This window comes from Epinephelus fuscoguttatus, linkage group LG21, assembly GCF_011397635.1.
Source record: "Epinephelus fuscoguttatus linkage group LG21, E.fuscoguttatus.final_Chr_v1".
Taxonomy (NCBI): domain Eukaryota; kingdom Metazoa; phylum Chordata; class Actinopteri; order Perciformes; family Serranidae; genus Epinephelus; species Epinephelus fuscoguttatus.
In genome coordinates this window covers 31922977-32040581 of record NC_064772.1, presented here as the reverse complement: position 1 = coordinate 32040581, position 117605 = coordinate 31922977, and the positions used below count along the sequence as shown (strand labels likewise).

General features: G+C 43.3%; 1 protein-coding gene and 1 long non-coding RNA gene across 4 annotated transcripts; both read right to left on the bottom strand.

Annotated features, from left to right (window-relative positions):
* Positions 1 to 13930: 13930 nt before the first annotated feature.
* Positions 13931 to 25111, bottom strand: LOC125881583 (uncharacterized). Its single transcript, XR_007448245.1, has 3 exons — positions 25036 to 25111; positions 24876 to 24943; positions 13931 to 14443 (listed from the first exon to the last, which is right to left on the bottom strand). It is a non-coding gene; the product is annotated as an uncharacterized LOC125881583 (long non-coding RNA).
* Positions 25112 to 37001: 11890 nt separating this feature from the next.
* nrp1a (neuropilin 1a) lies at positions 37002 to 109879 on the bottom strand. Of its 3 annotated transcripts, none has more exons than XM_049564742.1 (18): positions 109343 to 109879; positions 107637 to 108089; positions 106183 to 106357; positions 88086 to 88267; positions 77051 to 77278; positions 72998 to 73153; positions 69792 to 69958; positions 57573 to 57728; positions 54709 to 54853; positions 50824 to 51155; positions 48181 to 48325; positions 45471 to 45581; positions 44723 to 44773; positions 41352 to 41495; positions 40966 to 41243; positions 40756 to 40852; positions 40590 to 40643; positions 37002 to 40260 (listed from the first exon to the last, which is right to left on the bottom strand). In XM_049564742.1, exons 2-18 carry the CDS (start codon positions 107701 to 107703, stop codon positions 39974 to 39976), a joined length of 2775 nt encoding a protein of 924 aa, XP_049420699.1. In that variant the 5' UTR covers positions 107704 to 108089; positions 109343 to 109879; the 3' UTR covers positions 37002 to 39973. The 3 variants fall into 3 exon arrangements, with proteins under 3 accessions (XP_049420699.1, XP_049420701.1, XP_049420700.1); XM_049564744.1 differs by having other exon boundaries at positions 45492 to 45581; positions 109343 to 109878; XM_049564743.1 differs by lacking the exon at positions 109343 to 109879 and having other exon boundaries at positions 107637 to 108364.
* Positions 109880 to 117605: the final 7726 nt, after the last annotated feature.

Sequence of the window (117605 nt, the reverse complement as noted above, 5' to 3'; positions counted from 1 at the left end):
CAATAAATATATTGATAAAAACTGAAAACATAGCATACTGTGAAAACAATCAAATGAGAACAACCACACAAAGACGGCTTACAACCTATAGGTGAACACATAAAATGGATTAACTGGAAATTGGTGATAATTCATGCAAACACACACACACTGCATAATCATTTATAGCTACTGTCAAATGTTTAGAAATGTATAAAATTTCAAGTGGTTTTATTTTGAAGGCAGCTGCAAATCATTTCCTGTTTTATTTCTGCCGCTTTAAAGCTTACCCTTCTGCTGACGTCACTGGAAGAGGACACGCCCACTCACAGAGCTGCCTATTTATACAGATGCTGGCAATATGTCTGTAATAATACATCAATCTGTAACTTCATCAAAATGGTGTTTGTCATCATCATCATCATCATCATCATCATCATCAATGCACTGCACATTTATATAAACAGAAGCAACATTAATGCAATTCTGCTGCCATTTATCTTAATGATTCAAATTCAAAATTCAAGAAGTTTATATGCACAGTAAAAACACAGTGGTTCACACCAAACCATGAAATTCTTAGATGCCAGTCTCCTTTTACCCAAAACAATAATAAAAATAGAGATTAAAGTTAGATTTTAAGACAAACTAAATCAATAAATATAAGCAGAAACAAAGAACTAAGTTAAAACCCTGAGTTAAAAAGCAAAGTACACTGTGCTGTCATGCGACATCTATGTTATATAAAAGTTATCCCATTTAAGCATCTCTTACAGTTTTTTTTCCTCACGATGGTGTGACGTTTCTTTAGAAATTACCACAAAAATATTACAAGAAAATCCAGTCCGACCCTGAGAGTAACAGTTCGTGTAAATCACTTCAGTGCTAACAGTACTTATTAAATAATGCCTCCTGAGGTGTATTAGCCTAAGTAGTGTTGGTTGTCTATAAATATACTGAAAGAAAGAGACAACCAACACAACAATAACAACATATAGTTCATCAGATCACACTCTGCCTTTTAATTTTATTTATTCCTTATTATTCCATTTATTCCTCCTTAATTTTTTTTCTTCTTTAAAATTTAGGTCCATGTATTTTGTATTAATATATTGTTGTTAATAGTTTCTGAATTTCCTAAATTGTAATAGTGCTTTGTGGAGAAGCTCCACAGTATAACTTGGTGCTAAACCTTGAGCTTTAAGTTATTAAAAGAATTTCAAAATCACTTCTGAAGTTAACTGGCAAACAGTGGAGGGAGGCGAGAACTGGGTTGATAGGAGTCCTATGATTTGTCCCAGTTAAAATACAAGCTGCAGCGTTCTGCACTGGTTGAAGCCGAGCTACTGAAGATTTACTGAGGCATGTAAACAGTGTAGTCAAGGTGCGAGAATATAAAGCATGAATAAGCTTTTCTAGGTCAGAAAAAGACAAAGCCGATTTGGTTATGATAATATCTCTCAGGTGGAAGTAGCAGAATTTAATGAGATTATTGACATGTGGGTCATCTGAAAAAGTGATGCCTAAGTTTCTCACTTTAGATTTTATATTGGTCGCCAGAGGACCAATAAAGGGTTGTAATTTCCTTGCTAAGTAATCAGGGCCAAAGATAATTACTTCTGTCTTGTCTGAGTTTAGCTACAGAAAATTGCAAGTCATCCATTTCTTAACAGCAGTGAAGCACTCCATCAAAGTGTTCAGACAGTTAACATTATCTGGCTTAAAGGACAAGTAGATTTGGGTGTCATCAGCGTAACAGTGGTATGACACCCCATTGAAATAACTGATAATGCATCCTAATGGAAGCATGTAAAGTAAAAACAAACATGATTCAAACCATTTAAGAGCAGTTCAAGACATACCTACACACTGATTTAAAGGGAATTTATACCTCTGCGTTGAATCGACGCTGTAGCTACAGTGTAGGCTCTACGTCAAAGTCTCTATTAAGCCATGTTTAATGTGCTCTACGTCAAAGTAGAGCCTACAGTAGCCCGACGTGCACCTCCCCAGAAATGTAATTACATGTCGCAGCAACGCAGACCTCCTGTCTATTTTTGTAAGCTGAAACCATTTCCCTCAGTGGAAACACAGCTTTTATTTACTTTAATTTCTCAGATAAGAAACAATAAATTGCGTAGACAGTAAAGCTTCCACAAAAATAACATTTTAAGTCTTGTGTGTGATTTATCCTGGCTTCATATGAGCAGAGGAAATCTCAGCTCGTCGCTAAGCTAATTTATACAACGTAAAATGCCATAGGCTTGTGCTAATAACATTAGCATGTTGTATTTGTGGGGATAATGTGTCCATCAAAAGTGTTTGTCTGTGAATGCTGCAAGTCATAGTGAAGTTGATTTGTGTACTTGTGTTGGAATTTGTCTCTATTAAGCCATGTTTAATGTGTGTTTAGAATCAACTAAACTTGACAGCACTTCACTAGGGTTGGGATCCGGATCTGGTTCTTTTTTGGAACCGGTTCCATCACATTTGGAGTAACGTTCCTGCAAACAGTTCCTAGATTGTAAAAAAAAAAAAAACGTCACATGCATTTCCATTAGAGTGCGGCACAGGCCACATATTTCTGTCCGAACCCGACCGAGCCCGACATAATTTAATTACTAAAGCACTGAGTTTGTGTCACACAGTTGTTATGGTTACAGGCTATTTGACAGGCCGGGCGTGCGCCGTGGGTGCTCCGCAGAGAGGGAGACCTTCGTGTTTGAGACGGGAGTGGGCGGCGGGAGGTCCGAGGCTTCCAGCGAGGGGAGATGGAGAAATATAACAAAATAAGATAAAATAGGAGAAACCTGTCTCCCTCTTTTTTTAATTTTCAGCGTTTAATCAAGGCGGAGGTGGGCGGCTAGAGGTCCGAGGCTTCCAGCGAGGGGAGTGGTAGAAACAAACAGCCAATGCGTGTGTGTGTTCTGTTCAGGTGTTGTCACGTAAATAACAGTGCCCAAGCATGAATGCATGTGAGTATTTTTTATTACATTGCTGTGGTTAATTTGAGGTAATAGTGTTACTGTAGAAATCAGAGAATCACTTTTTGTTGTTATATATTCTCAGGGAGATGATACAAGCTCTAAATCTGAAATACACACCACACACAAATGTGTATTTTCATCTAATTGTACTGTGCAACAGTTAGAATAAAGTTTTTGTATTTGTATGATTGCATTTGTGTTTATTATATACTTCTTTAAGTATAGCAAGTATAATGAATATAATGCAGGAATCGGTAAGAGGAATCGAACTGTTAAGAAAGAATCTGTAAGGAATCGGAATAGTTAAAATCCTAACGAGTCCCAACCCTTCACTTCACAGAAACCTCCACTGCAAAACGCTGCACACAACTATAAATCCCACTTTAGTCTATTGATGAGGGTGTTATGATCGACAGTCCCAAACGCAGCACTAACGTCAAGAAACAGTGTAATGAAACATTCCCCAGCATCAGCACCCATCAGTAAATCATTCCTGACCCTTAGCAGAGCAGTTTCAGTGCTATGTTTTGGAATGTATTTAAGATCTTAGTCTGTTTAACACAATTAAGAGTTGGGTTAGCACCACCTTTTCAAGAACTTAAGAGCAAATGCAGTTTATAAAATGAGTAAACCCCCCATTTATCACAACACATAAGCCTTAATAAAAACAATAAGAATTTTCTTCACTTTCCACAGCATGACATTCTATATAAAAACACACAGAACAACACGCGGCTCTGTTTTCGGATTATTTTCAGTAAAAATAATCAACCTAGCCAGTTATGTATTTACTTTAAGCTTTGTGGAAAGTTATTTCTGTCTCAGCAGTGGGGATGGAGTGGAAAAATGTAAGAGAAAACAAATTATCACATCCGGAAGATCCTTGAATCCTGTTTAGACTCTGGGGAGTGTTTACAGAGGAATGCAGCTCCTTATCTCCCTCCCTGCCCCCTGAGATGGGTGAAAAGTTTAATGTGCTTCAACTTGACAGAAACTAATCCATTCTTTTCCCCATATAGTCTCTGGTATTGATTGAATAACCTAAAAATCATGGTAAAAAGTGCGACAGTTTGGCATTCATTGTAAAAAATAATGACTCATGGGACTCAGATGAAGCAGTGATTGTACTGATATAAATCATACATAAGAACTATCAGCAGAACCACTAGTGATAGAGCATGAATCACATCACTGAGTGAGCAGAAATGACTGTTAAAGAAAAGAGACTGTGTGACTCAGCAACAGGAAATGGAGGTGATCGAGGTGACGGCAGCATGTCCAGGAAGCTCAATCTTTGATATGCTTAGTCAGAAGAGATAAGGAGTAACACAGAAGCTCAGACAGACTGAATGTGGCCCAGACGAAGCTTTTTAATGTGCACATGGATGACGTGTTCCAACTGTTGAATGCATGTAATACAGGGTGTATCGCTGGCTATATTTTAATAACTCATCTTATGTATGCAGATGATTTCTAGTCTTCTGCCCATACAGCACTGGCCTACAACAGCTGCTCTAACTATGGTGCTGATTTTGACATCAAATATAAAACCAATAAGAGCAACATCATGATTGTCAGAAGTAAAGGAAACAGAAAATTACTATTTCCTCAATTGTTTTTATCTGGTGTTCCTCTTAAAGTGTGTAATGAGATTAAATGAGATTAAATGTACAAATATGGCGTGTCTGTGTCACTCTGCAGTTACACCTCAAAAACAATAGTCGGCGGTGGAGGTTTCTGTGAAGTCCTGTGAAGTTTAGTTGATTCAAAACACACATTAAACATGACTTCAATTTCAAAGACAAGTACACAAATCAGCTTCACTATAGCTCGCAGCATTCATAGACAAAGCACATGTCTTATACTAAACACGTTTTCCAAACAAATATCACATGCTAACATTATTAGCACAAGCCTCTGGTATTTTACATTGTATAAATTAGCCTAGTGGCCAGCTCTACTTCAACGCAGAGCCTACGCCATAGGTATGGCGACGATTCAACACAGAAGTAAAAATTCCGCCTTACTGTGGCCTATAATGATGGAATGAGACTGTTTCTTAAACTTCCACAATGGTGCAGTGCCAGCCAAGTGTTTGTAAATGTTCGTGTGCCTACCTGCCCTGCTGTAATATGAAATCTTATATATCGACATGTGTGAAGGCTCCATGTCTCAGGAAATGGCATCATCCAGGCCTTGGCGACCCTGAGCTGATCTCAGTCAGGGGCCACTGGCTCTCCAGCCTGTCTGTGGGTGCAGTTTATTGAATTTTGTCTTATAATATGAATTTGTATCATGCAGAGTGAATATTTCTGCCTTTCTTTTCAATATATTGTATTTATTATATGGTATTTTTGTACATAGACGATTGTCTGTCCTTAATAAAGTCATTATTATGATTATTGTTATAATTCTAATTATAATTATTGGAGAGGTCAAGTAGATTTTCTGATTCAATGTCTCTCTTCTGACTTCACCATGTCATCTTCTCTAACTAAAACAGCACAAACTGATCTGTATTATTCTTTCTTGTGTTTTTGAGAGGATTTTACAATATTAAACATTTCATTAAATGTGTAATAGGTAATAACAATGAAGGCATGATCTGAAGTTCTGATGTGTTGCTCTACTCACAGTATGCTGTACATATCAGTACTTCCATGACTTCTGGAGCCTCCCTGTGGTCAGTTTTGGTCACTGCATGGAAACGAACAGACACATGCCTTAAAAATGCAATAATAGTTGGTTTACATTTTTTTGCTTTCCTTTCATAGCATCCAAAATCCCTGTCATTGACATCACATTCAGAGCAAACAACTGTCACTGTCATGACAACATAATAATAGGCCTCCTTTTTTTTTTTTTTTTTTTAGAGCAGACAATTTGACTTGTCAGTGGGAAGAGCACAATTTAAATTGCTCTGTTCAATTCAAGTGTCCCAGTAAGAAAACACAGTGAGCTAGCATGCACAATACAACCCTGAAAATAGATTTCAGCCATTATTACTTTGATTATTTACACCCTTGCATTTCCTAGGCAGATGTTTACTGTGTATGAATAAATACTTTATTTTCGTCTGGTAAATATTTGTAGTCTAATACATACCTGCTATAATGTCTACAAAGGATGTGAGATGGAGAAGAACAGAGTTAACATGCACATGCACTGTGAGACTAGAGTGGCTGAAATGCACCTCCATTTGTTTTTTTTTTGTTTTTTTAATTGCTATTTTAATGTTTGCACTGTTTGCTCTGTCTTCTTATTGTTGTTTTCTACATCTATTCTATTTTTGTTATTGATGTTGTTTTAACTCTGTACCCCCCAATGTGCAGCACTTTGGCTGACTGCCGTCATTTTAAATGTGCTCTAGAAATAAATCCTGACTTGACTTGACTTGATAACTGCGTATTATTTAGCAAACTATAAACCTATGTATGTGGGAAATATGAGTTAGCTGGAAAATCAAGTTTAAATCATTTTAAATATCTTTGCACCTCTTGTCTGCATTGTTGGTATTTTTAATTGTGATTTTTGTTATTATAAATCATTTAGTCATTAATTTTACCTTTTATAGTGATGACAGCCCCCTTAGCATTCACCTATATTGCCTATGCCACAGGCCAGTACTGCATGTCAGCATTAATAATGTCCACTATGTCTGACTATTCTGAATGTATGTAAGCTCTAACAACATGAACCTTGGTTTGCTAAAAGTAATGGATAAGCGGATAATTGGCAGTAGTTGGCTAAAAATAAGGGAAACTGTTAAAACACTTGGCTTGACAAATGGCTGAAAGAGCATTAGTTAGCTAAATGTAATCGGTAACGGTTGAAACAGCTAACTACAAGTAACTATTAAAGAGTTGAAATAATTAAAAGTCATGGATAATGGTTGAAACAGCTAGCTACAAGTAACTATTAAACAGTAGAAATAGCATTGGTAGCATAGCATTAGCATAACTTAGCTACATGTAATGGATAACAGTTATAACAGTAAGCTACAAGTAACTATTGAACACTTAAAATAGCATTAGTTAGCAACATGTAATGGATAACAGTTATAACAGTAAGCTACAAGTAACTATTGAACACTTAAAATAGCATTAGTTAGCAACATGTAATGGATAACAGTTATAACAGTAAGCTACAAGTAACTATTGAACACTTAAAATAGCATTAGTTAGCAACATGTAATGGATAACAGTTATAACAGTAAGCTACAAGTAACTACTGAACACTTAAAATAGCATTAGTTAGCAACATGTAATGGATAACAGTTGTAACAGTAAGCTACAAGTAACTATTGAACACTTAAAATAGCATTAGTTAGCAACATGTAATGGATAACAGTTATAACAGTAAGCTACAAGTAACTATTGAACACTTAAAATAGCATTAGTTAGCAACATGTAATGGATAACAGTTATAACAGTAAGCTACAAGTAACTACTGAACACTTAAAATAGCATTAGTTAGCAACATGTAATGGATAACAGTTATAACAGTAAGCTACAAGTAACTATTGAACACTTAAAACAGCATTAGTTAGCAACATGTAATAGATAACAGTTATAACAGTAAGCTACAAGTAACTATTGAACACTTAAAACAGCATTAGTTAGCAACATGTAATGGATAACAGTTATAACAGTAAGCTACAAGTAACTACTGAACACTTAAAATAGCATTAGTTAGCAACATGTAATGGATAACAGTTATAACAGTAAGCTACAAGTAACTATTGAACACTTAAAATAGCATTAGTTAGCAACATGTAATGGATAACAGTTATAACAGTAAGCTACAAGTAACTATTGAACACTTAAAATAGCATTAGTTAGCAACATGTTATGGATAACAGTTATAACAGTAAGCTACAAGTAACTATTGAACACTTAAAATAGCATTAGTTAGCAACATGTTATGGATAACAGTTATAACAGTAAGTTACAAGTAACTATTGAACACTTAAAATAGCATTAGTTAGCAACATGTTATGGATAACAGTTATAACAGTAAGCTACAAGTAACTATTGAACACTTAAAACAGCATTAGTTAGCAACATGTTATGGATAACAGTTATAACAGTAAGCTACAAGTAACTATTGAACACTTAAAATAGCATTAGTTAGCAACATGTAATGGATAACAGTTATAACAGTAAGCTACAAGTAACTATTGAACACTTAAAACAGCATTAGTTAGCAACATGTAATGGATAACAGTTATAACAGTAAGCTACAAGTAACTATTGAACACTTAAAATAGCATTAGTTAGCAACATGTAATGGATAACAGTTATAACAGTAAGCTACAAGTAACTATTGAACACTTAAAATAGCATTAGTTAGCAACATGTAATGGATAACAGTTATAACAGTAAGCTACAAGTAACTATTGAACACTTAAAATAGCATTAGTTAGCAACATGTAATGGATAACAGTTATAACAGTAAGCTACAAGTAACTATTGAACACTTAAAATAGCATTAGTTAGCAACATGTAATGGATAACAGTTATAACAGTAAGCTACAAGTAACTACTGAACACTTAAAATAGCATTAGTTAGCAACATGTAGTGGATAACAGTTATAACAGTAAGTTACAAGTAACTATTGAACACTTAAAATAGCATTAGTTAGCAACATGTTATGGATAACAGTTATAACAGTAAGCTACAAGTAACTATTGAACACTTAAAATAGCATTAGTTAGCAACATGTAATGGATAACAGTTATAACAGTAAGCTACAAGTAACTATTGAACACTTAAAATAGCATTAGTTAGCAACATGTAATGGATAACAGTTGTAACAGTAAGCTACAAGTAACTATTGAACACTTAAAATAGCATTAGTTAGCAACATGTAATAGATAACAGTTATAACAGTAAGCTACAAGTAACTATTGAACACTTAAAATAGCATTAGTTAGCAACATGTAATGGATAACAGTTATAACAGTAAGCTACAAGTAACTATTGAACACTTAAAATAGCATTAGTTAGCAACATGTAATGGATAACAGTTATAACAGTAAGCTACAAGTAACTATTGAACACTTAAAATAGCATTAGTTAGCAACATGTAATGGATAACAGTTATAACAGTAAGCTACAAGTAACTATTGAACACTTAAAATAGCATTAGTTAGCAACATGTATTGGATAACAGTTATAACAGTAAGCTACAAGTAACTATTGAACATTTAAAATAGCATTAGTTAGCAACATGTAATGGATAACAGTTGTAACAGTAAGCTACAAGTAACTATTGAACATTTAAAATAGCATTAGTTAGCAACATGTAATGGATAACAGTTGTAACAGTAAGCTACAAGTAACTATTGAACACTTAAAACAGCATTAGTTAGCAACATGTAATGGATAACAGTTATAACAGTAAGCTACAAGTAACTATTGAACACTTAAAATAGCATTAGTTAGCTAAAGTAACTGATGAGCAGTAAAATGATTTGACTTCAAACTTTAAAATCAGAACCAAAGTCGGTCAATGAGGATCCATATAAAGAAACCAGTACAAATATAAATATAATATTTTTTAGAGTAACAGTTAACTGTATTTATGTATGTTAAGCTAAAGCATTGATGATCCGTGATTCAAGCAGTCCAGCGGTCCGCTCTAGCACTTGTATCAATCTACCAGCATGTAGAGGCATGTCTCAAAACAACAACGTGTGCCGGTAGTAGGAGCAGGCTGACGGCTGAGCACGCCGAAATGCTCATCTTCTTAAAAAGGAATTTCCACATGATGTTTTTTCCAAGACGAGCAAGGTAAGGAGAAGGGACACTGAGGTAGAGCGGCAATATTAAGCTTATCAATATACCGTTGCCTCTCTGGTAGGCATAGCGTGCTAAAATAATCCTTTGCCATCTTATTATTAGCTAATTATTAGCTAGCTATAACTAATAATTTTAGCTAGCAATTCAGTCGTGGAGACTTGTAGGCGCGGCTGCGGAGCTGCGGAGGCATGACAGCGAAGGAGCGAACGGGCGAAGGGGAAAGTGCGCCGTGTTTCCCCGTTGGGGGCGTGGCTTTCAGATTATGACGCATGCGCTCTCTCTATAGTGCGAATCGGGCGGGGCGAATGTCGTGATGTCACAGTGACATCACAGTACACTAACAGAAGTTTGTATATATAGAAGTACTCAAACACTAAATTAGACTGGATACACTGAGTTTTGGATTACATTCCTAGACAGCTTTCAACACAGGACCTAACCACCTACTTGAAAAAACAATGGCACTCGAAGAGGAGTACAGACGCTGCCAGTCTCTGTTTGACATCGAGCTCAGGAAGCTGAAAAGACTCACAGAGACGTCCATTCTGGACACCCTTCTGAGAGAGGACCCGCGCTTTTTTGGTCTTGATGGAAGGAAAAGCACCGTCCAGCAAGATCAGGTCGACACAGTGAGGTCAACCAGCATGGAGGAGGCGTTTGAGTCATTGAGTGACGTTTACGACAGTATTAACCGCACAGTCAGCAAGCTGATTTCTGAATTTCCCTTGTTCAACAAAAATGCAGAAGCTGAGGATACTGTCGTCGAGGAAAGGCCCAAAAAGAAGAGTGAGGGGTCTGTCTCCAAACATGGATGGGTAAAATACGGCCCGGCACGTTGGGTCGTACATTAACCTGCAGCACTCAAGTGTCCATCAAACTTTCTTGTTTATTTTACTCACAGGCAGTTTACAGGTAGCACAGACGCATTTCGACACTAGGTCTTCATCAGTGTCACACCGATGAAGACCTAGTGTCGAAACGCGTCTGTGCTACCTGTAAACTGCCAGACGCGTTTCGACACTAGGTCTTAATCGGTGTGACACTGATGAAGACCTAGTGTCGAAACGCGTTATGAGTTGTATGAGTAAGTTATGATAAAATGTTTAAACAGCTAACTAATGGTATTTAATCACACACCATTAACTTTAAGCTAAGCTATGTGGGTTTTTCTCTGGGACCTCTAGTTTCCCTCACATATAATACAACAATAATAAAAGCTAGCTGTTAGCTGTTTAAACATTTATTCTTACCAGCTACTTTAGCAAACTAAATTTGGCAAAATTAATCCATCTTCTAACTGATAAAATAAACATTTTAATTGGCATGTCAGTGTTCCTTTGTGGTGTTTGTGAGAGTGATGTGTTAGAAGTGGTCAGAGAAGAATTAACTGACTGTGTCCACAAACCATTTACTTATATATGTGTAATGAATCCTTTCTTATAGGTCTGGGTCCTGGGTGCAGACTTGACACGCACTAATTTAGCTATTGCAAACGTACATAGTTGGGCCCAAGCTAAACAACTGAATGAGACACAAGCAATAACAACATTAAGTGATCATTTAAACACTGTAGGTTTGTCTGATAACACGAATTTACAAAACACATGAGTGGGCCCATCTAAGCATATCAGAGTGGTATTACATCAAGGCGTATAAAGGAAAAAGCCTGGCTTGTTTTTAATAAGTCTTGCTAGTTTATGTGAGGGATTCGTTTCATTACCATGGCTTATATGAGTCCCTGCTCAGTAACCATGGTAACCTATACTGCTAAACTAGCCTGCTCCATGGCAGGCTCACTGTCGAGCTGAGTCTAGCTGCATGTCAAAGAAAAAGACAAAAGACAGTTCTGTATGATATATTTTTGTGCAGGCAACACTTTTATCATGTGTTTCAGACATTTTTCCCATCATGTGACCAAGCATGAATTTACCTGTTTTATTTCCAAAGACCATAATGTCTTACCACTCTGATGTCTAAAAAAGCCAAATGGTTATTTGGCATGGTCCAGCCTTTTTCAGTTAATCCCAATTTTATTCATGATCACCCTTGTTTTAGTTTAGAGAGTTTAGACTGTATAATGTAGGGATGCCCATATTTCCCATCATGCCTAGTGCTGAACTGAGCAGTTAGTAGTTTGCAGTTAAGTTTGCTGTTTTATATGCCAAAACACAAATGTCACATTTTATTAGTGACAAAAATTTGTCAGTTCAAAACACGGTGGTTTATGCTGGTTATGTCAGCAAACACATATTTGTGTAAACTGCTCGCTGTGTATTTTGGTATTCACCACTATGTTAGTAGCGCCATTACATACATACATACACACACACATACATAAATATTGCGGCTTTCCAGTACCTTAAAAAAGTGGCTTGTGAGGCAGAGAATAGGTCCTGTATATTTGTGTGATGCGCTGCTGCTGTTCCAAAGAAGCACACTGAGTCCAGAGAAGTTTCAGAGTGTTAATAACACAATCATGGCTTTACAAGCGCACATATGATGTTGAATGTGTACACTTATTGGCAAACGTGTATCAAAGCAAACAAACGAACAAAAGCGATAACCAAAGCGGTCAACAAAAATTACGGCTACTTAGACTTGCCTCCCTCACCCCAGTGCAGGTGAAACAGCCTCTGATATAACCTTCCGACTGTCAACTACGGTGCTCACGTGACCCCAAACTCTACAATCACCATGGCAACAAAACAAATTACATACATTACACATATACGTACATGAGCTGAGCTCCCATAAAGAGGGCATTAGCTCCCATGAAAGCTGTAAACATACATCTGTGGGGGTCTCTAACAAAACATTAACAACCACTATTCTATCACAAATTGTGTTTTTCAGTGTAATGAGTATTATTTACGTTAGCGAGATAAATAACTAGTCCAAAATAAGGACACGTTTTCCAAAAGAACGATGATATTCTCCCATGAATGACAGGCCTTTGGCTGCATTACAGCGCCAAGACTCCATGGGGCACTGTAGACCTACAGCCCATCTTTGTTGTTTTATGTGCTGTAGATGTGGTGAAATACAGCTCAAGGCTATTCAAGAGAAGGCTGAGACACGTGGTCAAACATGGGGGGATTGCACATGCGCAGTAAAATCTGCACTGCACTTCCTCAAAGGCTCAGTAGATGGCGTGAGACCGCGGAATAAGGGGGATGTGCATGCATGTCATTTTCACAGCTTATTATTGGACTGTCACTGGTGGTAAGAATGACAGAGATGCAATTCCGACAACTTCAGGCAGCCGCTGTCCAAAAGTCCAAGCAGGCCGCACCAAGCGCACTCCTTGATCGCCTGAGCGGATCCTGCGCTTTATATCTAGTGCCCCTGCTGTCACCCTCCAGCATCGCAGCTCAAGTTACACTGCGCATGTGCAATCCCCCCATGTTTGACCCCGTGTCTCAGCCTTCTCTTGAATAGCCTTGATAGAGCTCCGGTAGCAGACATCACGCAATCCCTGGACAATTATGGCAAAAATAATAATCACGATTAATAAACACGATTATTCATTGATTTCAAGACTTGAGTATTTATTGAACCAACAAAAGTCAACTTTAAATATAACTTAAAAGAACAGCCAGAAATAAATTAGTAACAAGAAGACAAGTTAAAAAAAAAAAAAAAAAACTGTAACAGTAGTAAATTCAAATAATAATAGCAATAAAATCAATAAATAAAACTAAATACCCAATCTACTTGCACTCCTGCACAACTTGCAAAATTTACAACATGCAAAAAACCCCATAAACTTTAATGATGAGTCCCGAGGCAGCGAGGGGGCTCTGTGGTGGCGGCTCTGACCGTACATCCAGACCCCCTCCACCTCCTCACATACCCATACTACCCCCTCTGTTGGGGGGGGGGGGTCAGTGCCACACACTGCAGCATGTGGGGATGGGAAAAGTGGCTTGTTTTCATAGTTGTTTTTATACTTAAATCATAAATTTTTGAACAACGTAACCAGGGAGTAGCCCACTTTAAAATCTGGGAAACGTACTTAGATCACAGCTAACTGAGCTCTCATTAACTTTATGGCATTTGATTCATGTCCTGGGATTTTGAAGATGACTGTCTGTATGAACTCCCAAACCTGGGCACATGGTTTTGGGTCAGTCACATCAAACACCCATGAAAAACCCATCAACTGCACCCAAAAGAGATGGGTGCTCCATGGCTGTCCCATTTATGATTACAAATGCTTGAGAACACTGATGCTCCTCGCCCAGCATGAGGACATATGGGTGCTCTGTTGTTGCTCTGGGGCGGCAAGGTGGTGTGGTGGTTAGCACTCTCGCCTCACAGCAAGAGGGTTTGCTGGTTTGATCCCGGGCCGGGGAGCCCTTCTGTGCAGAGTTTGCATGTTCTCCCTGTGTCAGCGTGGGTTCTCTCCGGGCACTCCGGCTTCCTCCCACAGTCCAAAGACATGCAGGTTAATTGATGACTCTAAATTGTCCGTAGGTGTGAATGTGAGCGGGAATGGTTGTTTGTCTCTATGTGTCAGCCCTGCGATAGTCTGGCGACCCGTCCAGGGTATACCCTGCCTCTTGCCCGATGTCAGCTGGGATAGGCTCCAGCCCCCCCACGACCCTCAAGAGGATGAAGCAGTTAGAAGATGTTGTTGCTCTGCTCAGGTAGTCCACCATGTTAGTTCCAATCTGAAAAAACAAAACAAAAACAAACAAAAAAGAAAAAGATTAACTTCATTAATCTGATACAGGACCTTGTTCTAACTGAACCTCAAAACTGAGTTTTGCATACCAGTATACTCATTTTTTATGAATGTGGCTGCATGATCCAACAATCGCTGCAGTGTGTATGCCAGTGGTTCTAAAACTGTGGGAGTCACTGGTTAGAACATAGAGCCACTGCAGGCTGAGCGTAGATGACCAGTAAAAAATATGGAATGAAACTGAGTTGAATGAATATGATTTATGTTGGGAAAATAAACAAATAAACAAAGTTTGCTGATGCCTTCATGGTGACCTTTATTTCACCAAAATTTGATGATTTGTTTTAGTCGCTTTCCAAATTATTATTAATGATTGATAAAAAATGTGGGGTGTGGGACGTGAAGGTTTTTTGGCTTCTGAAGGGGGGTATGCTAGAAAAAGTTTGAGAACCACTGGTATATACCAGACTGACCAAAACAGTGAATAGCCAGGCTGACTGAGAGTCAAAGCTCTATTGAGCCTTGTATTCCTTTAGCCCTTAGCAATAATGATTTTATGAGCTTTTTTAATGACAAAATTCTAACTATTAGAAGCAAAATTCGTGACCTCATGTCCTCAGATAGTACCTATCTAACCTCAAACACAGCTGTAAGACCTAAAATATATTTAGATTGCTTCTCCCCAATTTCTCTTCAAGAATTGACCGCAGTGATTTCTTCATCTAAATCATCAACATGTCTCTTAGACCCCATCCCAACTAGGCTACTAAACGAGGTGTTACCTTTAGTTAACACTCACATGTACTATGTACCACAGTCTTTTAAGGTAGCTGTAATTAAACCTCCACTAAAAAAGCCCACCCTGGATCCAGAGGTGTTAGCCAACTACAGACCAATATCTAATCTAATTGCAGACCAGTTGTGTGATTTTCTCCATGATAATAATTTATTTGAGGAATTTCAGTCAGGGGCGGCACGGTGGTGTGGTGGTTAGCACTCTCGCCTCACAGCAAGAGGGTTGCCGGATCGATCCCGGGCGTGGGAGCCCTTCTGTGCGGAGTTTGCATGTTCTCCCCGTGTCAGCGTGGGTTCTCTCCGGGCACTCCAGCTTCCTCCCACAGTCCAAAGACATGCAGGTTAATTGATGACTCTAAATTGGCGGTAGGTGTGAATGTGAGCGTGAATGGTTGTTTGTCTCTATGTGTCAGCCCTGCGATAGTCTGGCGACCTGTCCAGGGTGTACCCTGCCTCTCGCCCGATGTCAGCTGGGATAGGCTCCAGCCCCCTGCGACCCTCAAGAGGATGAAGCGGTTAGAAGATGAATGAATGAACTTCAGTCAGGATTTAGAGTGCATCATAGCACTGAGACAGCACTAGTTAAAATTACAAATGACCTTCTGATTGCTTCAGACAAAGGACTCGTCTCTGTACTTGTTTTATTAGATCTTAGTGCGGCGTTTGACACTATTGACCATCAAATTCTACTGCAGAGACTGGATCACTTAATTGGCCTAAAAGGTTCTGCACTGAGCTGGTTTAAAGCTTATTTATCTGATCGTTTTCAGTTTGTTGACATTCATAATGAATCGTCCTTACATACTAAAGTTTGTTTTGGAGTTCCGCAAGGTTCTGTGCTCGGACCAATCCTATTTATTCTATATATGCTTCCTTTAGGTAACATCAACTCTATAAATTTCCATTGTTATGCGGATGATACACAGTTGTATTTATCGATGAAGCCAGAAGAAAGTAATCAATTAACTAAACTCCATAACTGCCTTAAAGACATAAAAACCTGGATGAGCACCAATTTCCTGATGTTAAATTCAGACAAAACTGAAATTATTGTTCTTGGCCCCAAACAACTCAGAGACTCTTTATCTGATGACATAGTTTCTCTAGATGGCATTGCTCTGGCCTCTAGTACTACCGTAAGAAACCTCGGAGTAACATTTGATCAAGATTTGTCTTTTAGTTCTCATTTAAAACAAACCTCACGGACTGCATTTTTCATCTGCGTAAAAATGCGAAAATTAGGCCTATCCTGACCCGAAAAGATGCAGAAAAATTGGTCCACGCTTTTGTTACCTCAAGGCTGGATTACTGTAACTCTCTATTATCAGGTAGCTCTAGTAAGTCCTTAAAAACTCTCCAGCTAATTCAGAATGCAGCAGCACGTGTACTAACAGGATCTCAGAAACAAGATCATATTTCTCCTGTTTTAGCTTCTCTGCACTGGCTCCCTGTAAAATCCAGAATTGAATTTAAAATCCTATAAAGCTCCTTATAAAGCTCTAAATGGTCAGGCTCCGTCATATCTTAGAGAGCTCATAGTGCCTTATTATCCCACCAGAACACTGCGCCTTGAGAACGCAGGGTTACTTGTGGTCCCTAAAGTCTCCAAAAGTAGATCAGGAGCCAGAGTCTTCAGCTATCAGGCTCCTCTCCTGTTACGGTCTGGGAGGCAGACACCGTCTCCACATTTAAGACTAGACTCAAGACTTTCCTCTTTGATAAAGCTTATAGTTAGGGCTGGCTCAGGCTTGCCTTGTACCAGCCCCTAGTTAGGCTGACTTAGGCCTAGTGTGCCGAAGGACCCCTCTATAATACACCGGGCACCTTCTCTCCTTCTCTCTCTCTCGTATTCTATTACTGCATCTTGCTAACTCGGCCATTCTGGATGTCACTAACTCGGCTTCTTCTCCGGAGCCTTTGTGCTCCACTGTCTCTCAGATTAACTCCTATCACAGCGGTGCCTGGACAGCGTGATGTGTGTGGTTGTGCTGCTGCCGTGGTCCTGCCAGATGCCTCCTGCTGCCGCTGCCATCATTAGTCATTAGTCATACTTCTACTGTTATTATACACATATGATTATTGTCACACATGTATACTGCCAGATATTAATACATACTTTCAACATATTGTACCACAGTAGCCAGAACTATAACTATAATATTATTACTTTCATTAATGTTGCTGTAAGCTACTGTAATTACCATCTGTCCTGCATCTCTCTCTCTCTCTCTCTCTCCCTCTCTTTCTCTGTCTCATTGTGTCATACGGATTACTGTTAATTTATTATGCTGATCTGTTCTGTACAACATCTATTGCACGTCTGTCTGTCCTGGAAGAGGGATCCCTCCTCAGTTGCTCCTCCTGAGGTTTCTACCATTTTTTTTCCCCATTAAAGGGTTTTTTGGGAGAGTTTTTCCTTATCCGCTGTGAGGGTCCAAGGGACAGAGGGATGTTGTATGTTGTAAAGCCCTGTGAGGCAAATTGTGATTTGTGATATTGGGCTTTATAAATAAAATTGATTGATTGACTACTTCGGAGCAAAATTCGTAACAAGGTTTGTCTTGGGCAAGTGGACTTGATAGAGTTCTTAAAGACATTTCGCCTCTCATCCAGGAAGCTTCTTCAGTTCTGACTGACTGGTTTGGGAGTTCAGGTATTAAACTTCTGTGTGGTCGTTAACACCTAGAGGGGCATGTGACTCATGTGTCCGCTCTTCCATTGTGTGAACCTTGAGGGTCACCTGGGAGGAGGTGTGCATTTGTGCATCAAACTGTGGCAGGAAGTCTCAAAAAACCCTCACACGAAGTGAAGTTCACAGATGATAAGCAGTTTGTAACTGCAGGGTCAAAAGGTCGGTATACAAATGTAATAAAATCCAAATGTTTTTTGATGAAAAAAGAAAATACTTTTAAAGAAATGTATTTAAAGCATATTTGTGTGTCCATCAAAAATACATTTGGCAACTTTCCGTGAGGATATGTGGATTTTTTTTACACATATATACAACAACGATTTTGTGCATTGAAAAATATTTTTTCATTTGCAGTACATATAAATGATGAATAACATTTTGGAATCCTTCTGTGTTCATTAATATTAAGACTGATTTGATTCCAGAAATGACACTCTTTTTTCATCGTCACTGGGTATACTTACGATATGTACTGTACATGTCACTGATGAATATGAAACCTCTCGCCACAGCAATATTATTAATTCAGATTAGAGATCATATTGAAATTAGTTGCGATAAATGAAGTACAGTACTAGGTCAATGCTCAAGACAAACAGTAGATCATTACTACTAACTATATACAATTTTCCCTATAATACATCCTATGTTTAAAATAGCCTGTATCTCAAAGAAATGTAATGGTCACGGTCCTTGTAGGACCTCACAACATGGAGGGGGTGATAGTCACCAATAGAATCAATGTCAACTGCCTCAATTGCTGAGCTGGGAGACACAGTGAAGGCACAAAAATGCCGTTCAAAGCCTGTCGTTTCCCAGTTTTTCACAATGATTTTGACTTTGGAGTTCATTACCACGATGCTCTTAATGGTGCCAAACTGAGGCTCAACATCGGCAGAGTGAGACAGCAAAAATGCCATTCCTGGTCCATAGCTTGTACCCTTGTACTTAATCCAAGATGGCAAATACACTTCTGTGAACACAGCCATTCCCTCAAACCCACTTTTCACCTTCTCAAAATCCTCTAGTGTGCCAAGGAGTGTGGTGCATCCCGGCCCAACTTCAAAGTCACGGGAGAACATCTGACAAGACCAGGGCTGCCCCTGACCAAATTGGGGCCCTAAGCGAAATTTTATTTGGAGGCCCCCATCCCAAATGTATGATAGGTACAAAATGACCGTACAACAACTTGCCATTTAACTTGACAACCTTTATTGGCAATAACAAATGTACTGTAGATACAGTAGTTTGGCTGTATGAGTAAAATAAAATAAAAAAATTCAACCTGAAATAAATAAATAAATAAATAAATATTAAATAAAAATAACTTCAAACTGAAATAAATAAATAACCAAATCTGAGTCACAAATAGCCATCAATTACTCATCAAAAGAAAGTAACTTCCAAAACCTCAATCCCCCACCCTTGATTAAACACTGAAAATAAAATAAGAGGGAGACAGGTTTTTCCTATTTAATTTTATTTTGTTATATTTCTCCCTCTCCCCTCCCTGGAGGCGTCCGATCTCCTGCAGCCCTCCGCCTCTCCCACCTTAATTAAACACTGAAAACAGAAATAAAATACAGAGACATTCTTTTCTATTTTCATCTTAGCTATATTTCTCCCTCTCCCCTCTCTGGGAGCATCCGACCTCCCGGCCCCGCACATACCCCCGAGGCTCGGGTGTCCCCCTCCGTGGAGCCCGCCCACCCTCCCGTCCCCGCACATACTCCTGAGGCTCTTTTGGACGACATGTCGACAACTCTTCACCTGCTGCAGCTCTGCAAGTGCCTGCCAGCGCACCCCTCTTATTGTTCAGATGTCGAGTGCTGTCAATCATTGCAGCGACGCATGGGCGGTCGGGTCTCTTCTCTCCTTCCTCGAGCTGATTCTATGCGCGCCTCACGGTAGCGCATGTGCGCATCCATTCCGCATATGCGCAAATGCGTCCCCTCGCGCAAAATGTGGCCCCCCATGGAAGATGAGGCCCTACGCACAGTGCGTGTTCTGCGTTTAGGGAGGGGCAGCCCTGGACCAGACAGTTGAAAGTTCCGCCCGTACCAGTAACTTGGTCCACAGGGCATAATGTTACCGAAGCAAACGGTTCAGGATGAATACACATACCTTCACACTCCTACTCAGTGGCCCCTTTTCACCGAAACAGTAGCAACACACAGCATTAACGCTATATAGCCTATTAAAAAGCTAGCGAGCTAGTTAGCTTGCAATCCGTGGGGCAGTTGGCAAGCGAGCTAATAAGCAAACTTGATACAATTTCCACAAATAGCCCTTTTTAACATGTATATGGATGATCTATCAGACCAGCTAAGAAACTGTAAAACAGGCAGTATGATTGGTGATACATTAATTAACCATCTCATGAATGCCGACGACCTGGCTATTGTTTCTCCCAGCAGTGCTTGATTTCAACAACTGTTGAATATATGTACTAATTATGGTGTTAATTTTGATGTCAAGTACAATGATGGTAAGAGTGCTGTTATGATCTGCAGGGTAAAAGGGGATAAGGACCTTGTTTTTCCCTCTTTTTGGTTGGCAGGGCAGCTTTTGTCTGTCTGCAGTAAAACTAAGTACCTTGGACACATTATTAATGTTTAAATGTTAGATGATGATGACCTATATAGGCAACGCTGTATGTTATATGCACAAGCTAACATGCTGGTTAGGAAATTTTCTTGGTGTACAGATTATGTTAAGATTAATCTTTTTAGAGTTTATTGTACTCCTCTTTATACTGCCCCCCCTGTGGATTAAATTTAAAAAAGCAAACATCCAGAAGCTCCAGGTTGCTCCTAATGATTGTATGGGCATATTGCTTTGAAAACCCAGGTGGTGCAGTGCAAGTGATTTGTTTTGTAACGCAAGAGTCAATACATTTCATGCTCTGTTGAGAAATCTGATGTACAAATCCCTCCCTCTTTCTGACTTGCGCAGGTAGGAGGGACGGAGGTGGGACAGACGAGTAGCTGCGCCAGTGCGCACGGTGTGCCAAACTTGCAAAATCCGCCTGGCCACACCCAGTTGGCGAAGCGCAGGTGCGCTGCGCCCCCGCCTCGCCCGGTCTGCGAAACTAACGAGCCCTAAGTTTTCATATGTTAAAATTTTAACATTTTGACAGGTTATCCAATCTTGAAAGGCGTCCCAAAAGGTTCGAGTTAATTCACAAGAGAAAAAAGGTGTTGTGTGGTTTCAATGTCAGAGTTACAGAAAGTACAACTATTCAGACCCAAGTTAAACCTTAGATGTAGAAATTCATTCGATGGATAAACCTCATTCATAATCTTAAATTGAACCTCTTTCACCTTTGGTGGAATTGGAAAGGAAAGGTAGCTGGATCTTATTTTAGTTGTAACATTTTTTGTGTATTTTTGCAACAGATATTTTCTTTTCAGCGGTGATGGGAAACAAATTGAAGTGAGGGTATTCCTTAAAATTTTATTACTGCATTTTTTATCTAAAAAGTTGCAACCATCTATAACTAACGAAGGCTCTTGTGGAATAACCACTGAATAAGTTAGCATGCCTTTGATTAAAAGAATCATTGCTTGTGGGATTGCCTTAATCACAGTGCTGTATTGCCTATTAGTACAGACAAGATTGTATTTTCCAATGAAACCGTCATATGTTAATACATTACCACAGTTATCTAATAAATGTATAATCGACCAGATTCCTTTGTCCATCCATTCATTGTAAAAGAAGGATTTTCTCTTGATTAATATGCTTCTATTGTTCCATATTGGGACTGTGTGTGGAGTAAAGTTATGTTTGTATATGAGTTTCCAGTATAGGAGAACCTGAGCATGAAAAGCAGATTTGGCAATTTGGAGATATCAAAGTCACATCTTAGTAAGAAATCTATGCTACCAAAATTCCTGAAGATTTGAACGGAAAATGAAACCAAAAACTTTCACATCTCTTAATGAAGTTTTGCAACCATTTTAACTTGATGGTACCATTCATTGGATCAAAGTCAATAGCATTTAGACCCCCTTCTTCAACAGATTTCACAATATCATTTCTCCTTAAATAGTGATATTTATTTTTCCATATGAAGTTAAAGTTTTCTTGGTTAATTTTCTTGATAAATTTGTCAGGTATATTCAATGAAAAGGCTGGATAGACAAGCCTAGATAGATTCTCCATTTTAGTAAGTAACATTTGTCCAAATATGGATAAGTCTATTTGAAGCCAACTATTTAGTATAGTTCTACTGTTCTGTATATTGTCTTCTATGTTGGATTTTATGATTCTTAAATATTTGACTTTGCTCTTAACTGGAATATTGTGCACATTGATCAAAGGATGGTCATGTATGGTTAATAACTCACACTTTTTCATATTTAAATGTAGCCCAGAAGCTTTTGTAAACAGAGAGATCTCATTTAATGCTGCGGGAATCTGTGCTGTGTTCTGTAAGAATAAAGTGGTGTCATCCGCTAGCTGACTTATCACCAATGAACTTCCCATGACATTTAATGGTTGGATATTTTGAGGTTTTTTTTTTTTATACGGATCGCTAATAACTCTGCTACAATAATAAATAATAAAGGTGAGGTTGGCCAACCTTGTCGAATCCCTCGTTTTACATCAAAACGTCTTGATGTTCCCAATATCACAATACAACAATTCAATGATCTTTATAAACTTTTCCCCAAAACCAAAATATTCCAGTGTTTTTATGATAAATGGATGCTCAACCATATCGAAGGCTTTGTAAAAGTCCAAAAACAAAATAACTCCATCATCCTCAATTAAATGTCTATAATCTAACAAAGCTAAAACCAATCTTAAATTGTCATGTATAGATCTGTCTCAAAGAAAACCGGACTGGGTGTCACTTATAATATGTGTCAAACCGTCTCTCAACCTGTCAGCAATCACACGTGTGAACAATTTATAATCAGTGTTCAATAGAGTGATAGGGCGAAGATTGTCTATATATCTCTTATCTTTACCAGGTTTGGGTATAAGAGTTATTAATCCCTGTCTCATTGTAGGTGTTAATGTTCTATTTCTTATAATATCATTTATAGCATCAAATAAGAACCCTTTCAAATCCTCCCAAAAAATTTTGTAAAAATTGGATGTCAGACCATCTTGTCCTGGAGCCTGTCCTGTTGCTATTCTCCTAACAGCCTCATCTAATTCAGTCATTCTGATCTCAGCTTCGCAGACCTCTTTAAAGGCTAAATCTATCTTGGGAATATGAGGCTTCATATTGTCTAGAAAAGTAACAGCAGAATCAGCAGAATAGTCAGATGAGTAAAGTTTAGAGTAGAATCTATGAATTTCTTCAGATATAATTTTGGGATCTGTGCATTCAACATCATTGATTACTAATGTATTAATTGTCTTTCTCTCCTGTCTCCTTTTTTCTAAGCCACTGAAATACGATGTATTTTTCTCTCCTTCCTCTATCCATTTAGCCCGAGATCGTATATATATGCACCTTGTGCTTTCTTGATATACAAGTTATCTAATTTGGCCTGCAGGGTGATAACATTGCTTTTATCAATATCAGATATTAAAGATTTATCACAGCAATCACTTATGTCTTCCACCAATTTGACTTCATACTCCCTCTGTTGTCTGCATTTAAATTTCCCATATCTTATTGAGTATTCCCTCACCTTAAATTTAAAAAACTCCCATCTATTGCTACAACTAGTTATACTCTTATCATTCTTATTTTTTTAATGAGGTCTCTAATAGTTTTGATGTACTCCTCATCTTTTAAAAAGTCTGCATTCAATTTCCAGTAATCTTTTTTATATTTAGTCCTACTTTCTGGGTTCAATATAAGCTGAATTACACAGTGGTCTGTCAAAGGAGCACTAGAAATTGACACATTTGAAACATACTTTACAATTTCAGGAGTTGCCAACCATAAATCTATTCTGGATTTACAACTACCGTTTGGTTTGATCCATGAAAATGGACTAATATCTGGATTTCTGTCCCTCCACACATCTATTAGGTTGCTGGAGTTAGTAAAATCAAATAAAATAGTATTCCACTGCTTAGTATCATATCTAGAAGGGCATCTATCCTGCCATTCATCAGGCATCAAATTTAGGTCCCCACCAATCACAATAAAATCAGTATGATATATTCCCTTATATTCAGAAATCACATCTGTTAGCTCTGATAACAACAGTTTGTTTTGGTTACCATTATTAAAACCATAAACGTTCATCAAAATAACAAAAGTTCCTTCAGCATTTAATACAGCAGCAAGCCAATGGCCTGTCTCATCAGCTTTAGAAGCAACTACTTTCCCAGGGCATCTATTTAAACATACAGCTACACCGCCAGAATGATTAGAGCCATGGCTGAACAATATTTTTTCTCCCTATTGGTTTGACCAGAAGGTAGTTTTGCCTTCTTACTGTTTCATCTCACATCCAGGAGCAAAGAGGGTCGAGGGTCAGAGGTCAGGTCAAGTCGCCGTCCTCATAAAAATGGCAGATGATGAGCTTGTAATTTCGCGGGCATCTTCAACCTATTCACTATTTTTAACCCAACATTAGGTCAAATCTACCCAACCTATGACCCAACAGCCTGAACCCAGCAATTGGGTTATTAAAAATAACCCAGCATTTTTTGCCTGTGAAAGTGGCTTGTTTTCATAGTGTTGTTACACTGCGCGCAACTACGGTAATTTTCATAGTGGACGTTGTTTGTCACGTCCTTCAAGCAGGGCTGGACTGGGACAAAAAAATCGGCCTGGGTATTTTGAGCCTAGTCTGTCCCACCAGGTACTGATGGAAAGACAATGAAGCCTATGAATGAAAACAAACTTTCTTGTGACACCGCTTGTGCACTGTCTTGTTGGTGTATATGTACTTGTCTAATAAATTTAAACCTACACCATCCTCCCAGTCTCATTATTCTATACAGTACTTACTTAGAGGAACCCAAATGGCTGCTTGGTCTAGTGAACCTCCTGAACAATGTACAACGTATGATGGGATCCTGAAAATAGGACAGAGAGGAACAGAGATGAGATGAATATTAAAATGTATAAATGACAGATTGTGATTTAGTGACATTTTCTATTTACTCACCATATCAATAAACACCGTAGACCTCCACAGCAGCAATACTCAGCACAGCAACACAGAATATTTCCTCAAACATGGCAACCTTTAAAAAGTGATGGGATATTTTAAATTGAATGGAAACATGCCCACAATAAAAACAATACAGGTAATTATTGTCCACAAGAGATTGCTGGTACATGTCAGTAAAAAAAACAAAACAATAAGATAAAAACACATCTTATCTAGAATAAAAAGGATATTTATGTATAAAAGACAAATACATTTAAGTAGTTACTTTTAACTCCAAGCCACTTTTATATTAATGAGTAGCATCACATCTCCTGGCAAATCCTAATTTGATTCAATCTAAATTATATCTGCAAATGCAGAGGGTTTATGATGAATACTAGCTGTTGGGAATAGAATGATTTTATGTGTTTTACTAAAAGTTGTGTTTCACTATATAAGTTTTAGATGTGTGAACAATGAGAATACTGAGATGATTTCAGCTGATCTCAATGTGTTTGCTTTGCAGAAGTGGAGAAGTACAGGAGAGGAAGAGACATGAAGGAGCACATACTGCAATGCTTAGATAATTAGTTTCATATATGGTAAAAAGAATAGAAAGTGATGTACAGATAGTAAGGTACAGCACGTGTAGGGACATGTGTTGTTCTCGTCTTTCAAAACAGGAACCACGCCGAAGATTAACATGAGGCAGGGGCGTGGTGTGGCGAAGGAGGAAGTGGAACTGCCAATGAGAAGAGGACAACGCCTCGCGTGCACAGTGACTCATGTGACGCTTAAATACACTGGGTCAGGAAGACGTAGTCAGTAGACTTCATGAACTGGCACATTTTGTTGCTTGTCAGGGAAAGAAGTTGAGACCCAGAGCTCTGTAATTTTATTCCTTTACTGCTTAATAAACTACATTAACTGAGACCGAATATCTTCTCCTATTGCTTCATTAAAGAACACGCAGGACTGAGCTCACACATAGCACACTGGAGAGTAGGACGAGCCTCGAGTCCGACATAGCCTAATCATTTGGTTTAACATGAACATTTTTGCTCTGTGAGGATGTGACAAACAATGTCCACTACGAAAGTTACCTCAGTTGCGCGCAGTGTAACAACACTGTGAAAACCAGCCAGTTGTGCAGGAGTGCAAGTAGATTGGGTATTTATTTTTATTTATTGATTTTATTACTTCACCATCCTCAGGAACATGATCATTAGGACACGTATGCAGGACTTGAAGGACGTGACAAAATGTGTCCACTACGAAAATTACCGCAGTTGCGCGCAGTGTAACAACACTATGAAAACAAGCCACTGTTCCCATCCCCACACAGGCAAGCTATTTCCCATCAACAGTGTTATCACTTGTGCATCCACACACGTAATTTATTTGATCCACTGTCCTTGTGGTCTTGCTTATGTGGGAAAAACAACTAGGAAACTCAAACAGAGGATGAGAGGGAACATAAAAGTTCTATGGACCCGATTAGGACACATATGCAGGACTTGAAGGACATGACAAAATGTGTCCACTACAAAAATTACCACAGTTGTGCGCAGTGTAACAACACTATGAAGACAAGCCAGTTGTGCAGGAGTGCAAGTAGATTGGGTATTTATTTTTATTTATTGATTTTATTACTTCACCATCCTCAGGAACATGCTCATTAGGACACATATGCAGGATTTGAAGGACATGACAAACAGTGTCCACTATGAAAATTACCTGAGTTGCGCGCAGTGTAACAACACTGAAAACAAGCCAGTTGTGCAGGAGTGCAAGTAGTCTGGGTATTTATTTTTATTTATTGATTTTATTACTTCACCATCCTCAGGAACATGCTCATAACACGGCAAAAAAGTCACACAAAGCACGGTAAATGAGATGGAGTTTAATTACACGGGAAACACAGGGACAAGTAGGTTTTGAAAGATAAAAAGAGAGCGTCCTCTTGGCTTTTCACATGGTAATATTATTTTAAAAAATATGGGTTGCATACAGTAGTTGTACTTCAACCTAGTCATAAAATGCTACTAGGCTAAGTAGTGGCACCGTGGAGCCATGGACCAGCTGATAAGTCGTCTTTCCCAAATCTGCAGATATTACAGTATTTTGGTGATAATCACTGCTCCTCCCCGTGGACAAATGAAGCATTGCAACTGGTTTTCACACAGGTCTCTAGGGGCGTTACAAGTCAGGGCTGCATTTCCTATGTCATCGCGGGGGATTAAATTCACTCCACGGAGCAGGCGGCAGGCTTGCACGGAGCCGTCACGGATCTGCCACGGACCTGCTGAGGTTCAGTCATGGAAACGGGAATTTTTGAGTGGCTCCTACTGTAAGATTTATCCAACACAAAAAATACTGGCAAGGTTTAATATTGATATTGATTTGTTATGTAAATTCTGTGGGAATGAAGAGGAACAATTCATCATCTGTTTTATCAATGTGCATTTTCAAAAGCAATCGGGACTGATGTACAACATTATATAAGGACAATAACAGGACAAGTACTTCTTTTACAAGAAAAGGACATTTTCATTTATTTTAAGAAAACCTGGATGATGATACAGTCTTTTTTGTTCAACTAATTCTGATGCTTGGGAAATTCCACATTCATGTTTTGGAACTGCAGCGACACGCCATTCACAATTAAAGACTAAAAATTAGAAAGCTGTCAGAACAAACCGTGTGCTTCAAAGTCTCAATATTCATCCCAGTTAATGAGGGATGTGTACAACCTCACTGGTAAACCCTAGCAAGAATGGTTGTAATGTTGTGTTATTGCATTGTTGGCTTTTTTTTGTTTGTTTGTTTTTTTCTCTTTCTTTAAGGGGGTCTTGTTTGCTTGTCTGTTTGTTTGTATGTATATCTGTATTGGATGTGATCTGTAGCTGTGTCAATAAAAAAAAAAAAAAAATTCTGATGGGTAGTGATGTGTCCTTCCGTGTTGAGGCTTTGAAGCGTGTAATCTGGGAAAATTTTTGTGAAGCGCATATCAAGGCTTGTGTTGATGATGTATGTGGTGACGTTCAAAGCCTCGCGAGTCGACCATACCACGTGACTGATTCAGGAAATGGTTCGCGGGTTTGGTGTGAGATTCGAAATGTAAGGGGCAGAGAAACGCAATGGATCCCCCTGCCACATTTTGTGAACTTCAGACTTTGTTACGTGTTTGTTTGCGATCTATTCGAACTTCTTTTTTTTGCGATGGAACCAGCAAGAAAGAGGAGATTTTCCCCTGTCAGGAAACATTTTGAGCTGATCTCTCATAATAAGGTATGCACATAGTAGTAATAACTAGTGTAATATAAATAAATGTGACCACGCAGCTTTGCCCTCGTTCTAATTTCTTTCTTCTTTCTTCATTTAACATTACATACATACATACATACATGAGCTGAGCTACCATAAAGAGGGCATTAGCTCCCATGAAAGCTGTAAACCATACATCTGTGGGGGTCTCTAACAAAACATTAACAACCACTATTTTATCACAAATTATGTGTTTTTCAGTGTAATGAGTATTATTTACGTTTGCGAGATAAATAACTAGTCCAAAATAAGGACATGTTTTCCAAAAGAACAACGATATTCTCCTGTGAATGACAGGCCTTTGGCTGCAATTACGGCGCCAAGACTCCATGGGGTGCTGTATGCCTATAGCCCATCTTTGTTGTTTTATGTGCTGTAGATGTGGTGAAATACAGCTCCGGTAGCTGACATTGGAAAATTGTCCGCTCTGGCTGTCTCAATACTCCTGAAAAGCTCCCCAGGGGGCAGTGTAAGGGATTAACAGGTGACGTTTTGCGATATATCGCAAAATTTCCGGGGCTTTAATGTGCGAAGTGAACTCTGACGCTCATTATGGAACACTGCGTGGCCCCTTCATGCTGCAAAATGTCACTGATTTCTGCGTGTCTTGCCACTCTCAAAGAGTTCACCGATCAGGGCTGCATAAGGCTGGAGTGCAGCCATAACTAGGCTACAAGTAGTTGAGAATGGAGTGCTCCTCTGCAAAGTTCAGAAGTTCCTCCGCAGATCTTCTAGCATTCCCCAAATTTATCCAAATATCACAATAACAAAACAAAGACATTAAAAACTTAATTTTCACCTTCTTCTGTTCTGGTTTTAAAACAGAAAAACACAAAAACTAGATTGTTTTTCTGATTTGGTTTTGAAACGGAAAAACAAAAGAACGAAGGGTCCACGGATTCAATTGAAATATTTGTGTTGTTTTTTCCTTCTTTTCTGCCAGGGAAACACAGAAATCTACACCATAAAAAAATGAATGAACAGTTTTAAAGTCATTCAGACCTTCATTACACTGCCTTTGAATGAGCATTTAGTGATCAATTTTACCTTTTATATCTTTTTTTTTTCTCTTTGCTCTTTTATTGTAAATCTATATTTTCTTTTATCATCTTATTGCTCTGTAGAGCACTTTGAATTGTCCTGGTGTATGAAATGTGCTATACAAATAAAGTTGCCTTGCCTTAGCTATGAGGAACCACACTTATTTCAACTATATATGAGACATTAGTAGTTTGTAGTAATATTACTCCACTGAGCCATCCAGTGGTAAAATAGAAAATTGCAGATACAGTTTACACTGCAGTCAGGAGCTGATATGGCTGTTTGATGATCGTGTTCAGTGGTGGAAAAAGCATCAACATCCTTTATTTAAGTTAAAATACCATGAACACAATGGAAAAAAAATTACTCTAATACAAGTAAAAGTCTTGTTTTAAATGGATTTATAAGTTAAAAGACTTAGCTACAAGTAATTTTTGAACACTTAAAATAGCATTAGTTAGCTAAATGTAATGGGTGAAACAACAATGACACTTGAACAGGAGTACAGACGCTGCCAGGCTCTATTTTACGTCGAGCTGAGAAAGCTGAAAGGACACACCAAGGAATCCATTCTTGAAACCCTTCTGAAAGAGGACCCACACTTTTTTGTTCTCAATGGGGAGAAAATTACCATCCTGCAGACACAAGATGAGGTCGAAACAGAGAGGTCAACCAGCATAGATGATGCGTTTGACTCATTGAGTGACGCTTATGATAGTATTCAGGCAGGCTGACAGCTCAATTTCCCCTGTTCAACAAAAACGCAGGGGGAAAGAAGCAGCAAAAACGCAGGGAGATAAGTTATTGGAACCCCTGCAGAGAGCTTTATGAGAGCACAGCTCTCTAGCCAGCAGAACAGGACGGCCTCTAAGAAGGAGTTAGTAGAAATGCTCCACCGGAAAGCAAGACCGGACGTAGAAACTGAGGATATTGTCATCTAGGAAACGCCTGGAGGAAAAGTTGTTTATTACCTAAAACCCTGGCACTGGGGTAAAAAGTAGGTAGTAGGTCGGTAGGTAATTGGTAGAGCTCTTTTGCTGTGTGGGTTTTTTTCTGGGGTGCTCCAGTTTCCCCGACATATTTAAAGAAAAACAAAACAAAACAACAAAGCAAAAGGCTCATCCATCAGACACTCACCACCAGCTGCCCCAAGTCTGTCTCCAAACACGGATGGGTAAAATACGGCCCAGCATGTTGGGTCGTACATTAACCCAACATGCTAGGCCAAAGCAACCCAGCACTGAGTTACAGAAAGAACCCAAATTGGGTTAAAGTTATGATAAAATGTTTAAACAGCTAACTAATGGTATTTAATCACACACCTGGGTGCAGACTTGACACGCACTAATTTAGCTATTACAAACGTACATAGTTGGGCCCAAGCTAAACAACTGAATGAGACACAAGCAATAACAACATTAAGTGATCATTTAAACACTGTAGGTTTGTCTGATAACACGAATTTACAAAACACATGAGTGGGCCCATCTAAGCATATCAGAGTGGTATTACATCAAGGAGTATAAAGGAAAAAGCCTGGCTTGTTTTAATAAGTCTTGCTAGTTTATGTGAGGGATTCGTTTCATTACCGTAGCTTATATGAGTCCCTGCTCAGTAACCATGGTAACCTATACTGCTAAACTAGCCTGCTCCGTGGCAGGCTCACTGTCGAGCTGAGTCTAGCTGCATGTCATTAATGTATTAATGTTCTCATGATCAGTCATGAGCCACTGATGAGAACAACCTTTGGTTTTCCAGGTGAGAAATATAAATTTGACCAATCCTCCTTGTGGTGTGACAGCTCCTGAAAATGAACTGCAGAGCAGCTGGACCAGATCTGGTAATTAAAAACTTAATATTTGCAATTGCAGACCTGCTGGATTATTAGAAAGTGATAAAATAATCCTTTATTAATGGTTTCTCCACAGTTTTGGTGTTTGATGGCATATTACACATTTATATCTGCATTATTTCTGTGTAGGAATGATAAATGGCAATGGTATTTTTCTCTAAGTTCTTCTTACTGAACAGACAGTTCACCCCCAAATTAAAAATGTACAGTTTTCCTTTTACTATTTTCTTTCTACCGAACTATACCCACCAACCGTATCTCCCTGCAGAAGGAAGAGTGCATCTACTGCTAGCTCACCAAGCACCACTGAGCTAACTAACGTTACAGCTCAGCTGAGAGGGACGCCAGTAATGTTTACGGTTCCAGCTGTCATGAGCCTCTTAGCCATGAGTAGATGCACACTTCTTTGTGATGATACATCTGGTGGAGGTAGATCTGTAAAGAAAAGTTCCTCTACATAATTGTCACGACTGATGGAGGCAGCAAAGGCAGAAAGGACTCAAATGCAGACTGAAGGCAGACAGATTCAGTGAAGACAGTTTAACAGTGCAGAACAGGCTTATAGGCAGATGAGATGACAAGCAGGCAGCAGCAGGACACCACAGGGGGACATAAGCAGATGATCCAACAAGGAGCTGTCGACAAAAGCAGGTTTATAGACTGGCATGGGCGATGAGGGAACTGGAAACAGGTGTGTGAGTGGGGAGGAAAAGTGCTGGTGATTGAATGTGGAAAACAGGTGAGGATATGGGGACAGAAAGAAGAGTGCAGGGACATCTGGTGGGTGGATGGAAAATGGCAGGTCAGACAACCCTGCTGTGTGTTCCAATACCCACACTACCATACTAATAGTATGTCAGAAAAAAGATTTCAACATGTCCCAATACATAGAATGTCAAATGAAAAATACCAGGATGTTCTATTACATCCAGACAGATTTGGCAGTATGCAAGCCAGCTGGCTATTCTATGATTGGCAGGTGTAGTTCGGTAGACTGGAAATAGTTACTGCATGAAACTGCTCACAACAAGGTCTGTGGATTATCTCGAGTAACTACATCATGATTTCTGTTCAGACATTGCTGAGTGGCATCCAGTTCCACTGTATAAAAGAGAAGTCAAACACCTCTACTGCTGATTTTCCAACACTTGGCAGCTCACACCAAAACTAGATTAATAAACAGCACTACAGGTAAGAGGAAAATATGTTGTTTTGATTCTGGGATGAACTGTCCCTGTAAAGGTCTTAAACAATTTATAAGACACTATTAATGAAAATATTTCACATGAGTATCCAGTCATACATCATTGGCAATAACTGAGCAGTTTATTATTAAAAGGGTGTGTCTTTGTATGACTGCATCGTTTGGTTTTTAAATTCTTTGAATGTTCTGCAGAGCATCCCAATTCTCCATTAAGTATGCAACACAAATAAATGATTGATGATGCTTTGCCTCTTGCTTGCTTGACTAATTAATTAATTAATACCGAGCGTTGCTTTGCGAGATCCTCGGTTCAAGCAGTTTTAGAGGAGATAAAAAGGATCTGGTGGTGTTGCTTGGTTACAAATCTCTTGTAGTTAATTGTGTGTGAAGAATACGCAGCCAAATGATGTTACGAGTCTAATTTGCTTGTTTATGATAATGGGGACTAAGCGTTGCTGCTATTTATCTAAGATCTGCTAATGTTTAAAGACATTAGGCACCCCACATAATTGCTGATATTCTTACTTTTGTCTCACATTCAGAGGTGGAATTTAAATGAAACTATAAAACTAACTACCTTTCATATTCTCTGGTATTCAAAGTCATTTCCTGTCGATGTCCTGCCAGAATAACACAGCAGTGCTTTAGGATGTGGCCTCAGCTCCTTAGATGAAAAACAAATCAGTGGAAATGAAGACTAAGCGTAATTTCTGCTAATGATAGAGCAACAAGAAAAGCAGCTGAACAGCTGAGTGTGGCGCACATCAGCTTCTCATTAGTGGTCAGCACCCGCCCTTCGCTCCATGCCATGATCCTAACCACTGTTTACCACTATAATAGGTGGAGAGTCCTCACATTAGAGACTCCACTGGAGTTGTTTCCATCTGCTGTAAGATCTGGGCAGAAATGTTCACCATTTATTACTCGGTGTCACAGTAAATTAGTTAATAAGTTGTATTTACTCTCCTATTAAATCCACCAAAACAACTTAAAGGGGAACACCACCTAAAATGAGAATTCCACTGTGTTATTTCCAAAGGCCCTGGAGAGTTCAATCAATAATTGTGAACATGAGCTACTCTCTCTCAAAGCCATAAACCAGAGAAGTAAAGTCAAGTTTCTACACTTTCTGTATGGTACCTTTGGAACCAAATGTACCCCTCAGACATGGTACCTCGACCCAAGCATTTCTTCGGCAAACATTACCCTTAAATGTGGGCGGCACTCACTGTATTTCCTCTTCTATCAGTCTGCCACCGACATTTTCAGAACAAAATAAAATAATATACTAAATAAATTGTGTGCTCATAAAAAATAAAGACCTAAATTATATGTAGCTTTACAAAATCTTAAAGGAGATAACACTTTGGCTGTCAAAGCAAGATGGGAAGCAGAGGGCAATATTATAATAACACAGGAAGAATGGAACAGGATTTGCAAACAGCAATGGCAAACGACAAGTTCTCTCTTCTGGAGAGAATTTAGTTGGAAGAACATGTCTCGTTTCTTTTCTACTCCAGCACAAAAGACTGGGTATTCTAATCAGATAGCTTGCTGGAGATCATGTGGCAATGGAGTAGCTAACCACTTTCATATTTTTTGGAACTGCCCCTCTGTGGCTCCATTTTGGAGAGCTGTCCACGGTGTCCTGGAAGCAGCCTTTAAGAAGAAGGTCAAACTCAATTTCAAAACCATGTACCTTGGTGATCTAGAAGAACTTGGCTGGACAAAGCCAGATAACTATCTGATTCGAGTGTTATTGGTTGCCTGTAAAAAAGCCTTAACTAAAAAGTGGCTGAAAACGGAAGTGCCCACTATGAATGAGTGGATTGATATAGTTTATAACATATACACAATGGAAAGAATTACATTCAAACTAAGAAATCAAGTAGATATCTTTGAAGACTATTGGTCCAAATGGCTTGCGCATGTGTCAACTATAAGGCCTGACTTTGTATAATATAACTCTGCAAAGAGTGTTTGTGAATATGTAAATTCATTTTATTTCCATCTTGCTGTTCCTTCCCTCTCTCTCTCTCTCTCTCGAATGTAGACTTGAGAATGTAAAATGTAATTCAAAGAAACAAAAGATGTAAGCGCACACGAACATTTAAGTACAATGCCAGATATACAAAACTCAGACCCTCCAGATCCTCCCCAGGATGTTTGTTCATATGTTGTTTAGGTTATTGTTCTCTACCCCTTCTTGTTGGGGTGTGTCTTTTTTCATTTGTATGAATACCTTAAATGAAAACTCAATAAAAAGTAAATGACAAAAAATAAATAAATAAAAAAAAAAAAATAAAATAAATAAAGACCTGGGTATATTGTTAAATTCAATTCGCAATCCAACTTAAACAACAATCCAACTTAAACTTAACTCCAGTGTGGGACCGGCACGAATAAAGGAAGGTATGGTCTCTGATGTATGTGTGTGTGTTCACTTCAATCCTACTGCACTTGACGTGGAGGTTCAGTTAACATCCTCCTTATGGCAGCGACAGGTTCTGTATCTCACGGGCTGGGCTCGCCATCCAGTACTGGAAAAGGTTCTCTCTGAAATCGCCTCTGTATTCCTGGGATCTCTGCTGATGGCTCTGAGGTGTCCTCTGAAGTCTCAGCTCTTCTTAAGGGGACTCAAAAAAAAACCTGACCTATGAACAAGGTCAAGATAAAATTACATTTGCGCTAATTTTATGAACATCATTGATCATAGAATAAAGCTAGTAAATTCACCTTAATGCAAAAAACAATACAACAAAATTAACAGCATAAATGTGGTCACTGATGTACCTTTAAACTATTCCTCAATTTTTGCATATATATGTTCAATTATTACTGCCATCAGCACTTTAACTGCAGCAAATAATTCAGAAATGGCATAATGGCAAATGGCATACAAACAATATAAATGTCAGTCTCCTGAATACAGCAACATAACAGAACATGTCTGTTTAGCAGCAGTATATTTTAGACACTATTACTTGTCCGATTTTCAACCGCTAAGAAATTTAGCATAGTCAAATGATTTTACATGGTGACAATAAGCACTGAAACTAGCTTACTTTATGCTAATTAGCCGCATGCTAGCGGCCGTTAACATGCTAATTAGCCGCGTGCTAGCTGATGTTAATATGCTAATTAGCAGCATGCTAGCGGACATTCATGCTAATTAGCCGCGCGCTAGCGGTTGTTCATATGCTAACTTGTAACTTGCTAACAGTTGACTCACCTCACCAGTGCACTGTAGCAGTGTGTAGGCTCGGAAATGGCGTCCGGCCTACTCTGCTCACACTTATACAGACACAGACGGCGTCTCTCTTCCTTTTTCCACACTGTAGTTTTAGCTTTTAATTCACTTTTCCATCATGTTCTGCTCAGTTTCTTACCACTTTCGTAGAGTCGTATCCTCTCATCAACGGTTCAGCCAAGGCTAACCGCCCTTTCACTGCGCTGGTGTGACCAATCAGTGGAAGGTCGGGAGGTGGCTTAAGCATCTGATTGGCTGAGGTGAAAGTTATCTCTGTGTTTATTGGCTGTTTTATCTCTCATACTTTTAAACACTTTTACACTCTTGAACACATTTATGTGTGCTGTTTAAGAGAATTGTATTATTTCAAATTGAATGGTATGAATTTATAGATGTTAAAACAGAGATGTGTTTATTTATTCATCTTTTTAATGGCTTATTTAACCCTCTGGGCTACATAAGCGTTCCACCTTAAATGTCACCGTCAGTCGGCCCAGTGAATGAAGTTATATTTTTCTCAGACTACAGCTGCTGTGAGAGGCAGCAAGACATCCTTTCATGATATACTTATAGTTTACTAATGTATGAAACACTCTCCACAGTATGAGCTCTTCCACGTTTTTCAGGCCAAGCTGAAAGAGAGTGATTGAGCAGGGACCTCCAGTTATACACTATACAGCAGTGGCTCTCAAATGGTGTGATGCCAATCCAGGTGTGCCGTGGATTTTGTGATAACTGGAGCTGGAGCCTATCCCAGCTGACACTGGGTGAGAGGCAGGGTTCACCCTGGACAGGTCACCAGACTATCACAGGACTGACACACAGAGACAGACAACCATTCACACTCACATTCACACCTACGGACAATTTAGAGTCACCAGTTAACCTGCATGTCTTTGGACTGTGGGAGGAAAATGGAGTACCTGGAGGAAACCCATGCTGACATGAGGAGAAGATGCAAGCTCCGCACAGAAAAGCTTCCTCACCCTGGATTTGAACCAGGAACACTCTTGCTAACCACTGCTCCACTGTGCCACCCCTTATTTATTGTAAACAAATCAGTCTATATGCAGAACATCTCCCTCTGCGTCTGTGCTCTGAGTCATTTTCTGTAGAGCTCCAGACTTTAAACCCTATGACATCACAAATGTGAGTTTTACCACTCCAGCTGTGGGAGTTGTTTATGTTTTATGTTTTTCAGACTGTCTTAGACCATAGGAATAGGAATGAATTTTGAAAATGGGTGTGGCTTCCCTTTGATTGCACTGTAATTGATTAATAACCAAATAAATGATCAGCCTCCTTCATATGAAGATGCCTTTTATTCATATCTTTGGAAAGCGATGGCTGTGAGACAGGAAGAGACAAAACCCTCTTGTTTACATCACTGTCTTGCTGTAAAAGTACTTCCACATTACTTTGATGCAAAAAGCAGATGTCGCTTCAAAGAGCCGCTCCTGAGGCTGCTGGTTAACCCTTTACAGCACAGCTGTGATGTCGATCTGACTGAGACGAGGTGGCGTTTCAGACTCTGGATCACAACACAAATATTCCCTTTTCTTTTTAAGGCCTTGCTGTTTATTCATTTTTTCCTACAACAGCAAATTACAGAAGCAGTATTGAAAATAAAAGTCTTATTTTCTTGTTCTTGTAAAAAACAAAACAAAATCTGCACAAAATTTGAATGACAGTACAAAACGAAGCGTTAATATGCCATGTAAATGGACAGGGAGGGACATTACTGTTGGAAAATCTTTTATGCCTTTTTCAATAATGAAAACATCTTAATATTTTTACATTTCAGAATTATATCACATAATCTGAAACTATATTTATATATATATAATATAAAAAAGATGAAAGAAATGAACACGTGTTTTTTGTTTTTGAATTTCTTCTGTTTTTCTTTTTTGCAAATGAACGCTATAAACACATAAACCTCTTAAATATATTTATCAGTGCAACATTGTTTGTTTTGAGTCCACGCTACAGTATCCTTTTTCTCTAGTTTAGCAGACGTCGCCGGAACTACAGTCCTCCATAGCTGAGAGCGCAGACGGAAAGGTGTAGAGGTCGAAGAGGAGTGGGAGGTCAAATCTGAAAAAAGAACAAGCTGAGAATGTGTTCACCACGGCACGACACACAAAGCACACAGATGTAAAAGACGCCACCCTTCTCAGGATCAAGTTTTTGATTGTTTGATTGTGGTGCGGAAAAAAAGGGTTACGGTCCTGTGGGCCCTTGTGTCCTGATACTGTCGCTCTCACAGGGAGTTCACACAGAGTCTCTTCCCCTTGTCGTGTCTCGTGGTGGGATCACCCCATCCATCCATCTGCAAACAAGAGTCTCACCAGAGATTTGAAGAGTTCACGCTGAGGTGATATTTGCGCTTCTTTTAAGCTTAAAAAGAGATAGAAAAAACACACATTGCTCTTCTCTACAAGCGTCCTGTCGTCCTGATTTCCTCTGCTGGCGCTCAAGCAAGTGTTCCTTTGTGAGTGATGACCACTGGTGAGCCGTGGTCTTATAGTACTTTAGTGTGTGAGTGAGAACCCCCCAGTGAACAAGAAGGGGGCAACCATCCTTTGGTAAAGCCGCGGAGGGGAGGCCAGGTGACCTGATTCAGGTGACGCCACTCCATCCCCCGCTGTACCAGTGTCCCATCCTAATGACATCAGCTCTGACATCACAACGTTATGGCTGCTACACGTGAAACACGTAAAAACTCTTTGCGGTCCGAGAGGCCTTAAGCTACAATACAGCATGTGAACAATACAAACTGGGTTGTTTCTTTCTTTTTCTTTTTTTTAATCATGAGACAAACGTGTCTGGCTAAAGTAATGATAGCACCATTCTTCAGTTAGTGTGTTTACCCCTCTGATGATAGGCTCCTATCACGAGGGGATCAGTAACAAAGTGCATTCAAGCTGCATTGTCCAGATAGCACTTCTTCAGTGAACAATCCACAGTGACGTTTGGAGGTGACAGGCTAGGCTAAGTGTTAGCTGAAGCAAAGCAATGTTGATTGTTGGTTTTTTTTGGTATGCTGGCAGACATTTGACATATTTAATCACCTCCTCTGCCATTAACAATTGATGTGAATGTTTGGTGACCAGTCACAGCTGAGATATAATGAAGACATGAGATTATTTGAAAAAGAGTTCGTCGTGATAGCTTTTTTTTTTGTTTTTTGTTACCTTCTGATTCATTTGTCCTTCGGTGGTTTTCGTGAATTGGGCGTTTTTGATGACGGATGGCTTGAATGCACATTGAGATCACTGTAATATCACACAAATCTTACTCGTCTGAGTAAAAAGCAATTTGAAAATTAAAAATCGTAACACTGCACCTTCCACAAAACAGTCAGAAGATTGTATTTACACACACAAACAAACCCATGAAAAAAGGGATACTGCAGCTTTTTTCCTTTTTACTTTCTTTAAAAAGGGCAATAAAATATATTAAAACTTATTTACAGTGTGTGGTTTTTGGACAGAAAACAACAAAAGAACAAAACAAAGCGCTGTGATCGACTGTAACCCCGTTCTGCAGGTATTTATAAGATAATGTGCCCCTGTTTCCTGTCGTCATAACTTAAGCCAAGTACAGTAAAAAACACCCGGATCAACAGAGGAGGCCAACCGAAATGTACTAAAGGCACTGTCAGAACCATACATTGCCATGAATAGGACCCTCACTTTAGAGTGACAGAGGTCGAAGGGGAAAGGGTACATGTTTCAGGGTCATGGGTTATGGGCACACCCTGTATGCCACGCCACGGGCAAATCTACAGTTTTTGCCGGATATGGTTCATTTAGGATTTTGATACGTCTCTTTCAAAAGTTGAAAATAAACAGCCTTCATGAACTGATAATAATAAAAAAAACCATTTCTTTCCCAGAAAACGATAAATACTTTAAACATTATTAATAAATTGGTCTCAACACCAGCATCCGATTGTAAAAATGAATGAAAATCAAAATAGAAAATTAAAATATCATCTAAATCATCTGTACATATTTTTTTTCTGTATTTTATTTGTACACAGTGTCCCCTACTGGTAGGTTCTTTTTACTGCAGCTCCTGAGAAAAGCGTGGATCAGTCCAAACCTCCCATTGGTTCCTGAACCTGTCCCTCATCCAGCAAGTTGAGGGCGTCGGCAGTCCTTTGAGCCTACCTACTCGTGGATATACGGGAGGATATGCCTGTAGCAAGTCTTGTGCGCACTCTGTGAGCTCTGCGCGTCATACAGTCACACCGAACACACTCAGTCCAAGCTCACGCCTCTGAGTACGAGCTCTGTACGTTAAGTTTGTCCTTCTTTAGCTTGACACCGTCCACTAGTTCAAAGTTATAGTTCTCCAGGGCTGATAAGTTCCTGTCCGACATGCCTCCGTGTGAGCAGGCGCAGTACAAGACCACGCCGCAGATGGCGCCTAGGAAGACTCCCAGGGCAGACATGGCAATGATAGTGATGAGGATGGGGTCGAGTGTCTTCAGCATGTTGCCCGCTCCGCTGATCTGATTGGTTTCCACAAAGTCTGGGTATTCAGTGATTTCCTCAACTGGAGGGGAGAGACAGAAAAGGAAGATGAGATGTGAGGTGCAACAAGTGCCGGACCTAGGACATCCAGGGCCCTAGGCAAACCCCCACCCCCAAATATTATTATTATTAAAATATTATCTTTTACATTTGTGAAAATGGGGACAGTACAGAACAGTTCCAGTGGTACCATCCACAACATTTTACAGTGGAAATAGACAAAAAGCGTACCATAACTGAACTGAACTGTACTGCTTGGTGAAATGGGGCTGATGAAGAATCTGATGGAGTGCACATGGCTACCAAAAAAAGGGATAACACTGAATATACCCTCCATGTATAATGACTTACGGATATCATTGATGTGATCTTCTGGTAGCATCGGCTCTGTGGGTACGTCAGGATCTGTTCAAACAGAAACTCTAATGAGATCAGACCTCGAAAGAAAACTGTCGAGTCATAATTCAGATAAAGAACTGAATGCGGGCATTGTAACTATGACCACTAAAAGCCTCACCTTTACACTCCCCCATGCTGAGTCCATTGAGAACCTTAATGTCATCCACAGCAATGTCTCCCCAGCTATTTCTCTCCACCAGACCTTCGATCACCACCTTAAAAAAAACAGAGAGTGACTTTTCGGCAACCTTTTCTTGAATGCCACAATGGAAAGAGCACGGGTGTCGTGGTAAATGGCCAGACAAGTCACAGGCCAATTTTGATTTACCTGATAGGGTTTGTTAGTGCGGGGCACAAGGACACGGCCTTCCCTCCAGCGGTTGCCTTGGTGACCACTGACTGTCCACAGCAGGATGTCGGCCGGTCCGTCAACTGTCTGTTTGCGCTGTTTGATATGCAGCGTGCCAATGTGCGGCCCGAACATGTGGTACCAAAAGGACACGCACAGGTCTGAGTCCGGGGAGCTGACCATGGGGCTGACCAGCCGAGCCACCTCGGTCTCTTGGGGACTTGTCGCCAAGGTGTAGATGAAGTTCCCTGATCCACCTGTTGGATAAAAAAACCTGTATCACTGAGGCTGAGAGAAATGTGGGAAATGTGACTTTCAGCATTAGAAGGTCGGCCCAATTAAGCGGAACCCTGCAGGGTGCTCACCTGTGTGGTCCATGTTAGGCCCAGTGTTAAGAGTGGGGGTGCCGCTGGATTGGATCTGCCACCTAGACCCGGTGTCCTCTGATGTCCAGCTGCAGAAGGACGGGTCATTGGCCCAGCCGAAGTCACAGGCAAACCACAGAAAAGCTGCAAATGTGTTGAAGAAAAGGTCACGATCATGTGTCAGGAGATCACATTTCATCATCCTCCTTATTACAAACGGAGAAACAGCCGAGAGCTCTGGGCTTTCACCGAACAATGACCTGGGGGCCTGTCATGATATGACTGCAGGCTACACTTTGGGGCTTTATTCACTCGTCCTGATCAGCTACTAGCACTAGAGGGCAGCAAAGAACTGCGGGACTAAAGCTTGGCCTCCCATAGGTGGGGGAGATAAGACCAGCAAACTCAGGAGGGAGAGACAGACTGGGACAGTTACAGCTTTAACATGAGAAGAAGAGTGAGCCAACAGCACAGACCTCATGTAGACCTTATTTCTTGGCGACAGTTAATGATCTCTTTTAATGAACGTGACAGGGTACATAAAAGAGGTATGGAGGGACAGTAAGAGCAGGCACAGCACAAAGACAGGGGAAGAGGAAGATGGGGTCTGGACATGGTGTCCAGTTGAGAAAGCAACATTCACAGAAACCCGCAGAGAGCTCAGGATTTTAATGAGAGCAGGGACTTGAGGTTTGAAGACAGCTATGGTAACAGTGCCGGGGCCCCATTCCAACAATGCAATCCCCCACAGACACATGCCGCGCTGAAGGAGCCTCAGCAGAGGCAAGAAAATGTGTGGGAGCTAACGCTTTAGTGTTTTTCGAATTGGATAAAGAAAGACTTCCAAGGAACACAAGGGAGCGAGATGTTTGGGATGTTTGCCACGGCCTTAAACTCCAGCATGAGATGTCTTGAGAGATACGAGGCGGCGCTCCAATTGATAGAATATATGAGCCAATATTCCCTTTAATAATGGGAAGGTTTTAACTAGCTTCTGCAGGCAACGACTCTATTTACCCATTAAACACAAAGGATGGAATTCCCATGTGGAACCGCACTTCAGACGCCAAGCCACTTTTCTCGTAGCGACGTCCCGTTCCCAATTAAAATGGCTTTGGCTTTTTTTTTTCCATTCTTGGGCAGCTTTCACTGAGGCTACCAACAAGCTCTGGATAAGATGAGCAGCCACATGACTCACTTGGCCATTTGATGAAAAGAAAAAGACTTTTTTTTTTCTTGTCGTATGCCAACGGAAACTACATCCTACGAGATTAGAGAGCACGGCACGCGCGCACACCCAAACAGACACGCACAAATACACAGGACTGATTAGCATTCATGGTTTGAGACTCTTGAAATGAAAAGTCAGACAGATAAGTGTTTGCCCACAGAAATGTAGTTATGTTCATACGCACGCAAATATGCAAACACCTGCACCTCGGCTCTCATCTATTCTCGCAGCCGCTGCCCCGGCAGACTGCAGACAGACCACAGAGCCAGCTGATGGAGTGAAGGGGGCTGGGTGGAGCCTATGGCCCATTAGCCAAGGTCAGACTGGGGCACAGCCTCTCAGCTGGCTGCTGCCTCATCAACCCGCTATAGGAGACAGCGCTGTATGTGTGTATGCGTCTGTGCATGTGACCTTAAAGCACACCCAATTTCCTGTGGTCGTTTGCATTGTGCTTCCTTGTTTTTTGTGTTGTGTGTTTTAGTGTGTGTCAGTGTCGGCCCAGTGATTAGTGATTATGCTGAGAAGGCAGCAACAGAGCACCAGTGCTAATCATCAGCTCGGCCTGCATCACACAGCCTCCCTCACCCTGTCAGCAGGAGCCTCTCAGGGCCATATCATCAGCTTTAATAACAGACACACATCAGAGGAGAGAGGCGCCTAGAGCTGGCAATCATTAGCTGAGGTACGCTTCTTGATAAATCTATGGAAATTAATTCTAAAAAAAAACCTTGAGCAGTTAAATATTTACTCTGTATTCAAACATTCTGCCATGTAATCCTTAAAGGGACAGTTCACCCCAAAATAAAAAACACATATGTTTCCTCTTACCTGCAGCCCTATTAATCAAGCTAGATTGTTTTGGTGTTTGCTGTCGAGAGTTCTCCTTCTCTCCAGTATTACAGAACTAGATGGCTCTCGGCTTGTGCTGCTCAAAGCACCAAAAAAAGACATTAGCAGCAATGTCTCTTTCCAGAAATCACAACCTGGTTACTCGGTAACTACACCTGCCAAATGTATCACCGCACAAAAGGAAGTGTGCATCTACTGATGGACGAGAGGCTTGTGCTTGTTACAGCGCAAGATAAAAACATGGTGCTAGGTGAGCTAATAGTAGATGCACGCCCAATTCTGTGTAGTGATACAGTTGGCAGGTGAAGCTCTGTAGAAAGAAAATAGTTCCAACATGAAACTGCTCACAACAAGGTCTTTGGATTATCTTGAGTAACCTGGTCGTGATTTCTGTAAAGAGACATTGCTGCTGATATTTTCCAAATGTATTTTTCTGACGCTTTGAGCACCACCACAAACCGAGTGCCGTCTAGTTCCATTATATTGGAGAGAAGGCAGACATCTCTACAGCCGACTCGGCCAAGCTCATTAACAGGCTTCCAATCATTCAAAACTCTGCTGCCCGGATCATTACCTGCACCAAATCATCCGACCACATCACCCCCATCCTCATCCAACTACACTGGCTCCCTGTCCAGCATCGAAGTGACTACAAAAACCTTCTGCTCACCTTCAAAGCCCTCCACAACCTAGCCCCCACCTGTCCCTCCTCCAGGTGAACCCCACCTCCTGCTCCCGTCCCTCTTCTTCTGCTGGTCTCCTGACCATTCCCACCTCACGCTGCAGCACCATGGGCTGCAATGCCCCAGGCTCTAGAACTCCCTACCTCTACACATCTGACAGTCTGACAGCCTAACATCCTTCAAATCTCGTCTCAAAACCCACCTGTTCAAGCTAGCTTATGCACTTTAGCACTAACAGTACCCTCTGAACCCCAAAATTTCGTACCCTGTGCAAGGCAGGGGGAAGGCAGCTCACCTCCTGTCACCTTCCCCCCTTCTCCCGCCCCAAAACTTGGTACAGTACTCTGGTACTTTGGAAGACGCTGGCCTCCGACTCCAACGCTGATTTTTCCCAGTGAGTCAAGTGCCTAGTAAAATGTATATATTATCTCCAACACTCTGCAACTCACACCAAAACAATCTAGATCGACAAACAGCACTTCAGGTAAGAGGACAAATATATATTTTTGATTTTGGGGTGAACTGTCCCTTTAAAGACATTAAATTCAGCACTTAGTAAAAAGAGGAATCATTGATGGGAAAATAAATATCGTCAAAATTTTGCTCACCTGGGATGGTATCCACTTCAGCAGTAGTGGTCTCTGGCATCGTGGTACCACCTGTCACAACACATTAGCATGGTTAGCCTAGCCTGGCAGGTTCCTGTTTAAATTGCTGCACTCATGCACTTAGCGTATCCATGCTAGCTAAATCTAGCTAATCAGCACATGCCTTGTCTTTCTGTTCATTCTTACAAGTCCCCTGCCTCTGTATATCTACCATGACGCACTTATGTAACACTTCCAAAACACGTGACCGAGGCGGCGCCATGCTCATCATTGGAGACTGCTGGTTAATGGGGAGTGCAGGCAGTAGTGCAGGCTCGGAGAGTTACTGGGTTAGTGGGAAATGAGGTCAAGAGGAGTGAGTGGAAAAGAAGGTGCAGGAGGATGAGGCAGGTGAGAGATAAAAGGACAGAGAGAGGCAGAGCGGGCTGTCGGTCGGTTTAGAAGCAGGTGTGCGTGTGGATGTGCACATGTGACGGTCTCTGATGTGAGTTTGTGGAGGTGGAGGTAAGAAGGAAGAGGCTGAGAGGAGAGGTGGGCGCTACAGGTGCAGATAATTAGAGCTGTGCATGCATGCGTGCTTGCAAGTGTGCACAGCAGGTAGGCAGATCAGCTGCAATATTAAGTCTGACTACAGCAGAGAGAGGTGAAGCTGGGAAAGTGGAGCAGATCAAGCGCGAGCCATGGCAGACGGAGGAGCAAGAGGGGGGCAGGAGGTTTGGTTGCAGTCTCATGAGGGCGATGTTAGCACCTGTCACGTCGTAGTCATCACCTGTGCCGCTGTGGCAGCTCGCCTGGTCGTCGTCGCACTCGTCGGAAGGAGTGGTGCTCGGGACTAGTGTGGTAGGCGGGAGTGTGGGAGCTGCAAAGGTGGAGGAGAAGAGAGACAGCACATGATGTCGATTAGATTTCTAATCAAATGTGCAAAATTCCAGTGATGTGGTTCACATTCTAATATTTTAAGCAACCAATTCTTTCCCTCATTGTTCAGAGAGGGTACACTCATGTGGATTGTTAGCTGTTGCAGAACATTACACGCTCACAGTCGGAGCATGTTCTCAGCTCCAATAGTGTTTGTAAATTTAGAGGGAAAATACTGCAGGGTTTGAAATCACATTACATTCATTTGGTGGAACATTTTTGTCCAAAGCGACTTATAATAAGTGCATTCATACATGAAAGGGACGGGAGGGGGAAACTGGGAATGAATACCTTTTAGACAAACAAAAGTGTTTTCAGAGTGACCGAATAAAAGCACTCTTTTTTCTTAAGAAATGAGACGTAAGGAGAGCCAGCGTGGAGATGTAGTCTGAAAAGGTACTGTAGGGTTTCCAGCCTGCTTCATAGTTAAAATAGAAAAAAGAAAAACACTGAAATATGTATTCAGAAGCTGCCCACACTAACACACTGGGCTTCAATCTAGGCCTGAGCTATTAGCATCCCTCCTTTTATCATGCTGTGGAGGTGTGGGTGTATAAATAGAGTTGGAGCTACAGCGTGGTGCTCAGGGCTGGGGCGGCTGAAACTCAAAGACACAGAAGCAGAGGCCGGGGATTGGCTATAGGCAGGGCCCCTGGCTGCCATGGTGACCTATCATTACGGCCCCGCCGCACTTGGATGTGGGCATGCTCCTAGATCCGCTCCACGCTCCGCTGCTGCACAGCCGTTCTGCGGTGTGTGTGTGCATTTGTGTGTTTTCACTGACTGAGTAATGAACGGGAAGAGGAGAGAGGCCTGAAAAATGTATGTGCACCGTATCTATGTGTGTTTCAGCGTGTGTGTGCCTATACTCTCGCTCTCTCCCTCAGCTCGATGAAATATGAGGCAGATCAGCCTCTGTCAGATTCAGGGTGGGGAAGGTCAGGGATGGGGTCAGCGCTGCGTCAGGGGAGCCTCTCACAGAAATGAGGATTTAGCCCTCCTGCTTGCTTCACACAGACACAGACACACACACTTGTGCGCACTAGTCGGAGCACCTGTGCATGTGGCTGATTGTGTGTACATGCTTGTAACCACATATTTGGCAGGGCGATTGCGGTCGCTCCGTGTGTGTATACGTCTGCGTGAGTATGTGTGCGCTTGGCATTAACACTGAAAACAAGCATTATCATCTGACTAAAGCTCCCGGTGGGAGTCCACGAGGCTTACAACGGAATGGGCCTCCCTGAAATCCAATATGTAAATCCACTTAGGGCAAGCGCACTACACACTCTCATATCGCTGAGCTGTTTCTGTGCTACATCAACTCCGAGAGAGACAGATAAAGAGCAGGGGGAAAAATAGGGGTAATTTTAAAGATAGCAAAGTGTGTGCGGCCCTTTGAGAGGAGAAAGATTCGTAAGGGTTGGGAAGAGTGCAACGGGGGCCAGGCTGCAATAATCCTACTGGGCCAGGTGGGCTTTCATTTGATCCCCACTTGAAGTGACGAGCTACGGGCACAGCTTTGATGTAACATGGAGACAAGACAACTGTCCCATGTAGGGATAAAGAGCAGGAGCTGGGCAGCTGTGAACTCAGTGCAGGGAGCCCCTACATCTTTAAATAACCCCGACTCTGGCAAAGACATGACGCTGCTTACAGCCGTGTCATTAACCGGGATGATCGACAGCTCACCTGTGTGAGCGTCAAGACTCGTCAGATGTGAACACATGTACACACGGTTTGTGAACAGATGCACTGAGTCAAGGTGCGCACAGTGAGGTTGCTATCGTGGGTAGAAAATTAGTATTCTGTCTTAAAGAGTGCAAGGAGTGAACATTTCATTTCCGTGGGTAAAAGCGTTAACACAGCTGGAAATGTCATCGGCATGGTAAAAAGGTTTCACTGTGGGTTGTAACTTTTCCACCATTGGTAGAAACGTCATTATTGCGGGTGGAGAAATCAGCACCACGGGTAGAAATGGTAAATGGACTGCACTTGTATAGCGCCTTTCTAGTCTTTTAACCACTTAAAGTGCTTTTATACTACGAGTCACATTCACCCATTCACACGCTCTCACAAACTGGTGGAGCAGCCATCAGGAGCAAGTTGGGGTTCAGTATCTTGCTCACTTTGACGGATACTTCGCTCTACCTCTAAGACACAGCAGCCCCATGAAATAACAATACCTCCTTTGCATATTTCGCACCAAATCTTAAAGGAACACTCCAACCACAAAATGATCACTACTGCACAAGTTGTGTGAGAGTTCGTAAACAGATGTTTAATATAGTTTTGCTGTTGTTAAATGCACTCCCTCTTCACTTCAATTCACTGAAAATTTTCCCCGCTCTTGAATTCTTCATTCACCATGGAGACATGAGAGAAAAACAAAGTTTCTTCCCAAATTAAAGTAACACGGGGTGAGTAATTAATATACAAATGATCATTTTGTGGGGAAAGTACTCCTATAAATGATACTTCAGACAGAGCATAAACAATGCAACAGACAGGTTTGATAGATTCATTCAGTCCCAGTTTACCTTCAATCTCGCAGCCCAGGAGCTCAAGTCGCAGGCCCATGCCAGCAGGAGTGGCCCTCTCTGGGTAAATCCTGACAAAACGGGTCAGCAGGGGCTCCACTGTCCTGAGCTCAGGTGTGTCGTAGTTGCTGTTTCCTTCAAATATCTGTCAGGGAAAAGCAGAGAAGGAGCAGAAGGTAAGGGGACAGAGACAGAGAGGGAAGAGTGAGCAATAAGGACAATATTGGTGATAACGTCACTGCTGGGCGTTTGACTGATAGAGCTCTTCAAACACAGACACCCAGAGGCAGACTCATCCCTGCCTCCTGAAAACCTGAAGTGGGGTGGACGGGTGGCATGTGCTGGGTACGTGGTGAGAAAGAACAGAGGATGACCAGATCGCTCTCATCTGGCTGACATCTAAAGCACGACTTAGGCAAGTGAATCAGGGGATGGAGGGTTTGGGGCGGGGGGGGAGTGGAAAAGACAGCACACCACACACCTCAGTCAAAAGTAACTTTCGGCGCCTTCAACTCTGCCTCAGATCCTCAGAAGGAATAAATGAGGCAAAAGAGGAGGATGTGGGATGCAAGAGTAGCAAGTAAAGGAGGAGAAAGAGGATTGATGGAAGTGGATTAATGGGTGTGATCACGTGAAGGAGCCTGGTGCACCTTAGATGCTGGGAACCTCTCAGGCGAGGGGAGAGAGGCGGCTAACTAGGACAGGGGGGATATGGATCCTCCTTACTCCCTTCATAAATCAACCATCAGCCCATCTGGATCAGATTTATGCCCTGTCAGGGACGCTTGTAATTGGGGACGAGTTGTTGCAGCTTCTCTCGGAGGTGTATGTGATTGTGTATGTGCTCTTACATATATACATTCTTTGTGTGGAAGCGAGCGCATGCATTGAGCAAAGCGTCGGCGTGTGTCTCCTGTGCGTGCTGTGACACTGGCAGATAAATCGTGGGTCACTTCTCGAAGTTGCGTGTTCTTTCCTCTCGTCTTCCCTCCCCTGTTTCCCCCCCTGGCTCGATTCACCCCTCCTTTCTCTCTGGAGAGGTTTCACTATCCATTCAAAGGGTTGAACGGTGCGTGTCGCACAGAATACAAAGCAGGAAGAGAGAACTGGGAAAAGGCTGTGAGAGACTTGAGATGCTTATCCTAATGTGATTCAAAGCACTGCTGAAATTGACTCGCAACGACTCCTGAATGACTCACTACTGCCAGGCGCAACGCTCGGGTGAAAATTGACTAAATGCGTCATAATCGGAATCGATGCTCTGATGTATCTGGGAGACATTTTTAGAAGCGTGTATTCAAATCATTTTCCACAATGCTGAAGGTAAAAACTATTTTTTGGTGTGTGTTAGAAATCAAACCAATTCCAAACCATTTCCTTGAGAGAAATTTGCCTCGACATAGAAAAAGCATTACAAGTTCTTCGATTATGCTTCTGATTTGTTAGAAAAACTGAACAAATATCTCCGTTAAACAGAATCAGGCTGTTCTCACGCACGTTTGTACATTTTCCAACAAAAAGTAATGCACCAAAATTCATCCATATCCTACGCATTCATGAGCCAATAATTCATGTATAACCCACGTCTTTGGGAACGCTGCAATCATGTGACCAATGCTCTGATGGCAGTAAAAGAAGGAAGCGGTCCCGTTAAGAGGTGGGCTGTGGTGGTGGATGGGTCACAGAACAGGACTTTGCCCTAGGACTTTCCAAAGGGGATCGGTACTTGGAACCTTCAGAGCCCAAATTCATACATATTGCACGTTTTTTGGAAGGCTGCGATCACATGAAATAATGCACTGACTGTAGTAAACAAGGAAGCAGTCCCGGGTGGGGGTAAGGGGTTTGGATGAAATGAAATGAAATAAAATAAAATAAAAAACTGATCACAAAAAAAAACAAGGAAGCAGTCCCAAATGGACTTGTAAGAAGAGAGTTTGGGGTGGTGGAAGGGTCACAACAACATGGACTTTTCCCTGGAGACGTGTGTTTGGTACCGTGTGAACTTTGATTGAACTCGGAGTCATTTTAAGGTACGTCCTCTCCACATAACTTCATGTTAATTATGTAACTGTACGTTACGGATGTAACATCATTCATGGGGGCATTTTTTGGAGGATATCATACAAACAATTATGTCTGCATTTTCTTAGGATATTACACAAGCCGTCCAATGAGGATACGTTAGTAACGTAAGTAGCGTAAAGTTCTACCTAAGCATGTTTCTTTTCCTTAACCTAACCACAGCATATAAAGCGCTTTTCAAAACAGTCACAAAGTGCTTCACATGACAATAATTAAAAAAGACAAGACATGAAAACAAGTATGATAAAAGTATGTTTTTAGAACGGACTTAAAAGAGATCGCTGACTTGGCCGATCTAATTTCCTTGGGCAGATTGTTGCAGAGCCTCGGGGCCCTGAAAGCAAACCTTCTGTCCCCTTCAGCCGGGCCTCTGGAACGGACAAAAGACCTCTGCCTGAGGACCGTAAAGTACGTCCTGGCATGTACAGTACTAAGAGTTCGGAGATATAGCTGGGAGAGACACCATGACGAGCTTTAAAAGGAACTCTACAATGTCCCGGCACTTATTTGTAGGATATCATACATTGTGTGAGGATACGTTGACAGATGACATCTCACCTTTGGCTTGTTCCCGCTGGTGTCCAACACCATCCTCCAGTCGGACCCATTGTTGCTATAGCCGAAGCGAAACTTCTTCATGAAGACTTTGTTCTCACGGTGCTTCCCTCCCTGGATGATCATCCCCTTCACCAGCTTCTCCTCGCCAAGATCCACCTGCAGCCACTCGCTGGTGAAAGGCTGGGGCTGCGGCAGCAGGGTCCACCCGGTCCTGCTGGTCAGCAGGCGGGCGTTCTCTGGTACCCAGCTCCGGTCCGTGTGCGAGGATGCAGTGATCTGGTTGTCGGTGATCAAACCTGATACCATGCCCAGCATGCCCGAGCACGGGTACTCTGAAAGACAAAAAGGGAAAGCAAGAGGTGCTTAGCTTTTTGATACAAACTAATGAAACCCTGCAGAGATGATGGGCGACAAAAGACTTGATCTATATCCAAAGGCTTGATGTTCAACATCATTTACCACGCCACAAGTGGAGTTTGGTGAGTTTGAGGTTCATATAGGGGCAGCAGGGATGGTGAAAGTCAAAGTGAGGAGGACAATTCCCCAAACTCTTTGTGATGTTGCTGTGATCTCTCCCTCTATTCTCTGTCTCTCTGACTGCAGATCTCATGCATACTAATTCCTCTGCCTGAAGCGGTTGTCTCCAGGCAGCCAATTAAAACCCTCCTCTCGGTTGGTGCTTCCACGTCCTGCATTCTGGGAGTGCTTTTTCTTTTCATCTCCCTCATCCACCCCCCTCCTCCCTCTATAGACTCACATATACCAACACACAGAAACACATTCTCTTTGTGTTTTATCTGCTGCTGCACTCATCTACCTTCTGCTCCACAGCTGTCAACATCTGTGGGACTGTGTCTTTTAACACCTCATTGTTTCCTGTCCGCATTTTCAAACTTTCTTCTCCTCCTTTTATTCTACTTCTCTGATCTCAGCCTATTCTAATTCTCTGTAGGTTTTAGCATCTTTGGATGTATTTCTCATTTGTTTCCAAAAGGAGACAGCTGTTTTCTTATTTTTTGTTCTCCATGCCATCCTTGTATATCAGGAGCTGAACAGGATAACAACCTGTTGCTGCGGCTCAGACGCATTTGCATGTTTAAATCTGATTTTCCTAACTTTCCACATGTTGTCACCTTCTTACAACTGCAAGGATTTCCAGTGCCATCCTTGCTAAGCTGTTGTTGGTATTCTATCCAATGATGTATTATTGACTGCTCATGATTGACCAAAGCTTCTGATGGTACTGTGAACCAGAACAGATAACCCACCTTCCTTTTATGGGTGGTCCACCTTAAAAATTGACTATTTTTTATGTTAGACTCTGGCATTGAATTTTGACATTAGATTTTTAAGGATTTATTGGAATACCAAACTGCTCTGAACATAATAAGCCATAAAGTTTTAAAGGTTTCAGACGTATACCCTTAAGTAAATTGTGCCTGGATGGGGCATTCTTTATTAAAATGGCCAATGACCAAAAAGATGCCACGCCAGTCTACAGATTTGTATATTATTTGTTCATATTTATGTTACCTTTAGTAGTACTAGCAAACTGTAAAACTTTATAGTTGTTGTGTCCTGTGGGTGCAACAGTAGAATACACTTGAGCTCACATACATTAAGTTTCCCGGTGATGTAATTACCCCCAGAGTTCTGACACTTAGTAGCGTGTATTAAGGGTAAATCTTCCTCTCTGTCTCTTGCTAACTCTTAATCCCAAGACACTGAGTCAGGGACATGTGGTAAGCAATAACATATTTACTATCTGGCTCCCACGGAGGGATAAATCCGAGCATTATTACATCTTCTGTGTCTGTGAGACAAAGTGCGCACTGTACCGCTGCAGGACTCAATAGTGTAGCTGCATCTGGGAAAAGAAAGAGCGAAGACTTGGGAGAACAAGGCTTCATTCAGACTTGTGTTTCTCTTTCTATCTAGAGCAGCTCCTATGCAGACCCATGAGGACTCTCTGGTCCTGCATTCTTAAAAAATCGGAGCTCAAGGAACAAACACTAGCGGTGCGGAAGCCTCTCGAATGTTTTCTCGGTTCATCTGTCGTCTTTCTCTTGTCTTTGGCCAAGATCTGCTCAAGAGTGGTCACAGTCTCCGGTAGAGCGAAGCTACGGCACTGTACACTAACTGCCTTTGAAGTGGGAGCATATGAGAGAAAGGTACATGTGTGTGATTGTGTGTGTGTTTCTGATCTGAGTTTAGACACTCGGGCGAAGTACCCGGGTCATCTGGAGCTGGTAATCGACTTCAGCTGCGATCACAGGAGCTTCAGAGATGGCGTGCATGCAGTGACACACCCTGAGGAACAAACATGTGTGTGTGTGTGTGTGTGTTTGTGGACTGTAAGCATGTTGATGGTGAAACATGGCGGTGTGGGCTGCATTTAGGGTTTGGGTGGAGCATCAGAGGTTCATCAGAGTTATTTATACGCTGTGGCATATTTACAAACAACAGGGCGGTGGATCTTTTTATTAATGAGTAGCTGTTTGTATCGGCAGGGGCACACGACCATGATGATTTAGGAACGACATCTTGCAACATTCTGCGGTACAACTCCTCTGATCTAATACCCGAATTATCTGGACATCTGAAGGGGGAGTTTGAAATAATTCGACATAGCTCATGTTTTGGTGCACTGTATAGAATATTGTTACCATGGCAACACTTTCCAGGAAAAGTGGAGATGCACTAAAAAGTTCATATTTCTTTCAACAAAAGTTTATCCAGTAAAGTTCTGGTATCATAACTCAAGGTAGAACCGAGTGAGTCACTGAGTTTATACAGCCCTCAAGAGCCTCCCCGCTCCTCTCCGCTAGCTTGCAGTGGAGCTGGCAGTGACTTCATAGCACCCAGGGGGTGCTGACGTCCTTACAGAGGCCCTGCGGTGACTTCAGCTCTGTGATGTGTTTACGCTCTGTGCAGCGGTCTGGTCGCGCGCCCGAAACACACGCCCCAGCTGTAACCCTGCTGTACCCACAGTGCCCTCTGCTATTACATGAACAGCCGCACACATGTAATGCATAACTGCGTTACTCCACACACACACACAGAACACTATATGAGCACATTTGGCTGGCTGCAACTAATCCTGACCCTCACTGTAATCCAAGGCTTAATGCTGAACTAACAACAGAGGCAACAAATGGCTTTTTCCCCTGTCCTTGTAAGATATACAAGTACAGAGCAGCAAAACACACAGGCAAGCACTAATTAACATCCAATACACATGCTCATAAACCCGTAGAGATGCTCACAGATGTGCTAAAACCATATGAAAGTGAGCCACACACACACCAGTCATTAAAACAACATCGACAAAAAGGCAAAGATGAGGAGAGCTTTGCCAAAATCAAAGCTCTGCAAGCAAAAGACAGACTGTGGCTAAAGAGGAGGCTGAGACCGGCTCGGCAGGAGGGATGGGGCCGTATAAATCCCACCCAGCTCCCACTCTCTCTGCCTGCCAGCTGTTGGCTCCATTTATATTGAATGAGGTGCATCTAAACATGGGGTAACATAAATAGGTAATCCTCCTGCATGTGCCGCTCCTCTATAATGCAGCAGCTAGCTTTAGCCTCGGAGCAGGACTCTCGCAGAAATAGAGCTTCATGTCAACACCTGGCAGAAGAAGTGTTTGTGCAACTGGGGCCAGCAAGTACACTGAAACAAGACGGGAGCTAAACTAACACATGGGCATGTGCACAGATCCTAAATAGAGCATCATCTGATTGTTGCATTTGAAACTGTATCTAATTAGATTATATGCAGTATAACACAGGCGTGTGTGTTTCCAGTGGCAGCTGTGAGCGAAGATAGAGCTGAGATGTGTGTGTGCATGTATGTAGGCAGATCAGCAGGGATCTCAGCAGTACCAACCTGATATCTTACATCCATACACCTCGAAGCGCAGCGCGATGCCTGTTTCCCAGGTAACCGGACGGATCCGGACGAAGCGCGTCAGCGTGGGTTTGGGCAGCATTGTCTTAGCAACGTCTGTTGGGTTGGTGTTGCCTTGGAAAACCTGCGATGGAGGCAGAAGGTGTGTAAATTATTGACATGTGGAGTTGAGATGCAGGGCGGAAGTTTGTCTGAGGCCTTGACTGCACTCAGTCGAGGAACAGAGAGCCGAGGCACATGTATTTATTATTACACTGTTTAATGCACACATTGAAGGAACTAAAGGGGGTTATATTTCACTGGAGTTGTCCCTTATGTGATTTCATGTGACAGATTAAAACTGATTGATTAAGATGCAACAAGTATTCTCACATCTGAAAATTAAAAAATAAAACTGCAGGGGCTAAGCCATTGTGCATTAAGTCAAGGTACTGACACATGAGGCAGCACTGGAAACATCCAAGCGGCAACCTGTGAGGCAACAAAATGAAGCCAAAGCGGAGGTACCACAAGCTGCAATTCCTCTAATGGCCACCAGGGGTTAGCTCCAGAAGTGTCCCCATAGACCTTGTGTTAAACTACCCAACCTTACAGCAGAAATAAACATGTTTACAACCTGATACACAAAAACAGTTTTGGTCTCCATAGCTAATTTTCACATTCAGGACAACTGTTCCAGAGGTACATTTTTATATAACTCATCTGTTAACATTTTATCATGGCTTAAAGTCATGTTAGGCGTAGCCGCAGCTGTCACTATTTCAGTGTGCTTTGAGTTTATGAAAGTTAATTGTAATGTTTTAGTCGCCTAAAAAGTCTTGTTCATCATTTTGATGTATTAAAAGACCCTCTATGTTCAGTTTTTCTGAAAAGTACTTTTTGTTATAATGGTTTTCAGCCTGTTTTTTCATAGCAAAAATTAAAATTAGCATTAGCATAGTTAAATATAGCAGTAAATGCACTGTGCAAACTAAGCTAGCAGCTAGCATTAGGGTTGACTCCACCTCTTGTCTCCCAAAATCCAAGATGGCAACGGCCAAAATGCCAACTTGAGCTTCAAAGCGGGAGTCCGCAAACTAGTGGGTGACGTCTCAATGGCTACGTCCAATATTTTATACTCTCTCTGGATATGACAAATTTAAAAGGACAGCTTTGTTGCTATGTTGTGCAGCTTTTGTACATGAGACAAATGTCATACATACAAACGCACATGACAGGCTCAACTGATTTCCCCAGTCACCCCTAAATTTGCCCTAGGACTTCCTCCTGCGCCACATGTAGCAGCACAAACAGGCCGTGGCCTGTGACTGTGAAACCTGAAGCAGTATGTTTAACACTGACAAGACCAGATTGACTCAAGATGTCCTTTTCCTGTCCTCTAGGTCCAGATTTGGTGGAGGTTTTACTGCAGTGTCTTGTTTAAAGGTCAGAGATGCCACTGTTCTCCCCTGGGGTCAGTTGACAGTTTACTAGCACCATACGCAGAGGCCGGCCACCCAGCAAAACAACTCCCAACAGTCCGTCACAGTTCATTCTGGGTAATTGAATCACACCAGTGACCATGTGACCTCCTGACCTCCCCAGTAGAGTGTATATGGGGCAGAGAGGAATCCAGCTGAGAGGAGCAGGATGGACAGAGAGGAAGCAGTTCAGCTAATCCAGGATGAACAAAAACACCACCAGAGCTGATCCATTAGTCCAAACAGCCTGCCTGCCCCTCTGCAACCTAGTCCCAGAGCAATACCTGTCACCCACGTCACTAAGGGACTGCAACGAAGTCATCCACTCTCTTAAATGTCACGCCGAGTCTCCTCTCCACTCCACTCGCTAGCTGTAAAGTGGCTTTTTCCTGCGCTGCGCTAAGACGCCAAACTGCAGGCTCAGCATGTAGCAAATGGTGCCCCTCCGCACAAAAGCACTTTAGAGTCCGGAAAAACACAGGCTGGGCTTACCACGGCACCTTTAAGCCGCCACTTTACAGAAGGGACTGTGTACTTTGGAGAGACCATAAAATAATCAGGCCTGGGGCATGTGTACATAGCAGCACAAACACGCTTGTTTGGATGCTGTGTTGCTGTTGAGAACTTTTTTTGTTCCTCATGTGGTATTTACATGTCACACAGACACGCACATGCCTCTCGGACTGTGCGGACACCCACCACGGAGATGGTGTTTGCCTCCAGATGGACAAAACCTGGTCTGATCAGCAATCGATGGTTACAGCCTGTCACGCTCCGGTCAAGCGTACCATTCCTTCCTTTCTCTTCTTCTCCCTCTCTTCTGGACACTCCTCTACCAGCTGCTCAAACATTACAGCCTCTCCTGTTTCCCCTCTGTCCCAGTAACTCTTGTTTGTCAAGTCTTTTGTCATCTCCGCTTCTTTTACGACAAGTTGACGGGTGCCTGAGATAAAACAGAGGCTACATTCCTTACATAATCCTCCCTATGGCTACTGCAGTGTTGCATTAGCACCGCAGTCTGAGCTGAAAATACCATCTGCTAACATAGACCGTGGGTATATCACCATTCAGAGGAAAGTGTATAATTGCATGTTGGGAGTCAGAGAGTCAAGTACATATGGCTGGGTATTCCCCCTTTTGTTGAGCTCAAAGGCAACTTGGAATAGACCACAATTCAAGTCAGCTGGCGGCTTTACTAAGACGGGATATTTCAAGTGAGGACCATGTGCGGCGGTGGCTTTTATGACAGTTACTGGTCAGGCAGAAGCAAAAACAAACTATTTCCATTATCTAGGCTGCTCTGATCGTGTTGTGTCGAGGCAGTGGCTGTTAAGCTACTAAGAAAAGTTATCAGAGCTTCATATCTCCAGATAATTTCACTACCTTTTGTTTGGAGCCTTCCTTCAAGGTGATCCAGTCCTCTCCATTGGAGCTGACGTCCACTTTGTAGGACTTGACATAGTAGATCTTCCGTGTCTCCTGGGAAATGGCGCCCTGGGTCCCGATGGCTGAGACGAACCGCAAGAACCCGAGGTCCACCTGTAAAGAGAGAAAAGACACTTGAGGAAAAGCTGCTTAAAATGTTCCACAGGAGCTGAAAGAAAGACAAGATCCTCCCTGAATGCTGATTACCTGGAGCAGATACAGCTGGCGTATAGAGCCTGTTTAAATGCATGAATATTTTCTTTTTTTGTGGAAAAGCCTTTCAATGCATCGTCTGTGTTAATAATGCACTGTCAAGCTGGAGAGTTAAAAATATAACCCCACTATTAGAATCACCTCTGGCCATAGTCTGCTACCTGGAATTTAATAAACAGCAATGAAATGATATTCACATTAATGAAAGAGACACAGGATGACAACTTAATTTCCTGAGATGGGAGACAAGAGCTTATTGGATAAAAGTGAATGTTGAATGGAGCGAGAGCCACGATCACATTATCAAAATTGGCCAGGAGGAAAGAGAGATACAGATTGAATATCAAATATTGTGCCTTTAAAATATGCAGGGCTTTATAAAGTAATCATGAACTGCGGCGCATTACTGGAGGGCTATTATATTTTCACAAGGAGAAATCCAGAGGTGGTGGGGTCACAGAGGCACGTGAGCGAGTGTCTGGGTCTACGCCTGCTCTGTAGTCATCATGTATGTGTTTTCACGTGTGTGTGTGTGCGGCTTTCAGAGCTGATGCCAGGCAGAGTGTCACTGGTTTGCATCAGACCTGGTAAAGGAGCGATGTGTCCGTCTGCCAGGCATCACAATCGTGACCATCACTGCCAGGAGAGGAACACACACACATAGACACAGTCCTGTGTGTGTGTCACCCTGGCTTCTGTTTCTGTGGTAAGAATAGCCTTCATCTGGTTTTTGATGATGTTAAAGGAGTACTTCACCCCCTTAATCATGGGTGTTAAACATACGGCCTGTGGGCCAGAACTGGCTCGCCAAAACGTCCAATTCAGTCCACTAGATGACAAGAGTTAGAGGTGCCGGGTTTCAAGAGCAAGTTAAACAATGTGTTGCCTGCTTCATGTAAAATTCTGTTTCTGAGGCATTTCCACCCTAACCAGAGTACAGTCCTCTGATACAATAATGAATACTTACTGTGACTATGTTTAAACATACGTCACGGTACATGTTTTGTAAAAGGATGAACGTCTACAGAATGTGCTTGTAATACTAAACACAAAAATGGGAAAATATTGGAGCTGATGGTACGTACAGGTTATTGTGTGATGGTTTTACTGGTCCGACCCATCTGAGATAAATTGGACTGCATGTGAACCATGAACTAAAATGACTTTGACAACTCTGTCCCAAATGATGATTTCTATATCACCATCTCATCTTGTGTTATGTTGGAACCTGTGAGTCGGGCCAGGTTCGGATAACCAATCAGAAATTTTGCTCGGGTTCGGTTCAGGTTCGGCCCACTTGACATGCTGCTGTGTTGTACTATGGCCTATTCAAGTGCTGGAATTTGTTTTTTTATGTGACAGCGCCTGAACGCAACACTGGCCAATAGTTACATTTCAGGCAGGAGGCAGTAAATATCTAGACTGAACTAATAACAATGGAGGATGCTAGACGAAACTCACTATCAGGAAAGTTTAAAACTGCCGAAAACCACGGAGGTAACCATGTCAGGTAACAAACTGTCGGGCTCGGGTCGGGTTCGGATGTCTGTTGGGGTCGGGCCAGGCTCGCTTATAACTGTTTGAGACTCGGGTTGGGTTCTGTCAGAACAATGCATCCCCGAGCAGCGTTCTATGGTGAACAAAGAATCCCAAAAAGGAGAAAATTCTTGATGAAGCGAAGTTATGGAGGCGGCGTTTAGCAACAGCAAAACTATATCAGAATATTAATTTACAAACCGCACACAACTCGTGCAGTATAATTTATCTGGCTGTATGCTTGGTGTACCCAAACAAGTACAATTTCACTAAATCCTTAACTTAAAACTGAACTGACCTGAACTCTTATCATAAAAAACATAATTTTACTTCGCTGAACAGGAGAGCTGCTGATCTACCACTGCCTCCATCAGTAGTTTGTTATTGTGTGGCTTTGGGGAGTGGTGGGTCGTGGGTCCATTCTGAGTGCAAGTGACTTGCAAACATGCCAAGTTTGTAAAAAACACACTTCATTATTAGGAACAGTGAATTTCTGGCACAGAGCTTTTATTTTGAAGTGCTGTTTTCTGCTGTCGCGTGAGTGACTTATGGTCAGCTGCTTGTCAGAGACAGCGAACTAGCTTGACGACATGGCCAGACGTAAGTATGATGCTGAATATATTAAACTGGGTGGACCTTGAAGTGATGACTAAGGAGAAATCTGGACCCTGTGGCTGGACCAGTTGGGAACCACTGGTCTAAAGCACCTACGTCACACAGTAACACAAAAAAACGGACTGAACGAGACAGCAGCTCCTGTGTTCAGTGAGGTAAAATTACATTTTCTGTCAATGGATTCTGGCTTTAAAGAGAATAAAGATATGTTGCACTTTCAATCCAGTTCCCCATTGGAAAGGGGTGTCTGTTTGGGAAATACTGAGCATACAACTGGATAAATGAGACTTGGATTATACTGCATGAGTTGTGTGAGTTTGTTAGTGGATATTTGATATAGTTTAACTGTTGCAGACCCCCATGACTTCGACTCATCAACTCATCAAGAATTTTCTCCATTTTTGGATTGTTTGTTCAGCAAACCTTTGTGAGAAAAAGAGTTTTTTCATGACTTTAACTTCACACAGGGTGATTAACTGATATACAAATGGCCATTTAGGGGTGAAGAATTCCTCTAATGCAGCCTCACTCCACTGGGAGTATGAAGGCCTGACTCAGAGTTTGGAGGTGAGGTCAGTTATTGTAAGTTCTAAGACACACAAGGAATTTTTTCTCAGCCATCAGTGATAACAAATCATCTCCTTTTGACCTCTGCGGAGGCTACTTAACCTCGACGTACCATCCCTTCATCCATAACAGAGGAGAAGAGCGGTTGCGGTGTGAAACTGAGAGACTTTCAAAGGACTGCTAACTCCTCAGTGTATGAAGCAGCAAGATTAATTTTAACAAGCATTAACACCATCTCTGACAGGCTGAGCTGACGTTAATGAGGAGTAATGGTGTTGCGTGCAGACGCCTCTAAAACACGGGAGTGATGCAGGGAGCCAGGGTGTCAGTGGAACAGGTTTTCAGATCCTGAGGACAGATGAGGCCTTTGATGTTGACGTGAGAAGAAACGGCGACCAGAGTCTTGACTCAATTACTGTGGAGATCTTCGTACGCGTGCACGCGTGGTGTGAAAAGTGGAATCCTTTATATGAGAGTGAGCACACAGACACAGAAGCGTGCACATATTTTAGAAAATCAAAGCCAGGGTGATCTGCCACCAAAAATCTCCACAGAGCTCCGGCATGCTAAAACCATACAGTCCGTGGAGGCGGCCAGCTTCGCCTGCCAACCTTATATACAGCACTGCACCACACTTAATGACTCGGAGCAAAGAGCAGGAAAGGAACATCTGCATGCCACAGAACGCCGGTCATTCCTGCTCCTCAAATTCACTTCCAGCAGTAAGAAGACATAAACAGATGGGAGCAATAAATGAGGTTCCACCATGCTATTCTCTCACTCTCTCTTGGCTACTCAAAGGATTTGGATGGATGGAGACTAACAAAAAAGACAGTCACATACAGAGATGGAATACTTTTGTTCCTGTCTACAAGCTCAGGGGGCTTATACAGTAAGTCCCAGATTTCTTCTGGGTCCACAAATAGAGACAAAATCAAATCCCCTCAGCTTCAGACGGTTCCCATTTAATAACGCAGGAGGAGCCGAATTCGTCTCTGCCGGGTAAACGGCCATATGTGCCAGTGCGAGATGAGGAAAGCAAAGCGGATGGCAGCGCGGCCCGAGCCGGCGTATATTAGCCCAGGCAGGTCTTTAACATCTGTGTTCAAACGGCCGGCGTGACTCATTTCCAAAGTGGACCAATGGCAAAGTAGCTCTCTGAAAATGCTTTATAAAAAAGGTCTAATAAGACTTGGTCCTGAGATTTTTTTTTCTCTAAAAAAGATCTCATTAGGTGTAATGGAGAAGAAGAGCCTCTGGGAATGAAATGAGTGGTGGGGCTAATTGGGAACACTCATGGGTGCTCAGACTCAAACAATCTCAGAACCTGAGTGTGCTGAAATATGGGTGGTTTTGAAGAGGGTTACACTGATGTACGACTTTAATCAATATTCTGCAGGTTTTTTTTAAATTAATGTTTTTATTTAAAGGGTAGTCATTTTTCCAGGGCTTCTCTGCCATTTGATGGGTGTGGTGAACATACTTTGATCATCTGTGGCTCACACAAACTGCAGGGACGCGGGGGCAAATCAAAATTTAATAACTTTTCAAAGTTTCTGGCACAAAAGCTTAAATTTAATCACACTGAATATATGCCACTTGAGTCCAAAATTGGCATCAGGGGAAGCTGTGACGGGACGTGTCGAGGGGGAAAGTGATGAAAGACCGCTGGAGGAGAGGAAAGTGTCCAGACAGAAGGGTGAAGGTTGAGAGGGGAAACAGGCCGCTGACAGTGATGCCTTGCAAGATGTGAAGGACAGCAGCGTGGAGGTCTCCAGTGGAGAAGTGCACAGACTAGATCAATTTCACAGACACGGGTTGATAACAGGGCCCGGGTAATGAGCAAAGCATGATTTATTAATGGCCGCTTGTTAGATGCGGAGGAACCAGGCTGAGGCTGCGCTAACAGACCGGGGTTACACGGGTCAGGGAGAGAAGACTGGCTGCCAGGACGCTTGGATGTAACGCACAGTCCATCCCACACCGCAGAGACCACAGTGAAAACAAACAGGCCCAGATAATGATTACTAGTGGGACTCCTTTTAGCCCAGAGCCACGAACAGCACTAGCTGACCCATATACATAAAACAACATTTAGAAATCGCAAGCAGTGCGCAGTGGATCTTATAATATATCACTCTCAGATGACAAACTTAGTCGTCATCAGGCCCTGAAAGACTGAATCATGCTTAATGGGTGATGTAATCATTGCACCCAGAGGTGTGAATTATGACTCCTAATCTAGCATCTGTGGAGATGTGCTGCAGTTTGGGACTCTGCTGATGTAACAGAACGAGGCTGGTGTCTGTTACTCATTCACCTTATTGTTATTTCTCCTATGAGAGTGTGTGTTTGGACCGGAGCCCACCTATAGACAAACGGCACCGTACATTCTGCTGGTGCACAGTAACTCATATCAGGAGGGACACACACACACACACACACACACACACTCTGAGTCGTAAACATGCCAGGCAGGGTAAGAAATCACCCAGACTCCTCAGAATCTTTCCATAAAGCAACGGCAGGACTTCTACGTGTCCTTGTCTCCCTGGAGTTTTTCCTTCTCCGGCAGTCCAAAAATATGTTCGACTCGTGTGTTTTGGGTGCTTGCTACCTTCCCGTTGTGAGGCAAACCGATGACTCAAAGCCCCTCGCCTCACAACAGCCAGTGTACACGGCTCCAGTCGTTTCACAGACTAATGAAACCAGAGAGGCAGAAAAAGAATTAGTCGTGCTCGGGCTTGTAACATCGGCCAGTTATACCCTGGTGTGCATGCAATTAGATCAACATACTGAATCCACATCAGGCACTTGATTGAGGCATGTATATATGTGTGTGTTTGTATGTGTGGGAACGAATGACAGGCTGACAGTGTATCTATCTATTTATGTGTGTTTGTACAAGTTTCAAGAGACAATTTTCCCATTATCCCTGAGCAGCAGTGGCAGCTGTGGGTGTGATCATTAGCTCTATCTGTTACTCAGTGTATTGTCTCTGTTTGCTGTATGACTCAGATGTGCAGTGAGGCCACATGATATGTATTTGAGGCTAAAGCCGAGTCTTGTTGTGTGGGTGCAGTGAGGAGACGTGTGGTTTATAAGGACAGGGTGGAAGAAGGGTGGAAGGGAGGGGGGCGTTACAAAAAAACAGCAAAGGCTCAAAAGCTTTATCTCTCGCTGCTTGATTGGCTTATAATTGAGTTGCCAAGAAGTTGCATGCAGCAATCCGTACTGCGGGAGAAGTTTACCAAATACTTTCTTTTAAATCCATTTCTCTGCTTCCTCCGACAGACAAGGGGAGAAATAGCTTCCCATGTGTGTGTCTCAGTGTGTGTGTGGGCTGCTGACTGAATAACCGAGGCCTCTGGGGAATGAGTTTATTCGTTTTCCCTCACCAAAAACAACAACAAGAGAAATGCCGAGGGTGAGAAAGGAGGGAGCGCTCCTCCGTGTTCCAGAGTCAAAGAGCAGCTGGTAGACACAGACAGGAGCCCGCGTCCTGGAAACAACCTCTGGAAATGCTTTATGGATCTCAGAGGATGGTATAGTTGGAAGAAAGATAGCCTGGAATCATTGCGGGCCATCAAGTACATGCACAGCCTCCAGTCACCTCTTTCTTTTTTATTTTGCATACAAAATCTGATTATAATGTCCTTTGTATGATAATGAGAGAAACATTTTTCTGAACTACTTCACCACGCAGCTTAAGAGACGCTTTCCAGCCCCAGATGCAGTATTTCCAAACCAGCTTTCAGCAATCTGTTCCCTAATTTAACCTGCAGGACTTCTGCAGCGGAAGCTTTTCTGGAATAGCTCCATTACCTGGAAGTGTAATTAATTCTCCTTTCATGAAAATTGTATTACTCAAATGCTGCAGGACCTATGAGCTCCACTCACGACCCTCCATTTATCACAATATTCACCTGACAGAATCACAGTTTATTTTTAGCCCCCGACACCTCTTTGGTGGCATTAAATTATGCATGTCTTCCCCGCGTGCCAATCGTGACAAAGAGGGATGTGTAGGTCGGGCGACAGCTGTAATAAAATAAAAGGTTGTCTGGTTTGTTGTGTGAAAAGTCCGCTCAGATGTGTACCGTTGCATGATTAAGCTGATTAAACTGCCCAGCTGTAAGAGGAAGTGTTTAACACTGAGGTTTTAAAGCTTCCTTCCTCCTGAATCATCTTTAAGACTCTAACTCCAGGGTCATTCCCATCCTTGCAACACACATGACTAACGCTCTGAGTCATGATTATGAAACTTAAAAACAGAGATCAGGAAGGAAAAGAGGGCGACCTGAAGGTATGTCATGTCTGGAAGCGGCTCGATGATCCTATCCCAGGATCTACAGCTGCAGATGACCGTTTAGTGACGACGGCTGAGTCGACAGCTCTAAAGCTCTTTTTGTCTTTAGTGCAGACACTGAAAATGATGCTGATTACAGCTGAGCTTTTTGTCTTGCTGTACTTATGCAGCGCCGTTTCATTTCATTACATCATGCCATCCTTCATGTTTCGATTTCTAGTCCCATTTTTGGGCTACTCCACTCGAGTGCGGGTCTCTATCTCATCATTGATTTTCCAATTGAGAGCAAGGCCCAGGAGCAGCGAGGCACAGACAGCGTCCATTGTTTCCATTTGTACGACACGATGATGATCTCACCAGCAGCCGCGCATGCCAGCCTCCACTCCTCTGCTCTCGCTAGACTTCATCAGCTGAGAAGCTGCTGTTAATTACCAGTCCATATTCTAATTACTCATCACTCCGCTCGGCGGTAAGCCCTGGAACGGGGACAGGAGTGAAGAGAGAGACAATGGCAATGAAGGGGGCATTTCTGAAACTCATTGACCGCGGGTAATTGGAAGCACATTGGGATGAGGAGGGAAGCAGGATATGGCAGAGCGTGCTGGTTTAGCGTCTGACGTTAGCCTCTGCACTACAGGCTGTGGAAAAGAGGGACTGGTCTTTTCATTGAGGAAGTGTGCAATTAGTGGTTGTTTGGTTGGTCAAGCAGCGGATCTTAACCTGTTATCTTTGCTAAGTGGCCCATATTTTCATGTTTTAAACTGCCATGTAAACCTTTGACATCCTTAAGCTTAAGTTCAGTATCACATGCAGGAGCTAAAGAAGCATAAAACACTGATATGATTCTTAGTGGTTAGACACCACTTGTTTGGACACAGTTCTCAACATGGAGGTGAATGAGCAGGTGGCTAGCAGCTAACAATGCTAACTCCATAAATGGTGCTAAAAACACAGCTACAGTATTAACCAGAGGGGAATCAGAGAGTGGGCACTGTGCTGTTGTGACAACCCGTCTCTGTATCAGCTGTAACAGGTGTATGAGAACGTGAGATACACACACAAAGGTGTACGTTTTATTTCAGTTTTGGGGAGGACACACATGAAGTGAGGATTTGGGGTCCTCTGACAAAAGATTTTGAGCGTCTTAGGGCCGTACACAAGCTGTGTCTAAAACTGCCTGGAAACGCAAGCTCAAGCGCTGGGTGCTACCCTAGTGCCTTTTCTGTGCCAGCTTTCAAGAGCACGGCGGCAGGTTGCATCTGAGGTTGGTCAGCAACAAGCATGATATTAAAGCCTATTTACCTGAAATCCTGAGTGCAGAGCTGATCTTCTTCCAGGTGCTGTTTTTAAGTGTGTAGGCCGATCGTCCATGGGACAGATGGGACAGACAGGGCGGATCAAAAACACGGCATGTGTTCGGCCTCCAACACTAAATTTCCTGCACTCTGACGATTTTTATGCACCAATTTGTGCCTTCTCTGCATCACTTTATGGTGTAAATGTCCTTAATTTTGTCAAAGTAAAAGTCCTCTGCTACTTTCTTGTTTTAACTGGGGAGAGGCAAACCAGCTGGACCAGCTTACCAGAACAGACCACAGAGAAACTTGATTACAACACACAGGGGTAGCATGACTTCATTCTCTGCTCAGGACGACATTACTCAACTACATCTTTACAAAACAAATAGTAGTTTGCTTCCATATTAATGCTCTTAATGTCATGCACAGAACTTTTAAACCATTTAGGCTTTCTGAGTCACATAAATACATCAATAAAAAATGAGGTAAATAAGATATAACACAATCTGGGAGGAAGTTAATGTCAGGAGCCATCGTGGCACATTATAAATTCGGAGAGCAAAATCAACTCCAGCTCATAAGGATGCAAAACCCTACCCTGGTGTATGAGATAACATGAACTGTACATTGCCATTACGAGATGCTCAATAAAGAGGCTTTCAGGTATTGACAGTTGGGTTCTCTCCAAGACGGTGTAAATTATTCATGTTGTGTGTATGTGCGATCAATGGCAGCTGCCTGACAGAGATCCAGCCTTAGGTTTTATTGCATCATTCAGATGCTGTGGTGACTCTCGGTGGCCATCAGATCCTTTCGCCGACATATTTGACAAAACTGTTCCACACTATGTCAGCTTCATGGCAATTTCGCCTGTCACAGTCCCTGAGGAGCTGTCAGCTTTCAGGCCGTGACGCGCAGAAATCATATACCTTCCCTTCAGAGACGTACGTGCTGCACGGATGCAGTGTTGTGTGCTGTTCAGGTTTTCCTTGTGGAGCCAGTCGGAGTTCATAAAGCAAGGATCAGGCAATAAGCTGGGTAGTCTGGGGGTGTACCCTCATTTATTTTTTGCTGCAACCTGCTGCAGAGACCCTGCTGTTCATCCTCTTAAGCTTCAAAGACAGTCATGGCTCACACAGGCTGATAATATGCAGAAATCTCCTTCTACCTTGATGTAGATCTGTAGACCCTGAGTTTTCATGCAAGATGAGGAGAAAAGAGGAGTGAAAAGGCACAGATCTGAAAGGGACGAGGAAAAAATGAAACGGAGGCCCGTTTTGAAGGATTATTGCCTCTTTTTTTTACTCCCTCCTCAAGCCGCAAAACCCCCCTCAAAGGACATCTGTCCATCTCTGAGTACACCAAAGGGGCTGATTAATGGCCTGGCTAACCCAGCACTCAATGCTGAACCACACCACACCAATCTAATTACCCAGAGAAGAGCACACAGACTCTAGCATCTTGCCCTCCTCCTCCCCATGCATTAGAATGAGGCAGCATTAAAATGGATGACAAATCTGGATTATGTTCAGCAAAAAAAAGAAGGAGAGCAGAGCGAAGGAAAATGCCCAGGAATCAAAAGGCCGCCTGTCATGAATAATAAAAACTGTCTGCCTCAAAACTGCAGTCAGGGAATGATAATGAAATAAATAATGAATTGATTACCATGCATCTGACGGCGCACTGAGATGATTTGTACGTGCCGCGAGGGGGCCTGAGCTTGTTGCTGCTCCACGGACAGGCTTAATGAAAGAGGAATGAAGAATTTCACTCTTTTAATACCACTTGTGATAATTGGGCTTCGGCTCAGAGTGCTCGGCACAAGTGCATCGCACTCCTTGGAAAACATAAATTATGTGGCAACCACAGACTTGGCTCTTTCACTGCGTTTGAAATTAGAAATTAGAAGAGCCCCATTCAGTGTTTTGATCTGATTAGTATTGGGAAATCAGCATGCCCATTAGAGCACATCCCCTTCAAACTCCAGATTTTACTGCCAAATCAAATCCTCAATATGATCAATACTGTAGCAGAGATGGTCCGGAGTGGCAACAAATCATTGTGATCACTTGTAATTTCTGCTGACAAAAAGGCAAATGGGACTGGAGAAGCCTTCAAGTCTGTGCTCTTACCCTTAACACACATATTTGACTATGAACAATGGCCTTTTCTTTCAGAGAGAAAAATGCTTCAATACAAAAGACTGTCCAACTGCTAGAGGAAGTGGTTAGGGAGGCCATGTTTCTTCCTGATCCACTCAGATGCACGCTGGGTTCCTCTGCAGGACAATATGGACTCGGCCAGACCCTCCCTACTCACCCGCAAAGCCAAGAACGCACACATGGACACGTACACACATACACACACGCATGGGAGAGTGCACTCGAGCTTGCACACATACATGTTTAAACACTGATTAAATTAGTCTGAAGGAGCAGCAGGGGCCCTCAGGACAATATTTTCACTGCAATAATAAAAGAAAAGCTTGCTTATGGCCCTCCCCGAGCAAATATTTGGCTTTGGGTCAGCTCTATTATTCATCCCCTGAGGAATACGTGGGGGCCAAACTTTTCAGCAATGAGGCAAAAGACTGTACAAAAACAGTAGAAAAAGAAAAACAGTCTGGGCATTTACAAGGCCTGGAGGCTTTCTGTTAATAAATCAAACATGCTCCGAATGCATCCAGGTAGTGCGGTTGTGTCACGCGGGGGTTGTGCTGTGACTGGACATGGGATATGTGACTGGGAGAACTAAATCCTTAATCTTCCCACATAAAGTTCCCCCCATGGGTGATGATTGCTGTGTGAAGATAAGCCGACAGAAAAAAATATGACAGTGCCTGTTTGTGTGTGTGTGTGCGTTTGTACTCACTACACTGTGAGGACCATGTTTTTAACCAGCAGAGTGAGGACATTTTTGGAAAGTGGGGACATTTTGGACAGTCCTTACTTTTTCGCAGGCCTGTTTGAGGGTTAAGACTTGGTTTAAGCTTCAGGTTAGAATTAGGTTTAGGTTAGGGGTTAGAATTCAGCTGGAGGAATAGGGAATGCATTATGTCTATAAGGGTCCTCGCAAAGATAGAGGTACAGGGATGTGTTTATGTGCGTGCGTGCGTGTCTGTGCGTGTGAGGCTGGGCAGGATGCCTGGACTAAATCCCAGCATCCCCGGAGGCGGCCACTGTTATCAAGGAAAGAGGAAGTTATCAGGTAGGACAGGGAGACAGAGGGAGAGAAAAGACACAGACAGATAGGCAGACAGTGACAGAGAGAGTGGACACAAGCAATTTTTGTGAGGCGTGGACTCAACCACCCCGGAGGTCCATCAGGACGGCTGACATTCATCATCGAAATTGTTGGGTCTCGTCAAAGTGTTATGGAGACACCACACCTCCAGAGACTGAAGGACAAACACAGAACACTCCTACTGTGTTCAAGCAGGCACTAGTCACTTCTAATGCTGCGTACACCCTCAGACTGTGACTCACCTCCAAAAACATACTGCAGGGAGCTGACGAATTGTTCTTTACTGCTATGGTTTCCTTTTCTTTACCTTCCCTGTAACTTAAACTACCTTTAAAGTGATATACTGTGATATTTTAGTCTAATAACCGTCCTAAAAATCATGAGGAAATGTGGCACCTGTATCCACTCTTTGTTCAAGTCCTCTGCTGGCGTCCACGCATTCTCATAGTAGTTGAGTCTGGAGCGCTCGGGGGACCAGGAAGGGTTGTACTGGGACGACGCCATGATTTGGTCTGATGTTATCTCCCCTGATTCCATTCCCAGAGGGTCGCTACAGTCAAAGTCTGAAAGGAATGAAAAAGAAGAGCAAAAGATGAGTTGAATCCCGAGTGCTGAGAGCACCAGAACGCACCCAGCTTGTGCTTTCAGTGTCCCCCGGAATCAGAGCTCGTCTCCGGGGAGGAGGACGCCACAGGACAGGCACTCAGCACTGCTGGAAGGAAAAGAACAGCACATCAGCAACGCCTCAGTAAATCCTTTCTGTTTCTCCCTCTTTAGTTTCTAATGGAGGCCGGATGGAAGTGTTCCACGTTAAGATGTAAAAATGCCTTCATAAAACATTCAGTGTGGGCTAAGATTAAGCCAGTATTAGGCGTTCAAGTGACTCTCACTCCAGTTGTTTCTTCCACTGACTGGATCTGTTTCCATCTTCTCCCTGTGGGCAGTTTATCTTTTTTGCACTCAGGGACTATTTTCCCTAACTCGCTCTCCTGGGGGAGTTTAGGTGTGTTTAGTATCTGTATTTTGGGGCCATATATCACACTCATGACTCAGCCGCTCATGGTAGGAGGTGGTTTCCCTTGTTTGTGTTGACGTGGTGCAGCCGTTTAGAGGCATCCTGGGCTCCGCATCTAAAGGCTGAGCTGGGTCAGCTTGGGGCCGGCCTCTCTAACCCCCGGAGGTCAGACATGCTGACACCGCTGTGGACAGAGCTGCGGCAAAGGTTGAAACGAACGACATGACCTTTTGATCCACGCAGGAGTCGTATAATGTCACCACAACAACACAGAGGCATGTGAAGGCACACTTTCACACATTCATGCGGACCATTATTCTTCTCATTGTTTATTTACTTCGTTTTCGTCTGACAGCGAAGTCTCTAAATGCCCTGCCATAAACATTCGACCCTTTGCCGAAAAAATGCAGTCATATGCTTGTTTGTACATGGACACACACTCAGAGGGCACAGGACGAGGAGCAGTGTGGAGCTGCGATGCGGCTGCTGCCTATGAGCTAACACAGATGGTCTCCCCATCTGCCACACAGCTAACACACCTCAGTCACTGGGTCAGTGTGTGCGTTTGCGCTTAACGGTGTGGCTTGCATATGTGCGTTCTCACGTGCATGAGTGTGTTGGAGTGTCAGCGTGAGGCTGAGAACACCGTCTCGCACCTCTCCACCCTCACAATCGGCTCTCTTTGAGAAGACTGCCTGTACTTGTCAAACTTTTGTACCCAGACCCGCATCATGTAGATAGCTGGATCATGATCAACAAAAACACAACGAGCCGTTTGTTTGCCGCTGAGGTCGCTATCTGATCATGTGGGTTACCAACCAAAGTGGGGCTGATAGCCGAGGAGATAAGGAGGGTGGTTGGATGGGTGGAGGGGGGGCGATTGGAGCGAACCAGTGCAAGAGAAATGGGGTTAGAACAAAAAGACAAGGCCTCCTTTCATCACCTTATCACCTCTCATCAGCAGCTTTCAGCTCGAGTGTACCCTTCCCTTCAACATGCGGAGGCGAGAAAATCCACCGTGTATTATGCATAAGGGGATTATAAATGATTCAAGTGGTACAAGTCTGGAAGAGCGCAGACAAAGTTTGGAGATTTTTTTTTCTTCTCTATCTTGGATGCGCCTCGGTCGGTGATGTAAGACCAAGCAACTCATGTAAATGATGGTATTTACTGATCGTGGGTCAGATATTTCACCATGCCTCTTAATGGTGAATGTGAAAAGTTGATTTGCGTAATCTGATCTTAGATGTGTGATTAAAGCAGCTCAAGTAACTCGGTGGAAACTGAGGAGAAATGACATCAGCAGTCATCGCTGTGCTCATTATTGTGAGGCGGGGTCGCTGTTGTCTGTGTGTGTGTGTGTGTGTGTGTGTGTGTGTGTACTCAGCGCCTGTCTTCCCTCTGGGCCAGACAAAATCCTTTTTTGGAGACGATTAGTAGATTTGTTGAATGTCATCCATCTCCATTGCTATTCAAAGACTGACTGTGTGTGTTTGGGGTGGTCTCGCCTCTGGACAGATTTACGACTCCTACCAGTGCTCGTCTTCCTTAATGAAATGTTTAGTCGGAGCGTTTTGCAAAATGGGGTCAGGGGGTCGAGCCCTGAGATGACGATGCTGCATGTAAAAGCCCTGGGGGTGTGTGTCCGGGGTGGTTAGCGGTGGGGAAGCTGCCTTTTGGAGCCCGTCTGGGCTCAGAGTGTGTAAACTGAGGTCTTGTAAACCACAGGAGGCAGACTTGTACCCTGTAACACATTACCCAAATGAAGAAGCAGGAGGTGTTTATTTAATAACTCTGAAGCTCTGTTAAACGTGTGGGAATTTGTCATAATAGGACCACGTGTGGCTTCAGTTGCGGGCAACATCTGCTTCTTGCTCTTAGTAATATTCCTCAGGAGGTTACTTTATTGCCCTCTAATTCTTTTGCAACTACCCAGTTTTACTTCGGGCTCATCCAATCCAAACTTTCTTCCACAGAACAACTCTCTCTGGATTGTGATTTAATTCTGATTTCTTTTGATTATTTTTTTTGCCTCCTCTCTTCCAGCCCCCTCTGATGTTTCAGTATTTTCATCAGAGTTGTTCTGATACCAGTATCCAAAAAGCCTTTGATGCTGCCTAAAATGCTGGATTGGGTTTTGGCCAGTACACAAGTCTACACACCGATCCAATGCCGTATAACTTATTAATAAACTTTCAAAAAGTTTCACAAGTTTTCTTTCCTTGAATCAATTATTCTTCGTTGTACTACAACAGTAGCATACAAAGTAAGCTGCACTGTGCAGCCACTGGCAGCTACTGTTTTAGAGCAACAAAGAAGAATTTATTTCTGGTAAATTATGGAGCGGTGGTCATTAGCAAATATTTGATATTGCAATATCAAGAAAGTTATATGGCAGAGTTCAACATGAGCCACACCAAACATCAATAATAGCAATCATTTCACATCCTTACAGGGTTCACAGTATACAGCTGTTAAATTATTTTATGATTCAATGGTATTGGATCGGTACTCGGTATCAGCTGATACACAAGTTCAGGAAGGATTTAATAGTGTCTGAACATCTCTAGTTTTTGTGCCAGCTTACCCTCTGGAACAGTCCTTTCAATGACGGTGAAGTTGGCCGAAAAGCCTTCCTTCGCAATGGCGCTGTCAGTGTTGATTGTCAGTGCCATGATGCCTGTGTAGGAGATGATCCTGCCTGGGGTGTTCTGCCCACAGTACCTCCCAACGTAAGGACCGACTGGTGAGAGAAAGGAGAGAAAAGCATTGTAACTCGGGTTAGACTTGGGTTAACTCAATATTTGTTTGTGTGTCACAGCCATGTCACACATGGGTTTAACATTCAAGCGTTCACCCCCCTACGGAGGTGTGAAAATTAGTGTGTCGGTGAGGTATGACACAGACCGCATTGTATTTCTTTACCCAACCCCATAAAGATGCTTGTGAAAAGACTCCCGACATTCCTGACACAAGAAAGCAAAGCGTAGAAGGGACCTGTGGTGTAGGCAGGTCTCACGGTCTCTGTCTATTTGCTGGCTGTAAATTCAGCTGTTTTTTTAGACTTGATGCGGACACAGCCGTGGCTGAGTAAGCTCTGCAAAGGAGACTGGGTAGAGACAATAGGGGAGCACTGAAAGACAGACAGAGAGCAATAAAAGCACAAGAGGGACATGTTCCACTGGGCACACTGAGTGGAATGGGGGAGCAGGAGGGACGGTGAAATGGGAGGTGAACATTAGGGGGAAACAGAGTGGCAGAAAAACATGGGGAAAGAGCGATGGGGGCAGGAGGGAGGGAGTGGGAGAGCACAGTGACCTTGCCCTGTGCCTCCGATGTGTGCTATGATCCATGCACATTTGTGGGTGTGTGTTCCTGTTGGCGTGTAGGGACCTGCAGCTTATCTGTGATTAGTAATGCTGTGATCAGCAGCGAGTGACAGTCCTGCCTCCCTGCGGCCTCCTGTCATCCAAAACATGCCACTTTCAGTCCAGCTCCTACATGAAAGGCAAAGGCCAGACCCCTCGGACTTGCGGGGCAGGGGCACGATGGCTCCGATTAATCTTCAGGTGTACGTGCGTGAGAATCTCTGTGTGCTTTTAAACCCTTTGAGGCCTGGGCTGAACATAAAAATGCCATCTCCCGGATTATCTGCATGACTCCCCAGCGCTATGAAATTTTAAAGAGCCTTGCTATGAAGTCTGCATCCTGCCTGCGTCTCCGTTCCTCAGGGGAAGAGGGACAAGGGAGTGGAGGTTGCTCTTCCGCAGCACCTGTCCAGCGAGGTATGCTTTCAGAGGCGGAGGGACAGGGAGGTGTGATTACCCCAGTGCTTCACGCAAGCCTGCATTCGCCCAGGCATCTCCCATCTCTGAACACCCCGACGGCGAGCAGGCCTCCAGCCTTCTGTGCTAATGCACTATCGATCCAGCAGGCACCACAGGAGCCACCTGGCAAAAGCCGACACACTGTTTTCCTCCCATGGCTTATTTTTATACAAGGCTGTCTGTCACATACAACAACACTTGAAGGAGGGTGTGAAACCACGTCAGTCCGGAGTGGTCTAGTTTCTGCCTTGTATTGGCTCACTGTTGGACAAAAGATCCTGCTTCGTTTGTGTTGCATGTTCAGCTAAGACAACTGAGAGATGTCAGAATTTTAATAAGCGGGAAGTTGCACAGGAAATGTTTCTATTTCAGACCCCTGAGGTACTTTTTGTATAAATATGTATTAAAAGGTGATAATAATGTGACATATTCTCAGCTCTCTGAGCCTTTGCGGGTCTCCTTAATCAACACTAATCTTGAAAATTAAATTTATCCCACCTCGAGGAGAGAACATGCAAGTGAGTTATGGAAATACTTTGTGGAATCAAAGGTCAACTCCGCACTAGTTCATATCTACGGAGCTCAGAGAATATTGGACTTCAAGTAAACTCACTTGAAAAGACGCTGCGATTTACACTTCAACCTTATCACTTGGAGCGGCCCAGCAAGAGAATACTGATGTGCACCAGGCTGAATGCTACTAGATCAAATTCTTTCAATTTTCAGCCACTGATGGGTGAGAAAAGCTTTCATCTTGTCTGCACCCTGCGTTGGAATAGCCAGGAGAAAAACTGCAAACTTCAAGAGGTGATTTCGCTCGCTGAGTTCAAAGGCTCATCTCGGGCCATGGAGGCATTGCTTTGAACAGTGCGCCCCCTCTCACTCCGTCTCTCACCTGCTGATTTTTTAGATGGATTTGAGAATGCTATTTTATGGCAATATTTTATTGTGTGTCTGAATCTAAGTGTGAGCTGCGGGCCTTTGCTCAACCCCGCGACCAGGAGATGTTGGCCAAGCTGGTTCAGTTCAAATTCTCTCTTGTGGGAAACATAAGGAAACTTCCACAGGAAATTCCTTTCATAGTCATTTCCTGCAACAACAAATTGTGCTTTTTATGCGTCAGAGATGCAACAAGTTAAATATCACAGCCGAGACTAGACCTCAAATTCCCAAACGTACAAACACTCACAAATCAATGTGGCTAGCAGAAGAAAGAAGGGCGGGTGTGATCAGGAAGTGTTTGGCGTTGAGCGATGACGAAGTGAAACGCTCATGACGACAGACTCTTGGACACTTGCCAAGTCTGGTTAAAGCAGTTAGCCCACTGGCCCGGATAATGCCATCATGTTTATTTCCTCTGAAACAAAGTAGTGAGAAGTGAAGCTGAAACCACCTCTCCCCTCACCATCTTTTGCTCTTACCCACTACAGGTTGACGCGTTTCTCAGCACATTTTAATTACTTTTTTTAGTAGTGTTTTTTTCTAATAGTTTAAGAAATTAAAAGCAAACAGTAATATTGACCAAAAAAAACTACAATAGAGTGCTTTTTTTTGTCTTTCTTTAAATTACAGATACAAAAGTTCATCTACAGTTCAGGCTTAAAGGGGACCTATTTTGCTCTTCTGTCTATTAATAGTTTTATAACGAAAGAATTAAACAAAAGAAAAGTCTCGATTAACGAGGTTAACGGAAACCTCAGGCTGAAGACCGTTCTGAGGACTCCAACAGTTTTTTTCTACTCTGGCTACAGTATGATGTCATAGTGTGCTCCATTTCTTTATATGGGAACTGCTCCAGGCATGTTACTGCAAGTGTTTACATTATGTAGTCTACACTGCTACATGTAGCTACATGCTAACCTCAGGGAAACATGTAAACGTGGTTGCTGATGTTGTAAATTTCTCTCTGATTATGGATTATATTCCCACTGTAAGATGTCGGGTTGTGTTAAAAAGCTTTAATTGGTGATTTTTCAACAGTGGACAGAGCCACTATTTTCCGTTATAGTCATTCCCCAGCTGCAAGAACACTGCTACATGTAGCTACATGCTAAAATCAGGGAAACATGTAAAGTGGTTGCCAATGTTGTACATTTCTTCCTGATTTTGGATCATATTCCCACTGTAACATGTTTGCTTGTATCTAAAAGCTTTTAGTGGTTATTTTTTCACAGTAGAAAGTGCTGCTATTCTCCGTTACAGTCATTCACTAGCTGCAAGAACACTGCTACATGTAGCTACATGCTAATGGAAGGGATACATGTAAATGTGGTTGCCAATGTTGTGAATTTCTCCCTTATTTCAGATCATGTTACCGCTGGAAACAGTCTGGTTGTGTTTAGAAGCTTTGGTATTTTTTATGGCTGAAAGTGCTGCTATACTCCTTAACAGTCATTCCCCAGCTGCAAGATCACTGCTACATGTAGCTACATCCTAACGTCTTATTTCTCCCTGATTTCGAACCATGGTTGGGTTGGGCTTGGAAGCTTTTATTGATGTCTTTTCATGGTAAAAAGTGCCACTAGTCTCTATTACAGTCATTTCCCAACTGCAGTGATGGCCAAGAGACAGAACACCCAGAAACACTAACCAATCAAAACAAGACTGGGCTTTTTTCAGGAGAGAGGAGACTTAAAGAGACAGGTGCTAAAATGGAGCATCTCAGACAGAGGGTGAATACAGATGTTCCATCACAGACATGAGGAAAATAACATCCTTTTGACCATGACAGCATGTAAACATGTGCTAGCAGAAACCAAAAATCGCTGAAAATGAGCATAATCGCTCCTCTTCAACCAGCACTGCTTGCTCACCTCCAGGGAAGCCATCCCAGATCTCTAGTCTGTCATAACGGCAGAAAACACCAGTAGGGGGCGTCGGGTCGGGCTCCAGCTCAAAGCTCTCGAACTCCAAGATGATCTCGGACATCCTTGGGGCGAAGATCATGAAAGTGCAGTCCAGGTTGTTGGGGTATTTCTCCGGGAAGCCTGGCGACTTTATGACACCGCTGTTGGAGGTGAAGTTCCTGGAGCACTCAGGACCTGCAGGGAGGAAACGAGAAGTGAGAAGACGAGACAATACTGAGGACAAAGGAAAGGGTGGGGGTGATCCTTCTGAATGACTTTGGTTAAGTGATGTGTTTTGGGTGGCTTTGTGTGGCAGGTATTGAGAAGCTCTGCCTCCCAGCTGGTCTATTGAGTGAAGGAGAGTTTACAGTCCGCAGACGAGAGACCACCTTGATGGTTCTTCTATTCACAAGAGGCAACATCTGGGTCTCTCAACCCTCCGCTATGTGGTTCTCTGCCTTCTTTTTCAATCCCTCATGGGCACAACATCATATTTCTTCATCACTGTGTATGTGTGATGAATCTGTTACTCCTGGAACATCTGGACTGTGAGAGTAAACATTAGTGAAAGGCCTCAATCACCAGAATCGGGGAGCGGTGAATAAACAGCTTGATTCATGGTGCAAAAGCCTGTCTTTCTTCCTCTCACACACGCACACACAGCTACACACACTCATCAGGAGACGTCTGTGAAACATATGAGAGGTGCTCAGGCAAAATTACAGCGTCAGTGATGGAAGACGAGGGCAATGACTGCGCATACATCAACACACAGACACGCACACTTAAACACAATTTTACACAAGGGAAAGTCAAAATATTTATTCACAGCTCCCCGGAGAGCTGCCTTTCAGCTGATGAGGAGCATTAACACATTTCCCATGTTAGCCACTTCTCAGAGCATCATGAGCACAAGATTATGATTTAAGAATGAGTGACATGTGATAAAAAAAAAATGACGCTAACATCTGCCGGATTTTATTTATTTATTTTTTAAAGAGAGTGATAGAAAGAGACATTAAGACATGCTCACTGTGTGTGCTCAAGCTCTGGGCCAGATTGTTACCAAGCCTTGCTCCACACAAACACACACATACAACTCAGAAAAAAGAGAACTACTGTCATCCAGGGCAATTATTTGGAGCCATTAGTGGCAGAAATGTGCACAGGATAATGTCATTTTCATGCTAGTCTGACAGGCGGCATGATGGGCGCAGATGGGGCCGATCGAAACCAAAATTGCAGGGAGTTATCGCTAGATAGAGCCTCCGTGCTACAGTCATCGTAGCTTAAATAAATGTGGCAAACTGCTTTTTTCCACTGTCACTCAGGCTTCTTGCTGGGCCCCTAATTCAGGACCATCAGGCCTACTTCAGCCTGTCCACCAATGGAGTGAGTGAAGGGAGGGAGAGCCATGTTGATTTTTCTCTCTCCAAGTTGAAAGCCACGGCGAGCGGCGTTTTGACTCTAAAGAGAGCTGACATTTAGTGCTGCCGCTAAAGTGTGGCTTTCAAGAACAGTGGGCGCCATTAATTTCACAGCTTCCCCTCGTATTTACCCCCAGAAAATGGAGAGATTTTGTCGAGAGAGAGAGAGTGTTCGGCGAGATGAGAGGGCTGCTGGATGCTGCAGTTCTGCACTTTACCTCACTGTATTTGGGAGAAATGTCAGACAGTTTTTTGGGGAGGGGGGAAAAAACTACACATGCGAGCCACTTTTTTGAAAAAGGTGCACATGAGTCCCTGAGTGCTTGAGACAGTTGGAGTATCCAAAGTGCAATTCGGGTCAGGGTGCTGAATTTCCTGTGGATATTGGCTCAGAACGCCACTCTCCATCCATTTCATCAGCCTCCACCATGACCCTTATCTCAGCTCAGCAGTTGACCAGAACAGATTTGGTCTTTGGGAATGGTTCACTCTGAAAACCTGTTAAAATCCAGGCAATAGACTGTCACTGAAAAGAACATAATGCCTCGACTGATGCATGATGCTCTATAATATTGAGAGATGCAACGGTGGCATTTTATTTGGACGATTTTGATCTTTGAAGTTTGACTTGCTGATTTTTGATTTATGTTGTATAACTATATATATAACTATAATTAACAGCATACACAAACATATGTGGAGCTTTTCTTTAAAGCCACTGGAAACCTGAAGTTAAAACAGTAAAAATGTATATATGATATTAAAAACAAGCATCTCATTAAGCATCCAAATTTGAGTAAACCTAGCTCAAAAAAAGTTTGTTGTCTGAATCAGGGACTAATTTTGTCCCAAAGTTGTATAATTGCCTAGAGTTGGTTCGTGTTCTCACGGCAGCATTTACAAGAGGACCAGATCAAATGCCTTGTGTGAGAAAGCTGCTCTTGATTGGTCAGAATTTCCATGTGGGAAAAATCCAGGAAGTAAAGCAATCGTTGAAGAAGAGTACACTTGCAAGATAAATGTGACACTTTCTAATGTCACAATGGAGGGACAACTACGCAGGTTGATTTTAGCGCTGCTCATCGTGGACTATATTGCTGTCATTGTTCATTTTAGTCAAACCATACAGTTTGAAAACGAGCCGCGGCTCCAGACCACCTCTTCAAGAAGGTTTCAGTCCAGTTGTTCTGGTGCGCACCTGAGTGTGATTGCTGTGTTCACACCTGCCCAAACAAACCGCACTTAGGGGGCTAAAGAACTTGAGTTTGACTGACGTGAACCAAACAGGGCAGGTGTGAAAGCACCCTTAGAATAGGTTAGAACACCAACTGGAATATGGCGCTAATCATTTTAGCATTTTCCATTTACTAACTTGAAATGGTTAGCATTAGCTTGTCTATGTGAAACTTGAGCTTATTATCCACTACCCCAGTAGTCTGCTAGTTATCTCGACTACTAGCAGACTTGGGTAGACCACTCATACTTGTCTTTATATTGAGTTATACTTTCCAGACTAAGAAGCTAGGTGCATTTAGCATCTTCCATCCACTTACATGAAACAGTTAGCATTACCTTTGTTATGCTACATTTTTGAGCTACTTATCAAGTCCATGATTAACACAGATTTGGTGAGTCACCTCAGTCTGCCAGTTAGTTTAACACAGTAGCTTTCAAACCATGTGCAGAATGAATGAATCACAACTTTTGAGAACAGGTTGCAACGACTCTGACAGTACTCACTGTTTGTGCTGCTGTCAATGACGTGAGCCATCGTGTGGCACATTTTGTGACATCTGATTTCAGTCATCAGCCAATCAGTTGGTGCATTGCAATACTTTCTCAGTGATAAGTTCAGTCATACAATTTGGCCACATCTTATTTAATGCATGCATTTGTGAGCTGTAGGGTAGTGCTTAAAACTATGTATTGGTGTTTATTCCCTGTTTACTTAACATATCTCCCCATCAGCATCAGGCCCTCCTGCTTCTGTGCTCTTCCTTTATTTCCCTGACTGAGGCCGAGCCAAGGACAAACTCCCCTATTGTCAGCTTTTGTGTGCCTGGCTGCGTTTCTACCCGCTCAAGAAAAGGACAGAGCGAAGACATCACAAACAAAATAGAGTGGCGAGAGAAGACAGAGCGCTCTGGTCGGTCCCACTGGCGAGATAATCATCCAACAGATCTCTTTTATCTAGCGCCTCCACATGGGAGGGCTTCCGTCGCCAGCTCCCCTCGCTACACCCAGGATGCTTTGTGCTGATGTCGCGCATGTGAGGCATCCAGTGATAGCGGTGATGCTTTTTTCTGTGGCGGCGTATGGTGTGTGTGCGCGCATCTGTGTTGACAAGGAGCTTCAGGAGACAAATATATCCCATTGTCAGCCACATGCTAACTCCCCACCCCTTTTCTCACTCTGTCTCTCCCTTGTTCCATCGCTGAGGATTGATCTATATGAAAGGGGGTTGAAATAGGAAAGGGTTTTGTAACTGTGACAGGTTTGACTCAGGTGAGGCTAACAGGGAACACACACACACACACAGGCTGTCCTATTCCATCTGAGATAAAACAGTTAGAGCCAATAGTCCAGCCGCTGCTTTTAAACAAACACCTGAATTTACGACAGGAAGTTGGGAGAGAAAAAGAAGTAACCTTGAACACACGGTACATTTACCGGCAACCTCTAACCAGGCGCTCAAACATTTACTGCCGGCAGTAATGGATTCCTTTAACTCTCGTTTATGTTGAGCCCTTCTCGTCTGGACGGGGGAGTAAACAAATGTCACTCTGACTCGCTGCTCGCTGACTGATTAGAGTTTGTTCAACAGGACAAGCTGCAGCTGACAAAATGATATTTAATGGGGATCTGATTTCAATCTTTGCAAGTGTTAGCAATTGATATAAATCTTAAATAAATATGGTTTCAACATTAAGGGAGCAGGGCGCCTTTCTACTGTTAGTCTCCCTGATGACTTGTCCTCTACGTCTCTATTAAGCTGTTGCTTTAAGTGCTGAGAGCAGACTGGGCGTTAATCATTAGAACAACATTGTGCCAAGGAACAGGCGTTAAATGTGACAGCCTCTTGCTATTTTCATTTTTAAATCTGTCTCTGTGTTGCTTTCCCCCAATTCTCTCGCTTTTTCCATCCATTCATCTCCCTCTCTCCTCAGTATGGGTTATTACAGGCCGGAGCCATAGGGGCTGAAGGTGTTGTTCTTGGACCACTAAGTAAATCACCACTGTTTATGTTCCACGTTGCTCTCTGGCTGATCATTAGCCCAGTTCACAACCCTCCACCCCCCATTACTGCCACCACCCCCTCCAAACCTCCCCTCCCCTTCACTCTGTCCTCATGCCACTCTGACAGAGGGGTTAATCGACGGTGGAGAATTAACTCTTTCGACACTAAATCAAACATTAACCTGAAGCCTGTGGAGTGTCAGTCAATAAAACAGATGGAAAGGCAGGTTTACGTTTGCCCATACACACACACACGCCCTGAGGCCCTGCACAGCTGACATGGTATTTAGTAAATCGCAACCCAATTGGTAGAAAAGTTTTGCCATTGTGCGTTTCTGCAAACCACGGATAGGTTGCATTTGCATGTTATTATGTAGCAGATACATTGAAACTTTATACCTGTTTATGTTTTAATAATGTTGTGGTTAACATGTGATTAGGTTTAGGCATAAAAACTACTTAGACATGGTTGAGAAAAGGTCGTGTTTTGGCTTAAAATATTCAGATTTGATGTCACAATCCCCGCTGGAAATGCAGAGATGTCTTTGAAAAAAACAAAAAAAAAACAACCACTTTTCTTGCCACTTTCCGGGAGGGAAACACAGTAAATACGAGTATGTTTTTTTTTGGCACTATCCCCGCTGGAAATGCAGTGACGTCTCAGTAAAAAAACAACCGCTTTTAGTGGCCCTATCCTGGCAGGGAACGCAGCGATGTCTCAGTAAATACAAATACTTTTTTTGGCACTATTCCAGCTGGAAATGCAGTGACGTCTCTGTAAAAAACAATTGCTTTTAGTGGCACTATCCTGGAGGGAAACACAGCAATGTCTCAGTAAATACAAATATTTTTTGGCACTATCCCGGTAGAAAACGCAGCGATGTCTCTGTAAAAAAATACCGCTTTTCATGGCAGTAGCCCGGCTGGAAATGCAGGGACATCTCTGTAAGAAACAACCACTTTTTGTGGCACTATCCCAGCAGGATACGCAGCGATGTCTCGGTAAAACAACTGCTTTATGTGGCACTAACCCAGCTTGAAATGCAATGACGTCTCTGTAAAAAACAACTGCTTTTTGTTACAATATTCCAGCAGAAATCACAGTGATGTCTTGGTAAAAAACGACCGCTTTTCATGGCACTAGCCCCGTTGAAAAAAAAAACAACAGATGGGTCGCTAAAAAACATCCGCATTTGGTGGCTAAAAAGCTGCTGGAAACAGTTATGACTTGTTAAAACACAACTGGTTTGTTTGGTGGTCTCAAACAGCGGTCTGTAGCTTAGCAGGCATCTCTCGCCTAGGTGTCACCCATCCCCTCCACCTCCACATGATATCGTCAGCTCATATACTCCGTCACTTCAGAAATATGATACAAATGAAACGTACAAATGTAACTTATCTGTGGTTTGGAGTCAAGTACAATGCCAGCTTTTTCTTCTGGCGACTGGGCTGCGTGTTGCCTGCGCCTGTGACGTTGCTTGAGGGTTGGCATGGAGGTGATGGGATGGAGGGTAAGAGGAGTAAGGGGGGTACGGGAGGGGGTTACAGTCTCCCTCTGGCTCCCCTTAAAGACATTTGTTGTCTTAGGTTTTCATGAGGGCGGCGTGTGTGTGTGTGTGTGATGACAGTATGTCTCCATACCAGATGTGACCTATGCCATCAGGGCGTGCTGTCCATGAAAGCAGAATGTGCCCCCTATTAAGCCCCCCCCCCCCCCCCCACACACACACCTTGAAAGTGTTTTCACAGGTGTGCGCTTACAGTCAAAGTGCCCGCATGACAGTGACATGATAAACAGGGCTTCTGCCTGGAAACACTGTGCTTTTGAGTGTGAAGACGAACATCACAGGCCTCTGTCTAATAGGCTCAGTCATTCTGCTGAGTAATTGCAAGGAGACAGAGATGAGGTTGTGTGTGTGTTTGTGTTTGTGTGTGTGTGTGTGTGGGGAGGCGGGCGGGGGGTTACTACCAGTGGCACTATCTCTGCCTCCTCGCCCACTTCAATCGGCCCTCGGCCAGCATTGATGTGGCTCTAAGCTAACTGCAGAGCTGTTAAAAGAAAACATATGTTGTGCATGTGCGCATGTGCGTGCACGGGTACTTAAGAGGACGGATCTCTCCAGAAACATTTGAGGATTTTAAGTGAGATGCTGTCAGATGATGGGATAAACACAGCGTTCAGTCCTCTGCAAAAGAGGGTAACCCCACCTCATCACGACTTTCGGGGGCTGACGTTACAGATTTTTGTTCAAACCGGTGGTTGTTTATCAAGACAAGGCCATAGTTTGCCATAACTTCTTTTTATTCACCATTTTATTACTGCCTGGAAGCCAAAGGCCTCCGCAGAGACACACATAAACACAACCAGCTTGCTAATCTTTGAGCTCCCATCAGCTCGAATATTCCACACTCCCCGATTCATCCCTCTCCTCTATCTCTTTCTCCCCCACCATCTTCCTGTCTCTTGCCAGACTTCAGCCAGCAGAGCGAGCCTGCCAATTTGCAGGCTATAAAATAAATTGCCCATGCTAATTAAGATGGTCGGACGGGATTGAGGAGTGGAGAGGGGTAGAGAGTGATGTGGAAGCGGCCATAGAGAGCCGCAAAACAACCTGTTCTCTTCCAATTAGACACTTCGCGGGCTACTGTTGATGAAAGCCAGGGCTCCAAACGCCGGCACGTTGAAGTGTGTGAAAGTGTATTTACATAGTTTACAGCTTAAGTGGGCAAACCTGCACATGTACTCATATGAGTCAGCCTATGATCCCTTGGGGGAGTTCTTGTTTACACATGTTTGCTTTGTGGGAATATTTATCTTCCATGTGACCTTTGCTTGTGTGTAACCCCAGATGAAAGGCAGTACCAGCCCCTGAGGTTGACTTCCAGTGATCCCCATGCCTATAATCACGGTGATAAACAGCCAGCATTCTTTGCATTTCCCTTCATTGGCATGCACGAGCGCCAGCCTCCCATTCCTCCATCCGTTATCAGAGCATCTGTGTATCATCATTAACGTTACATGTGTTAGCCAACACAATGTTTTCCCAGCTAATACCCTGCTTGTTGATAAGCTGTGCTAATCAGCTAGCTTTGAATCTCTCTTTCTGCTCGGTTCTCTCTCTCGCTCTCACAAACAGGGCTGTTAATTGATCTCAGAGCCCTCTTCTTGGCGGCAGGCAGCACCGCAGTAGTCAAAACACGGACTAAATTCAAAGCATAACGAGGGTCTGGATCCACTAAGGGAGCGGCGGCACACCCATGGTGCTCCTCTCCGCTGGGGGACAGAGCTAGGTGCAAAACACCCAGACAAAAAAGCTCTGCCCTGGGTTTAATCTGCAGCAGCGCCCCTGCTGCCTCCTTCTCCCCTCAGCCCTGATTCCCCTCTGGATTCTATAAGCACAGATTCTCATCTAGCTCCAGCTCCTCACTCTCCATCTTCTCCTCTATCCACTTATTCATATTTCTTGCTAGATCCGTAGTTCCTCATATCTCAGCGCCCTGCGACTGTGCTCAGCAGTTCCCCTATCGCCACTGGGCCCCTAACACGCCTCATTTATAATCAGTCCTGGCTAATAGATGAGAGTGGGAAATACCAAGCTAATCACGGGAAGAATGTAGTCGATTTCAAGGGGAACGAGGGAGCGCGTGCGGATGAGTTTGCGTATGTCGGGGTGGAGTGTCGCTTTGATCTCGTAAATGGAGCCACACTCCACCAGCTGCCCCGCCGTGATGGTGACACGCACAAGCCCGACACACAAACAGCACAAACACACACTAGCCCAGATTAAAAGGAAGGAGGGGACCTTGCAGGGACATTCATCATGTCTGCGAGGTCACGGGGGGCCGTCCCACAGACTGCTGCTAAGGTTAATTAATGAAAGTGGAGTCTGTAGCACCTGTCTGCCTACAAGTCACTCTCCAGATATGTGCTGTCCTCCTCCTCTTCCTCCTCCTCCTTCCTCCAATCCAAACAAAGGAAGGCAGCCAACCTACAGGAAATTCTTCCTCCTGGGATGCTGTGTTCTGATAAGATAGACATCCCCTGAGGTTATTTATGGATTATAGTACATGATTCCTGACTAAAATTACTCACAGGACTTGATGTTAAGGAAGGAACCTCGAACTGATTGGATACCACTACAGTGAAAGCACTTCCTACACCCACGTCAGCTCACTTTCTCCACAACCAGCTCGTCTATGTTCACACTGACAGGTTGATCCTCTTGCTGTTGGATGGCCATCTGACAATAAACCAATGCTTGAAACATTTGTTGAATCAGTGCTTAACAAATGACGCCCTTGCTCACTGTACAATCATTCACACCAGATAAAAACTGCAACAATTATGGAACATATGGGACAATGATTCACTGGTTCTGAATGGAGCATATTGCTCGCCATATTGCGACTGCATAATTTGATGCTCTGGTGCCTTGACTAAATCACAAACAAACCATGAAAGTAGACAGAGAGGCTCTTTCTGGCCCCTTTATCACAATTATTCCTCCAGCTTTCATACTGTATCGCACTGCGTATGTGTGATCGTGTCAGATAAAGACAGATCAGATTGAAATTACATGTGATGTTGAGCTCGTAACAGTGTTTCCCCAACTTTAAACCAAGAACTCACACTTTATTCTATAAATATATAAACCATGGGTGGATTATGAGACAGTTGGCCCCTGGGCACAGATATGTTAAAGGCCTCTTACAGTGGAGCGAGACGCATAGATTTTGTGGTGGTTTTACGTCTCTTTGGAGCCGTAATGCATCTTTTTGTGGCTTTGTGTATCCGTCTGGTTGTTTTGTGTCTCTTTGAGGTAAGTTTGTGCATTTTCTTGTTTTTCTCAGTCAGTTTGTGGGCTTTTATTGGTCGTGTTTGTATCATTTGCATCTCTCCGAGGTAATATTCTGTCTTACTGAAGTCATTTTGTGTCTATTTTGGTCTTTTTGTCACTTTGAAGTCATTTTATGTCTCCTTGTAGTTGTTTTGCATCTCTGCTCATTGTGAGTCTCTGTCTTTGTGTCTCATTGTGTTTTTTTGTAGTTTGTTTTGCGTCTCTCCGAGGTTATTGTTTGTCTTACTGAAGTCATTTTGTATCTCAGTGAGGTAATGTTGTGACTTTTTGGGGTCTTTTTGTCACTTTGTAGTCATTTTATGTCTCCTTGTCGTTGTTTTGTGTCTGTTTTTGGTTGTTTTGTAGTTGTTTGGGTCTCTCTGAGGTAATATTGTGTCTTTTTGAGGTAATTTTGTGTTCTTTCTCGTTTTTTTTGTCACTTTGTAGTCATTTTATGTCTCCTTTTAGTTGTTTTGTGTCTTTTTTTGGTTGTTTTGGATCTCTTTGTAGTCATTTTGAGTCTCTGTCCTTATCACTTTGTGTCTGTTTTAAGTCAAATTGTATCTCATTGTAGTTTTTTTGTGTTTTCTGAGAGTTATTTGCATCTCCCTAAGGTAACTGTGTGTCTTTTTGAGGTAATTTTGTGTCTTTTTTTTTTTTGGTCTTTTTGTCACTTTGTGGTCATTTCATGTCTCCTTGTGCAGGTTTTTTTTGTCTTTTTTGGTTGCTTTGCATCTCTTTATTGTTATTTTGCATCTTGTTGAGGTAATTTTGTGTCTTTTTTTGTCTTTTTGTGTGTTTTTGTAGTCATTTGGGTCTCTCTGAGCTAATATTAGGTCTTTTTGAGCTTTTTGTCTTTTTTGGATCTTTTTTCACTTCATAGTCATCCTGTGTCTGTTTGTCTGTTTGAAGTCATTTTGTGTCTCCTTGTGTCTTATTTGTGTGTTTTTGTTCTCGTTTGGGTCTCTATGAGATAATCATTTGTCTTATTGAAGTCTTTTTTGTTTTTTTGTCACTTTATGGCCATTTTATGTTTCTCTTTAGTTGTTTTGTGTCTTTTTTTTGGTTGTGTTGCATCTCTTTGAGTCCATTTTCTTGTCATTTTGTGTCTGTTTGTGGGGTTTTGTAGTCATTTGAGTAATCTTGTGTCCTAATGAGGTCATTTTGTGTCTCTTTTGGTTTTGTGTCACTTTGTAGTCATTTTATGTCTCCTTGTAGTTGTTTTGTGTCTTTTTGTGGTCGTCTTCTGGTTATTTTGAGTCTCTTCCTGGTCAGTATGTGTTACTTTGACATTTAACATGTTGCCATTGAAGGCCAGAGGACCAACTAACTTTAGGTCCCTGGACCTGTGCCCAGTACGCTGATATTAATGATAAAAATTGCATAATATAATATAAGTTGTGTTTGTGGGTCCATATTTTAAATATTATTTGTGCCACGTCAGATTGTATTTCAGATGGTTGGGATGAAGTGAAGCTGCAGCTGTGTCAGGCCACTCACCTGTCTTGAAGATCTCATATCGGATGGAGAAACCTGCTCCGTGCGTCTCGTAGTCAGACACGAACTTGATGAAGAGCTGGTTTCCGGAGGAGACGACCGGAGAGGGAGCGATCTTCCCGCAGTACTTCCCCACTAGCTGACCGCTCTCGTCCACACCGTCTCGCACCTCCACATAGTCATACCTGAACAAGACAAGAGAAAGGGAAGCGGCACTCGTCACGCTGTGCTTTGGAAAACAGTATTTTTCTCTTGAGGTTTTTGCTCCGTTCCTGTAGAAATATCACTGTTATTACACTCATGATGTGCATGTATGAAGACACACACACACACACACACACACACACGGAGGTAAACACACATAGATACATACTCAGAGGACCACATGAACACAGAGCAACACAGCATATTGTGCAGGTAATGTAGTGGAAATAAAACACTGTGTACTAATGAGGTCTCAGGTTAAAACTCAGGGAACAGGTGGGCAGGTTATGCTTTCATTATATCGACCACACACACACACACACACACACTGCAGAGGTTTTGTGCTCCCAGCAGCACTGAGGTCAGCTTTACGTAACTGCTTTGACTACTGAACTTGAGCTGAACAGTTGTCTATCTCCTGTTTAACCACTAGATAACACTAACAGACAGTGTGTGTGGGTGTGGGTGTGTGTGTGTGCGTGTGCGTGTGTGTGTGCCTCTTGGATGAGAGAAAATAGGAATTGAAAGTAAAGTGATTATATCTTGGCCTTTGGCTCAGGCTGGTGTATAGAAAGAGCAGGTGTTAAAGCTGTTGAACACACCCCCACACACACACAAACATCACATTCAAATGGAATTTCAGACCCACGGCCACTGAAGGGAGCAGCCGCCTAATTGAGTCGGCACAGAGTTTAGAGGAGGAAAACAGCTTTGAAATAGGACTGGGAACAGGAGCCATGACGCACACACACACACACACACACACGCAGAATCTGGCATGTGAAACTTAAGCTGGTTGAGGAGAAATTAGAGCGACCGGCCGACGAGGGTGGTCCAAACAGCCTCTGGTTATCAGTGTGTGTGTTTTCAGGCACTTGTTAAACGCACTTGAATGGCGGTTTTTACTCTGGTGCCTGCACGTGTGTGTGTGTAAGTTTGCATGATGGTTCAGATGACTTTTCCGCGCTGTGTTTTGACTGTGAGTGACGGGGCGAGCGCAGCTCCAAAAGCAGATTTGGGTTCAGGTTTCCACAGTTCCTAATTGCCCATAACGCCCGTTTACCGCCAAGTTTTCAGCTCAGCAGGCCACTTAGCGAACATATTCCTGCCCAAACCCTGATGACCTGCTGCGACGCTCCTCCATCTTCATCAGAAACCAGATGAAGAAAAAAAGTGCAACTCACACACAGTAAATTACATGAATTAAATCTGATGTATGTTGGGATAATGTGCAGCAGGTGTGCGGCACATTCAGTCGCACACATGCTTCTTCTGTCTCCTCCCTCTCTGAGAAGGTATGTGCCTTCTGGGCAAAGGGCCCCATTTTCATAGTTTTGCTTGATTCCCAAATTACTGTCAAAACATCACGTCTCCTTAGCGATCCTGAATTCACTTAACGCACAGGATTTCACACAAAAAGGCGATTTACACTTTGAATGACGGCCTGGGGACGTTAAATCCCTCAGGTAGGGCCTGACTTGTATCCACACGCAGCTTTTGCCACCTTTTTTAAAAAGAAAAAGGTTTCCTTCACCTGCTTTGAGTTTAAAAAACTTTGTGAAACAGAAATCAAGCTACCAGAGGTGATGTGGGGGCAGAGAGGAGGGGTGTCTGCTGGGTTTTTATATGTGAGACATTAAAGCAAGTGGTGGGAGTCGGCTGGTGAGGGAGAAGAACAGAGTGTAACTAAATGTGGAGCTGGACAGAAGTGGCACTCCTTGAAATTGGGTCCCGCGAGGAGGTGCGGTGGATGGATGACTTCACTCGTCTTTCTGCTCGGATGGAGTGATCTGAGGTGATATGGAGCTGTCAACATGCATCAAGTGTCTCTTCTTCTTCTTCTCCTTCCCTTTAAATCTTTACTGTCCCGGGTTAAAGGTAGTCTGTGTCTCATCCCTCTGTGTTTGTCTTCTGTACCTCCAGCTGAGGCAACAGTCCAGCTCTGCTCACACAAGCACCACTTTGTTTCAGCTCCTTTATCAGCTGCACTGCAGTAAAAATACTAGTTTCATGTGGTGTTTACAGTGTTATTCCCCCCCGCGCCTTCCAGGCTAAATGGCCGGGGAATTACTCATAATTTGCTTTAAAGGGCTCCCCTGAAGCGGGGGTCGGGTTTCTGTCTGTTGTAACGATGTCATGGTGTAGTTTAGTCACCAGAGCAAATATTTAGGATGAAAGATGTGAAAGTTACAAAAAGGGATCTTTAATCGCAGCAGGAAAAGTTATTGTTACTGGAAGAAAGGCTCTTGATGTGATTCCTCTCCTTTCCTTTTTCCCTGTGATTCCATCTCCTTTCCTGATACCTATCCCAATTTTCCTTTTCTCTCCTTTCTTGATTCCTCTCCTTATTCCTTTCCTTTTCCCTTTTGATTCCCCTTCTTTCCTTTCCTTTCCTTTCCTTTCCTTTTGTGATTCCTTTCCTGAATCCTCTCCTTTCCTCTCTTAATTCCTTTCCTTTTCCCTTTTGTCTCCTCTCCTCTCCTCTCCTCTCCTCTCCTCTCCTCTCCATCTCTCAGTTCCCAGCTCACAACAGAGAGCATCAATCTTCCTGTGGCCCTGCTCTGTTCTATCAGCAGACTTATAATTCACCTCAGAGCCTCTGTTTCTGCAGCTATCTGCCCCCCCACACCCCCCCATCCCGCTCCACCCACCAACTGCCAAAAGCTGAGCATTGCCAGACGCCTAAAAAATTGATGCTGAGATGCATCATTGAGAAGGAGAGACGAGCAGGCTGCAGTACAGCTGAAGGAGCTGAGCGAGAGTTTGAGTGGGTTTGTTGTTTGTGTGTATACATGCACCACATATGTGCAAACGTGTGTGTACATTCAGAGCATTATGCATATTGTGTACAGCGTGTTTGTACGTGTGTGTGCACACAAACAGTTGCCAGTCAACTGATGTCTGCATCTCGCCTGTCCTCACGCACCCCTTATTCACCATCCAAACAAGAGACACACTCTTATTTTTGTTTCTATTTCGACTCCTCGCACCTCCAGAAAAGCTGTTTATTGCATTTTTACTCTGGCGCATCATCATCAGCTTGGATGGCCCTCGTAAAGGCAGCACAGCGGGAGAGAGGATGCAGATGGAGGCGAGAACACACCCTGGGGGTCCTCGCTGTGCTTGCTCTGTGTGCGAGGCAGGAGAGAGAGAAAGAAAGAAAGAGAGAGAGAAGACCTCCTCTTCTCAAATGTCTCTATTTGTGCCTAAATGACTGGTGTGTCAGCCAGAACTCCAGCGGTTCTGCGCCAGTGGGCCCACACGCTCTGCTCTGCTAACACAGAGCCATCCAGGCCCTTATCATCTGGAAGACATTATGGCAAACGCTTGGCGGGGCAGTTTGACGACTCTGAAAGGCTCTCCTGTTGCCAGCTGCGTTAAATGTAGCTCTAATCCATTGCTTTAAACACCTGTGGGGACTCGCTTCTCGGATAGTCTATAGGGACGACGGGGGACAGTTAACAACCTCTATTTCGGATCATAAAAGAAGAACATGACCTACTTTTCAGCGCCTGATGGTCCCACAGTTTCGTGGTCCTCCTGACCTTCCTATTTAAACTTAGATCCCTCCTCTCAGGTGGGCTGCGTGCTGATTTTTGTATGTTGCATCACTCCTGTTGTTGCTCCGATTCCTCATGACAATACAATCCAGTTGAGCTGTGCACCTATTTATCTGTCTCGTCTGCTTTGGGTCTGGGTGGGCCTGCCAGCACGCCTCGACACACACACACAGACGATCACACACGCACAGTGAGCTGCCTACCACAGTGCTAATAGTGAAAACGGTTTGCCAATCCAGTGGGGAAATTAAAGGGAAAAAAGAGAGGGGGAGGCGGGTGAGGAGGGGGTGAATGTAATTCTCAACGACCTTCGCTTCACCGACTCAAATGTATTAGCCTGCCTTCTTTCTTCAGGCACAGAGAGAAAGCAATCCGCTAGTGTCAAACGAGAACATTAGCCCTCCTTGCAAAGCCAAAGAGAAGGCGACAAACCACCGGCCTAACAATATAACAGTTATATTGCCTGAAGCTTTCCCATGGAAACAATCTGTCCTCCCTCTATAAATGTCTGCTTGATATGGTTCTATAAAAGCAATACAATCTGAGGCAATGGAATAACGCTATGACAGACTGTATAAGCCTCACACAATTGGTCGGATTTCTTAATCAGACCATTTATAAGCTCAAGTATGCCGTGGAAACCCCCAAAACAAGAGCTCTTTCTTTGCTATTACTCCCTTTGGTTCAGCTGCGCACAGAACAAACGCCCAACGCTTTTCTCTGGCGTTTCTCTTTCTGCGCCTGTCACAGTATAACCTGCTATCACACGAAAACATGTCACCTACAACATGTCAAAACATCTCCGGGTAACACAAGTGGAAAGGCCCAAACAACGGGCCTGGGACAGCTCTGTGAGGCCTAGGGGACTTAAGGACTTTGTCGTGAGCTGTCAGAAAACTCCAGAGACCTCACGTGTTAACGAGACTCGGCTAACAAACTGTCACTTGGGGCTCCTGAAAAACATCATTAACGTTTGTACAAGGGGGCACAAGACACGCTGATCCTCAACTGACTTTTTACAAGCCTGGAGGGGACATACCTCGCTGAAATAAAATGGTCTCTCTTTCTCTACCTTCCCTCCCATACTGCCTCCCTTGTGCACGTGACATTCATTAACCCGCACTAGAATAACAGGTTCCCTCTTTCCTGTAACAACGCTCGCATCAGCTCACCTGGACAGACACGAAGGAACGGAAAACCAGGGCAGTAAACCCGGTCTACATTTTAACGCTCTCAGCTGAAAACATTAACCCTAATTGACTTACTAGCATAAAGATTTTTATTGAAGATCAAGACGTCATCGTTAAAACAGAAACCATGAAGCTGGAAAAAAAATCAGCAGATTTCTTTCAGCGATCGCCCTCTCCATTGACGTGTCTCCACTTCTGGTTCCACAGAAAATTACTGCAGGAGTTGAAGGCCTCAGAACGTGGCAACCCACCCAGCGGGACAAACCACCAACCAATCAGAGCTGATGGGTTCAGAAGTGGTTCCTTGTCGGCGAGGGGGAGAAGGGCATGATTGCTTTGCTCACCACCACGCTGCCACATGGAATGATGGAAGATAAAAAAAAAAAAAAAAATTAAAGATGGATGAAAAGATGGATACTCCCCGTCCAGGCGGCCCAGCTGCACCCCTCTGACTGGCCATTTTGGGTGTTGCCCCCACACTGTTACACTCAGCTCGCTCATATTTTTAGATGCGGCGGCTGGTTCTGATTTTGCGGCGGCCTCGGCCACACGTTTGTAAAGCATATTCGCTTTCCTGAGCAGCAATTATCATTAGCATTGATGGATTTAGCGTGCCTCCATCCATTAGCTTTCCTAATTACACTGTCTAGAGATCTGCTGTCGCCAACAATCAAATTAATGAATTTGGCTATTTAGACTCAATTATTGCATCCCCCCTCCCTCTGCAACACGCACAATAATCCTTTATTTGGAGATATGGGCGCAGACTGACAGAGGGAGAGTTCTGCCCCAAGGGGGGGATCCTTTCTGTTCAGCACAGAGCGGTCTCACACTGCCCTGAAGTGGACGGAGAGGCGAGGGCGGGGGCGGGGGCTAAATACAAGCAGGGGAAATAAAACCACAAAGTTCCTACTGTTAGCAGGCTGTCTAAATCCCCCCTAACTCACCTCACATGTAAGGCCCGTTGCGCTCTGAACCCTGGCGAAGCTCAAGTATGTTCAGCTGACTTGCTTTCTGTTCCCATGGGCCACTGTGACATGCCCACAGGGCCGAAGCAGAGCTGTGCGTGTTTCCAGTGTTCCCGTTCTGCACACTTTGATTATTAAAATTGTGATGCGTGACAAATCAGTCACAACAACACTACTGTATACATGTAAAGTGGTTTAAACAAAGGACAAAGTAAATGTGTTGCTGTTAACTTCAGTCATTTGTCACAAATTGACGTTGTTTTCCTTCATACACATGGTTAGGTTTCGGAAAAAAGAACAAGGATTGGCTTTATAATCTTAAGGGATGCAAACACCACTCTCTCAGGTGTATGGCGGTGTTTGTTGGACATCTCTTTGTTTGTTTGGTGACTCTAAATTGTCCGTAGGTGTGAATGTGAGTGTGAATGGTTGTCTGTCTCTATGTGTCAGCCCTGTGATAGTCTGGTGACCTGTCCAGGGTGAACCCTGCCTCTCACCCAATGTCAGCTGGGATAGGCTGCAGCCTGCTCGTGACCCCTAAGAGGATAAGCGGTTACAGAAAATGAATGGTTTAAAACTGAATTTTGGTTCTAGTGAATCCAGACGTTATTGTGACTGCTGCTCCAAGAGGGACAATTTTACATTTTACAGTAAAGATGGTCTCCTTGTTGAGCTAATAAAAAGTCAAGAGAAAAATGAAATGTGAATAAAACATGGCTGATTATATAATATGGTTGTAAATGGTTGTTAGACTCCAGAGTATCTTCCTAAAATTCAATTGTCAGCTTGATTTTTGCATTATTGAATATTTATCTGCTGTGTCTTTTCAATACTCCAGTTAAAAATGACAAATTAAATATTAATCAAGTGATAAATGTTCCTTTCTTTAAAGCCTGTGTTACTGTACAAAATGTGTCAACACATCATCTACTGTATCAGTGCAGCACAGAACAAAAAGCTACCTGTTTGATAATAATAATGTGAAAATGGTTGCATCAATCTGCAGTGCACTGCTGACGTGTAAAGTTCAAGACTATATGAAAGCTGTATATAATAGCTGCAGCTGTGAGCAGAATATCCATCTAACCACATTTTCTTTTCCCATCACACATCTTGTTATCATGAATACGGCAAGAACGACTAAGTACAATTAATTAGAAAACTGCCCGTGGCGAAATGGAAATACACATTTAGCACTTTTCCCCTGCAAAGCGAACTTCGGAAATGAAATTGCTTAGCATACAGCAGCTCTCCATATGCATCTCTGTGTGCTGATATGAATATTCACGCGTGAATGTATGCTTTTGCAGCTGAATCCCTTTGGGTGGATTTCTAAGAAACACTTCATAGAAGTAAAGCGACAGTGAAGTAATGGCCTTATTATGTAGCCGTTTTGAATAAGTGCTTTTATGCGATATGTCAGTTATACACCGTATCATAAAAAGGTTTAACACGTTAACACAACAAAGCCAGACACTCTGTGATAAGATTTACAAAGGGCCAAAAGAGAAAAGGAAATTTGTATAAAAGTCTGAAACATACAAGGAAAGAAAGTGAGTCGACGAGACAGAAAGGATGAAAAGTCCTGTGTGTTTCCTCAAAGAGGGGAGCGAGAAGCAGAGGGAGGGAGTGAGAAGCACTCCAGCCCATTTCTGGGGCCATTACAGGAGGGAATGGCTCCCATTTGTCCCACCTTGACATTTGAGAGGATCTCTGATTACACAGGAGAGAGGGGCAGGCAGAGGTGAGCGAGGAGAGAGTCCTCCACAGGGGTCTGTGACACGGCTCAGATGATACGCCGTCGTTACAACAATGAGAAGTCAAGGGTAAAAATAACAGGGCGAAAGGGAGAAAAGGGGGCGATGTGGCACAGCAGGGCTGAGGCGTATACTGTCTTTTTAAACACACTGTCCCCGCCCTGCTATAGTCGCCTGCTCACCCCCAGGTTATATACGGGACTCACAGAAACACGTACACCCCGCAGGGTGGTGCATAGTGTTGGGCTGCTTCATCACAACCTACTGTATAATGCAGACGCAAAGACCCACGAGCCTCAGCTTAGTTCACAATGTAGGAATATGTAAAATATCTCAGGCCTGTAAGCAGGGGTCCAAAACAAAATCGCATGAGCAATTGAGCGCATAAATCCTGTAGTTAAAGGTCCAGTGTGTAGGATTTAGGGGGGCATACTGGAAGAAATGGAATATAATTTAATAGGTATGTTTTCTTTCGTGTATGATCACCTGATGAATAAGAATCAATGGGTTTTCGTTACCTTAGAACAAGTTATTGATATCTACACAGTGAGCAGGTCCTCATCTATGGATACTGCCATGTTGCACTGTCATGTTTCTACAGTAGCCCAGAACGGACAAACCAAACACTGGCTCTAGATACGGCCATTCGCATTTTCGCACTGGCAATGGTAGTTAGCAGCCCCTCAACGATGACACGCAACTGCTTTATTAAGTGTTTTGACCAGTTTAAATCACCATGTCTGAGAAGTTGAGACCTCTGCGGAGTGTTCGGCTCCTCATTAAAAACTGCAGAGCGTCTGGATCTTCAGTGATCAGAGAATAAAGGTGAGCACGCTTTAACATGTGGTGGGTGAGCCGTCTGTCTCCGATGAGCCGAACTGCTTGGGAGAAACACAGATTTGTAAAGTACAACTTATTTATTCAGTGTTTTTACTGGTTTAAGTCACCTGGTCCGTTTGATTTAGAGACGCAGAGACCTCCGCGGATAATTCAACTCAATGTAATGTAGAGATGCCCGTTAATCACCTGGTCTGTTTGTTTCAAGAGGAAGAAACCTCTGCGGATAATTCGTCTCACTGTAAAAACCACAATGAACACTAAAGGAATTCTAATCAGGAGACGCTTTAGCTGGTTGCAATCTGCAATCGTCACCACATAATCTCCCGAAATCATACACACTGTTCCTTTAATATAGCAACAGGCATTTTTTTTCTATTAAAAAATGTAATTTGGTTCACTATCACTTGGAATAACTGGAACTTTTTTATCGTAAACTCCCAAGAGTTAACTTTCAGGATAGACCATGAATCTAATCAAAAGAGTCCAAGAACAGTATCCCATTTATTCTGAGTATGTCGCAAAAAGGGGGTGCTTGTTATGGGACAGACTATTACTGGATATCCTGTTCATGACTACATGTGTAGGATGTCCATGATTGAGGCCCTGCATGCTGGAACCTTGTGACAAGAAGAAACACGAGGAAATGTGGAGATAATTGTCAACAACCTTGAACTAGTGACCCACTGACCTCATCATGGGACTAAAATTAGCCGAGGGAGCACGACATAACGTCGCATTTTACTGGCTGATGAGAGAGAAGAACTGCAACAATAAGAATATGCACTCCCCAAAAATCGAGCATATACAAAGGCAATCATCTATCTGTTTCTGATGCTGTGAGAAGCTATAGCGGCGCTCCCTGCTGGGTAATGAGCTGTGTGCGCGAGGAGCACGCCGCATTCAAAGACAGCAAGAGGAGCTGAGGAGGAGAGTAGAGGAGCGAGGGAAGGGAGGAGGGGAGTTGAGGCTGAGGTCAACTAGAGGTAAAGCCTTTGGGTGCTGTTCAAAACTCTCTCTCATCTCCACAATGGGCAGGAAGGGAGAAAGAGAGTGTGGCGTGGGCGGGACGGTGGTGTTGCTGGGTTAAAAGGAAACTGGCTGGCGAAGGAGATGAAGAGGGAGTGTGAAGGCATGTAAGTTTAGCAGCTGATAGGGCGATGGAAGAGAAACAAAAGAGAGAAGTAGTGCAAATAGTTGATAGAGGGAGTTGGCAAACAGGTGCCGACATGAATCCAGCAAAAGGTTCAGAGGCGTGAGGCACGCTCTTCGTATCTAAGATTCTTTTACATGGCTCAGCAACAGCTTGGAAGCTCGAGGGCAATGGTAGTAATAACTGCACTGGGAATTATTTAATTAAACGCCCCATCCGTCCCCCCTAGCGTTCTCCCTCCTCTTTCTTTTCTCTGTCCTCCCTGCAGTCTGCGGAGGCGGCGGGGGATCGAGGGGGTCAGAGAGCAGTCTGGGCTGGGTGCTCCGTGACCCGGTCATCTGGCTGGACACGCAGCAATTTGGCTAGGAGCAGTGGAGACTGTGAACAGGCCCTGAGAACGAGTCCTGGGGGGATCGGATTGTCTACTTGAGTGTGTACAGTACGGATAAACAGCCACCTGACCTTAAACCACACAATAACCTTGGGACAAGACAAGCTATTCCTAGTTCCTAGCAGGAAGAGGGATAAAAATAAATAAAGGAGAGTGTTTTTACAATAGCACATATTTGCCAGAATAGCCAGTTGATCAGTTGTTGCCAGATATAGGCAGTTTCCTTTCAGCGTGGATCAGCCCTTGGACGCGATATCTACCATTTATAACCACATCCTTTATTTAATTCTGAAGGCTGTATTGTTCTCACTGTGTGCAAAGAACTCAGATTTTCCAATGATGCAGCACTTCGACAGCCAAAATAGGCCGTGCTGTGAGGGCCACATGCCAAGCGGTGTGTCTCTTCCATGGTGTTGGGCAGAGAAGCTGAATGCTTGGCATTACAGGGCTGATCTAAGTGCTGACGGCCAGCCAGCACCTGCCAGCATTTGGAGGGCAAGGTGACTCCTCCATTAACTGGCCATACAATCAAACTTTGCTGCCAACTTGAGCCCCTCTCCCACCGGACGAAAAAACCCCACTAACACCGACTAACATCTGGCTTTTGTCTTTAGTGGGAAAGGTCAAAATCAGCACTCATTCCTGGGACAAGTGACTCTGCAGTAGTCACAGGTATTTATTGAATCCAGATCCAGACCATTTTGGTCGGTAACCTCTGCAACTCTTTATCGTCTCAGCCACAAATTCCGTCTGTCTCCGTCTAGATGAGCTTGAATATTGTTCCAAATTGGTCAAGTTTGAAAGAGTTTAGTTAGTTTTCCATGTTTAAAGGACCCGCATGCACATATTTTGATAGAAAAAGGGTGTTTGAGGTCGTCTGTTCGAGAGCAATACTTCCTTCTGCTTTCTAGTGACATCCTCTAGGAGACTGTGTAAGTATGCACGGAGGAGAGGGGCCTTCTTAACACTGAGTAGGCAGGGGTCATCCTGGAACGGCTTGACAGGCACCAGGGGTACAGGCTACTAATAACACTTTCAGCACTACCCCACTGTGATAATGCCACAGAAGGTTGCTGTGAGGCTGAATTTACCGTCATTTTTTTTGACAATTACTGCCATCTAACAAAAAAATAAAGCCGTGAGAAAAAAAAATTAAGTGGTGGCTGTGACGAAAAAGAAAGACCACAACTAATGCTGCCAATTTAGTGAGGGGAGATCAAGCAAAGAGCAAACAAAGCCGGGGATTGTGAGTGGCTCTAACTCAATCAGAGAGCAGCAGGGTACCGCCCCATCAATCACTGTCTGCTTGCCGCCCCGGCCGAATCACGCCCAGTTGAGTGGTGGAGAAACACCAGCAAGCCGGCGGCCCGCTGGGCCCAAACACAGCGACCGAAAATGACCCCGGGGATATGTGGCTGACGGTCATAGGCTTTACTTCCTGCCTACCTACCCTCTTAGCCGCTGCAAACAAACTTTGCAGTCCCTCTGGGGACTTGCTTGATTGTTTGAATAAAGAACCCTGTGGTCGCTGAGCCCCCCCTCCCACCTGCCATCCCTTGTGGATCTGTAAGCACCGTGGCGTTAGGGCAACAAACAGGCCGCGTAGCACCACAGCCACATCAATCAAACTCCCGAGCCCCATTCAAGGTTAGACCACTGAGCGAAACATGTCTGACAAGCCTGGATACGCTGTATTAAAGTGTCCAGAACTCCCTCATCAATTCAACTAAAGAGCCTCCTCTCTTTCCTTTCTCCTCTGGGACGGGGGGATAAGTAAGACATTCGGAGGCACTGCTTCAGAGTAATCCACGCCTGACTACTGCTCTGCCACCCACATATCATCAACTCCAATGATTCCTCACTCATTTACCCTCCTTGCCCCTTCTTGTTGTTTCCCATACAGCCTCATAAACCGAGAAATCAGCATTTGATGGGAAGAAAAAAAAGGCGAGAGACGAAAACCTGTTGCTAATTATATTATATGAGGCAAAGAGAGGGGGTAGACGGTGCTTATTGCCAACTGTCCTTTGGAAACAGAGATGCATAATTGAATCATAGCCTCAGTGTTTAATGCTTTTTCATCGGCGCTGGAAGGAAAATGAGTATGATTTTTTCTTACAGTCAATAGATGCGTGTCCAGATAGAGGGCTGAGATTACCAAATGTTGTCCTCTAATCATGAGACTCTCCATACGGCTCCTTTTTCTCGCAATCTGTTTTGGATAAAAAGCTAAAGAGCATACAACTGACATCTCTAAGCTGTGTGGGCAGCGGCTCCGTTCCACAAGAAACTTCCATATAGGGAAGCTCGTATTGGTTTAGGGCTGGAAAGAAAAAGAAGACCAAAAAAAAAAAAAAAAAAAAAAGAATTCACTAGCCGTGTGCCAGAAACAGCTTAGTGACACTCAATCCCTGGCAAACACGAGCCGCTAACTCCCACATCGAGATGAAAAACAAAACAGGCAGACACGTGAGACCGTATGATGCTTTTGTGCTGCCGCAGATATGTGACCGAGGCTTGAAATCCAGCGGGTTATTTATGAGCGCTGGCCTTGTCTCGTCGCTCTCCCTCTCTCTTCCTCACCCTCCTTTTCTTACTCCTCGGCTGTGAAGTGGACCTCCCTCCCGCTGCGAGGTAGAGTGGCTCGCCTCCCGGTTGTGGTCAGGTTGTGCATGAATCAAAGTGGTGACAGAGCAGCGGGGAGGATGGCAGATGCCACGGCCAGAAAGCTTTTCAATCAGGCTGCCCTTCCAAGCCGTGGCCAAGGTGAAACACTTCACCGGCAGATGAAAAAAAAGGACCCTCAACCCCACGGTCACTCACACACACACACACACACACACACGTATTGCAAGCACACATATGCACAGACCTACTTTAATCCTGCTCATTAGCCAGGGAGAAACCCTTTATGTTTAAAAGAGATGAAGAAGAGAGTAATGAGAGTGGAGGTCAATGGCATCTCTGTCTGCTGTCCCGTCTCTCCTGCCCTCTGGTTAATTAGCAAGGTGAACATGTAACGTTTATCAGCAGCTTTCATTTGCTCTGAACGGCTCACCTCACCTCCTCAGCGGTTTCATTTCGCAGGTAGCAAATGATGATGTATTGTAAATAGAAATTTAAGATGCGGAGTGCTCGTCTCTGAAAGTTTTACCATGCTGACAAAATAAGGTTTGGTATAATTGCCGTGAAGTGCAAACAAGATAGATTCAAAGTTGATTGCTCTTTGATATGCCGCTGACAAGCCAGTCTTCCACAGTACACTGTTTCAATGTAATTCTAGGTGTAATTTGATTTCCATTGTTACGAACTGTGGGAGTCTATTGCTGTGGAAAATACCAGGTGCATAATTTCAGCTCCTTTTGTCAAACCCGGTCGTTAAAAGAAGCGGCGTCGCCCTACGCGCTCCTTATTTTGCCGTGCCTATTTTGCAGCGCCGCTTTGAACTCCACCGGCACGGATTCTTCCCTGACATGCACTTTGAAAAGAAGCACACATCGACAGCAGAAATAAATGCCCGCTAACAGGCCATAAGTATCTCTAACAATCCGTGTCACTCCGAAGCCCCGTCCCCTGAGCCCCGGAGGTCACAGCACTTCCCGTCTTTAAAAGCCTCCGCCGCCACAGGCCTGTTAAGAAATGGCTCCTGTTGCGTTCCTGCCTTATTTATTTTCCTCCATGACAACGGCTGATAAACGGTCACACAGCCCACTTCTCCTTATTTGTTGCCTTGCAGAGGAGCCTGAGAGAGGAGTTACGGCTCCTCACTCCCCAGCTGTGGAGCTCCACTGCTGCATGCTCTTTAGGTGGCAGGGGTATTAGAGAAAGTGGACAGCGGGATCTTTTCCCAAAAGCCCCCTCTGTCCTTCACTCTCACTTCCTAGAAACAGGTGGCACCCTTTGTTGGGCACTGTAAGCATATGAGTGGAGTTAGTGGGATTCCACATGACAAAGGAAGAGCCAACTATAGATCCGGGAAGGGGTAATACCCACGCTCCCCCCGTCCCGCGCTGCTGTTAGTCATCTCTGGAGTCCGGGCCTGGTCAGGAATGCCAGGAGGGGCGGGATGTCTATTGTGGAGGGTGCACAGCGGAGAATGTTTGCCTTCCCAGCAGGCCAAGCAGCTCCACAGGGGCAGCTCAGCAGGAGGACGGAGGGGACAGAGAAAGGAGAGGTCTACAATTAAGAAGAGGAAAAGAGTGCTTTTCCAAGCTTTGAGTTACAGGCACCTGAAGGCAGGGGGGCTCTCGCAGACTTTTTGAAGCGTGGAGAGGTGGGAGGCTTTTTGCTGGCTTTCCCCTCCATCTCCCCCACAAAGGGCCGCTCAAGAAGGCATTCCTCGAATATCTCTGCCTAGTACCACCCTGCCATACATCTCTGCTGCACACTGTCACACTGGAATTTCTGTTAGGTTCAGAAAAATACCATCCAGACAGAGAGAAAAGCAAAGAAACGAGGGAGGGCTGAGGGAGACGAGGCAGTGTCTCTCTCCCTCCCTCCCTCCCTCTGTTTTTTAACCCCTCTCTCCTGCTCCTCCAAAACAAACACTGCAGCCTTGACTGACTGGCTGGCTTGCTGCAGGGATTTCACTGTGCTGAAGAAGTTTTTTTCGATCGGGTCAGCAAATCCGATGCCATCAATGATTCATAATATTGTCAGGAGTACATCATATGTATAGAAAGTTGGTTCTCCTCCTCGAGTCAGCAGGAGATGGAGAGAAATGCCTGCAGCTCAGGACTGAAGATTCACCAAATCTTGTTTGAGTGCATTCAACACTGGACACTTCATCCAGTTTCTACACAGACAATCTTCCTTTAACAGTAAGATCTATACTCTGTCTTATAAAATAGATAAATTGCCCTTCAGTGTGCCTTATGTGAAACCTGTCTGTCACTTGTTTAGATTCAAATCCACTGAAACCTCCATCTTTTCCTCAGATGGCAGAGCTGTCACAGTCGGACGAGCCTGACAGCCCTTATCAGATCGCAGGGAAACAGAGAGTGCATGAGCGGGGAGGGAGCGGAGCGAAAGCATATCTATTTACTTCAGATTTTTTCACTTGAGCTTAGCTCGCTCATTCCACTGATTTTCAGAAGCGAATTGACTTCAAATATTTGCCTTGATGCGGGCTGCGCCTTCGCCTCAAACTTCATTAGCTGTGAGAGCGGCGAGGGCGGCCCCTGCTACTCGGCTCTGTGAAAGTCTACAGCGGTGCGTGAAAGGTAAACACGTTCTGCATTCAGAATCGCAGGGCTCACTTAGTCTCCTTATCTCTGTGATGAAGTGTTTTCCTCCTCCAGCTCTCAGGATACAGGCCTCTGCACTTCCCCAAACAAACCTGTCAAGGGGAGTGCACACGTGCAACAACACCGCCCCGGCCAGACTCCACTCACTAAAGGCTGTTTTTCTTCTTATGAGCACCACTTTGAGTGCTTCTTGTTTGGTTTGCTGATAACAGCCATGTTGGAGAACATGTGGTGCATGTGTGTTCCATTTGCCCACTAATTAGATTGCAAGGCAGTGCACTGAAGCATGCATTGTGGGGCCCCGGCCGCCTCCGCCCACTCTGCCAGTCCATCAGATAAGGAAGCCATTCTGGCTCTCATCAGTTTCCATTATGTAAGGGTTGATTTGGTGAGTGGTGCTGCGACAGGGAGTCTGATGGGTCCGACACAAATCACACCCAACTACTGTCTACAGATACATAAGTAACTATTCCCCGACCCATAATTGAGTTACCTATGACATGCCTTGTCAGCGATTAGCACAATAACCCGCTCTCATGTTTCGCAGCGCCATAATTTGAAATTAAGGCAGAAAAAGGAAAGTGGACCTCAGCGTGTGGCTTGTTTGTGCCAGCTGAAGCCAAAGTGGCGGTGGAAGACAATGTGAAGTGGAGCTAAAGTCCCATGAAAACCACTCCATTAAAAACATTAAAAATGAAACAGTACACCGGGTTAAAAATAGGACAAAGCTGTAGGTCAGGTCGACCTCGTTTCCAGCTGCAATCTCTGAGTGGCCACATGAATCGGAGACTTCAGTTTCACAACCGTCTGTTGTTGTCATTTGTTAACGTTGCCTCTAGACAAGTGGTTTATAACCCTCTGACCACACTCCTGGTGTTACAGCACATACTGTAGCTTGTGTTTGCTCCAAATTTAACGCATGAGGCGAACGAGGAAAAAAAGAAGGGAGAGATGATCACAGATGGAAACACATCCACTGCACAAACTTCATCTGCCGTTGCTTTTATGAACAACTAACTGGCAATCAGCACATTCAGTGGCGGCTAAATGAAAGCGCGGTGCTAATTTGCAAATGATACATCGATGGATCACTAAACTCAAAGCCCGCCCTCCTTTTAACTTAGGGGGGGAGGAAAAAAAAGCAGCTTCCTCGAGCCTGCAGGGACTGAATTCTTTTTGCTGCGTGTGTTTAGAAACAGGAAATTCATTCCTGACTAATTTGATTAGCATGAGCATTGTTACTTCTACTCCCTCCTCCTTCTCCTCCTGCCCCTTCCTCGCTCCCTCTCTTCCTAACTGAGGATCTCAGACAGTTTAATAGTCCCTCTGGTGCTGAAACCGGACCCAAAAGAAGTGTCAAGGAGCATCCAGCCTTTAGAAGACAGCGGCATTCAGCCTGCCATAAATCTCTGACAGCAGTAAAGAAAGGTTAAAGTGGGATAAAAATCTGGGATTAAAAAACCAAACCCTGCAGACATATACTGGAGGGGTGAGGGTTGGGGTGGGGGGGGCACAAAGGGAACGTAGGGTCCAGGTTTGGGTGGAGTGAGGATACAGTAACAGGATCCAGCAAAGCCCTGTACTCTCCCGAGCCCTGCAGCGTAAACAAACAGCTGAGACAGAGCAGGGCAGAGGCACCGACACACGCACCAAAAACCACACACACACACACACACACACACACACACACATACAGAGACACACACACACACACACACACACACACACACACAGACAGGCAATCAGAGTGAGGCAGTCTGCCCAGGCGAGGCTCACCTCAGGGCAGCCACACTGACACAGGCTCATCACATTACTGTCTGTCTCCTGTTTCATCGGTTTAAACTATCTATCTGACAACAGGTTAGCCGCTTAGCCTTTTGTTGGATGCGACAGCTCGCGGCTTACAAGTCAAATAAGGATCAGTAACTAACTGTCACCGGGAGATTCAACTTAAAAAGGGTAATGTCACCTAGTGGGGAAAAAAAACACATGAGTCATATCGTTGCATTTCCAAACGACTGCCTGATCAAAATAAGCTGAGACTTGTTATTCTATGTAACCCCTTCTTGGAATTTCTTGTGTGCAGAGTGATGGGATTTTAAGAGGAAAACATGAATGGCTCATTAATAAGGACATTTTCTCTTGCAGTGTATAAACTAAACCACAGTTAATATCCTCTGCTGAGTCTTCTGGAGCCCACAGCTCTCCTCTCAAAGCCTTCTGCAAAAAGCACGGCAATTCAAATCGATATTACACCCCGGTGACTTCACGCCACAAGGCCGAGGAGCGGGGACATTCCAAAACCAAATGGCAGGGGTGAGACATTCCTGCCGCCCTGTGTGTCAGTGCCAGAGCAGCATTGACACAGTTTCAGGGAGCCTGCGGACACTAGATGGCGCAGTTTCATGTGCAATATGCATGAGAGGAAGGGGGGAATGAGTGTCACACACACATGACCGCTGCACACATATGAAAGGAACATGCATACATGGTATAAAATATGAATCTAATACATCTATTAATCTATAGGTGTGTGTGAAGGGCTTCTACACAGACTCTCAAGGTGCAGAGGTTCCCAAAATGAAGTCTGGGGGCCAAATGGGGACTTTGAGAAGCTTCCTAGACAGTTTCATTCTCTGTTATTTCATTCACCTATTCATGCAGAGTAAAACAAAACTGATTTATTCCCAAACTAACTTTAAATCCGATCAGAGCCCCGGGGAAAAATCTGATTGAATATGAGGTTTATTTTGAGCACATCTGTTTTTCATACATAAGATCACGCTGTACTCACTTGCACTCCCGGTCCTCCAGATCGAAATGCGGATTGAAGTTGATGAGGATCCGCTGGTGAGGACCAGGCGCCGTTATCACCCACACGCATCTCTGAGAAGGCGGGTAAGACAAGGGGTATCCGGGAGAGGTGAGGTAGTTGGCGGTTGAGATTCTGATGTTGCCTCCACATTTATCTGCGGAGTGGAGCGAGAAGAGATGTGTGAGGACAGAAACAAAGAAAACTCATGAGTCTACTACACCAGTGCCTCTCTAAAGATGGGCTGATGGGCTTACAGGACAACACTGTGATACAAACTTTAAATTTTGTTCAACTCCTTTAGAGTGAAGGTCCAAAATCTATCTGTTTATGACTAATACAAATTTATTTTACAGGGTTTAAATGTTCAGGATGAACAAATGTGTACACAGACTTTCACTGTAACAAAGTATGTCTACATATTTTGTAATTAAGTAGTCTATTATTATTATTATTATTATTATTAAAACAATTGGGTTTAACAGATGATAATATTGTTTATAGTGAGCTACTATTAAGTAGGCTTGCTTTGGCACATTAAGATGAAGTTACACTGACATAAAGGAACAGTTCCCCACATTAAAATAACAAAAGGAGCAACTTTAAATACATATAAGCAAAACAAATAAAAAGTCTGAATATAAAAGCTATTAGTTTAAGTTTAAGTTTTTGTTTTCCCGAGGCCAAAAGTCACAATGATCTACAGTCTGTTCCTTTAAACTTCCTTAACGCAGTGTGAGTTTCACCATTAACATGAGTTATCCTTTGTTTTCAAAGGCCCGCTGCTCACGTTTATCTTCAATTGTTTTCATCCTTTTATCATAAAAGCCTCCACCATCTGCTGCTCTAACCTTCACACACATCCACACATCTTAGAAATCAATTAAATCGGATTAAACTGAGAAAGGAATGAGAGTAGAAACGAAACTGATGCGTAAAGAACACAACATGGGGAAGTTGTGTTAAGGCTGACTTTTTGAACTTCACCAAAACACAGAGCTTATTAACTGATGGCTGGGCCCACGAAAAAGTAGGCTGATAAAATCATGTTCTTAAAGGAGCGTTTTGTAGTTTACAAGCCTCACGAGAAACTGTGCCTGCGTAAATACAAATAAAAAGATATTTATGGATATTTAATGGTGTCATGGGAGATTAAAAAAAAAATACACTCACAAGGCATCGAAAAACTGCTCAATAAAATAGAAAAGCAAAGTTTTAAAATAATAAGAATAAAACAATTATCTGTGAAGTCAAAGTCTCTGTTGAAATGTAATAAAATGGATTTTTCTGAGGTGTTGGCAGGTGAGCGTGTTGCGAGTTTGCCAAAAGATCAGCGGAGATCAGAGCAGGCTAATCTTTTAGAAAAATATTGGGATTAGTAGCTTTGCTGAGTACATAAAGGCTTTATTTATACAGATATCATATGTCACACTCACCGTTTTTGAAAGCCTTGACCACCAAAAGGATTCCCATGAACAGGAGAAAGACTAATCCACAATGCATCCTTGTTTTCTCACCAAAATAATTAAATTACGCATATAAAAAAGAAAAAAAGAAAAAGGAAAATCCGAAATTAAACTCCTCCGACAGGTTTTCTTTTGGGCAAATATTCTTCTCTCCTCCTCTGAGCTTGGCAAAATAAAGCAGAAGTGTCTCTTTGAACGAAGTTGGAAGTGATCTGAGTGCGGGCTCAGGTCGCTGGCATCCTGTCATTCAGCTCCTGTTTCCTCTCGCCTGTGCCGGCTGCGCTCTTCTCTCCAGCGCCCACCGTGCCATATCCTCTCCAAAGAAGCCAAGATATATGAAGAAATCACCCACTCCTTTTTCTTTTGTTTAATTATTGCGTTGTTACTCCGTCAAATGATGCCCGGGCAGGAGGTAATCCTTGGCTGCGGAGTGAAAAGAGAGCAGGTTAGGATTGCGCGCTGCGGCCGCCGTGCGCTCTGGACATTCCCCGATTCTGTCTGAACGCGCTGTTGCTGGTACAAACAAGGCTATAAAGGCACGGATACACCCCTTCCCCAAAATTGTGACCACTTTGCTTCTATAGGCTCAGAGTGGGGACTCGGAGAGGCTGATGATTGGCTTGATTACATATAGCCAACCTATGTGGGAAAAGCCCTGTGTCTTTATATGTAAGCGGAGCTGCGCACTGAGTCACAGAGTACCAGCAGTCCGTTAAGTGACATGACTCTCTCTCCTTTTACTCACTCTCTCTCTTCCCCTCCCTCCCTCTCACACAAAAAGGAGCCAGACATTAATGGGAGATGTAGTAACACAACAGGACTCCCTCCAGGAACATCTCAAAAATATTATTTGGGATATCACCACATAGGAAATTAAGAAATTTGGCGATGCTGTGCTGCTATAAAGCTTTGTCATTTTACCAAACATATAACCTGGATTCTATGGAGTACAGTAGGGGTGTTTCCTCGGGATGTCCTCCTCCGCTTCTATCTGGGACTGATAATTTTCTGTGACACACTAAACTACATAAGTTCCCTTTTGTGTCTTCAATCCATCCCTCCTCCAAAACTGATCCAGCCCAGATGGAAGCATATCTCCGCTGCAGTGCTCCTAATAGGCCCATTTTTTTTTTTTCCTTTTTTTTGTACAGGAGCTAAATAATAAAGTGTTTTCCCCCCTTTTAGTCCTTGTGGATTTCTTTTACGCGCCGGTAGCTACCCAGATTCGCCGATTGTCTGCCCCACAACAGTGACACCATTAAACCGGCACTCCGAAATTTAGGGGAAATCAATTAAAGCATAAATTAAAGTAGCCTCGAGTCATTTACTCAAGGCTGCCCTTACTGGGTCACTCTGCACACACACACACAAAAAGGAACGGAGCAGGCTTGTATTCGGCAGCACAATACAGTCCTGCGCTGCACAATCCTGCATGAACACAATGCATGGCAACATATGAAACATTTGTTTTAATATGCATGTTATGATTTAGATATTTTTAAACACATGGAATAAATGACTGCGACATAATAATGAGATCATATCAGTCATACGTTAAAATATGTGCGTGGAATTATGTAAAAATAATGAAAAATCTATGATGATTTCAGGCACTTTAACGCACCGGCATTTCTGTCAGCTTCATGCACAAACCAAATAAAAACAGCTGCATTCACCTGCGTGTTGAGGACTCGCAAACCCGCAGCCCTCCTCTGTCCACTTCCAACATGCGTGGAGCAGAGTGTACGATCCGATAGGCTTCCTCCGATTCTGTTCAAAATGACACAGATCTTCTCCACAAAAGCAAGTCAAGTTATTTCTCCCCCGACACCCCCTTTTCTTGTACACAGGGGGGAGAAACACAGCGCAGTCCACTTCGGTCCTGGGTCCCCACCGCGCAAAGACGCACAGCCGCTGCCCGGAGACTCGCTCTGATGTCCGCGTACACACTAGTCTCCTCCCCGCTGATCTCTCCGGCTCTCCCTCCGCGTTCCGCTGCCTCTCATTCAGCGCTGTCACAAGTGAAATCCGGCCAGTGTGAAGCAAAAGCACAGGCAGTCCCAGAAAATATCAAAATGATATTGAGGAATAACGCAGAGAATCAGAGAAGTCGCGGTTGATCTAAGTTTTTTTTTCTCCAGTCCGTGTCTCAGTGCGCCACCGCTCTCGGCTCCTCCACTGATGCAAATGCAGAGGGTTTGAGTCCCTGCCAGCCCCACACGCCCCTTTACGAGAGATGAGTACGCGGGCGCGCGTGATTGTCCGCGTGCGTGCGTGTGTGTTGGTGTGTGTGGAGGGGGTGTCTCTGCAATCGAGATGCAGATTTCACCCAGCTGCCTCTCTCTCTCCCTCTCTCTCTATCAGCCTGTAGCCTTCTCTGGACGCATCAGACAGAAAATGCTCTGTAACCCGACGGCGTCTTCTGAGCTCATAAGCCATCTTGAATGAGATCCATTTTTTATTTATTTTGGATCACTCACAGAAAATCTGCCAGCTCTGATGAGAAACTACAGTGCCTCTGTTATAAGTTTAACAAAGGTGAGACATGAACATCACAGTGAATCTGTAACTCTGACATCACAGACACTAAGGAGCACCACACACACCACAGGTTCCTATAGAAACATCATAAGGACATCATAGACATGCTGTATGGCCCCATTTTCTGGGAGCCTATAGGGGCTCAGGGGACCCACTGAGTGTGCACTGTTGTTCCTGTGAACAAAGACACTGCTGTATGGACAATCTGTCTGTCTGTCTCACACTTCAGCCTGCACCAAAAATACACAGACTCACAAGTGACAGCATATGTCATTTCAACCACTGTGACATTAAAGGTGTGAGATATGACACCAGCTGGGAGTGTGGAGCCACAAACCCTTGTAAAACAAACAAATAAATGTAATAAAAATCACAGTATTTGGTGTTATTAATAGTGAAAACAGGATTGATGACAATGAAAATTGGACTTGGCGTGTATGAACTGTTAAATTAGCAGCAGAGGTGACAAGGAAGGATTTTTAGAAATCTAAAAACAAACCGGATCAACCATGGAAACAATCTAAAAAAATGAATTATGATTTCTAGAGTGCACTCACAAACTTTAATTTGCCATAACTGATTATGAAACTGGAAAACTGGAAGCAGAGAGAGCAAAACTTTCGGTCAAAACACCCATTCATATTTTCTCTCATTGCACAACCCTCCAGTAGAAGAGGAACTGACACTGAAACAAAAATTCAACCTACTTCCCATAAAGCTCCAAGCTCCCTGACCCTGCTCCTCCTCCCGCTGTCACCGGGCTTTAAGGGTTAAGCCTGGCACACACTGCTGCTTGAGTTCTCTGCTGTTTTAGCTCAATTGACTGCAATAACTGGAGGTTTCCAGCTGCAGGTCTCTGCTGGTTGGGAGCCTTCTGCCCTGTAGGGGGCGTCAGAGCTGGTGAGCAGCTCAGGCAGAGGCACCCAACTGCTCCGCCAGCTCACCTTACTGTAATGCCTCTGAGAGTGCACAGCTGGGTTTGCAAACAAGTGCGCTGATGAAAGGTTTTTGCAGACTTAATCACTATATTCAGCATAAATCTGAGTCAGACTTCATGCATCAGCATTAGCAGCATTAACAGCACTCTGCTGAAATGATAACTTTGATGCAGTGTGTGTTGTAATCTGCTTGTTTTAAGGACATAAATCATTGTGTTGCCCTGTGAGGGATGTAAGCAGCACTGTCAATTCAGGAGGTTGACATGCTTTATGGTGTATTGAGATGTCCCCCTTTTGAAAAGTTTTCGTGACACAATGGAGCAAGATAAGCCTACAATCCCTGCACATTATTATTTTCTGTTCCTAGAGAGAGGCAGACAGAGGATCGAGTGGCTTTATTCCCATCCCAGCCTCGGTAATTCTCTGTCTTGCTGATAACACAAATGTTAAAATGGTGCCGGGCATCTCTATCAAAGGCAGCACTAACTAGCCTTTCGTGTCTTCAGGATAACACAGGAACAATGGCTTAGAGTCATTTCACAAGGGTGCCTGCCTGCGCCGTATCTAAAATGAGGGGGGGATTGTAGGGGAACAATAAAAGAGCCATTTAAAGGATTTGCTTCTTCATATATATCCGCACTAATCTTTAGTACAGCCTCGATGAATAATTAGCTCCGGTACAAAAGCAGACATTTTATGGCTCCTGTGAGCAGTGGACTTGATTTCATTAGCCTGGCCTTTATTCACCAAAGACAGTGAGCCAGAGTGAAATGTACAGGTTCAAACCATTTGGCACAAAGTCAGTGTGAGCATTTCACCTCAGTTTCTGATTGAAAAGTCTCTCTTTGGAGACGCTGCCAAGAATTCAGACATGATTTAACACTTTTTGTGCTATTTTGAGATCCTGCATATAAATTTCTCGGCACGACACAGGGGCTCACTGGATGGTTAGGAGAGTGAATCATATGTTATGGCTTTCACAATCAGATCTCAACCCCATTGAGCATCCACAGGAGACTTTACACCAACATGTAAGACAGCGTTGTCCAGCACCAACATTAAAACACCAAATGTCTTTTAGAAGAATGGTGTTGTGTCCCTCCAGGACAGTTCAAGAGACTTGTACAATCTATACCAAGATGCACTGAGCTGCTCTGGAGGCTCGTGATGGCCCTCACAAAGCAGCACTGTTAGACAAGAACATCAATATTGGGCAGTTCTGCTAAACCCTGGCTTCCATTCAGTTTCTTTTCATCCAGTGCCAACTTTTAAAAAATCCTGCTTTCTACATTAATGCACATGACAGCTATGGTATGGTTAGAGAAAGATCAGCCCATGCACTAGAAGAAAATGCTGGCATTGTATGTGTCTGCATACCACAGATACATTTGTACATTCATATGTATTATATCAACATTTCTATAGTGCAGTAAGAAATGTCATTGGGAGATGGGTGGATGGCGTATCATCCAAGCTGCAGACCACTGTTCGACACCAACAAACAACAAAACTGTTGTTTTTTTAGGTACCGAACATAGGTGTTTTCTGAGCCCAGTCTCACCCCGAAGTCGTCAAAATATGGTGCTTAGGCAGTGACTGGCAGCGTCAGAAACCAACAAAAAAGGCGTCCCTTAATGTCGGCATGATACAGTGGGAACCAGGGGGACATGTGGTGGGACAAGGACGAAAGTTAAGGTGACGAAAGGCCAAGTGGGGCAAGCTGGCGGGAGGGGTGGTGGATGGGTCTAACAAACACCGACCTTCACCTGACAGAGCGGTGTTCACGTCTCATAAGATTCTAAAGCCAAACCCTTTTCTTTTTTCCTAAGCACATGTTTTTGTTGAAGGAAAAAGAAAGTAAATTTGCGGTGTTGTACCAACGTAGTGCTTTTATTTTGAAAGAGACTGTATGTAAACGTTAAATTTCCTGTGAAAACAGAAGTGAAGAAGACAATGCATGCAACAGGCAGAACTTGACACAACATCCCAGAACGTCAACAACCAACACACCCAGGGTACCTTTCACGTCATATGTGGAAAGTCCATGACCCAATGTCGACATGTGACGAGGTCGGGGTGAGAATGTGTTGCCCGTCGCTGTGTTTCCACCATGGGTAGTGCCACAAAGAGCAGGTTTTTTTACAGAGACATTGCTGCATTTCTATCCAGGATTGTGCCATCAAAACTGCGTATTCCAAGCCAAAACATGATCTTTTCCTCACCATATCAAGTTGTTTTTGTGCCTAAATCTAACCACATTTTAACCACAGTGTTATGGAAGAAGAAAAAAGAAGACATGTAAAGTTTCAATGTATCGGCTACATAATAAGATACAAATGAAATGCATACGTGGTTTGCAGAACATACAATGCCGATATTTATTCTGGCAATTAGGTTGTTAAGATCATGGTTAGGGCAAATAAAATGTAGTTGAGGTGTGGCAATTAAGACACTTGGTTACGGTTGGGGAAACACTGTGGTTACAGATGGAAATGTTAATAACAGGTCTGTGATGGGACATAATTTCTGGTCTCCTGTATCAAAGTAAGAAATGCTACATGCTCATTCACCTCCCCACCCTAACTTCAAACTTGTATTATAAAGGGCACGCTCCTTACTGCGCTGGTACTGGGTGTAAATCATGAGGTGAAGAATCGTCCAATATGGATGTAATTCTTAGTGATACTGAGCTGACACTTTATATTGGTTGTGTCTCCCACCTGTATGTGGAAGCTACTTTCACAATCTTTGGGGAGACTCCAGAAAGGAATTTTAAGAGGGGATTGTAAATATTAAGTTGCAGTCATCAAAAAATTTCGATCTGTCAGTATGATATATGATCTGTGATCCATCAATAAAACAGACATTTGGCATCCCTGAAACATTCCCCTCTGGGTAGTTTTTCAAATCTGTTTTGTTTAGTCCAGGTGTGTCAGACGCTGCTTCGATTTCCCCCCTTTGGTATGATTCATATGGAACAAATTCTGGAGTGATTATTTGTGGTGGAAATGTGATCCAGACTTGATCAGACCCAACTACAAGGCGTGCTCTGCAAGTCTGAGTTAAACAGTTAGCCATGAGATAGCCAAAGAATGAATCAAGGTCTGACCTGGACCAGCAACGAAATATATTGCCCTCTTGATAACAGGGCAGACAGGACCCTCCTCAGGACGTTCTCTCTGTGGTTAAGCTCTTGTAGTCTCACATAGCCAGACCTGTCTCGCACCATGCCAGCTCTGGAGAAAGGTCTGAACCCTTCATATTTCAGTACTGAGGGATATAACACTCTTGGTTGTTTGTATTTTGTATTTCTATAAACCAATCACAATTGTCTTGGGTGGCACATAGCCCAGGGCGACAGTGCCCTTGCAAAATAGTGTTGGGGGAATTTGTTTTGGTAGAAAGGCAGGGGCCGGCATTAAAATGGCTAAATCCCTGCAAATGAAAACACCACATAAAACATTTTAGGTTTTAGACTGTAGCGTGTAGGGTGCTAGCTCAGAAGTTGTTGTTTTACGCACAGTACTAAAATAAACTGTGTAGATGCGTTTCATCTAGCAACAGGGAATTTGAGATAGGCAGGCTTTACACCATCGACTGAACAAAAATAATGGACGTAGCCATGGTGACATCAGCCATTGGTTAGTGGACTCCTGTTTTGAAGCCTCGAGTTTGGCATTTTGGTCGTCACCATCTTGGTGTTTGCAGCCAGTAGTGATCAAAGTGGTGGAGAAACATAGGATGGATCTGACATATAGACCATGCTGACGGATCACAAACAGCCTGTTGTTCAAGGCAGCCCCGCCCTTCATCTTGAACAGTTGTCGTGACTGGAGTAATTAGCCATGGAGACCAAAGCTGTTTTTGTACCAGGTTGTAAACATGCTTATCTCTGCTGTGGATTTAGGCATTTCAATATGGGTGTCCAAAGGGATTGGCTTGCTTTTGGAGCCGGCCTCAAGTGGCCAATTGAGGAATTGCAGTTTTTGGCAACAACACACCAGCTTGATTTTTCCGCCCAGGAGGCTGCAGCTTGCTTTCTATCCACAGGCTACTTCCTGGGAGCCAAACTAATATTCTTGCTCCCGACCCAAATACATTTAATCAATGAGCGGAGTAAACAGTCTCTCGTGGCTTTTAATGATGCATTTTGATTTGCTTGAAGCCAAACCAAGGGGACTACACAGCAAGTTTACCAACTCACCACAGCAAACAAACTATATTAGCTTCCATGACAACTGGCCTGACCGCTATCCCGGTTAGCTTTACAAGCTCATAGTTCATACCAGTGCCCAAAACAGTTTACTGATGAGGAGAATCAAACCAGCTCGCAGCCCCAGGGGATTAAGCCGGGCCACCAATTCAAAGATTTGGTCCAATATTCCACTTGCAGCTGCACTGGTATTTTCAGCCCTGCTGCCCCAAATGACTGGGTGCAGGGTGCCAGTCCTGATGTCATATCATCCAACGTATGTTGCACTGATCTCCGTCAGACACTGAATCTTGCCTGCTGCCGTCATGTGGACCATTTAATCTCTTGGATTTATGCGCTAAAAACCCCAACCTTTTGATATGAGCTACACTATATCCATCTTGGCAGTATATCCTCTGTGAAAACAACATGTACTCTGACTGTCACAGAGTGCATCAGGGACATGGCTGCAGCACACACTCTACACTTGAAGTTCAGTATGAGATGACAGACGTAGTGTTTCCTCCACCAGCAGGAATATTTAAATGCATGTTCTCGTTCCACTGCATTACAAAGTGGATTAGAGGTGCAGACCATGAACTTTTTAAAAGACCTTGTTACCTACTAATCACGCCGCGTTCCAGTTTCTCTCCCATGACAACCGCAGTAAAAGACAGCTACAGGCTGAAAGTTTATTGTGCACGTGAATAGGGGCTACACGGCTGTCACACTGAGCTGCCGTACCTGTTTCACAATTTCTGCAGCTGTTGGTAATTACCAGCCGAGGAATGTTTTACACACTCTTGAACAGGCTTGCTGGCACAAACGAGACACGCACACAAACTCTGTTGAAGTGTTGTAATCGGGACTTTTTTGTCCGCAGGTATGTGGAATGCACATGTGTGAGGAAAGAGGGTGGTGAATGCAATCGAAAACAAAGCAGAGAGAGACAAACAGAAGCCGAAGTGACCCGGCTCTCTTATATTCACTTTCTGAGGCTTTGGGTGAGGAAACACAGGAGAACCTGAAAAATCCCTGCACCGCTGACTCTTGAGGGGCGGGCAGTGGCGGGCAGTGGCGGTGGTTGCGGCGGTGGTGGTGGGGTTCAGTCAGATCAAGGTCTGGTGTAATTGCTACAAAGGCAGAGTTTCTCCTTCGAGGCGTTTGGGCGAGGTGAAACTAAGTGTGAATGGAATTAGCAGCGGGTTGAATAAAGCGCTTGTGAAGTTAGAGACATTATGGTAATAGAGAGAGAACAACGAACCTGAAACGTTTTCAGGGATATTCCTCATTCAAAAGGAGGCAGGGGGAAACACGGAGGACGAGGAGGAGGAGGGCGGGGTAGAGGGAATAGAACAAAAACATAAAGAAATGGCTTCATTAGAAGTAGAAACATTTACAGTGACATTTAGTGAAGCGGGGAGGATGTATGAATAAATATGCATAATGTTGCCGGGAAGCATCGAGAGCTTCTCAGGGGCAGAAGGAGGGTGAGAGTGATGGCTCCTGAATTAATGATGAGGGAGCCTACTGTCTGTCTCTGGGTGTGCATGTGGGTCTGTATGAGTATCTGCACATGTGACAGCATTTAACTGCAAATGTGTGTGTGTGAACTTTGGGCACACACATACCCAACTCACTCTTGCAGCACCCCAATTTCACATCATCACTGATGGAAATTACCCAATCCCCGATACCTAATCAAGCGATCTTTTTTTTTTTTTTTGGAGACACTCAGATTCCCGATTGTCTCTGATGCTTAATTACATTTCTGGAAAGCCAGGCAGCAAATTCCAATTTTGGGTGTAGATATATATTATTTTTTTTTTTCGGGTTAATGTTCTATTCTCCACTTGTTTTTTTTTTCTCTGAGATGATGAATATTGTGCCGCTCATCATCAAACGCACAGGGAGAAGCCCCAGAGATCAGGGCAATGGAGGGGAGGGAGGGAGGTGTGGAGCGGGAAGGAACTGTCAGGGAGAAATGCTATGTAGGTCAATGAAGAATTGCACTGGGATATTGCCTCCTCAGCTCACAGTCTGGGAAGCTGATTTGATTTCCGGTGAATCCATCCGACTTGAATTATGAGAGATTACCCTCCCTAAAATCACCTTGGTGACTGCTGCGCTCTCAGGGGCGTCCATACAGAGAGATCTATACAGTATATTCTCTAATATATATATAATTAGAGTCTGTCTAAGTTCTTTAAAGAAATCTCATTCATACAGTTTCTCTTTTGTGAAGGTGCGTCCTTCAGATATGAGCCG

Coding starts and splice junctions, on each gene's coding strand:
- nrp1a (XM_049564742.1), bottom strand. CDS start 107,703: ATGCATTGTGGATTAGTCTTTCTCCTGTTCATGGGAATCCTTTTGGTG. Junction 51,156..54,708: donor GTATGGATGTAAGATATCAG/GTTGGTACTGCT, acceptor TTTGTCTTTCAG/AGTACCCGTGCTCGGGCATG. Junction 41,244..41,351: donor GCCTAACATGGACCACACAG/GTGAGCACCCTG, acceptor TTTATCCAACAG/GTGGATCAGGGAACTTCATC.